Source organism: Callorhinchus milii, unplaced genomic scaffold (assembly GCF_018977255.1).
Source record: "Callorhinchus milii isolate IMCB2004 unplaced genomic scaffold, IMCB_Cmil_1.0 Scaffold8, whole genome shotgun sequence".
Classification (NCBI taxonomy): domain Eukaryota; kingdom Metazoa; phylum Chordata; class Chondrichthyes; order Chimaeriformes; family Callorhinchidae; genus Callorhinchus; species Callorhinchus milii.
In genome coordinates, this window is record NW_024704749.1 from 19,290,294 (window position 1) to 19,433,207 (window position 142,914).

Consider the following 142,914-nt stretch of genomic DNA (forward strand, 5'->3'; position numbering starts at 1 on the left):
GATGTCAGGAGAACATCTCGAAGCGCTTCGCAGGAATTTACTATGAAGCGTGATGACTGTGTATTTTGTGGGCGACGACAGAAGCCAAGTTGCGCACAGCAAGGTCTCAAACATCCATGAGGTGAATGAACAATTTTATCTGGGACTTTCTTGGTCATGGACACCGGGAGAAAGTCCCTTCTCTTTTCAAATTGCGCCATGGGATCCACCTGAACAGGCAGACGGGATCTCGGTTTAATATCTTATTTAAAGGACGGCACCTCCGACAATGCAATGCTTCCTCCAGCACCACTCTGAGCCTAAATGAATTCCAAGTCCCGTTGTGGGTCTTAAACCCACAACCCTTCTGACTCAGAGGCAAGAGTGCCTTTCATGTTGTCGAGACATCTCAGTTTGGTTTGGATACTCTAAAGCATGGTGATGGGCTTCTGCATGCAGCAGACACCCTACTGACCCAAAGAAAAGTAAAGTACTTCACTGTAAAGTGGAGTGACTGTGTATTTTGTGGCTGGTTGTACCGTGAAAGGGAGTGTGAGAAAATAAAATATATAATAATATTTGCCTTTGATGCAGGGGCTTATCACATTGTTAAGATATCTCAAAGCGCTTCACTGAATATTTGGTAAAGTGAATTGACTGTACAGTTGAGGGCGAAAGACGGCAACCAATTACATACAGTAGTGTCCCACAAACGGTCGTGGATTGAGTCACCGTGAAGTTTTTTTGAAGAGATTATTATTCCCAGGAAAGCGGTCCTCCATTTGACTAACAACCAGGTTCTTATTTACTTCTAGATAAACAGAGGTGTATGGAGTAAAGAAACTTGCCTGAAGTTTCATCCCGCCCGGGAATCGAACCCGGGTCCTCTTATTTGCAGGCGAGTGCTCTACCACTACGACTCCACAAGAGAGGGCTAAATGCAGAGCTCTTACAGAGATCCAGCACGGACACGATGGGATATACATATGGCTTCCTCCTGTGCTGTATAATTGATCCAAGAATTTTTAATAAAGTTCCTTGTCAGATGTCCTCGCTTCCTCTATCTAAAACATTAGGTTGATGGGTTCCTCATTGACACAGTGACTCTCAGTGCAAGAGCTGGTAACTGAACTTAATGCAGGGTGTTTGGCTCTGGGTGAGGGTGCGGTGGCATGGCTGGGAGGGGGGGAATGGGGCTGTCCTCACCCGACCTCCACTCTTGGCGGGCACGGGATTAAACTAAACAAATAACAAGGACCCCCTGTTGCAATAAAAACCTCTGCTTTCCAAAATGATATTTTCTGGCCAGAAAAAGAATAAGCCTTATAAAGGCTCCAACACCCACCACCCCACTCTTCCCTCCCACCCCTGCATCCTTACAGGAACTATTTTTTTGAACACCCTTTAGAGGTTTCGCCCACAAAATATACAGTCAATCCACTTCACAGTATATCGTGAAGCGCTTTGAGGCGTCTTGAAGATGTGATAAGGCTCTTAAAGGTGAGAATTACTATTATTATCTGAGACAATTACTTTAAGACGACTGAAAAGGATTCAGAGGTGAATCAGGTGGTAATTTCAGTGCCAGGCAGGAATTTAGAACAAGTTGGACGAGATAATAATAATAATAATAATAATAATCCTTGCATTTGATATAGCGCTTTTCACGTCGGGAGGACGTCCCAAAGCGCTTCACAGAACACACTGTAAAGTGAATTGACTGTATAAGATCCACAGAGGGTACGTAAAAGTGTTGCTTCGCAGACAAAATTGAACCAAAAGCCAAGTCGCTAAATAAGGTGCAACAAGGTGCTTTTGGTGATAAGTGCGGTGGCTCCGGGTCTGCGTAACTTAAAAGAGTTTCCCTGTTTAATTAACCCCATCACTTCCCACTCAAGACTTCCGAAGGTTTTAAGCTTGGCGCTGCACCGACACGCAGGGCTGGTTGGCTGGGAGGGAGAGGGGGAGAGACTTAGCATTTAGTATAATCTCTTTCTTCCCTCAAACAATATTCTAAGCAATGGTTTTGACTGTGGTCCAATAAGTGAAGGGCAGGAGAAGTGGAGAGGCCGACTCTCTGTGCATTCGCTGGGGAGGGAGAGAGAGAGAGAGAGTGAGAAAGAGAAAGAGAAAGAGAGAGAGAGGGGAGGGAGTGGGGGGGCTGAGAACTTTAACCAACAGGCATTTTTTTTTTTTTTTTTTTGTGTGTCCAGGATTTTTTCAGCCCCAGGAAATCATCTGAAGGGATCGATCCCTCTGTCAGTCTGAGAAAGGCCAGACTGCTGAGAGAGAAGGGGAAAGCCAGGAGCCCGCAAAGCAACACACACAAAAAAAAAAGTGCTTTTAAAGAGATTTCTGAATGGCATCAAACATTTAGCTCAGCCCTTTTGCAACTCTCTCTCTCTCTCGTCTGTGGCTAGAACGTATATATATATATAGTATATACAGTATATATATATATAGTATATATATATAGTATATATATATAGTATATCTATATATATAAGCTGCTGAGCTATTTTTTTTTAACGATGGATACGCACACCCGGTGGAAAACGAGGACTTGCATTCGGGACTTTGCATTGAAGTTATCAGTACTAATTATTTGTTTCACAGTTTACACCAATGCAGGTAAGTGAGTGCCTTGTTTCAGGTCATCTGTCTGTGCGGGAGGGGAGGGGAGGGGAGGGGGGGGGGGGCAGAGAGGACCAGGGGGATTGGGTGGGTTTTTCTGTACTTAACGCGAAATACTTTTGCAAAGTTGCCTTTTTTTTAAAATTGCGAATATCTGTTGGTGTATATATCTATATGTGTGTGTGTGTGTGTGACTAATAAATGGGATTTAACAGTTTGCAAATGATAAACTCAAGTTGTCTGTTGCTCTGGAACAACCCCCATTCTGCCAACTGTACCCCCTCACCCCCTCTCATGTCCCCAACTTAACGAAACTCGGGATTTTCCGCCTGTCGGGGGTGCTGGGGTGTGGGGTGGGGGATAGAAAGCAAATGACCCCCCCCCCCCCCACCCCAGATTAGCGGTGGGTTCAGCCCCCTCTCACCCTGACCTGACCTCACACAACCCGGGGGGCAAAATCTACACACACACACACACACACACATCAAAAAAAGTTTTCGCCCCAACTTTTCCTGTTCATTTCAGAACTGGACTTGGGTTTGTTTCGGATGAGGTCTGTGTGTGGGTTGGGGTGGGGTGGGGGGGGGGGGGTGGGTGTTGGGGTGGGGGTATGTGTGGGGGGTGGGTGTGGGGGTATGTGGGGTGGGTGGGTGTTGGGTGGGGGGGTGTGTGTGTGGGTGTTGGGGTGGGGGTGTGTGTGGGTGTGTGTGGGTGGGTGGGTGTTGGGTGGGGGTGTGTGTGGGTGGGTGGGTGTTGGGGTGGGGGGTGTGTGGGTGGGTGGGTGGGTGTTGGGGTGGGGTTGTGTGTGGTGGGTGTGTGTGGGTGGGGTGTGTGTGTGGGTGGTGTGGGTGTTGGGGTGGGGTTGTGTGTGTGTGGGTGTTGGGGTGGGTTGTGTGTGTGTGTGGGTGGGTGGGTGTTGGGGTGGGGTTGTGTGGGTGGGTGGGTGTTGGGTGGGGTGTGTGTGGGTGTTGGGGTGGGTTGTGTGTGGGTGTGTGTGGGTGGGGGTGTTGGGGTGGGGGTGTGTGTGGGTGGGTGGGTGTTGGGGTGGGGGTGTGTGTGGGTGGGTGGGTGTTGGGGGGGTGGGTGTTGGGTGAGAGTTCTCAATCTGGAGACCCCACTCCTTGGAAATTCCACAGAATCCCAACTTTTCTCTGTTCTCGACCCAGAAAGAGAGAGAAGGGGAAAAAAGTTTTTTTTTCCGCTTTTTCAAAAAAAACTGATGTAAAATGTTTCTCCACCAAAAAAAACTTTCTCTCTCTCCCCCCACCCCCCAACCCCCCCCCCCCACACACACACACACACACACACAGTCAGACAGAGTGTGCACACCATCTGGTGTTTGGTCTGGGTAAAAGCACTGTACCTTTGGAGTCGAAGTTCATTGAGACACAATTGGAACCGAACACTGTATCTCCTCCTCAAAAAGGCAAATTATATTTTATTTGCCGCCTCTTATTTTTTTTTTGGGGGGGGGGGGGGTTTAACAAAAATGCGAAACGAGGCGGCGGCAAATTGAATCAAATTAGCGATGGCCCGAGATCACAATCCTTGCATTCGATCCAGCTTTGTTAGTGTAGTGTAGTGTAGTGACTGCGTACGTTGTAGGCAAAAGCTGCCGGCCAACTTGGGGATAATAGTGTCCCCCGAATAGCGATCCTTTTCAGTAAATTCCTGATAACTTGTCAAATAAATGTGACCGAGATAGTAACATCATAATACCACTGACGTCCATCACGCTGTCAATTATCTCAGCCGCATTTATTTATGTATTTATCCGCACGGCTAACTTGTCACTCCGGATAACTCGTCACTGAGCCCTTTTCTATGGGGAGTGATGAGTTATCGGAAGTTTACTGCTGTATCCAATGTCACCATCTGCACATTTTTGTGTCTGGGAAGCGACCAAATGATTTCCGGGCCGGGATTTCCAAGGATGCTCTCGGAGTTAATTGGTTTGTCGCGGCCGAGGAGCGTGGGTCTCAGGGGGCAACCCTGTAACACGGCCGAGAGATACGTCCCTGGTTCCTGTTGCGTGAGCTACACTCTCAGACGAGGGTGTTCCCAGCTGCGGGTTCCTGCAGCCCACGTTTGATGTTAAAGTCTGATTGGGGGGTGGGTGGGTGGGAGGGAGCGTTGTTGGGGGTAGTGAGTACGCATTCACTGTGAGGGTCTCGAAACGTCATCGCGCATGTGGTTAAGCCTCCCCTGTGGTCACTTTATACAGACAGTGCCACGTCCTGCATTCAGCAGGCTGTTTCACACAGCTACGAAGATTGTGTTTAGTTACGTTCTATTTGAAATGGGAGGGAAATTCTATTTCCAGGGAGCTATACTCCCTCCCCTCCTCCCTTCCCTTCCCCCTATCTTCCCCCTTCGCATTTCTCCTCTCTTTCCCCCTCTCCCCTCCCCTTTCTCTTTCTCTCTCCACTCTTGACCCCTGGGATCTCCGAGCCGACACAGACAGAGCCAGCCAGCTATGTTCAGCCAGTTAGACTGAGGCTCTGCGGAATGTCAGGGAATTAATGAGTGTTTTAACTGTGAATGTTATTTGGAAATTGGTGCATTTAAATGCCCTCCCCCCCCCCCCCCAATCCAAACCAACTGAGTAACTTTTGTCTGTTTTATAAGACCTATACCCTAACTCCTATTGTCTGCTGGATACGTTAGTGTTATAGGGAGGTCAGCCCGGCACAGCGGGAAGCACTCTCATCTCTGAGTCAGAAGGTTGTGCGCTCAAGCCCCACATCGGGACTTGGAATCAAATCATCTAAGATGACACTCTTATGTAGTGCTGGGGGAGTGTTGTTTGTTGGAGGTGCCGTCCTTTGGAGGTTACCTCCGCCTGTTCAGGTGGACGTTAAAGATCCCATGGCACGATTCGAAAAGAGATGGGGGTTTCTCTTCCCTTTCTCCCAGTGTCCTGGCCAGCAATCCCCCAAAATAAAATGGGTCACTCACTTCATGGCTGTTTGTGGGACACTGCTGTGCGCAACCGGCTGCCGCGTTTCGCCCACATGATGCACAGTCACTTTGCAGTGTGTTCTGTGAAGAGCTTTGAGACGTCTCGACAACGTGCAAAGGCGCTATATCAAATGCAAGGATTATTATTATTTGAAGTCTCTCTTTATTGGGTGTGACACTATTGCTGGAGAGGCTGGTGAGTGTGTTGGACAGTTACCCATTCTATTACGTGTGGCTGGTTCCTGGGAAGTAACCAAATGCTTGTTATGTGGACTGCTCACCAGCCCGTGGCCTGTCACTGTGATCCTTGGCTCTTTGTGATGCCCAGACCCTTGGAACTCTGTGACCCTTGACTCTCTGACCTGGCGTTGCTGTGGGTAAACACTGGTCTTGATGCCACGTGTCACCATCTCATCTGATTTTCCAACTGAGTCTCCATACCAACAATCAGCTCTGGTTCCCTCTCTGGCCCAGCTCACCTCACGTGGCCCCTTCCCAACCTGTTCCCCAGTGGCTCCCCCACCTTTCCCACCAGCCACGCCTGACCTCCTCTCTAGCTCCTCCCACCCTCCCTGGGGCGGGTCAGTCTAGGCTGACACTCCCCAGCCCTGCCCATCTCCAGCCCCTCCTCAGCCACGCCCAACCCCTCCCAGTTCCACACCAGGTGTAGATCTGGAGGTCCTCAGGAGACTTGTAACACTGGGATTCGGCATCTCCTCACAGTTCACGGTCACAGGCTTCTGCTCTTTCCTCTTCTCAAGGTTGTTGGCTTCTGGTGTGTGCGTAAGAGACGGTGTATGTGTGTGAGAGAGTTTGTGAGAATATGTGAGTTCTGGCAGCTCTGTTATAACTATGGGAGAGTTTTTGGTCAATCAGTTTTTTTTTGCTGGTAGAGGTGTCAACCTGGCTCAGTCGGTAACACTCTCACCTCACCTCGGAAGGTTGTGTGTGGGTTCAAATCTCACACTAAGACTTTGAGCTCACAGTCTAGGCTGACACTCCGGTGGCAGTATTGGATGAGGTGCATTGCTTGAGGTGCCATCCTTTGGATGAGGTGTTTGGGTGATTGTTAAAGATCCATTGCCATTATTTGAAAAGAGAGGGGAGTTTCTCCTGAGAAAGTAGACAATAATCCTTCAGATAAAATCAATTCATGGCTGTTTGTGGCACATTGGTGTGTGCGCATATGCCTCAAAATATAGTCACTACACTTCGTAGTAAATCTTGTGAAGTGCTTTGAGATGTCTTTTTGACGTGAAAGGTGCTAATCAGATGGAAGGATTATTATTATTGTCACTAATCTGTGCTATCACTGACCTGGGAGTGTGGATGGACATTGTAGAGGGAGCTTTACTTGGTCTCTAACCCATGCTGTTACTGACTGGGAGTGTGGACGGACAGTGTAAATAATAATAATCTTTTTGATATAGAATTTGATATAGCGCCTTATCACATCGTCGCGACGACTGAAAGGATATACTGTAAAGTGGATGGACTATGTATTTTGTGGACGAAATGCAAGATCCAATCATACACAACAATGTCCCAAAAGGGAGCTTTATTTACTCTGTCTCTAATATGACACTATTGCTGATCTGGGAGACCTGGATGGGCAGTGTAGAGGGAGCTTTACACTGCATCTAACCTGTGCTGTCGATGACTTGGGAGCTGGAAGGACACCGAGCCAGGGGAATGGGGGAGGTAACCATAGACACGGTTGAAGAGGAATGTCTTCAGGCGCGACCTGAAAATGGGGAAGGAGGGGCTAAGGTGGAGGGATTGAGGGAGCGTGTTTCAGAGTTTCGGGGCATAGTGGTTGAAAGCGCAGCCACTGATGGTGGAACGGGGGACATAAGGGGCAAGCAGGAGGCCAGAGCCAGTTGAGCGGAGGTAGTGGGTTGGGGAGTTAGCAGGTCGGAAAGGTAGGGAGGTGCCAAGGCATGAAGGGATTTGAAGACGAGTGTGAGGATCTTGCAATTGATCATCCATTTGGTGATAGGGAGCCAGCGGAGCCTGGCTAGAACTGGTGTGATGGGGGTATGGAGTTGGATGGGGTTACGGAGTTTGGTGCAGGTGAGTAAGCGGGTGGCGGAGTTTTAGATTTGAGTAGTTGAGATGGGAGATGACGAAATGGCTTAAGGTTAAGGGTCAGTGCATTCAACAACAACAACAACAACAAGATTCCATTTATGGAGCGCCTTTCACGTCGGGTCCAAGGCGCTGTACAGTTGGGTCAGGACCCGAGCATTGGGGGGAAATGGTCAGGGTGAGGGGAGGGAAGGGAGGGAGCGAGGAGGGGGTAGAGAGTCGAGAGGGGAGCTGAAGGCACGGTCAAAGAGATGATCTAAGCTGCTCAGGGGCCGTTGTTCCCGGCATTGGACACATACACAAACGTGTTGCCCTGAACATCGCCGCCTTGTTACAAACCCTACAGATGCACTTGACACGTGGACCGCATTCCATTCATACCACAGAGGCTCCAGCAATGAGCTCACAGCAGCCAGACACCCTGTCACAGAGCGAGTGTGCTTCCACACGCCGTGCAATAACCCCCTCCCTCCCACCCACACCCCAAACCCCGGCCCCTGCCCCCCAAACCCCGGCCCCCCACCCCGAACCCCGGCCCACCCCCACCAAACCCCGGCCCACCCCCAAACCCCGCCACCCCAAGCGCAGCCCCCCAAACTCAGCCCCCCAAAGCCCGCCCCCCCCTAAAGCCCACCCCCCATACCCCGCCCCCCCCCACAAATCCTGGCACCCCCAAACCCCAGCCCCCCCAAACCCCGCCCCCCCAAACCCAGCCCCCCCAAACCCAGCCCCCCCAAAGCCCACCCCCCCAAAGCCCACCCCCTATAAACCGCCCCCCCAAACCTCGGCCCCCCCAAAACTCCGGCCCCCCCAAACCCCGGACCCCCAAACCCCGGCCCCCCCAAACCCTGGCTCCCCCCCAAACCGCAACCCCCCACACACCCTGGACCCTCACCCCACACCCCTGCCCTCCCCCCAAACCCCGGCCCCCCGAACCCGGGTCCCTCCCACCCCCCAGCCTGGCCCCCACCACCCGCCACCCACACCCCGAAACCCCCCACCCCCAGCCCAGCCCCCACCACCCACACCGCGGCCCTTCCCCCCACTCCCCACACCCCGCTGTATGGGGTGGTTGGTGGGGGGGGGATCAACAGCTGAGTCACTGAGAATCACTGGGAAGGGTGGTTCGGCCAGGATGCTGGGACTCATTAAGAAACGACTTGTGCTGTAATGGGAGGGTGGGCAGGCGGGTGGGGAGGAATAAGATCAAATTAGGCCAACGAGTCTTCTCCATTCTAACCAATCTTGTGCTGATATTGTTGTGTATGTTGGTGTTGGTGGTTGTCCTGGGGCAGCGGAGGGAGGGGAGGATCTGGAATAGACGTCTCTGCTCCCACTGCAGACACGGCGCAACCAGAGGCTGGAAAGATTTCCCTCACTGTATAATATGCGTGTGCAATGTTAAATGAGTCACATATTCTACAGGGAAGAGATTTTTTTAAATAGATTAAAAGTAATTTCCCGAAGCAATTACAGGCACTCAAAGATTAAACATAAATTACAGCCTCTGATGTGAGGTTTATTGTAACCCTGATCTGTCAGCAGGCCACTATTTCTCTGCATGTCCTTAGTACTGAGCGTGTATTCCTATGTTGGCTGTGTCCGGGTTACATTGAGGGGGGTGGGGGGGGATGTGTCAGCTTTCTTGTGAGGGGTGGTGTGGTTGTCAGTGTCACAGTGAGGGTTGCAGGATGTGTTATATTATGATTGTTGCACTTGATTTAGTGTCTATCATGTTCCAAAGCACTCGATAGGGGGATACTGTCAAGTATAGTGGCTGTGTATTTATTGACAAACCGATTGGCCAAGAAATACACAGTCACTACACAATCCCGCAAACACCCGTGAAGTGAATAGTGAGTTTTATCCGAGAGATTGTTGGCCAGGACCCCGGGAGAGAGAAACTCCCTCTCTTTTCCAATCAAGATGTGGTTTCTGTAACATGCACCTAAAAAGCATGTATGTGATCTTGGTTAATGTGTGATAAAAGGACAGCACCTGTGACAATGCAGCACTCCCCCAGCACTACACTGGGGAGTCAGCCTGGACTGTGAGCTTGGGGGGGGGAGTCTCTACATGCGCGGTGCTCAGATTGGCCACTAGGAGGTGCACAAGGACAGCTCCCGGTAACCTGTCTGAATGTTTGACGTTCTGCTTGTGTGAGGACATGTGTGTCAATGAGAATGCGTGTGCGCGTGCAGTTGTGCGTGTGATTGTGTGCGCGAGTGTGCCAGTGCTTGCGAGAATGTGTGAGCGTTCATCTGTGTGTGAGTGAATGAATAGGAGTGAGCGCAATTGTGCGTGAGCGCATCAGAGTATGCGTGTGTGTGATGTGTGCGAGTGAGTCTCACATTTGGTCTCTGACCAAGACCGCTTATCTTCACCTTTACCATATTGCCCGCCTTTGCCCCTAGCTCACACCAGAAGCCTCTGAACCCTTATTCAGGGTGGGTTTCCTCTCGAGGTCTTTCTTTACAATTCTCCTTAGTTATACTATCCATAGACTTGGGGGTGTGGTGGTTGGGGGGGGGCTGTGCGTGGCTGTGTGGGCACGGGGGCTGTGCAGGACGGGGCTGTCCTCACACCATCGTGTCTCTCGCACATTCTGGCACCTGCTGGCACTGGGTTGTGATCAGAAGGAGCCGGCAGAGGCTGGGGACGGATGGGATATACCCTCATGTAAACTAACCTGAGTGTGGATTGTTTCACGTCAGAGCTAGTTTGTGAGCGGACAGAGATGTGATTGTGTCTGGAGAGAGGGGATCACTGCCTGTAGCGAGCAGCCTGTAATTATCTGTCTCTTGTTTCCACAGCTGAACCAGCGGATATCTTGAAGATTTTAGATTTTGCATCGTTCCCTGAAGGTATAGAGAAGACGACAGGTATGTGCGAGCCCAGAAGATCATCAAAGGGAGCAGATGTTGCCTACAAAGTTCGGAAAGAAGCTCAGCTCAGTGCACCAACCAAACAGATATATCCAAGTAAGTCACCAACAACCTGTAGCTCACACAGTGCACGAGGAGGTCATTTGGCTCATTGTGTTCTGTGCTGGAGCTCTCTACTCTAACCCCTTTCCCCTGCTCTCTCTCCCCATCGTGTCCGTGGTGGTGTTCGCTTCACCCTCGGGGCTCTCTACTCTAACTGCTTTCCCTGCTCTTTCCCCATTACAGTCAACACAGGTTCAGAAAGGATGGGTCATATCTGACCAATCTCATTGACTTTCTTTGAGGAGGTGGCAGCCCAAGCTGACTGTAGGAAGCTGTATGACGTAGTGTATCTAGACTTTCAAAAGGCTTTGACAAAGTATCACAGGAAAGACTCTTTCACAAACTGTGGTCACTGGGTATTGGGGCAAGACATGGATGTGGATTCAGAATTGGCTGAAGGGAAAGGAAAGAGTGCCTTGGGGTCTGTTCAGAGATCCCCACCTGTTCCTTGTATATATTAATGACCTGGGTTTGCAGACACAGTGTAAGATAGTCACATTCGCAGAAGACACCAACTTCGGGGGAAGAGTGTGGAATCAGAGGAAGCAGCAATGGTCCTGCACAAAATCCCCATCACATCAGTCCTTGCCAGGCTTCACTAGCTCCCAATTACTGAACGGATCGTTACAAGCTCCTCTCACTCGTTTTCAAACCCTTTCATGCCCTCGCACCTCCCTACCTATTCGATCTGGTTTCTCCCCACTCCACCATCCGCTGCCTCCGCTTGGCTGGCCCGACCTCCTGTTTGTCCCTCGTCCCCTCTGCTCCACTATCGGTGGCCGCGTTTTCAGCCACTACTCCCCAAAACTCTGGAACTCTCTCCCTCAATCCCTCTGCCTTGACCCCTCCCTCCCCACCTTCAAATCTCGCCTAATGACCTTCCTTTTGATCGTGCGTTTGGTCACCTCCCCCTCCCTCTCTCCCTGGCTCGGTGTCAGACTCCGACACTGTCAATCGCTCTGGGACGCTACCCCGCGTGAAGGGGGCTATGTAAATATAAGTTGTTGTTGTTGTGCTACAGATAGGGATATGCACACAGGCTGATAACTTGCAAATTAAGTTACATCTAGAGATGTAAAGAGCAGCTTCAGGACAGAGACACCGGGAAGACTGGAACAAGTTGCCAAGAAGGGCGGTTGAGGCCAGGACAAGGGACTCGTTTAAAAAGATCTGATTGAGGGGGAGGCTGCGTTGGGTGTTCTTAAGGATGAGATTGCATCTTCCTCGTCTGAACCAATCTGGTGACTTTGTGAGTCTGTGCTGGTGCTCACTCCCCCACTGGAGCTCTCTCCTCTAATCCCATTCCTCTGCTCTTTTTCTTCCCGCTTTATAATTTTTTTGCCAGTTTTTACCCAGTCACTTCTGCTCTGGACCCTGTCACTGACTTGGCTTCACAGTCACTTTGTGTTAAAACGTTCCACGCTCTCACCCCACAGGATATGAGGTGTTACTATGTAACTCGGCCCCTCGCAGTTAGAGTAGTTCGTTTTGTGCAAAAGCTGGTGCGGGTGGGGGGGGAGTCATTAACGTCAGTGTCAGTCTGGCTCAGTCGCACGCGCTCTCATCTCTGAGTCAGAAGCTCGTGGGTTCAAGCCCCATGTCGGGACTTGGTATCACGTAGTCTAAGTTGATGCTCCAAATGCAGTGCTGGGGGTGTGTTGCATTGTCGAAGGTGCCGTCCTTCGGATGAGACATTAAACCGAGATCCGGTTGGCCTGTTCAGGTGGATATTAAAGATCCCACAGCACCACTCGAAAAGAGAAAGAAGTTTCTCTCACCCATTGTCCTGCCAATAATCCCCCAAATAAAATTGGTCACTCGCACCATGGCTGTTTGTGGGACATTGCTGTGCGCAACTCGCTGCCGCGTTTCGCCCACAAAATACACAATCAGTACACTTTACATTATATCCTGTAAAGCGCTTCGAAGCATCTCAATGACGTGTTGAGACGTTATATGAATTGCAAAGATTATTAGTATCATTATTGGCACCATTCACCTCATAGCTGTTTGCTGTGTGCAGATTGGCAACTGCATTTGCCTACAAATATACAGTCACTAGACTTGCTAGCAACGTGAAGTGCTTTGAGATATTTTGGTGTTTGAGTCTTTACGTCAATGTGATGATTTGGTGAAATAAGGCTGTTTCGATTGTCAATTAAGGATTATTATTGTTATTGTATGATCTGAGTAACTGGACACAGACAACACAGTCTCGCCTGTGGATTTCTGGAATCCCTATAATGGAAAAAACTTACACTGTGTTTAGTGGAAGCATTAGTTAGAGAGGTGTGTTTGTTATTGAGAAACCGAGTGAAGGACAGGAGAACACAGAACAGGAGAGGAGAGTGCAGCACCGAGGAACCGGAATAGAAAGAAGGAGGCACACAGATAAATCAGTAAAGATTATGGGAAGCAAAGCTCTGTAGAAGGAAGGGAAGAGGGAGGTGAGGAGTCCTGTAGAATGTAGGGGGAAGGAAAGAGTGAGGGAGGAGTTCATTGTCTGAAAGTTCTTGGAAGGAATGAGTTAGAGGAAGAGAGAGCATGTGTTGGGGGGATGGGGTGGGGGAAGAGACATAAGAGTAATTGCAGTTAAACTTTCCGAGACTTGTTAATGTGATACAAAAGGGTGGATTTCTTCTCCAGTCAAACATCCATGCTGAGTGTCCTATCACTGTAGTGTCTGTAGTGTCTGTCTGTGTGTGTGTGTGTGTGAGCGCAATGGAGATGATGGAGCAAGGGCAGAGATGTGCCTAAACATGAGCTGGTTGTGGCTGTACTTTTGATGTGTATTTCAGGCCCATATGAAGGGTTTAATGGAAGCCAGCTGTGCTCGTTGGCAACGCTAGCTTGTAAATCCAGCCCTTCACTGCCAGAGCAGAGGTGGTGTCAGTTTCAGGACTTGGCGCAAAGGCCCTGCCTGGGACCGGCCTGGCAGTGAGAGCGTCTGTTTTCTATTCACTGGGAGGAATATTCACTCCCGGCCTCAGACTCGCCAAACTGTGAGCAGTTCCCAGTGCTTGGCCACCACAACCTGTCTGCTACAAGGTGGGAGTGTTGCCTTCAGTGTCAAATGGAAAGCTCTTCAGGCTGCAACCTGAGACAGCAGAGGGAGATGGAGGCTGCTTACATAGGGGGGGCGCGGGGGGAGAGAAGCGGGGGAGCGAGAAGGTAGAGGGAGAAGAGAATGGAGAGGAGCGGGAGGGGCCGGAGAAGGGGAGGGGGAGGAAAGGAGCGAGAGAGACGAGAGAGGGTTGGGGGAGGAGAGGGTTGGGGGAGGAGAGAGATGGGGAGGAAAGAGAGAGAGAGACGGGGAAGGGAGGGAAGAAGGGGCAAAAAAGGGATGGAGAGAAGGGGGAGAGAAGAAAAGGGGAAAAGCAGCCAGCGAGAGAGAGACAGGGGGAGGAGAGAGAGAGAAAGAAAGAGAGGGAAGGGAAGTTAAATTTAACTTTACACTATTACACGTAGAGTCCTGTAGCTCAGTGGTTAGAGCACTCGCTTTGCAAGTGAGAGACCTGAGTTCAATTCCAGGCAGAGGGCGAAACCTTGGGCAAGTTTCCTTACTCCACACAGAGCCTAATAATAATCCCTCCAAAAAAAAACAATAATAAATTGGTCATATTCAATCCACGACTGTTTGTGGGACATTGCTGTGCGCAATTGGCTGCCGCGTTCGCCCACAAATATACAGTCAATTCACTTTACAGTGTGTTCTGTGAAGCGCTTTGGGACGTCCTCCCGACGTGAAAAGCGCTATATCAAATGCAAGGATTATTATTATTATTATTATTATTATTAAGGGGGTAGCTTCCTCTGCCGATCCCTGTGAAAGCTTATGTGAGGAAAATATTATTTTGCTGAAGTGAAAATAAAGCGAGTGCAGCTTGCGGTGGGAAAGGCTGGAGTGACTGAGTGCAGTTGGAATGGGAACTTGGCGAGGTTTGCACTGAAATTTGCCGGCGTTGTCTGGGGCTCGGCTCCTGCCCGGAATTATATGTATCTGCAGTTTGAAGGCTGCAGTATTTTGCATTAAGAGTGTTCGGATAAGAAGTTTCAATTCAGTGGAAAAGCCTCCGGCCTCCCTAACGTCCGTCCCCCTGAACAGCTCCACAACAACAGCAAAATTACATTTGTAAAGCGCCCTTCACGTCGGGAGGACGTCCCAACAGTCAGGGATCAGGATGTACAGGCTGTTCACAAAGTCCTGTTACCCCCCCACCCCTCCACCCTTTTTTTCTTACACACAATGCACTGTCCCAACAACTGAGACATGTGGAAGAATGATAATTGTATTTACAAGTTACTTAATTGTATTCAATAATTGTATTCGGTGTGTGTGTGAGTGAGTGTGTGAGTGAGTGAGTGTGTGTGTGAGTGTGTGAGTGAGTGTGAGAGAGAGAGAGCGCCATCATTTTCATGGCAGATAATGATCCATCGCCACATCTTCCGTAACACGGATGGAGCGAGTGAGGAGGAAGTTACTGGTATTGGACTTCGTTACACTCGACTCGTCTGCAACGGAAAATAAAAAAAATTATTGTCAGGAAAGAAAAACCCCACAGGGGGTAACAGGACTTTGTGAACACCCTGTCGAACTGACATCTCATATGAAGGACCGAACCTTTGACAATCTAGCACTCCCCGCCAGCATTGTTCTGGAGCACCAGCCAAGATCTCGACGTGGGGCTTTGAACCCACGGCATCCTGACCCAGAGACAAGAATGTGAGCGAATGAGCCAGGCAGACACTGGGAGTCGAGAGCTGAGGGGGCTGGGATGAGGACAGGAAGCTTACCTGAGGGGTATGCTGGTTATGTGGTTGATGGTTTGGATCAGTGTTCATCAAATGTCAAGCCCGAGTGCAGCAGGTTTCCGCGTGGCCTGGGTTGTTCGAACTCTGGCTTTCACAACAGAAGATGTGGGTTCAAGCCCCGCATCGGGGCTTTGTGGATAGTAAGGACCCCACAACACTATTCAAAAAGAGAAGGAAGTTTCTCTCTCACTCTCTCTCTCAGTGTCCTGACCAACAAATCCCCAGATAAAATTGGTTGATCACTCCCGTGGCTGCTTGTGGGACATTACTGAGGTGTCGTGCTCCTCCAATGTCAAGCGCCCTGGGACGCTACCCTGTGTGAAGGGCTCTATATAAATGAAGTTGTTTTCATTGAGTGCAATTGGGCTGCCGCGTTCACCCATAACACAGTCACACCGCTTTACAGTATATCATGTGAAGTGCTTTGAGGTGTTTCACCAACATGATAAGGCACGATTTCAAACTGAAGGATTAGTATAATATCTAGCAAACAGCTGTGAGGTAGAATGAGCGATTAATCTCAGGGATTGTCAGCCTGGAAGCCAGGAGAAACTCCCTTCTCTTTTCCAATCGCGTGGCGGGATCTTTGACATGCACACGAACAGGCACAGACAGGGAACTTGGTTTAATATCTCATCCAAAGGACGCTCCTCCAACATTGCAGCGCTCTCCCCAACACCAGACTGGAGCATTGGCCTAGACTAGGAGCTCCAAGGCCCTGACGTGGGGTTTGGAACCCATAACTCCTCGAGCCCGAAGCAAGAGTGCTACCAATTGAGCCAAGTAATGGATCCCGCTACAAGATTTCCGTGGGACGAACAATCTTCAGACAGCTGCTGGGAAACAAACTGATGTTTTCAACAGAATTGGACTGTCAGCTGCTCTGGGACTCTCTGCTGCCAAAGCATTGATTTACTCAGTTCTGGAAATAAATGAATTTTGAGCCTGGACTTCATCCCAATCAGTTTTTAATATCTCTAAAATGGTTTGCCCACGTGGTCTAATTTGTAATTGGTGGCACAACAATGGAATCTCTGTGAGAAGTGGCCTCTTCTCTCCCTCTCCCCATCGGGCTCCGGTTAACCCTTGCTCCCCCTGAGCAATTTCACTGACCTACCAGAGCCCTCGCTGCTCTTTGCCAACATCTGTGGAGCATGTTCAGCTCGCACTGAGCCAGGGTGGAGCTCGCAGGAATCCGTCAGTCGGAAGCTTCTGGAATGCCGTTCGTGACTCAGTCTCAATCGGTTATGGGTCACTCACGTTCTCATCTCTGGGTCAGAAGGTTTTGGGCTCAAACCCTACAGTCTAGGCTGATGCTCCAGTGGTGTTCCGGGGTGAGGAGCTCTGCATTGTTGGAGGCATCACCCTTCGGGTGAGATGTTAAGCCATTGGTCCTGTCTACACTCTTGAAGTGTACGTTAAAGATCCTGCAACTCTATTGTAAAAGAGAAGGGAGTTTCTCCTGTCCGAAAATCCTTCAGATTATTCTCTCATCCACCTGGCTGCTTGTGAGACCGTACTGTGTGCAAATTACTTGTCACCTTAACCTCCAAATGCCCAGTCACTACATTCACCAGCAATTTCCTGAGAAGCGATCTGAGATGGTTTGATGATGCCGGCTTTGTGTCAGATATGACGATCTTTGGTTGTTGTTGTTTATTCTGAGTGTAAGTGAAGGGCGCCTTGCCTGAGGGCTGAAGGAACTCATCCAACTCTATATACGGGTTGAGAAAGTAAACCTAGAGTAACTCTCAGCTACGCCAAGGCAGTAGGATTAGTGGACACAGGTCCAGGGTGTTGGAGGGTGATTTCAAGACAGATGACAAGAAATATTTCTTTACATAGAGGGGAATTGGGGGATGGGTAGTTGAGGCCAAGATGCTGGGACTCATTTCAAAAACAGTGTGACGTGCTTTTATGGGAGGACAGACGGGTGGGGGTTCTGCAAGAATGAGATCAGATGGGCCAAAGGGTCTTCAGCCTCCAAACCTTTCTTGTGATTGCTGCAAAGATTCTGGGGTTGTGCTCAGTCCTCGTCTCTGTTCTGCCAGGCTTTCGATCCAGTTCGCTCCACACACATCTGCGCCACGGGATCTTCTTAACGTCCACCTGAGAAGGCTTCGGTTTAACATCTCTTCCAAAGGACGGCGTCTCCCAACAATGCAGTGCTTCCCCCAGCGCTGCACTGGAGAGTCAGCCCAGAATAGGAGCTCAAAGTACTGATGTGGGGTTTGAACCTGCAACCTTGTGATGCGGAAGGAGACTCGGGGAGGCTAGTACCCACAGAGGGGATCTGAGGCGGGGTCCTGGGAGTTTCTTGGCTCTGGGGCAGGAGGGGCGAGCAGAGCCGTTGCCCGAGCAACGCGTCAGTCACATCAGCTAATAACCAGCTGGCAACATTCCAGAAACATTCATGGAATAACTGCAAAAGAAAGATCTCACTTAAGCTCCGAGCTAACAAAGGCCTGTGAGCGCTCAGCACAGGAAGTGACTAATCTAATGGTATGGCTGCTACATTTTTATGGGGGCGGTTGCCATGGATACAGCCCGAGTACCCTCGGTGAGCGCTGCATTATGAGCTAATGGAGGATAGAAAAGCTGTCTTTAATTTGCTCTGAATGTCTGCAGCTCAATGACGAGGCTCTGCCACCAGGGAAGATGGGATAGGTCAGGCCATGTCACTCACTGAGTTCCAGAGGCTGCTCACAGCAACGGCTAGCCACACATTGCCCTAACACCCTACCCCACCCCACATTCAGCTCCCCCACCCCCATCCAGCTCCCCCCACCACCCCACATCCAGCTCCCCCGCCCCACATCCAGCTTCTCCGCCCCACTTCCAGCTCACATTCCCCCCATCCGGGTCCCCCACCCCACCATCGCCATCTGGCTCCCCCTCCCCTCATCCGACCCCCTCCCCACATCAGGCCCCCTCATCCAACCCCATCTCCCCCACCCTTAGCCTGACACCCCTCCCCACACCCCTCACTGTAACATTGATCATCCCTATACCCATGAATGGAGTAACACTGGGGCTTTAGGGCTTACAGCCAGAGTCCTGGATGCTGAAGGGTCCCCAAAAAACTCTGGCTGTGCCACCGGGTGTCACGGGAGCCACGCACAGCCTTTGTACTGATCTGACCTCGGGAGCAAGGTGGCTCTCTCTGGAGGTCAGAGTGCACCCGCTGCTTTGTTGCCGCCATTCCCCAGCGATGACTCATTCTCTCCATTTTCCGTTCTTTCCCACAGAATCCCCCTTTCCCGAGAATTTCTCTATCCTGACAACACTAAGAGCCAAAAAGGGAAGGGGCTCGTTCCTGCTCTCCATCTACAACGAGCAGGGAATCCAGCAACTGGGGGTGGAGATTGGGCGGAGTCCCATCTTCCTGTATGAAGATCAAACTGGGAAACCAAGTGCCGAGAACTACCCGGTCTTCAATGGCATCAACCTGGCGGATGGCAAGTACGTGCACACTGACCGCTCCATTACCTCCCTGAGGTCTGACATTCAGTCCTCTCTCATTCCATCCTTGATGGGCTAACGGGTGGCTGGTCCTAGCTGGACAAGCAGAAGGAAAGTTTGCCAAACAGCGCTCTCAATGGCAAGCTATGAGGTTAGACTCCAGCAGTTGGCGACTGATTTGGCTCAGAGTGGAGTGCTTGGCAATCCACCATACCCATTAGTGCGTTGGCTTGCAGAGTTAACAGAAGCTGAGTGGGCTAAGTTCTGTGGGGGTAAGTGCAGTCTCTTTGGTCTGGCACCCGCTAACGTTTAGTCTGAAGTATACTAAGCAAGGTGCTGGGTTTCTGCGCGTGCCACATTCCCGCCGGCTGAAGAGAAACTAACAAAGGCTCCCGAGTTGTGAAAGGAACATACTGGTTGTTATTTTTAATTGAGATTTCTCACAACACCTCACACTGTTCATTGTCTTTCATGATGGAGAATTCTCTTGTTTCACAGAGACAGTGTGGGAGTTTGAGCAGAGTGGGAGGGGATGACTGAAGGTTGTTTTTGCTTTTGAAGGGGAAGTCAATTAAAGAGGTGGGTTTTTAGACAGGTTTTGAAAGCAGAGAGAGAGGGAGTGTCGAGCAGAGAGATCCAATCAGCGGGAACAAAGTTCGGACACTGATATCATAGGAGAGGGAATGGGTGATGTGAAGCCGAGGGGATTTAGTGAAGCGAAGGGAGGGGGCTGGCGGTTGGAGGGGGAGAGTGGGGAGACAGCAGATAGATTGTTGGAATGGAATGCACACTCACTCGTCCTGGACGGATACATCCTGCTTTCCTGTGGAAAGTATTAGGCCCACTTTGGCAAGAGCCAAGTCTTGGAGACCCCAGAGTGTGCACTGGGGTAACTGCTATCAATGGGCAGCTACCCAGCTAAAACCGCGAAGCTTGCCATTGGTAGCGCTGTCTGGAAGCTTTCCTGCTGCTTGGATAGGACGACTTTCAGATTTAGATGCTAGATTTGAAGACAAGAGTGTTTAAGGACGGAGCTTTGGGAGGGGGAATCAGGTTGATGTAGGCGTTACAATGAGCAATCACTCTATTCCAAACCTGGCCTCAGCAAGTGGTTCAAGATGCAGGTAGAGAGGTGCAGAGAGAGAGGGCAGCAGATGTAAAAATATGAAGCCAAGGAATGTTTCTTACGTTATTAAGAGTGAGGGGAGGGGGACAAATCCTAGGAACTTGGGGTGGGGGGGTGGGGTGGGCGGCAAGATTAAAGAGGGAATGAGCAGGAGGTAATAAATCTTTCAATTTCTATTTTCTGGAGTGTTTTTTTTAACCAGAGAGAACGCGTTGCATTGTGGCAGGTACCGTCTTTTGGATACAATTCAAAACCAACACAAAATACTCCGGGTTGGGGTTCCAGAGAGCGCGAGCAGAAAGGTTGAAAGCTCACCCACCAATAATGGGGTGGGTAGGTAGGGTGGGGAACGTGAAGCACAGTACTCAGAGTGAAGGGAGCGACTGGTATGGTATGGACTGAGGAGGTCTCAGAAATAGGGTGGGGTGAGACCGTGGAGGGACTTGAAAGTGAGAACGAGAATCTTGAACTCTCTCCCCTGGGGATAGAGAGCCAATAGAGACAAGTGAGGATGGGGGGGTGGGTGATGGGCTCAGGGAGCCTTGTGTGTGGGAAAGGACACAGGCTACAGAATTCTAGCTGGTCTGCAACTTGGAGAGATAAGATGTCTGGTAAGCAGAGTGTTGGCGTCTAGCCTGGATGTGATGAATGTGTGGATAAGGGTCTCAGTGGCCGAGGGGAGAGGTAATGGCAGAGGCGGGGAAAGCTGAGTGGGTCAGACCATGGATGTGTGGGTTTAAAGGACAGTTTGGAGTTCAACAAGATACTGAGAATCCACTCTGGCTCCGTGAAGTGGGGTGTGCTTCCAGGCAGGTTGATGCTGAGGAGTGAGATACTTGAGAATGAGATGTTAAACGTCCTGCGGCACTATTTAAATATAAAAAAACAGAAGGGAGTTTCGCTCTCCTGGTGTCTGGACTAACAATTCCCCAGATAAAATTAGTCATTCACTTCCTGGCTGTGTGCGGGATGTTGCTGAGCGCAAATTGGCCGCCACGAAAAACAAAATACAGTCACGGACGGCACCTGATGGAAATACCCTGAAAATGGTTTGAAGCGATAAGATGTGGTGGGCAAGGGATCAAATGTGAGGACTGTTGCTAGTCTTCTCTTCGACCGTGCCTACAGTCACCTTCCCCCTCCCACTTGGCTCGGCATCGAGTTCCCCCGCTGTTAAGAGCCTCGAGACACTGTCCGGGGTGAAGAGCGCAATATAAATGCAAGTTGTTGTTGTTGTTCAGGAGAGAGAGTCCTGACTTGACAGATTGCAATGGGGATCTGTCAGTGATACTGGAACACAGGAACAGAAGGAGGCCATTCACCTGTCGAGCTCACTCGCTGGGCTGTTTTATCAGATCCCAGCAGATCTTTTAATTGCCCCCCCCCCACCCCACCACCCTACCCCATCTCGCACTACCGTGGGCACGTTGGGCTGGGCTGGGGGGTTCGTCCAGGCTCTGGGATTATCGGGCTCCGAGGAGTGTCTTGTCTCGTTTCTGGTGTCTGACGCGCTGTCTTGCTGTCCACACTCCGACAGGTGGCACCGAATTGCTATCAGCGTCCACAAGAAGACAGTCACCCTGATCCTGGACTGCAAAAAGAAATCGACCAAAGCCCTAGAGAGGAGCAAGAGGCCGGTCGTCGACACCAATGGCATTTTTGTGTTCGGCACCAGAATCCTGGATGAAGATGTCTTTGAGGTACGAGCTGTGGGAGGGTGGAGGGAAGGGGGAGGGGTCATGCGACGATGCTCGGCTATGCCAATGCCGAACCCCCATTGCGGGCAGGGAGTGGGGTTAAATCACCAAATGCAGGGCAGGCACTAGGACCGAGAACTCTCCATGCAGACCTGTGGCTTCTCTCCCAGGGGATCTCCGTACATCTCAACAGATCAAAGGAATCATGTTTGAAACTGCAGCGCTTTGCCTAGTCCTGCCACTGCCACTGTTCCCTGTCTCGACTCCTTTTCATCCTTGTTCACAGCTGCTAAACGTAGTACACACACGCCCAGCCCCCATGCCTATGCCCCCACTATACACACTGCACGTGTTCCCCGCCTATGTCTGTCCAAATAGACCTTAAAGATCCCGCTGTGCTATTTGAAAAGAAGGGAGTATCACCTAGTGTACTGGACGACAAGTCTCCAGATAAAATTGATCACTCACCTTGTTGCTGTTTGTGGGACGTTGCTCTGCACAAATTCCTTGCCGCGTTTGCCTACAAATACATAGTCACTACACTTACAGTAAATACCTGCAAAGCGCTTTGAGATGTTTTGATGTTTCAGGTGATTGTTGTTCTCAAACGCCTCTATTAACATTGCAGGATCCCGATTTAATGAGACAGCAACAATTTGCATTTATTATTATAATTTGTATTTCTTCATCGCTTTTATTTAAGGACAACTTGTGGTTAAGGAAGTCTCAAAAGTGTTTGATGGAGAGTGGGTGAGAGGAGGGGACAGGAGAGAGGCGGCGCAAGGCACAGTCAAAGTGATAGGCTTTGAGATAGGGTGTGAAAGTGGAGAGGGAGTGGGTGAGGCGGAGAAATTTCAGGAGAGTTCTATAGAGCAGGTTCTGAGATCCCAGCTGCTGATGCTGGGAAGAGGGGGAGAGTTGATGTGAAGCTCTTCAGACAGGTAATGAAGTTATCACTGGGTGGAACAGCTCTCAGTCACCCTGGCCCCGCATTGTCTCTCCCCTAAACTGAGGCTGAGCCTCACACAGAAACGCCACACTGGTATAGCAGCGACTTCCTTCACTTCTGAGGCTCGATGTTGAGCTCTTTAGAGGGAGCTTCACTCTAACTCTAACCCGTGCTGTCTCTGACCTGGGGATGTATATCCTGCCCATCGGTACTTCCAGTTTATATATTGCGGGTATCACCCACCCCCTGCTTATTGCCCCCCGAAGAGGTGCATTGTATCAGATTCAGAGAGGCTCCATATCATGCCAGGCACCCATGCTGTGCCGAGCTATTCCAGGCTGCTCTGTGCCAGGCCTCGCGGTGCCAATTCATGCTGTGCTCTCTCTCCATGCCACGCCAAGCTGTGCTGTGATAATCCAGGGAGGCTTTGATGCAGTGATGGGCCGTGATTGCGAGTCGTTGACTGTAATCACACAGTGATGAGCCACACGTGCGAGGAGATGGCTTTCAGATGGTGAAGCTCTAGGTAATTAACCCTCCATAAACCAAGGCAACCAGCTCTGTGGATTAAACCACATATAACCCCACCCCCTCGCCACATGGGCAGAACCTGGTAACCCCTGGAAGGACAGATTTGGCTTTAGTTCAGTCTGAAAACAGCCTCATCAGAGACTTAAGACAAATTGTTCCCATTCTGAGTGTTGTCTTTTTTACACCAGTCCCACTGCGGATCTGATTAGACACAGGAAGTGCTGACGTAATGGCAACTTATTAAAGCAAGCTGTGGTTCTGTTTTAAATCTGTCCTCTCTCTGCCTGGCCTTCTCCATTCCGCGCAGCTTTGTATGGACTTACAGACAAACTGTATATTGCTTTGCCTGTGTGTTTTAGAGTTTAGTCTCCCATTGACTATAGAACTCGCCTCATCCCAGCTCAGCAAAACATCGCAAGGGAGCTTTGGAAAAATCTTCGGTCTATTTGATCTCATCCTTCCAGAACCTCCTCCCCCTGCTATAGCATTGAGCTGGTTCTTAAATACATTCCATCCTTTCCTGGTAACCTGGTTCCCAGCTGTGTAAAAAAAACACTTCCTGGTGTCGTTCCTAAACCTGCCCTTGATACCCCTGAACCTGCGCCTTCCTGTAGTGCTTTCTTGGTGTACCTTAGGGTGTTGCTTGGGATTTATTGTCCATTGCCTTTTGCCGTATGTTACCGAGTTTCTCTGGAAGATGCTCCCTGCACTGAAACGTGCATAAGTAACTAACAGAGAGCGAACTGGAGAGGGAGGCTGGCTCTGAGAGACTCTGTGCTGTGGGAACATGCTCCCTCCAATCTCTAATGTCACTCGAGGCTTGTAAAGGCTGACCCTGTGTTCCTAGTGCAGTCTTTACACACAGTGAGCAAACAACGCTATCTCTACATTCACTGCTCTCCCCTTTGTTTAGAAGAAGGCAAAGTCAAAAGTGAGCATCCCACTTTTAAGATGATACCCAACTCTGGAATAGATTCAGGCTTCGGTTTCAAAGTGGTTTTCCACCCCCCCATAATTCTTAAATGAACAGTTTCCAGATTGAAGCATTTTGCATTATTCTGGCCGCCTTAAAAAACGTTTAGAGAAAAATATTGTCACAGGCTGTGAACGGATGGAATTTCAGCCCTCGGAAGCCCAGAGATGCACTGGGGTAGAGAGAGAGGTCTCTGAAGATGGGGTACGGAGTGGGGGAGATGGAGGTGTCTCTGATTTTGGGGTGGGAGAGCTCTTCCCAGACTGTGCTGAAGTGGGGGGGGGGGGGGAAGGAGCTGGGGAAGTTGCTGGGAATGGTGGTTCTTTGGAGAGAATGTTGTGGTTTGAGTTCCGAGCCCTGGACAGGCTCCAGCTGGAACGTTTGAAGGCTCCTTGAAAGACATGTTTAAAATGGAAAATGGGCAAATAGTTTCCCAATGATAACACCGCAGAGAGTGTCTCTCAGACAGAACAGGACCACCGAGCCGAGCTATGAGCAAATGCTGGGGAAACGTCCAACTTACAAAGCCTCCCAGCTGGCCAATGGAAGGATCTGGAAAACTGAATAACTTTTTAATATAAATATAATTTCATACCGACTCGTGTTTAAGTTTGAATTTTGCTGAGCTGTTTCCAGGGATAGGATGTCTGAATGCTAGAGACTGACGTGAAGGAGAGGACGGGGAGTTCCGGCTTTGAGTTTGTGTCTAGTAGACTCCGCTTTACAGAAAACCCTGTAAAGTGCTATAAAACGTCCTCCGGACATGGAATAATAATAATAATCGTTGCATTTAATGTAGCGCCTTATCTCATCTTTGAGCAATCTCAAAGCGTTTCACAGAATGTATTGTAAAGTTAATTGACTGTATTTTGTGGGCGAAACGTGGCAGCCAATTGTTCACAGCAGTGTCCCACAAACAGCTGTGGATTGCGTGACCAAATTATTATTTTTAAAAAAATGTTTTTGAAGGGAATATTACCTTCAGAAAAGCGATCTGACAGTCAACTTAACAAACAAGTTCCCACGTACTGCTGGGTAAACAGAGGCGTGTGGAGTAAGGAAACTTGCCCAATGTTTCGCCCTGCTGGGAATTGAATTGAACCCAGATCCTCTCGCTTGTGATGCGATCGCTCTTAATCACTAAGATACAGGGCTCCAAAGGCAGTGTATGAAGTGCAAGTATCATTGTGATTTTATTATCTGTTGCCGGAACATTCCGTACAGAGACTCCCTCTTCCCTAAAGGAAAATCGAAGACTGCAAGATATCCATTCGCTCCCAAACTCCGCCTTTCTGCGAAGCGCTTTGAGCCATTCCAATGCTGGATCGGAAGCAGGGACTAAATTATTGCTTTTTTAACATGTCCACTTCAGTTTGAATCGCCTAATGCGATTCTATAATGCGGCAACACGATAGGCAGATTGCGGAGGAAATGGGTTGTTACTCTGAGCATTTCCTGTCCGTGAGATCGGAGTTTCCTCCTTCTCCACACTGCCACCGGCAGACTGCACAACAGTGCTGTTTTGACGCGCGTGGAAACTCAACACTGTGCTTCGAGAATGTCCGAACCAGACAGAGTTCCACCTATGTATTTCACCGCTGCACAGGGGCGGACTGGCTATTTGGGAAATCGGGTCATTTCCCGAGCGCTCCCGTGAAAATTGCTGTCAGGATCCCACAGGTATCGACTGACAGATATTTACCCTTTGCACTTCTGGCGAACTTGCCATTGCTTGTCCAGGTAGGACTATCCTACCCATTACAGCTTTGACTTGCAGGGTTAACAGGAGTTGAGTGGGAAGAGTCCCTACCCCCCAGGGACAACTGTGCCCTTCCAAGTCCCACAAATGAGCCCATCTGGGCTGGGCTGCCATCAGCAATACCCTGGAATACTGCGGACCTACCTGGCTAAGTGACTGAGATCGCCACAGAGGGATGACTCGACATTCCATGGCTAGGCACATCAGTATGGGGTCAGTCCTGCCCTGAGGAGATCCACTTACCTCCCCCACAAAGTGTGAGAGACGAGAGCAAGCAACGCCTGCCAATCGGTGGGACCTGGTATAAATGCAGGAAGCAGTATGAAGTGAGGCTGTTTGACTTGAGGTCAGTGCTCGAAGTCAGAGGGTTCATAACACAGTACTACATGTGCCAGGCTCCTGGCTTAGTGGTAGCACTCAAGCCCCTGAGTCAGAAGGTTGTGGGTTCAAGTCCAAATTGGGACTTTGAATCACATCGGTCTACACTGCAGTGATGGGATGGGGCGTTGCATTGTTGGAGGTGACGTTCTTCGGATGAGACGTTAAACCTCAGCCACGTCTACCTGTTAAAATGGACGTTAAAGATCCCATGGCGCTATTCAAAAAGAGGAGTTTCTCTGTCCTAGTGTCCTGGCTAACAATCCGTCAGGATTTCGAGGGATTCCCCGGAGATTAAAGTCCAAAGATGGATTTACCAGCACAAACCCAGTCTAAACCTCAATATTCACCGTTATACAAACAGTTTCCTGTTATTTGCTTTGTTGGCAAGCTCATCAATTAAAAAAATAGTAAGAAATATGCACAGTTCTGCAATACCTGCCTGGCACTGAATAACATAAGGAAGGCCTGAAGGAATATTGTAAACTTGCCCCCCCCCCTTGATTCCAACCAAATGTAGCAAAAACTCCTTGTTTCATTTCGTTGGTGAGCAGAGCGAGCTGCCTTGTTGTTCTCTCACACTTTTAATTCACTTTGTGCCGATGCCAGACAATGAGAAGCAGGCTTGTGGCTGGGAGCCAGCGCGAGAGAGAGCAAGAGGCCCCTCTCAGACCGTTTGCTGAGCTGTGGAATTTCTGCGCTAACTTCTGCAGTGTTTGTGACTGTGACCATGCCGGGAGGGGATCATGAGTAAAAGTCTTGGAACTGGGGTTGTTGAGGAGCGAGGGTTTACACTGTTAGTCTCCTTGGAGTGGGGGGCAGACCTCGCGGTGTTGATGTAATTGGAACTGGTGTTGGATTGGAGCAGGAGGCTGGAGCTCGGCTGGCTCCGGCCTCCTGTTCGTCCCTTGTCCCCTCTGCTCTCACCATCAGCGGCCGGGTTTTCAGCCACTACGCCCCGAGGTTTGGGAACCATCACCCCCAATTTCTCCACCTGGTACCCTCCTTACCCTATTTTAGATCATGCCTGAATACCTTCCTCTTCTGCCATGGTCATGGCCACCTTTCCTCCCCCTGGCTCGGCATCAGGCTCCGTCACTGTTATGCGTGTGAAGGGCAAATGCAGGTTGTTGTTGTAAACCCAATTCGTATCCACTTCAACTCATAGGGGAGAATCCAGCACTGATACCCTCCCCCACTGCTGCTGCTCTGAAGGATAAGGAGTTAAGCCGAGGTCCAGTCTGCCTGTTCAGGTGGATGTTAAAGATCCCGTGGCCGCTATTCAAAAAGAGAAGGGAGTTTCTCTCTTCCAGTGTCTTGGCCAATGTTAACCCAAAATAAAATTGGTCGCCCACATGGCTGTGTCTGGGACACTGGCTGCCCTGTCTCACCCACAAAATACACAGTAAATCCACTTTCCAGTATAATCCTGTGAAGCTCTCTGAGACGCATCAATGATATTTGATAAGGCGGTTTATCAAACCGAATGCAAATGCAGTGTGTTTGTGGGACAGCCTCATGCCTCTCATACACAGCGCTGGCTAATATGACTCAGAACTGGCAGTGGAGTGTTACTGCCAAAGACATTTAATGAGACCCATTGCTCACAAGCTCGAGAGAGAGACCTAGCACCCACAGTTTCTGTCCCTCGGCCAAAAATAATAATAAATTCACTTATGGCCTGGCAATGGCATGATATTGCTCTATATCCTAACAGAGAGAGAGAGAGAGCGAGAGAGTGAAACTGTGAAAAAGAGAAAGGGAGACTGTTTAAGAGAGACAGACAAACAGATAGACAAAGACAGAGAGAAAGCCATCACTTTGCTGAAAAGTATCCAAACCAGACTGAGTGTTCCACATATTTCATTTACACATGGAAACTTCCCTGGAATGCGCACTCTCTCCCGGATGCAGGCACCCTGCTTACCCAATACCGGAGAGTAATAGACGCAGGTTGGTGAGGGCCAAAGCTTGGGGACCCCAGAGTGTGTGTTGGGGTTTGACCAGCTGAATCTGCATAGCTTGCCATTGAGAGCACTGTTTGGCAAACTATCCCGCTGCTTGTCCAGCTAGGACCACCCGACGACCCCTTAGGGCTTTGATTTGCAGGGTGACATGATGGACCAAACAGCCTTCTTTGTGCCTGCCAGGTCCACAGGAATCTGACGACTGAGGTTGTGCCACAGAGGATTAATTTGATTCTGACATTCTGCTGCTGAGCACTTCATCATAGAGGCAGCTCAGCTCCAAAGAGACCCCACATATCGCCACCACCAACAGGGAAAGTCAGAAACACTTGAGAGGGATTGTGGAGTAACAAAAACGATGTCCATCTGAATAAATAAACCTCAGGAGACTGTCACTGACACGTGTCTAACTGAGGTCAGACCTCAGTCTGTGCTGTGCTGACACTGGCTGACAGTCTGCCCGCCCACTTCATCTTCGTACAGGGAACGTTTGCCCTGAGCTCGTAGGCCATTGTGTTGCAATAGGGTCACCCCCTAATTGCCTTCATTGACCCTGGGCTAGCGAGGGGCAAAGGAGGCTAAAGTTTCTGCTGCTGATGGGTGTCCCTTAGCATAGTGGTGAGCAGGCTCGCCTTGCAAGCGAGAGGACCTGGGTTCGATTCCCCGGCAGATCGAAACCTTAGACAAGTTTCCTTACTCCACACGTCTCTGTTTACCTAGCAGTAAGTAGGAACCTGGTTGTTAGTCGATTGGTGGATTGCTTTCCGAGGGTAATAATCCCTCCAAAGGTTTTTTAAAAAAATTGGTCACTCAATCCACGACTGTTTGTGGGTCACTGCTGTGCATAATTGGCTGCCATGTTTCGCCCACAGACATTTCACGTTACAATATATTCTGAAGCGCTTTGAGACATCTCAACGACATGATAAGGCACTGTGTCAAATGCAAGGATTATTATAGCACAGGCGAGCAAGGCCCGGCTGGAATTTGATACCCGCTTCCCTACCGGCATTCAACACTTCGGGTGTGTGTAGGAGCGCTGGTTGGAGCCTTGAGCCAGGGAGGGGAGCAGATCAGCACGAGCTGTGCATTCGTGTGACAGGAGATCAGGGTGAATTATCCAAGCTTGTTTCAATGTTCAGCCAAACGAGGAGTAGCCTTCAGGTGTTTATCTCGGGGGCACCTCCCACCAACCTCATTCCTCCCTAATCCTCTGGCATCGCTTCAGATAACGTGCAGGAGGCATTCAACGGAAAAGCCTCTGAATGTCACACGCTGAGCGAGATGAGGGTGAGCCCTATTCTGTCGCTCACGCTCGGGGTCAGAGGTCTTAGCGTCAAGCCCTGTACCTTGGGGAGGTCCTGCTCACATTCCAGTGCAGGGAATGGGGATGTGTGGGTGGTGGGGGAGCACTGCATTGTCAGAGGCATTGTTAAACCAAGGTTCCTTGTGTCTGTTCAGGTGGATGTTAAAGATTCCAGAGCACTACTGGAAAAGAGAACAACAACAAAAACTTGTACTTACATAGCGTCCTCCACACAGGGTAGCGTCTCAGAGCACTTAACAGTGGCGGAGCCTGATTACGAGCCGGTTGGATGGGGAGGTGGCCCTAAGCACGATCGAACAGGAAAGTTTTCAGGTGGGACTTGAAAGAGGGGAGTGGGGGGTGGTGGGGGGGGGGGTTGCAAGGCGGAGGGATTGAGGGAGAGTGTTCCAGAGTTTTGAGGCGTAGTGGCTGAAAGCACGATCTCTGATGATGGGGTGGAGGGTGCGAGGGACGTGCAAGAGGTTGGTGCCAGTCCAACGGAGGTGCAGGGTGGTGGAGTAGGAAGTGAGGGTAGGGAGGAGAGGTAGGGAGGTGCCAGGGAATGAATGGATTTGAACACGAGTGTGAGAATCTTGAAGTTGATCCGTTTGGTGATGGGCAGTCAGTGGAGCTTGCCCAGAACTAGTGAGATGTGGGTACGGAGTTTGGTCTGGGTCAGTAGCGGGCGGCAGAGTTTTGAATGAGCTGGATCTTGTGAATAGTGGAGCTGGGGAAACCGGCGAGGAGTGCGTGTGAGTAATCCAAGCGGGAGGTGACAACAACAACAAGATTCCATTTATTGAGCGCCTTTCACGTCGGGAGGACGTCCCAAGGCGCTGTACAGTTGGGTCAGGACCCGAGCAGGGGGGAAATGGTCAGGGTGAGGGGAGGGAAAGGAGGGAGCGAGGAGGGGGTAGAGAGTCGAGAGGGGAGCTGAAGGCACGGTCAAAGAGAAAGGTCTTGAGACTGGCCTTGGAGGAAAGGGAGGAGGCGGCGAAGGCACTGGGGGATAGAGTTCGAGAGCCTAGGGGCTGAGAGGCTGAAGGCCCGGCCACCGATAGTAGGGCGGTTGGGGCGGGGATGTGGAGCAGACCGGAGCCAGAGGAACGGAGGGTACGGGCAGGTAGGTAGGGGGATAGTAGGTCGGAGAGGTAGGAGGGAGCAAGGCCGTGAATGGCCTTGTAGGTGAGGGTGAGGATCTTGAATTCGAATGCACGAGGGTTTTGGCTGCACTTGGGGTAAGGTACAGTCGGAGGCGGGCAATGTGGCGGAGGTGAAAGAAAGTGGTCCTGGTCAGGGATCGGATGTGGGGGAGGAAGGACAGTTGGGGGTTGAACCGGACGCCTAGGTTGCGCACTGGTTCGGTGAATCTGAGGGGGAGGTTGAGGAGTTTAGATCCGCAGGAGTGAAGACGTTGACAAGAGCCAAAGACTATGGCTTTCGTCTTGTCCAGGTCTTGATGTCTGCCAGACAAGCTGGTAGGTGGAATGGGGAGTGACCATCGGAGATGGGATGGTAATGTGCGAGATTAGAGGGATCGAGGGTGGGTATTTTGAGGAGGGGTGTGATAACAGCGGTTTTCAGGGGGAGTGGAACAGAGCCTGAGGATAGAGATTGGTTGACTGTGTTGGCCAGCAGGGCGGAGAAGGGGGAGTTGAGTGACCAGCAGCTGGGTGGGGAGGGGGGTCAAGTAAGCAGGTGGTGAATCTCATCGGTGTGATTGCGGTTGAGAGGGAGGAGGGAGAAATGGGGGCAAAGGAGTGGGTAGTGGCAGGAGCTGCAGCAGAGGGAGAAGGCGGTGTGGATGGTCTGGGTGGGGTAGAAGGGGACATGAGGGGATAGGATGCTGCAGCCAAGGGATGTTTTCAATTTTTCAGACAAAGAAGTCCAGGACCTCTTCACACTTGGAGTTTGACTTGAGGATAGAGGGGGTTTGAGGGGGTGCACGGAGGAGGTGATGGATGGTGGAAAACAGCGTCTTTGGATTGTTGTTTGCCTCCAGGATGATTTGGGAGTAAAAGTCAGTTTTGGCCTGTGAAAGGGAGAGGCGGAAGGTGCGGAGGTGCTCGAGTCACAGTTGATGATGAATCGTGAGGCCGGATTTCTGTCATCTGCGCTTGAGCATCTGGGTTTGTGTTTTGAGTGAATGGAGATGACTGTTGTACCAAGGGGAGCGAGTGGATTTGGAAGCAACCCTGGATTTTAGGGGATCCAGGGAATTGAAGGTTGCGGAGAGAGATGGTCATTCAGCAGCTTGATGGCTGCATCAGGATCGCTGTGGGTAGAGGGCCAGAGGGAGAGGAGGTCCGAGGAAGAGAGGCATTTGTAAGGGATTCAGGTGGAAGCTTTTTCCAGGGGCGGGAAAACAATGGTGGATGATTTGGAAGAGGGGAGGTGTATGTGGGAGGTTTGTGGCGGTGGGGGGGCGCGGTGGATGGTAAACTAGGAGGATTTTGAGGGAGATAGAGGAGGGATGGTAGAGGATGAGGTGCTCAAAGGAGGAGAAGTAGCCAGAGGAATAGGGGGATAGCCAAGGGAAGCTTGGGAGATGAGGGCTCCTACGTTGGTTGGGTGTGATGAAAGGTGCAGCGAGGAGGGGAGGCTTCAACGAGGGGGACTGGGTCACCGGGGGAGAGCCAGGTTTCTGTAAGCCCAAGAATATCAATGTGCTCATCCAGGATGAGGTCATGGATAGTAAGGGCTTTATTGGAGAGGGAGTGGACATTTTGGAGGGAAATGCGGATACATTTGCTGGTGGGGGGCAGTGATGGGGAGAGTGATATATAGAGAGGACTTGAGGTCGTGGGGGAGAAATGATCATGGAGTTTGAGGAGCAGGCAGTATTGGGGAGGGTATGGCTGAGGGAGGGGAAAGGGGTGTTTGACTTTCGAAGGCAGTTGCTGCGGAGAGAGTGAGCGCCGGGAGCCACGATGGGCCTGGCTGGAGCAGAGGGAGGTAATGGTGGGGTCCAGGAGAGAGAGAAGGCGAGGAGGGCGGTAAGAGAGAAGGACAGAGTGGGAGTAATGAAATGTGGGGGCTGAGAGCAGGAACATTTTCGGGGTAGGGGCAGCTCGGGTCGGAGCGACAGCCAAAACGCGCACTCGGAGATCGGGAGGGAGTGATCAGTGGGGCAGCAACAGCCTGTGGGCTAAGGTAGTTTCTCTCTCCTGGATGGTATCTTGGCCTAGTTTCACTTCACGGCTGTTTGTAGGTATTAATGTGCATAAATTGTCTACAGATTCACAATCATTGTACTTTCAAAGCAATGAGGGAGAGAGTCAGTGGGATGGAGAGAATGAGAGACAGACTAGACAAATAGATGGGGGGGGGGTGGAATGGAGGTGTGAACGGTGGGGGCGGGGGGGGGGGGCCAGTCAGTCCTCCGACTAACAGTCTAGAGCAGGTTAGCTTTGCTCAGTTTCCGACGTATTCACGGTAAGTGAAGCAATCTCTGCGGTCTTAAGTGAGAGACAAATTCCAGTGGGTGTGAGCTAGCCCAAGCTGCAATGTATATAAATCTCTCGGTCGCACGGTCTTTGCCCCCTATCTATCTGTGTGTCTCTCGTTCTGTCCATTTCTCTGAAGCCCCCAATTTCAATTTGTGAAATTGTCTTAAAAGTTTTAGAATTGTGGAGAATTCTTCAATCTAGAAGCCGGTTTTCTTTTAAGAGCTGCACAAAAAAATAGCTTCCGCCCACGTCAAATCCGCATTTCAGAATTTTTCACAGTTCTGCTCGAATTCCAAGACAAAATTTGGTCTGACAGACTGAGAGCGGGTGGAATTTTGTGGCCTCTGGAACTGTGACACTTGGACCACCTTGATGAGTGTGAGTGTTTAGGTGTGCGATATATATATGAGTGTGTGTAGAAGTGTGTTGGAGTGAGTGTAAGTATGTAGGGTGGAGTGAGTGTGAGAGTGTAGGTGTGCGATAGTTTGTAGGTGTGCAATGGGGTGAAGGTGTAGGTGTGCAGTTGGGTGAGCGAGTGCATAGGGTGTGTGGTGTGGCGAGTGTGAGCGTGTAGGTGTGGGGTGAGCGTGAGTGTGTAGGTGTGCGGTGCTGCGAATACGAGGGTGTAGGTGCGAGGGTGTCAGTGTGCAAGTGCGCAATGAGTGTGAATGTGTGCTAGGGTGAGCGAGTGGAAGTGTGCAATGAGTGTGAGTGTGGGGGTGAGTGAGGGTGTGAGTGTGCGACGAGTGTGAGTGAGCGACTCTCAGCGGTTTACAGATGAGGTAGGGATGCTGGGCTGAGGGCTGTATTGAAGGCATGTGGGAGCTGCTGTCAGCCAGGGTGGGCTGGAGCCAGCGGTGGCTGAGAGCCAGGGCTGCTGGCAGGCGGCAGTGCTGTGCAGGTGGAAGCGGTGTGCGCAGCGAAGGAGGAAGCACGCTAAATACCAGAGCCTCCGAGACCCAAAGCAAACAACAGAGCTGAACGGCCGAGCAGTCATGTGCAGAGCACTGGCCCCTTTTGTTTCCAGACTGGCCGCCGAGACATGAAATATTCTGGAACAAGTCGCGGCGAGTGACGGAGTGGAAAGTATTGTACTGAGCGTCTGAACAAATGCAGCTCTGCTAACCTGCTCAGACTGAAATGATATCACTCTTCCCCCTGCGCTAGACCCAAACATGCTCCACTGCTCAGCGTCTGGCCCTGCCTCACAGCTGCTAAACCCGCCCGAGCCCACCTTAGCTTAAACTTTATGCTGCCGGAAAATTTGCGAGACCATTTCCCCCCCCCTTAAAGAAGCGCTGGGTTTGTGTCAGCCTGGCTCAGCGGTAGCGCTGGGCGGGGGTTGAGGGGGTTAGGTGGGTGTGTTGCATTGTCAGAGGTGCCGTCCTTTGGATGAAACGTTAAACCAAGGTCCCGTCTGTTTGTACAGGTGGACGTTTAAAGAGCCCGTTTCTCTCTCCTGATGTCCTGACCAGCAATCCTCTCAATAAAATTGGTCACTCACTTCATGGCTGTTTGTGGGACATTGTTGTGCTCAACCGGCAGCCGCTTTTGGCCACAAAAATACAGTCACTACACTTTACAGTATATCCCGTGAAGCACTTTAGGCCACTTTTGAGACAACCTCTGTTCATCTGACTCAGAGGTTAGAGTGCTACCACTGAGCCAGGCTGACATACATAAGATGGATGTCCACTTGTTGGTGAGTCCGTAGCAAGCGGGCTTAAGAACGACAGCCTAGAGCAGCTCTAACAGGGAGTTTTGAAGGTACTTCTTCATGCGGAGAGTGGTGAGAGTGTGGCAATCACTGTGTGAAGCCGGGGTGGAAGCAAAAAGCATCACTGTATTTCAGAGGAAATTTGATGCACGCACGAGGAAGAAGGGAACAGAGGGGAGTAGGCTAGAGAGGGACAATAGGCGATGTAGAGTATAAACCGCGGCATAGACTAGGGCTGAACGGCCTGTTTCTGTGCTGCATTATTCTACGCAATTGCATGTATTGAAAATACGCTGTTCACACTTTGCTGTCTCACCTGCTTTCTAGAAGTGAATTCTCCGCGCCGTTCCTGAGCTGTATGTTAGGCTGGGGACCATGGGTTACCATGGATACCCAGGCGGCCACTAATCAAAACCAGATGAAAACTCACTCAATCAGCCTAAAATCCACCATTCGCCACCCCGTCCACCAATGTGCAGTGTGATCAGGCCCGCTCTAGGCAATGACGCGTGATCCAAGTTTCGTCTGCAGCCAGAACTAGCATCGAATTAGAAAAGTATAAACCTCCCATTCCAGTCAAATTAAAGCATGAAGCACAAGCATTGAGCCCATCCCCCAGCCATTCGCTCCCATTTTGCACCATCCCAATGGGTCTCAACTCTTTCCCATTCAATCCCATTTCTAAAGACCTAATCAGTTCTCAATCCCCGCAGCGATGAGCAGAACAAGTCACCTTCTCTTGCCTCTGAGTCAGAAGATTGTGGGTTTAAGCCCCATGTCAGGACTTTCAGCTCACAGTCTAGACTGACACTCTAATCAACACTACGTGGAGTCCTGTAGCTCAGTGGTTAGAGCACTCGCTTTGCAAGCGAGAGACCTTTGTTCAATTCCAGGCAGGTCAGGGCGAAACCTTGGGCAAGTTTCCTTACTCCACACAGAGCCTTTACAGTGTGTTCTGTGAAGCGCTTTGGGACGTCCTCCCGACGTGAAAAGCGCTATATCAAAATGCAAGAATTATTAATTATTATTACGAGAGCCCTGCATTGTCAAAGAGATGCCATCCTTCAGATAAGATATAAAACTAAGATCCCCTCTGCTTATTCACAAACACTCACACATCCACACTAAACACACGCTCTTACAAATACTCCTGGATACACACATTGACTTACACAACTCACACATACGTACTCACACACACACACACACACACACTCACAGACACCAACACACACACACACAATTGTCATTGTTGTTCGCCTGTGGGCTTCAGCAACTGACTGAAAAAAACAAATCTCCACTAAAATGTGTTCATGTTTCTAATCAGATGTGTTTCCTGTGTGTATTTGGCTGCCTGAGCCTGTGAACTCATCATTTACACATGGTAAGAGGTCAGTGCTCGGGAAAGCACAAGTTATAATTCTCCAAAAAGATGTCACTTTGTAATCGAGCTTGACTTGAAACTATTGGCTGAATTTTCATCTACCCAGGATTAAACTCTGTGAACTCCGGGCAGTTGTTTTGTTTTATATCAATTGATCGAAGCTCACATCTGTATCTACATCTTTGTAGCACATTGGGGATTAGTTGCGATGTTTCTTAAACATGTTCCTTAACTTATTTATGGAACATTTGAACGTACACCAGCAGATGGCGCCCACTCCAGGTGGGTCAGAGAACTGTCATTTTGTGTTAACCCACATCGAGCCCCGGGGTGTGCGCGTGTGCGTGTCGAAGGGCTGAAATGCCCCCAGATAAAATTGACCATTCACTTCACGGCTGTTTGCGGGACATCGCTATGGGTGGTGTCTGGTCGTGGCCTGTAAGCTCAGCGAGTCAGCAGACTGAACAAACACCACCTCTCTGAGCCGTGCGATCGACTGCCTGAACTCAGTCAGCCATTGTGTTCTGTCTTCTGTTCAATGTGTGTTCTTTGGCTGCTCTGCACAGCGTGCTGGACACCGTCTGCTCTGCACATTTACACACACACACACACACGGACAAACCAGCACGTCAGCCTTTCACACTTGTGGGACACTTATAGAACCTTAGAATGTTCAGGCGCAGAAATGGGCCATTCGGTCCTTCAACTGCGTTGGGGGTGTTCTCACCTGAGCCCACCCTGGTCTGATTCCACTCTTGTTTCCTCCCACCCACCCCACAGCCTCTGCACAGGGGAAACTCCCTTCTCTTTTTGCAAAAGTGCTGCTGGAGCTTTTGCGTCTGCCTAAACAGGCACAAACGGGCTTAACGCCTCACATTTGAAGGCTAAAACCTCTGATATTGCAGCTCCCCCCCCGCCCACCCCTTGCCCCCACCACCAGCACTGCGCTGTCTATCTGCTGTTTGGCAGATCTTTTCATCTCCACTGAATATCTTAGCAAAACAAAAAAAAAGTCAAAGGCTTGAAATTCCAACCAGTCTCAGGCCGTGAGGCCGAAAAATTCCAACAATTGGTGCAGAATTGAGGAGCATTCTTAAATGCAGTCCTAATTCAGAATCTGCTCGTAAAATGAAACTTTACGAGCAGATTCTGAATTAAGACTGGATTTACCGCATCCAGATTCAGACCGGATTGAAGAATTTTTCACGAATCTGCACCATCGTAAATTTATGCAGGAAAGGTCGGACAGGCTGAGGCGAGGCGGAATTTCAGGCCTCGGACCCCTCTCTGTGAAGGGTAACGTACATCACTGTGCAGGTTAGAAGACAGATAGGGTGAGCAGGAGAAAAAGTGCAAGAGAATGTGTGAGGAGAGCAGGAGAGAGAGAGAGAGAGAGAGAGAGCGCTTATGTTTGCTGAGGTTTCTGCTGAGGGCCATTTTATGTTCTAAGAAAACATGGCTAATGGGCAGAATTTTTACTGAATGCTTGGGTGACCGCTATAAAAACTAACATTTAACTTTTTGCCAAATATGGGTTTGGATTTAAGAAGAACCAGCTGTAGTTACAGTGTGGCTGAGCTGTCTCCAGTTCCTGACCTACATAAGGCTCTCGATCCGTAATGCCTCATCCATCGCTTCCCAGGAATCTCTCTTTGTCTCGTCACTTGTCCCGGAAAAAACAGTCACCATGCTCAATGGGAGGGTGTTTTGCGAGGGGTCGGTGTTTTGCGGTGGGGGTTTGGCTGCCCTAATCCAGGGTGAGATTATAGCACAAATCAGTGTTGATCGAATAGCAACCTTCATCCATTTTTAACACCAAATTCTTTCTCACCTACTTCTGACTCTGTGCCAATATGACTGCTTCTCTCCAGTCTCGATGTTAATAATAACCCTTGGGTTTGATCTGGTGCCTTTCACGTCTTGAAGCGCTTTACTAACACAAGCCAACGCAGATCCACACAGCCAGCATGGATCGGGACTGTACTGACAGGCTGTAGTTTATGTACAGTTAAGCAAATTAGTTTGTATCCAATAAATATTTCATCCACAAGATGTATTATGTCATTGGCAGACACACTGTACTGTGAGGGTTCTCATTTCAAATCTGCTGTTATATTGTCTTAGAGCCCCTGAAACTAGGCCCAACTAGGCCTTGGGGCTTACTGTCACCAGCTACACCAGAGAGAGAGACTGGAGATGAAGTGCAGTTTGGTCGGGAAAGAGCAAGTACTCAATTAAAATAATCTATGCAATTAAGCATATTTAGCCTTAATCCTAAGAACTGTAAAATCTGGTATCTCGGCGAGTTCATGAACTGCCTGCTTGGCTCCATTACAGCAACAGCTGTGGTTTTTGGGAGGATGTCAGGCACGTCTCTGGGGCTGTGAGGCTGATGTCTGACACCAGGCCCTGGGAGATAGATGGCCACTCATTCAGTGTGTGTCCAGTACAGCGATGGCTACTCGCTGTGCAACCGTGCGGAGTCACAGCCATTGGTTGCTCAGTGATAGGCATTACTCTCCCTGCTCCTTCCAATGCTCCCGTCTCTGGTCCGAGCCCCGCCACTCACCATCTCCGCTTCTCACTGTAACCTTTTCAAAGAGAGCAGTTTGGGGCGGGGGGTGCGGGGAGGAGAGCGCTGGTCGGGGGTTGGGACGAGATGGGAGGAGTTCGAGTGGGGCTGTGGGCATTGGTTGGGGGTTCTGGCAAGGTGTGTGTTAGGGCGGGCGGGCGGGCGGGGCGCAATTCTGTGGGGTTCGTGGTGGGGGTGAGCAGGGGTCAGGGGTTGAGTGAGCGGGAGACTTGGTGTAGGGTTTGGGTGCTGGTTGGGGGTATGTCGGGGGGATGGCATGTGGGGTTGGGGGTCTGGCCAGGGTGAGTCATGGTGTACTGAGTGTCAACGCAAACCATTCTCTTGTGTTGTGCAGGGGGATATCCAGCAACTGATGCTGGTGTCAGACCACCGAGCGGCGTACGATTACTGTGAACACTACAGCCCTGACTGCGAGACCCCCATTCCTGAGGCCGTGCAATCCCAGGACCCCAACCAGGGGGACTATGAGGTGAGTGACCGGCGCTGGCTGTCGGACCCCAGACGCACTGCCGGACCCTCACAGCCCACATCCCAGCGGGTACAACCGCTGGCCTCTGCACGTAACTCACTGCACATCTCACTGCAGACTGTGATCTCGGTACAGGCTGTGTTATCCCAGTAAACATGACATCTGTTCTCACTGTTTTGGGGGCACCGTCCCCGCCCCTCAATGCTCTCTGTCTGATTTGTGAAGTGCTTTGAGCGGGATATTCTCGGTGAACGCTGTAGGCGTGATTGCGACTGTTTTCAGACAGGAGAGAGGACTTGATATTACGTGGACCCCGGCGCCTCACTGCCTTTTCTCCTGTCAGCAGCACAATTCCATCCAGAATTACCCCACCGTCACATTACCCCACAGCTCCAAGTGCTGACAGCGAGCATCTCGCGTCCTGGCTCCCCCATCAGCACGAGACTTTGAGCTCAAGTGCAGTGCAGTACTGGGGGTGCGCTGCATTGTCAGAGGTGCTGCACTTCGGATGAGACGTTAAACCGAGATCCAGTCTGCCTTTTCAGGTGGACACTAAGCGCCTTGGGGGACGCCCTCCCGACGTGAAAGGCGCTCTACAAATGTAATTTATTGTTAAAGATCCCACCATGCTGTTCGAAAGTGTTTCCCTCTCTCTCTCTCTCTCTCTCCCCCGGTGTCCTGGCCAACAATCCCCCAGATAAAATCAGTCACTCACTTCATGGCTGTTTGTGGAACATTGCTGTGCAAATTGGCTACTGTGTCCGCCCACAAAACACACAGTCCCTCCACTTAGCAGCAATTGCCTGTGAAGTGTTTGGAATGTTGGGTTGTGTGCTTTGGGCCGATGGAGTCAGAGCCTCTCACTGGAGCCCGAGCATTCCCGCTGCCGTCCGCACTGTTTACAGTCAGGAAACTGTCAGGCGCTCTGTGTAAACAGCTAGAGCCCACCCCGCGGGCAGCTATGGGTCACCCACCTGGCTCGCGGGTCTCACACACACACACACACACACTCACACACACAGCCACACACTCACACACTTACACGCACATTCGGTCACACTCACACACACACACTCACACATACACACTCCGTCACACGCTCTCACACCTATATACACACACTACGCACGCACACACACACACACACACACACACAGGCACAATCATAGACACACAATCACACACATACAGTCTCTCACACAATTGCAGTCACACACACATATACACACACACACACGCACACACACGTATATATAACACACACAGTCTCACACACTCTCACAAACAAGACACTCACACACAAGTGACTATGTGGGGTCGGGAGGAGAAACCGTTAGAGGAGATGAAATGGTGTTGGTAGGATAAGTATGACTCAAACCAGAAGAATGCGGTCCCACTGAGGGTGATGAGGAAAAAGAGACGGTTGAAGAGGATGGCACGGTCCACTGTGTCAGAAGCAGGGGAGAGGTCCAGGAGGACAAGGAGGCAGTGGGAGCTTTGGTCACAGAGACAGAGGATGTCACTTGTAACCTTGACCAGCGCTGTCTAGGTTCTGTGAGCCAGGCAGAAACTGGGCTGGAGGGGCTCGAGAAGGGAGTGGGAGGAAAGGTGTGAGCGAGATTAGGTGGCAACAGTGTGTTCCAGGACATTAAAAAAGGAAGAGCAAGTTGGAGATGGGCTGGTAGTTAGTGGTTTGATTATCAAGGGAGGTTTTTTTTTAGGAGAGGAGCGATCACCGTTGTTTTGAGGGGGAGAGGATGGTGCCGGAGGAGAGGGGCAGGGTGCCACCCCGGTGATGGTGGGGGGGCAGAGTGGCAGTTGGGTGGTCAGCAGCTTGGCGAGGAGCGGGTCGAAGTTTCATCTGATCGACGAGGGTTTTGAGGGTTGAGGTAGAAATGGGAGCAAAGGAGTGTAGTGGGGCAGTAGAGGAGGAAATAGGAGCTTCAGAAGATGGGGGTGAAGGGTTGCAGGATGGAAAGGAGTGGGGGGGGGGTGGGGGGGGGAGCGGGAAACAGCCAAAAAGATGTTGTCTATTATTGATGCGAAGAAGTCCAGGTCCTCCTTGGCATTTGGCATCGAACTTTCACCTTATCCCTGTGTATTGTGTAACCTCTTCAAGGTGATTATTATTTAATGTGAGTTTGGGTGTTATTCTGAGTACACTCTTGAGTGAGGTTACCCTTTAATGGCAGGATCTGGAGGGGAATTATTATTACGAATATCCTTATTATGAAAACTTCCCGGATGATTACAAAGACGGACCCACCGAGAGGACACTGGAGCCAGAGTACGGGGAGGTCACGGGCTCCCTCACCGAAGACGAGGAGGAGGGGACGGTGACGACGGCGGTGGGGGAGGAAGAGGCAGTGTTGGAGGGAACGGCGAACACCGAGGTGGAGGAGGTAAGCACAGAGGGAAATATCCTCCCTCTGAACAGTACGCTGTGTGAGAGTGTGTCCAAGTCTCTATTGTGCCCCAGGATTGGTTATAAAATCATCTCTCGCTCTCGTCAACGCGGGTTCCTGTGTTGCAGCAATGAGACACTAGCTGTTAGCCTCACTGTGGCTCCATGTCAGATGGCCCATCAGGGGCCATTTGCTGTGGCACCTACCCAGCTCGCAGCCAAGGTACCCTCCCTGTCCTGGGACTCCCCCACCTCACCCGTGTGACAACCCCACATCAGCCGTCCATCCTTTGGTTGTGTTTAGGACTCTTCCATTGGAGAGATGGGCTGTGTCACCTCTGAGGCTTGTCCAGAATGGGTCGTTAGGTCATCACGGGAGACCATTCGGCCTATCTCGCTCACACCGAGCTGAGTAAAAGGCTGCAGAGGGCAATTTCAGGATGGACTCCAGGAAGTATTTCTTTACACAGAGGGTAATTAACTGGACTGGACCAGGCTTCCAGAAAAAGTGGCTGAGACCTGCAGACTTGGACTCATTTACAAAATAGCTTGATGCTACAATGGGGGTCAGGAGAGTGGGTTTGTTGGAGAGATGAGATCAGATGGGCCAAACTGATCTTGTGAACCCCGCCTCTAATCTCTCCTCCCCACAATATCCCTTGATATTTTTACTCCCGAGAATCTGCCTTCTCCCCAATCCCTTGACTGATCTCTCCTCTCAACTGCTGAGTGTTGGCCATTCCCTCACTCTCCGTCAGCGACTTCGCCTGGTCTCCGTCCCAATCGGTCTTGCCCTCATTTGAAGGTCACGAACTCTCTAAAAACTCACGTCCCCGCTGGCCGGCTGCTGTTCCTGTGCACGTGGCACACGTCACCAGCTCGTGCAATGGGCACCGTCATGGCGGGCACCGTCGCCATGGGCATCGTCACCTTGGGCTTCGCACTGACACATTCACTCCTTGCGTTCAGAAAAAGACAGAGGAAACGGGGAACGTGGAAGGAGAACGCTCGGTGGTGCACGTGACCAACAGCGCAGACAATTACGAGCCGGAGGAGCTGACCGACGACTATTATCATTACAATTACAATTACAATTACAACGATACCTACGGCTATGGCGAAGAGAATCCCACAGATGGGGACAACAGCTTGGACAATGACCTCTCTGTCACCCATGAAGCAACAAGCAACCACAGCAAGGTGTGTGCGCCAGGGTGCGCGTGTGTCTGTGCGTGTGTGTGTGTACACACGGACATGTGGACGTCTGCGTGAGAGCGTGAGTGCGCGTGTGTGTGTCTGCGTGTGAGCGCACCTCTGAGTGTTTGGAAGTGGGTACGTGCGGAAGTCTGTGTGAGTGCATGTTTGTGTGAGTGCGTGTATGAGTCTGTGTGAGTGCGCCGTGTGAGTGCGTGTGTGTGTGTCTGTGTGAGTGCGCGTGTGTGCGTCTGTGTGAGTGCGCTGTGTGCGCGCGTGTGTGTCTGTGAGAGTGTGTGAGTGTGCGTGTGTACATGCGTGTGTGTGAGTCTGTCCGAGGACGTGTGTGTGTGTGTGTCCGAGCGCGCGCGTGTGTGTCTGTGTGAGTGCGCGCGCGTGAGTGTGCGTGTGCACATGCGTGAGTGCGTGTGTGTGTGAGTCTGTGCGAGTACGTGTGTGTGTGTGTGTGTATGAGTGTGCGTGTGAGTGTGTGTGTTTGAACTGGAGTGTGTAGCAGTGAAGAGGAACAAATGTACAGTTGAACGTGTGAGAACTGGGGCCCTGATCGTTGAGCATCGGCCCAACCCCAGGGCTGCTGGTTCTTACAGGAGCAGGGTGGTGACCCCACAGAGCCCAGCAGCTCTGGCCAAGAGGGAGGGGTGCTGCAATGCGGGGCGGGCTGGAGGGGGTCGGGGGCCTGAGCCCCAATCCCTGCGCTTACCGTGATTTCCTCTTGTCCCTGAGGGTGACCATTTACCATCTGGCCCAACAAGCTGGGAAGAAAAGGGGCTTTGGAATAGGGACTGGGATCAGGATCGGGATTGGGATTGGATCGGGAACCCACACATTACTTACCCATCTCGTAGCCAGCGCTGAAATGTCACTGTCTGTCAGCCATGAGCCTCAGCGCCTGACCATTCGCTGCAGCCACTGCACTGAAACCATTAACCTGACTTTCCGTTGCTGTGTTTGTCCACTCCCCACCCCATCCCCTCCTCTCCCCACATTATCGCCACCCCACACTATACCCTCTCCCCCCCAGGTGGAGGTGGAGAAGAAGCAAGATCACGGATCGGGTTGGAACAACACGTTCACGGAGGAGGTGGTCACGGACGAGAATCTGGATGACCAGTACGAGGTGTATTATGATTACGACGACGAGGATACCGACTCGGTGATCGGCAACGGATCCCGGCAACAACCGATGCTGAGTACGCCAGGGTGGGTATCGCCTCTCGCCTCTGGGTCAGAAGGTTGAGACGTGGAGTCCTGTAGCTCAGTGGTTAGAGCACTCGCTTTGCAAGCGAGAGACCTGAGTTCAATTCCAGGCAGAGGGCGAAACCTTGGGCAAGTTTCCTTACTCCACTCAGAGCCTAATAATAATCCCTCCAAAACCACAAACAATAATAAATTGGTCATTTTCAATCTACGACTGTTTGTGGGACATTGCTGTGTGCAATTGGCTGCCGCGTTCGCCCACAAAGATACAGTCAATTCACTTTACAGTGTGTTCTGTGAAGCGCTTTGGGACGTCCTCCCGACGTGAAAAGCGCTATATAAAATGCAAGGATTATTATTATTATTATTATTGTGGTTTCAAGACCTACGTCGGGACTTGAACTCACATAGTCTAAGCTGACACTCGAAGGCAAGTGCTGGGAGGGCGTTGCATTGTTGGAGGTGCCGTCCTCCGCATGAGACATTAAACCGAAGATCCCATGACACTGTTTGAAAAGAAAAGGGAGTTTCACTCCCTCCGGTGTCCTGGCCAACAGTCCTCCTAGATAAAATTGGTCACTCATTCCGTGGCTGCCCGTGGGACATGTGACCACATTTGCCTACAAATCCATCACTCCATTTCACAGTAAATCCTGTGAAGCGCTGTGAGAAGTCCTCCCGACGTGATAAGGTGCTGTAGCAAATGCAAGGATTATTATTATACTATTCTGTGTCTACCTCGTGCTGTCGCCGACCTGGGAGTGTGGACGGACAGTGTCGACAGAGGGAGAGTTACGCTGTCTCTAGCCTGGGCTGGATGGTGAAAGTGATCTCACTTTTATTGAGACGGTTTGGGTTTCTACAGTGATCGGACGGTTCTTTCTTTGACACCAGCAGGGGAACGGCGTGAGGGGAGAGAAGGGCCAGAAAGGGGAGCCGGCCGTCATCGAGCCGGTAAGTCTTGGGAAAGTCGAGGGGATGTAGCTGGGAAAAGGAGAGGGGGACTCGCAGCACGGGGAGCAGGAGGGAATCAGAGGGTTATGTGTTCAAGCCCCTCATCCAGACTCGGAGGTCACAGTCCAGGCTGACGCTCTCAGTGCAGGGTTGGGGCGGGTGTGTCGGGGGGGGGGCGGGGGGGTGGGAGCGCTACGGGGGAAGAGGGAATGAGCGCTGCAATATCGGACACGCCGTCCTTCAGATGAGCCGTTAAACCGAGGTCCCGACTGCCTGCTCGGGCGGCTGTTGAAAAGAGAAGCGGGTTTCTCTCTCCCGGTGTCCTGGCCGACAATTGCCCCGGATAGAATCGGTTGCTCACTTCACGGCTGTTTGTGGGACGTCGCTTGTGTGCAGACTGGAGGGGGAAACGGTCGCTACGCCAGAAGAATAATTACCCGGAAAATGTTTCGAAGCGCTGGCAAAAATACAGGTTGACCTGGCGTCTCACCTGTGTGGGTGTGCTACGGTGTGTGTGCGTGTGCTTGCGTGTGTGTGTGCACGCGCATGTATCAGCGCCTTGGGACGTCCTCCGGATGTGAAAGGTGCTATACAAATGTAGTCTTGTTGTTGGTGTTGGTGTATCTACCCGGCGCTGTGTGTGTGTGTGCGCGCGCGCGCGTGTGTGTGTGTGCGTGCGTGTGTGTGTGTTATTAGCGGGCCGGGTGATTAATTCTCCTGTTTGTTTAACGCAGGGAATGCTGATCGAGGGTCCCGTTGGGCCTGAAGGCCCGGCTGTGAGTCACAATCCAACCATGTGCTTTTCTGCTTGTTGCCGAAATCTACATTGAGCCGCCGACCTTTGCCAATTAGTAACATGTGTCTCGGCTTCTTAAATGAGGACGGATTCGGATCCAGTGCGCTGTCGAGCGGTCTCTCTCACCGGCTCCGTGCTTTGCGCTTGCCACCTCACACTTTGGTGTTGTTTCTCGTTGTCTCCTACAGGGTAGAACCGGCCACTCGGGCTCCCCCGGACCCCCAGGCCCCATCGGGGACCCCGGTGACAGAGTAAGCCTCATTATTTTTTTATCGTTTCCCGCGCACCCAGCGCACTGCCGGAGCAATCAAGCCCCGAGCCAACGGGAACCGCGCCAGGTTCCTGCAGTAATTAAATCATTTCTACCCTCTTCTTACGCCGGCCAAAAAGGAACATGCTCATGGAAATAACAGCTGGAGTTCAATCCTTTATGTAAATAATCGTTTCCCAATGTCCAGGCACTGTCCCCCCTTCCTTGGCTTCTATTGGTGAGAGGGGAGGGTTGGGGGGGTGGGGGGGGAGAGGGGAGGGGAGGGGGAACGTTGGGGGTGGGGGTGGGTTCTCCTCGTATGGGTGAGCGAGCGTCAGTGAGGATTTCAAACGAGAGAGAGAGAGATTAGCAACTCCCATCCTGTCATCACCTGAACACCCCATCCCTCAACACACACACACACACACCACGGGAGGGGAGGGGTGGGGTGGGGCGGGTTGTCTCTGAACAGCGATCAGGACCATGGAAGACTTGGCTGATTTCCTCCCCCCCCCTCCTCCTCTCGATAACCCCTTACACACATCCTAATCCCTCTCTTCGTGTCGCTCCTCAATCACTCTCCTTCCCCCCCCCCCCTCCCCACCAGCACCCCAGGTGCTCACTCTCTTTTCCCCCATCCCTCCTCTGCCTCTTTCCCACCCCCGTTGTTCCCCGTGACCACCACCCCCCCACATTCTGAGGGAGGGAGGAGCGCAGGCGAGACTGGTTGTTCCGAACGGTGGGGGGTGTGTGTGTGTGTGTGTGTGGGTGGTGGGAGAGAGCCGCTTCCTACTCCCCCCCCCCCCCCCCCCACCCCAGGCTCAGGTGAATCCACACGTCAGGGTAACCCTCATCCCAGAGCGTGGCAGTGACGCCCACGGGAAAGGCGTGCGTTGGGCGGTGGGCAAGGGGTCAGGGACTCTGCGATCACAGTCCAGTCTGACACTCCAGGGCTGTGCTGGGGAGGAAGCGTTGAATTATCAGTGTAACGTGCAGGTTGCTGGCCGAGCGGGCAAGTAGGGCAGGAGAGCCCGCCAACGTTTCCTCGAGGCTTCTCACGGCCGAGGCTGCCAAGGCTTCGGATCCTGTAAACTGGCACGGACTCGTTCCCAGAGCCGTTGAATCGGAGCGTGCGGCAAATGGTCTGACAGAGTTAGAAGCTGCTGCTGATGTCGTGCTCCCCTTCCTTGACAACGGCTCAGCATCTGCTCCCTCTCCCCGGCTCTGCCTGTCCGTGCCCGCGGGGAGCCGGGGCCGGGGCTGGCCGCAGGGCTTCTGCTGCCCCCCGGTGGGCATTCACCCGCACTGCAAGCGAGCTGCCGAAGCTTCGACCGGGTGAAATGCCTCGGCGTTCCCTGAGCTGTTCCCGTGCGATAATTAGCGCACGAGACGCTGCAAGTTTAACCCGATCGTTTTTCGCGTGGGATTTTGGTTTAGCTCCACTTGTTTTTCTGGCCGTCGAGTCAGAACAACGGACGACAGGGCTCCGATGTCCCTGTGAGGGTTTTTTTTTTGAGGGGATAGAGTTCGGGGTGAACCCACTCTCAGATGCCACTCTCACGTGTCACACCAGAAGGTTGTGGATCCAAGGCCCCATGTCAGGGACGCTGAGATCAAACTCCGGTCTGACACTCCAGCGCTATGCCGGGGAGGACCATTGAATTATCAGTGTACGGGCAATTGTATGAGATGTTCAACCAAACTCCTGGCCGTGTCTGTTCAGGTGAACGTTAAAGAACCCGCTACCCTCTGGGAAAACTCTGTGGTAATCCCTCAAATAAATCGCTCCCTCACTTCAAGGCTGCCCATGTGTGTCTGTGCGTGTGGGGGTAGGGAGGGACTGTGCACGTGCTGTGCGTGTGGAGCGTGTGTGTGGGGCGGGGAGAGGGGTGAGTGTGCGCGTGTGCGTGTGTGTGGAGGGTGTGTGTGTTGTGTTTGTGTGTGGGGGGGAATAAGTGTGCGCGGGGGGGGTTTAGTGAGCGTATGTGTGTGTGTGTGTGCACCTGTGTCTGTGTGGAAAGGCGACTGTGTTTGTCCAACCCTGTAACTTTGTGCAAAATGGTCCCCCGCCTTTGCCTTTAGCAATCACGCTAATCGCCGGGCAATAATTACCGTGAAGAGCTCATGGATGTTGGATGTTGGATGTTGAGATGCGCGAGAGAGCGAGAGAAAGAGAGCGAGAGAAAGAGAGAGAGAGAGAGAGAGAGAGAAATGAAGCCTGGGCATTTTCCCGTTTGCTGGAGTTGTTGCGATGCCAGTTGTGTGGCAGCAGTCACTGGTTGTCCTGTGTGGCTGCGATGGTCAGTGTTTGCTGATCAACTGTCGTGTTTCTCTGATGACAGGGGCTCCCAGGCCGGTCGGGCCTCCCAGGAGCTGATGGATTACCGGGACGCCCTGGGACCATGCTCATGCTGCCGGTGAGTGACTTCAACACGTCTGTAGTGACCAGTCACTACAGTGGGGGTTAACGATAAGTCCGTTGGGGGTTAAGGACGAGTCATGTCCAGGGTCAAGCAATGAGGTTGATTTGTGGCAAACACGGGAAGTGGCTGCAGGGAGGGAGGGAGGGCTTCGACCAAGACTGACCTGTCGCTCAGCATCCTGGAGGTGGCTTCACAATCTGTTTCCCAAAGCAGTTGGTGCTGAGTAAGCCTGGTACATGGTATTAGTCTTGTCCTCGAGACCATCAAGTGGCTGTCCTGTAAAGGTCCTCCCACCACGCTGAAAGCAGATGTCCGTCAGATAGCTGATGAGAGAATTCTGAGGCTTGGGGCGACAGCTGCTGGAACGTGTTACCTGGAGTCCCGAGTACGTGAACATGCCTTCGTATGTCTAGTCAAACCTTGATTGGTTTGCAGAAAGGTAAGCAGCTACTGCTCAAGATCTGCACCTCCAACTGGTAGGACCATCGCTCAACGGAAGGGACGTGTGTCTGGCAATGCATCCCCAAACCACCCCCTTCTGACACCGCTGTTAAGCACCTTGAGACGCTGCTCTCCACGTGAGGGGTGGGGGGAGCGGTGGGAGGTCGGGGGTTGTATAAACGCAGGTTGTTGCTGTTCTTGAAAGCTTTAATGACAAGTCGTATCGGGATTTATGGAGTCGTGCTGAGGTTTAATGATGAGTGGTGTCAGGGTTTAATAACGGGGCATGTTGATGATTTTACAATAAGTCATGGGGGGAGGGGGGGTTTAATGCCAACTCGAGTCCGGGTTCAATGTCGAGCTACGTTAGGGTTCAATGACGAGTTGTACCAGAGTCTAACATGAGTCAGGGTGAGGTTTCACGATCACTTACATTGGGCTTTAAGGACAAGCGGTGTCTGTCCTGTCAATAGTTAATGACAAGTCATGTCAGGAGTTCACTCTGAGTTGTGTTGGTGTGGGGTGGGGGCGGGGGCGGAGGGGGAGGTTTGTGACAAGTCATGTAAAAGTGTAGTGCCAAGTCATGTTAGGAGTTAGCGATGAGTCACGTTGAGCTTTAAAGACAAACGGTGCCAGGGTTTAGAGATAAGTCGTGTTATCAAACACAGGGAATCTGTGTGCAATGTTGCATATTTTACCTCATGAAATCTTAACTGTTCAGCAGCAATATTGGTGAAGGTCACGGATTGTGCACACACACACACGCGCGCACACATACAAACACACAGGTTGTGTACATACGCGTGTGGGTTGTGTACACACAATCACACACACACACACACACACGGGTTGAGTACACACAAACACACACACGCACATACTGATTGGGTATACACACACACACGCATGGGCGGTGCGCGTACACAGACGCGGGCTGTGTGTACGCACGCACAATGGCTGTGGACACGCACACAGGTTGTGTACCGTGCTGAGTTTGCTGTTTTCATTCCAATAATTGACTGAGATCCTGGTTCCAAGCTCTGGGGTTTGGCCGCTCGCCACAAACAGCTCCAGCTGCCATCGGCTCCCATCCCTGCCTCCTCTCCAGCTCAGCCTGCGATCATTCCACACCCGAGGACCAGACCCTGTCCCCCCCCCCCCCCCCCCCGAGGCCTTGTCCCCATCCCGGGGTTTACTGCTGTGCGCAATTGGCTGCCGATTTTCGCCAACAAAATACACAGTCACTTTGCTTTACAGTATATTCTGTGAAGCGCTTTGAGACGTCTCGAAGACGTGATAAGGGGCTGTATCAAAAGCAAGGATGATTATTTATTTTTTTAAGCCATCTGCCTCCCCCACATCTGCCTCCTCACACCCAGTCCGTGATTTGCACGCGAGAGGTCCAAATCACTGAATTGTTCCTGTTACCTGGGACCTGTTGCCCGTCAGACAGAAGCGAACACAGCGACGCATACACAGCACCACATGGGAGCCCATCATTCCCTTCCGCACTGTGGGAGAGAAGTGACACCGGTCATGAAGGAGCTGGAATGATCAGGTAGCCTGACTCACAATTCAGCATCGCTCAGTCGCTAATGCTCTCGTGGGTTCAAGCCCCACATGGTGACTCTGAGCTCACAGTGTAGGCAGATACCTCATTGCAGTGCTGGGGGATGTTGCATTGTCTGAGATGCCATCCTTCAGGTGGCACTATTCAAAGAGAGAAGAGAGTTTTCTTCTCTCTCCCTCTGGTGTCTCTCCAGGCTGACATTCTCCCAGATAAAATGAATCACTCAGGTCAAGGCTGTTTGTGGGACGTTGCTGTGCACAAATTGACTTGACTACGCAATACCCAGTCACTCCAGTTACTGTAATCCCAGTGAAGCTCTTTGAGATGTTTGACGTTCTGTCACCTGCATGTGGTTCGAAGTGTCAGGGCTTATGTCCTACAGTATGATTTACGCGTATACAGTGGGTTTCACACGGGAGGGCAGCCCTGAGGCTGTAGACGAGGCTTTGTGTTGATGTTCACGCTCAGTCCCACCGGTGGGGACCAGGCAGGAGTGTTTACTGTAATAACCTGTTGGTCAGTGTTGCCGTGTAAGGGATTGCCTGGCTGTCCCAGCTCCCAACTCTGGCAAACGTAGTCATTTCCTGCTGAGCGTAGTGGGAAAAAGAGAGGGCGCGGGGTGCTGGTGTTGGTATGCGGGTGCTGCTGGGAGCGGGAGCAGTGTGCTGGGGTTTGCTGGAGCCCAGATCTTTGCTGAACCTGTCTGTTTCTCTCTTCACAGTTCCGGTTTGGGGCGAGCGGTGGAGATAAAGGGCCCTCTGTGTCTGCTCAGGAAGCTCAAGCACAGGCCATCCTACAACAAGCCCGGGTCAGTGTGTGTGTGTATGTGTGTGAGAGAGAGAGAAATTGGGGGGGTGGGGGGGCGCTGGGCGGGGAGGGAGGGTCCGTGGTGGGAGCGGGGGAGCGGTGTCGGTGTCAGGGCCGGGAGTGGGGGAGCGGGGATGGGCTGGCGAAGCTGGGTGTGGGGGGTGGTGGGCGGTGGGAGGGCGGGGGTGGTGTCGGGCAGAGGCAGGAGATATTTAATTGAAATGTTTGTTTTACAGCTGGCGATGAGAGGCCCATCCGGTCCCATGGGGCTGACTGGCCGTCCAGGGCCTTTAGTAAGTACCTTATTACCCGCTGTGACCTGGGGTGTGAGGCCGTGCAGAGAGCTTTGAATCTTCTTTAGCGAGAAGGTGGATAACTGGAGGGGTGGGGGGTGGGGGGTCTCAGTCTGGCTCAGTCGCTCGCGCTGTAGCCTCTTCTCAGAACGCCACGCTGCTGTTTGAAAAGAGTTTCTCCCGGCGTCCGAGCCAAATGGGACCACAGTTTAACACAGTGTCAGCCGTAGGACGGCACCTCTGAGAATGCAACCGCAGGCGCAGGTACCGGCTGCGTTTAAATTTCACCTGCGCAGTGTAGATTGTTGATTCATTCGGATTTTCTACGATTTGGGCAGTTTGCCGGCAACGTGGACTTTGCACGAGTCATGTTAAGGGTTACGGTCCCGACTTTACTGCACACAGAGGGTCGTTAGGACGTGGGTGGTCTGACCAGAGACGCTGACTGGTGCAGAAACAAAAATACAATACGTCTTCCAAGGAATCAGACAAAGATTTGATATGGGAAGGAGGGGCACGACGATGATGATGATGATGGGTGGTGGGGTGGGGGGGGGGGGTTGGGGTTGAAGGGAGTGGGTAAGCGGAGGGTCTTACAGAAAGCCGGCACAGGCACGGGGGGGTTGGGAAACGTTCGCCCTGTAGGGTGAGGGTGGTCTTTTGCTCCGTACTCGCACTCCGACCTCACTCCGTTCCTTTCCCAGGGGCCGCCTGGCAGCTCGGGGCTGAAAGGTGAATTGGGAGACTCGGGGCCTCAGGTTCGTGGTCACATTTGCAGCCAATTTCACCCTGAAGAGTCTGTGTCTGTATGGCGCGGAGCCCGTGTATGGCGTGATGCGGAGCGTGTGTGTGGTGTGACACGGAGCGTGCGTGTGGCATGACGTGGAGCATGTTTTTAGCGTGATGTGGAGCGTGTGCCGCGTGATTTGTAGCGTGTGTATAGCGTGATGCAGAGCGTGTGTGTGTGGCGTGACTTAAGAGCGGGTGTGTGGCATGACGTGGAACGTGTACGTAGCGTGACGCAGTGCGTTTGTGCGTCGTGACATGGATTGTGTGTGTAGAGTGACGCAGAGCATGTGTGTGTAGCGTGACGCGGAGCGTGTGTGTAGCGTGACGCGGAGCGTGTGTGTAGCGTGACGCAGTGGGTGTATCTGATGGTTTATTCTCTTGTCATAGGGTCCTCGCGGGACTCAGGGACCCCCAGGCCCTGGGGGAAAGCCAGGCCGCAGGGTGAGCGATTTCTGTGTGTTTTCGTCACAGCCGACGAGAGGGAAGAGATTGGAATATGTTACACGTTGACATACATAACAAACATACACCCACAAAAATACAAGTGCGTTCATAGACACACACACACACACACACACACACTTGTGCACGACTGTACACACAAACATACATACAAATGTTCACACAGATGTACACAAATGCACGCATGTCGATACGCATAAACACACAGATACACTAGAATACATACTTACACCCAAACACGCACGCACATATGCACACGAACATGCACACGCGAAAATTTACACACAAAAACACATACACACATCCCTGAACATACACATGGACACTTACATGTAGTAGGCAGGGTTTGTCCCTCCAGGGAGAGAGAGAGAGCAATTTTCTCCAGACACAGGGAAATTCCCATGTGTACGTGGCACATATATGTGGAAGGAACGCTTCGTCTGGTTTGGATACTCTTAAGAGCGGTGATGGGTTTCTGCACGTGAGGTGGGGAGGACAAGTTTGCAGGGCTATGGGGAGAGCGCGGGGGGAGTGGGATTGAATTGGATAGCTCTTTTCAAAGAGCCGGCACAGACACGATGGGCCGAATGGCCTCCTTCTGTGCTGTATAATTCTATGATTCCATGATATGTCAGATACCTGACTGACCGACAGAAACAAACAGAGCGACTGACTGTGTGCGTCTCTCTCTATCCACATGGCAGGGCCGGTCAGGGGCGGACGGAGCGAGAGGAATGCCAGGATTATCAGGACCAAAGGTAATGTGTGAGACATTTATTTCCAGCCTCCAGTTTATCCCCAACCTCTCCTACTCTCACCTCCGCAGCAAAAAGTTGTGGATTCAAGCCCCACGTCGGGGACATTGAGTTCACAGTCTGGGCTGACGCTCCAGTTCAGTGAAACACGGGCAAAGGTGCCGGTTTTTGGATGAGACGTTAAACCGAGGTCCCATCTGCCTGTTCAGGTGGACGTTAAAGATCTTGCGGGGCTATGCAAGAAGAGAAGGGTGTTCCTCTCTCCTGGTGTCCTGGCCAATAATCCCCCCCAAATAAAATCGATCGCTGACTTATTTCTTGGCTGTTTGTGGGATATTGCTGTATGCAAATTGGCTGCCCCCGTTTCGCCTACAAAATACACAGTCACTGCACTCGTGTGTAATGTACGCACAGGAGCCAGCACTGAGACGCACACGAGCACGAGACGGGATTGAATTGTTCCCTGTGACCCGGCGTGTGCTGTACACACAGGAGCTGACAGACCTGTGCTTGTGTATGTTGTTATCCTCTTCGACCGGGGCTTATGGCCACCTCCCACCCCACTGGCTCAGAGTCAGGCTCCGCCACTGTTAAGCGCTCTGAGACGCTATCCTGCTTGGAGAGCGCTATGTAAGCGCAAGTTGTTATTTTTGTTATTAAATCCCTTTTGTTGCTCCGCAGGGTGAACGCGGTTTTGATGGGTTGCCAGGGTTACCTGGTGAGAAGGGGAACAGGGTAAGTGGCATCTCCGTGTGGCATCCTGGCAAGGGCCTCCCTCATGTCAGAGTGTGTAGCAATGTGCCTTCCACACCGTGTCGCGCACACCGTGTCGCGCACACCGTGTCGCGCACACCGTGTCGCACACACCGTGTCACACACTGATCCGTTCACACCGTGGTGTGCTATGTGATGTGACGCACTGACTTCACTGCCGACGGCTCGGACATTCAGACGTTAATGACTCTTTTCTGCATCCAGGGAGACTCAGGCCCACAAGGTGCAACTGGACCATTGGGAGATGACGGCGAGCGAGTGAGTACAACAACAACAGCAGCTTACATTTATATAGCGCCCTTCACACGGAGCAGCGACTCAGAGCATCAGTGGACACGGAACTGCTGGCTGTGAAACGTGACACATGACGTGAATCAGGAGAGACCACCAACCTGTTAAGCTTTGGATCATAGGGTTAGCAGGAGATGGCTGAGAAGAATTCCTGCTTCCAGTGACTGGTCTGTCCTTCCAAGTCTGAGGCAGAAAGAGAGCGAGACAGACAGAGAGAGAGAGAGGGACAAACTGATAAAGACAGACAGAGACAGAGAGTCAGAGAGCGACAGAATGCAAAAACAGAGTGAGACAGAGAGTGAGGGCGAGTGACAGAGGGTGAGTGAGAGAGAGACAGATGAGAGAGAGACAGAGTGAGAGAGAGAGAGAGAGAGAGAGAGAGAGAGACAGAAAGTGAGTGAGGGAGACAGAGAGTGAAAGAGAGACAGAGAGTGAGAAAGAGACATAGTGACAGATACAGTACAAAAGTACATTTGTAAAGCATCTTTTATGTTGGGAGGATGTCCCAAGGCGCTGGACAGTCAGGGATTTGGACAGTCAGGGAGAGAGAGAGAGAGAATAAAAGAGAGACAGGTGGAAGGACAGATGGTTTGGTCCATGGTGTCTGCGCTGTTCTTTGAGTCCTATTTCCCTGTGTTTCTCTTGTACCCCTGCAGTTTGAGAGTCTTTCGCTATCTAGCTAATTCCCTCTTGAAAACTAATACACGAATCTTGTCTGAATCCCACACCTGGTATTCCACATTCTAACAACCTTCAATATTAAAATATTGCGTCCCATCTTCTTGTTGCTAACCATCTTGATAGGTTTTCTGAAGGTTTCGGCTGTTATTAAAAAGGGCGCAAATTAACACTGAATTCCAGACTTTCTCACAATTCTCTGACATTCTTAAGGCTGAGAGCCAGAGGCTTCCGGGCTCAGGGCATCTGCACCTGTTAACCCACCGGTAACGTCTGTCTTTCAGGGCGATGATGGAGAAGTGGGTCCCCGTGGTCTCCCGGGCGAGCCTGTGAGTATCCGTCTGTATGTACAGCACAACCTCACAGTACACAGTGAGGGGTGTGTGTCAGTGTCACAGTGAGGGGTGTGTGGGGGGGAGGGGGGTGTGAATGTCACAGTGAGGTGTTTGTACTGAATACAGCAAAATGGAACTGGAATTGATAACAACATAAGGGAACTTGAAATGATTGGATTACAATGGAACTGGAACTGATTACAGTAAAGGATCAAAACTGAGTAGAGATTAAGGGAACTGGAAATTATTCCAATACAAGGAATTGAAATTGATTATGGCACAAGGGAACTGAATCTGAACTGGTTACGGTACAGGATTACAGTGGAAGAGATGTGGAACTGGTTACAGTACAGGATTACAGTGCAAAGAGAAGTGGAATTGGTTACTGAAGGTTTGGACTGATAACAATACAATCGCAGTGAAATGGAACCCAAACTGATTCTAGAACAAGCGAACTGGAATCGAGTACAGTACCATGGAACTGGATCTGATTACAGTTACGGGGGAACTGGAACTGAATACAGATCAACAGAGCTGGAATTTATCTCTGTACAAGGAGATTGGAACTGATTACAATACAAGGAAACTGAGAACGATTACGGTACCGTGGAATGGGAACTGATTACAATAGAGGAAACGGGAACTGATTACAGCACAACAAGACTGGAGCTGAGTTTGGAACAATAAAACTGCAACCGATTACTTTGTGAGGGAACTGGAACTGAATACAGTGCAATGGCACTGGAACTGTTTACAGTACAATGGAAACTGGACCTGATTACAGTACATTACAAATGGCACTGACTTCCATATAATAGAACTGGAACTGATAATACAAGGGAAGTAGAAATAATTACAGTGCTACGCAGCTGGAACTCATTTCAGTACAAGGAAACTGGAACTGTATACGGCAGAAGGAGACTGGAACTGATTAAAGTGCAAAGAAACTGGAACTTATTATTGCACAAGCGAACTGGAACTGATTCCAGCACAGTGAGGCGTGTGGATGAGATGGCCACACCAGATTAGATGAGGCAGTGTGTGTATGTGTGTGTTGGAAGGGTGGGGGTGGTGTTTGCTCCCTGTGAGGGTGGAGGTTTTGCGATGACCCCCTCCTGATACCTTGTCCTCTTCTTCTTGTTTCCAGGGTAGTCGTGGTTTACTTGGACCAAAAGGACCCTCAGGACTCCCTGGACAGACTGTAAGTGGTGTTGGTGGTGCCCTCTCATGTACCTGTTTAACCGACCAGCGTGGGTGGAGCAGTTCTCTTAACGCTTACTATTGATTGGATCTGAGTTTCCTTCCGTGTCTCAGTTGCGTGTATCCTTCCACCAACACAGTAATTCCTGTAATGTCTACGACAACACCACCACAAATTGGATTTTGTGGTGGTTGCCCCTTGCACTTTGGGGCGACATCCCAAGGCGCCTAGCAGCTAAGGGTTAGACTGGTGTATAACTCACACACGGGCGGTGTGCTGGAGGTGGGGGTAGATCTGCGGTTGGCAGAGAGGTCCATAACCTTCTTAACAAAAAGGTTGATTGGCCACCAGGAGGTGACACTGATATCCCTCTCCAGGGAAGTGGGCTGTTCCTCAGGGCTGTGGGCTGCCATTTTGTTTGACCCTCAGGCCGGGCCTTTCTGTTTTGTGAATGTTATGCCCCACCTCGAGCTGTAAGGCTGTAAGTTCTCTTATTTTTCTTGGTTGCATATCGCTTGCCTCGCGTTGCCGACCTGCCGAGGACGGCAGGAAACCACATCATCTTCAGCCAAAGAAAGTTAACTTCTGGGTCTGGGGCCTCAAGTCTAGGCCTCAGGCACTAATAATTCCTTCTTTTAATCTTGTGTTTTGGGTCTTCTGCACATCCCTTGTCCCTTCTGCTCCACGATTGGCAGCTGCGCTTTCAGCCACTGTACCGAATCCCTGGATCTCCTTGGCTCAACCTCTCCGTCTCCCCCCCCACCCCTGCCCCCATGCCCCCTTGTTTCCCGTCTTCTGTCGAAAGACTTTCCTCTTTAACCGAGCCTTCGGTCACCTCTCCTCCGCTTTCTGGCTCGGCACGAAGTCACGCCGCTGTTAATAATAATAATCCTTGCATTTGATATAGCGCCTTATCACGTCTCTTCGAGACGTCTCAAAGTGCACCACGATCGCTGTTGTGCTGAATTGATTTGTTTCCTCAATTACATGCATTTGATTCCCTTTACAGGGTGTTACGGGAATGGATGGACATCCTGGTCCTAAGGGAAGCCAGGTAAGTGTCGTCAGAAGAGATCCACTCGTCGCTAAACCCTACACTTGTGTTGAGATCATGATTCAATGGAGTCATTGGTATTGGAATTGCTCCCCGAGTGGCAGGGTGGGGGAACTGCACCTTGTGTGGCTGAGCACTGAGTTACTGATCTCAGCCACGGAGTGGGTGGTGGGGGTGGGGGGGGGGAGGGAGATCAGCCAGGGTTTCCGTATCCAATCGGTCACGCAGGTTAAGACGGTACAATTTCAGACCTTTGGCTGCTATGATGATCCCTCCCCCCATATCATAAAATATCTTGAGATGTTTTGAGGTCAGTGTGAATGAAGCTCGTGTTAGCCCTGGTTCGTGCAATGCCCTGGCCGTTGGGTAGAGGTTTCAGCCTGGCTCAGTCAGCCACCCTTTCATCTCTGGGTCAGATGATGGTGGGTTTGTGCCCCACGTCTAGACTTATTATTATTATTATTTGAGCTCACAGTCTAGCCTGATGCTCCAGTGCAGAGCTGGGGGAGTGGGGGGAGCAATGCATTGTCTGAGTACCATCCTTTTGGATGAGACTTTAAACCGAGGTCCCGACTGTGCCTGTTCAGGTGGACGATAAAGATCCAGCAACACAATTGGAAAGGAGAAGGGAGTTTCTCCCGGCATCCTGGTCATTCACTTCACGGCTGTCTGTGGGAAATTGCTAAATCAACTGCGGCATTCGCCTACAATATACACCGTCAATAAACTTGTCAGCCATTCCGCTTTGAGCTGCGTTGACGTGCTCGAGGCTGTCTGTATCCAGTGTGAGGATTTGGGGGTTGCTCAGTAACTGTACACTTCTCTGTTTGCCCAGGGTCCCCAAGGTGAGCCTGGACCCCCCGGACAGCAGGGTAACCCAGGGGCTCAGGTAAGTGACCCCGCTTGCTTTATCGGAAGCCACTTGACTTGCCAGCGCTGGGCGGTGCAGAGAGCCAGGATCACCAAACTAACGCACAGCATGAGGAGGAGAGACAATCTGCAGCTCCACATTTAACATAGTTGTCAAACCAGAGGAGAGATAAGGAGAAATGTTTTCGCACAGTGATCGGATGTCTGGATCTGGAATGCACAGCCTGAAAGGGCGGTGGAAGTAGATTCAATAACAACTTTCTAGCGAGAAGTGGATAGACATTTGAGGAGGACAAATTTGCAAGGCTTTGGGGAGAGAGAGGAGGAGTGGGATTAATTTGGACAGCTCTTTCAAAGAGTCGGCATGGACACGATGGGCCGAATGGCCCCCTTCTGCGCTGTATGATTCTATGGCCAACCCTGGCTCTCAAATTCAGAGAGCCAGGGTTGGCCATAGATGGCTGCGCTGCCATTTTATTCTAAAGTACAAGGCAAGGACAGAGGAAAGCAGGAACATGAGGAGGCCATTCAGCCCATCAAGCCTGTTTCATCAGTTAGCTAGATCTTGGCAGAAAGGTTAATGCCAGTGCCTGCCCCTTTGACATATCCCTTTCTACTTCAACTCCCTAAATCTTTGTCTCTCTATTAAACACCCCAATTGATTTGGTCTCTACAGCTTTCTCGGGCAGAGTGTTCCACATCTTCACATCCCTCTGTGTGAACAAGTGGTCCCTGATCTCAGCTCTAACTGTGTTATGTTCTGATTTTGTCCCTTCTAATGGATCCCTTTACCAGAAGGAAGATTCGCCCACTCCAACCTCTCAATTCCATTCATTATTTTAAATAATAAAAATAATAATCTTCACAGTTGATATATCTCGATTAACTCGCCTCCTACCCTCCTCAGCTTCAGGGAAAACAACCCCAGTCTCACAAGGTCTTAACTTCTAAGATGGCTTTCTGCAGTTCTTTCCAAATTCAACAACAGAATTGCAGGGGAATTGAGTGTGTGAGTGTGAGTGTGTGAGAGTGTTAGTGTTAGTGTGAGCGTGCTAGTGTGAGCGTGCTAGTGTGAGCGTGTTAGTGTGAGCGAGCTAGTGTGAGCGTGTCAGTGTGAGCGTGTCAGTGTGAGCGTGTCAGTGTGAGCGTGTTAGTGTGAGCGTGTTAGTGTTAGTGTGAGCGTGTGAGTGTTAGTGTTAGTGTGAGCGTGTTAGTGTGAGCGAGCTGGTGTGAGTGTGTCAGTGTGAGCGTGTCAGTGTGAGTGTGTCAGTGTGAGCGTGAGCGTGTTAGTGTGAGCGTGTTAGTGTTAGTGTGAGCGTGTGAGTGTTAGTGTTAGTGTGAGCGTGTTAGTGTGAGCGAGCTGGTGTGAGTGTGTCAGTGTGAGCGTGTCAGTGTGAGTGTGTCAGTGTGAGCGTGAGCGTGTTAATGTGAGCGTGTTAGTGTTAGTGTGAGCGTGTGAGTGTTAGTGTGAGCGTGTTAGTGTGAGTGTGCCCTCGTTGCTGCTGGTTTCTCACAGTCAGGCTGGCATGTGATGCCCTGTTAAGTGACTGTGATCTGTCTTGTATTGTACAGGGTCTCCCTGGTCCCCAAGGAGCGATTGGTCCCCCAGGCACTAAAGTAAGTGGTGGACCCTCACTGGCCTCTCCTATCCATCGTGCTCACCATTTATGTGTTAATGTGTCGCTTTAAATGTAATTTACTTCTAATTCTTCTTGATTTTTAATTCTCTGCATTCAGGGTCCAACTGGCAAACCAGGGCTTCCAGGCATGCCCGGACTCGATGGCCCACCCGTAAGTTTAACCCTTTCAAACCTAGAGTGAAAGAGAGAGAAACAAGAGAGATACAGAGAGAGAGAGAGAGAAAGAGAGAGACACCCACTGAGAGAGGGAGAGAGAGAATCACTGAGAGATGCACAGAAAGAGGGAGATACACCTAGTGGAGAAACATACCAAAGGTGTGGTTAAAGAAGTATGTTTTCAAATGCGCTTTAAACCTGGGAGCAAATCAGAGGGACTCTGGGAAGGAGTTCCAGAGAGGGGGGCTGAAAGCCTGGTTGCTGATGACGGGTGGATAAGATGGGAGATAGGCCAGTGCCTGTGGAGCTAGGAGCGACAGTTGGGTAGGTGTGATTGAAGGAGGTCGCGGAGGTGAGGGTGGGGGGTGGTGTAGGGTGGGGGAGATCATGGAGAGATTTGACCATGAGAGCGAGGATCTTGAACTTGATCCACTTGGGAATGGAGTGCCAATAGAGCCAAGCCAAGATGGGAGAGCCTAGGAGAGGGAACAGGCTCCATTGATCTGGATAATCTGTAGTTTATGTAGGGAAGAGCTGTGGTGTCTGGAGAGCAGGGTGTTGGTGTAGGTGAGCCTGAATGTGATGAACAACAACAACTTGGATTTATATAGTGCCCTCCACACCGGATGGCGTCTCAGAGCGCTTTACAGTTTAGGATCCCGGGACCGAGCCAGGGGGAGGGGTGGGAAGGGAACCAAAGGTATAAAAGGTATAAACCAAAGGGATAAACGCGTGGATGAGGGTCTTGACAGCCCAAAAAAGAGGCAGAAACTGGCAATATTTCAGAAATGAGGATAATTGAGCAGGTAAGAACACGGATGCTTGACAGTCAAACAGTACCCTGAGATGCTGCACAGGCTATGTGAGGTGGAATGTGCATTCATGCAGGTTGTTGCTGCCAGCCCCTGAGGTCGAAAGGCACTAATGGGAGCCAAGATAAGCCAAAATGAAAACGACACCTCTAGACTCTTCTGTTCTGAATGTAACCCTTTCATGTGAAGAGTCACTGCAATTAATGCCTAGCCCAAAGGATGTGGTTGAGACTATAGGACATGGTTAACCTTTCAGAACATGAACTACGTGGGATGTGTTGAGCGCTGTGCCACCCGAGTTACAGATTTCTCAAGGGCATCGCTTGTCATTTCTGCCCACAGGGTCATCCTGGCAAAGAGGGTCCTTCCGGAGACAAAGGCAGCCCGGTATGTTTGCTTGTTGTCCAGTTTAAACTGATAAATCCTCTCAACAACCCAACCCTTAACTCCTCGGAAATACATTGTTTCTTGTCTGTATTCACAAGCCGGGTTTAAGCCAATATCAGATTGGAGGTGTTGTCCTTATGTGTCCTGGTGGACACTGTTGTCTCATTATAATATAATAAATAATAATCCTTGCATTTGATATAGCGCTTTTCACATCTTCTCGACGTCTCAAAGCGCTTCACAGAATAGACTGTAAAGTGAATTGACTGTATATTTGTGGGCGAAACGCGGCAGCCAATTGCGCACAGCAGCGTCCCCACAAACAGTCGTGGATTGAAAATGACCAATTTATTATTGTTTTGTTTTGGAGGGATTATTATTAGGCTCTGTGTGGAGTAAGGAAACTTGTCCAAGGTTTCGCCCTCTGCCTGGGATTGAACCCAGGTGTCTCGCTTGCAAAGCGAGTGCTCTAACCACTGAGCTACAGGACTCCATGGCGCTTACGCGCTGTTGCCCTTTTGCAGCTGCATGGTATTACGAAGTGGGGTGGGGGTGGGGGGCAACGCAGCCAGTGCTGCCACAACTGACGCATGTTATTTGTATCACACAGGGTCCCCCAGGTCCCCAGGGACCGATTGGCTATCCAGGGCCTCGTGGGATCAAGGTAAGTCAACGTGGGAGAGACGTGTTTGTCCACACACCCAAAACACCACTTTGTCTTAGTCCCTAAGACCACCTTGTGGTAAAATTTAAGATTATAAGAGTTATGGAAATTTCTTCAGGTTGGTCAGAACTTGGAATCTGTTCTTTTTCTTTAGATCTGTGGGATTCGAACATTTTAAGAATTTCCCACAATAATATTAGACAGAATGGTCTTAAAATCTAATACAAGGCGGATTGTCAGGCCACAGATGTGAAGCTACTAAACTTCTGTTCGTCAAACAGGTTGTTGAACCTTAATATTGGGTGTTGGGTCAGTATTTGGTTAGGATTGAGTATAAAAGTAGTTCCACATTGAACATCTTGCAGTCCTCTACTCTCAGACATGTGCTCTTACCTTTTCAGGGAGCTGATGGGATTCGTGGATTGAAAGGAACCAAAGGTCTTAAGGTGAGCACATCTCTTGGGAAGGAATATTGGGGGAAAGGGGGGAGGGAGTTGCTGACACTGGTCCAGGAGTGCCAGTGTTTAGTGTGTGATGTGCAATAGTGCCCAGTGTTCAGTGTGTGATGTGCAATGGTGCCCAGTGTTTAGTGTGTGATGTGCAATGGTGCCCAGTGTTTAGTGTGTGATGTGCAATGGTGCCCAGTGTTCAGTATGTGATGTGCAATGGTCCCCAGTGTTCAGTGTTGAAGCAAAGGGCAGCGGGTCCTGCCCTTTGCTTCAACCAACCAAGATAAAGAACAATTCCTCACGAATTTTGCCAACTCCATATTTAAACGTTGTCTCTTTACACCATTGCTCACACTCCAGTGCTCACACACCAAACGGATCTGTGCCAGTGTTTATTAACCACATAAGCTTCACCCATCCCACCCCCTCTCTATAATCAGGAGGGTAAAGGAGGGGAGGCAGCAGGACACAGTGAGACACAGGCAAGGTGTGAACGGAGTAGTGCTGTTGACCTCTTCGACCGTGCCTTCGGGCACATCACCCGCCCCTACCCTCCTGCCCTCCAACCCTCCTGATCCCAACCACCAGCTTCGGCGCGGATCCCTGACTATCCAGCACCTTGGGACGTCCTCCTAGCTACATAAATGTAATTTGTTGCTGTTGTTGCTGGTTTCATCCTCTGGTGTGTTGTTTGACAGGGTGAAGAAGGCTTCCCAGGATTCAAAGGCGACATGGGAATAAAGGGCGACAGAGTGAGTAATCCGCCAACCTCTGTCTTTATCCCCAGGGTCAACAATCAGCAACACTCATCTAGTCTTAGCCTGTCACACTCGCTCACTCTTACAATACATATCCTGAAACTGGGTGACAGAGACCGCGAGTGAGTGAGACTGGGAGTAATAGAGACTGGACTTGAGTCACACACAGTAACAAAGATGGGGAGTGAGTCACACAGAGTGACAGAGACTGGAAGTGAGTTACACAGAGTGACAGAGACTGGAAGTGAGTCACACAGAGTGACAGAGACTGGAAGTGAGTCACACAGAGTGACAGAGACTGGAAGTGAGTTACACAGAGTGACAGAGACTGGAAGTGAGTTACACAGAGTGACAGAGACTGGAAGTGAGTCACACAGAGTGACAGAGACTGGAAGTGAGTCACACAGAGTGAGAGACTGGGAGTGAGTTACACAGAGTGAGAGACGAGGAGTGAGTCACACAGCGTGACAGACTGGGAGTGAGGTACAGAGTGAGAGACGAGGAGTGAGTCACACAGAGTGGCAAAGAGACTGGAAATGAGTCACACAATGAGGCACAGAGAATGAAGCTTTTATGCGTGATGTACTCTGTGCAGGGGGAGCTCGGGCCTCCGGGACCCAGGGGCGAGGACGGGCCTGAGGGCCCTAAAGGTCGTACGGGCCCCATCGGAGAGTCAGGGCCAGCAGGACCCGTGGGTGAGAAGGTAAGAGACCCTCCCAGGCCAGCTGTGTGTTAATGAAACATCTCTAGAGGTCACAAGACCCACTGGGCAAATAATAGGTCTGAACTAGACCCAAAACCTTCCCAAGCCTCAGTCAGGGATGGCTCTGGGCCGAGTTTAGGCCTGTTGTTTGTCTTGAGATGTAAGATGGCACAGACTTGGTGCAAAAGTTTTAACCCCAGACGTAATTTCCTGCTGTTCTTAAAAAAACACACCAGCTTCCAAATAAAGATTGAATAATTTTTCACCATTCATATTATATTATTGATGTAATAAACTTACAATTTACATTGCGATGTAATTTTGCGATTTAAAAAAAAACTTATACACATTCACATTTATTTAATAAAGCAAAGGAAAAGGGAAGTGGGTTTCTCCTGGCCGACAATCGTCCAAGTTGATTGGTCATTCACTTCACGGCTGCTTGTGTGCCGCAGTCACTACACTTAATAGAAATGATTTGTGAAAGGTCTGAAGCTTTGTGAAGTGATAAGGTGCTATAGGAATGATTGCCTATGATTGTGCGCTGAGTCATTATCAATGAATCCCATCCCCTGATTGTGTTCTGTGTTGTGCAGGGCAAGCTGGGAGTGCCAGGCTTACCGGGGTACCCGGGTCGACAAGGGCCGAAGGTAAGTGCCACGTCATTACTCGCACTCTCTTTGGGGGAAGATCAGCTGGATGTCCGACACTCAGAAACCCATCATTGTGCTTAAGAGTATCCAAACCATGTGAGAATTCTGCAGAGGTATCTTACCTACACATGCTGTGTATTGGAATGGAATACACACTCTCTCCCTGGATGGACGCATTCCTGCTTACCTAATACCGGAGAGTGTTAGGCGCAAGTTGGCGAGAGCCAAGGCTTGGGGTAGCTCGGAGTTTGCGTTGGGGTAACTGCTGGAGTCTAACCAGCTAAACCCCCATAAGTTGCCATTGAGAGCACTGTGTGGCAAACTTTCCCGCTGCTTGTCCAGCTAGGACCATCCTATCCATAAGGGCTTTGGCCCGCAGGCTTAGCAGGAGCTGAATGGGATGACTCCCTGCCCCCAGTGACTGGTCTGCCCTTCCAGGTTCTGCCAATGAGCCAGGCTGGGCTGGTTTGTTATGAACAGTGCCCTGGAGTACTGTGGACTCACCTGGCTCAGGAGCCGGACTAGAGACCGTCACTGAGGGTGGGCTTGATTCCAGCTGTGTCACCTTGGAGCCAGCTTAGCTCTAAAGAGACCCTGTTTACCTCCAACCCCACAAACTATAGGATATAATAGAACACAAACTAGTGTTAGTTAAGTTCTATTCCTCATTTAACCTTAAAATGATACTCGGAAACATTTATCGCTTCCCAAGCAAAGTAATTTGTACACTGGGGTGAGAGGTGTTGTGAATGTGTTGGTGCTGGGCTGGAGGCTTACGTGCAAGTGAGTTGGACACAGTCGGGCCAGTCACCGAGTGTCTGAATGTGACGCGCCTCTCACAAGATCAGCAGTTCATCCGTTCATTGATTGACCGTTTGCGGAGACAGATACAGTGACCGTTTCTCTCTCATTCTTCCCAGGGTTCCATCGGATTCCCAGGGTTCCCAGGAACAAACGGGGAGAAAGGAGCGAGGGTAAGGTCCTGTGGCATGTGTGGTTAACCGCTGTCAGCAGCGCGTGGGCGAACGATTGTCGCGGTGACTGGCAGCAGGGAGGGGAGGGGAGGGGACTGGTGTGAAGGCGGTGCTGTGTGGGGTGCAATCCCTTCGCTGCTGTATTTATACTGTGATTGAGCTGCGGGGATTGAGGGGGGTGGGGGTGATGGAGACTCTGTTGCGTGTGTAATAGAGACAAATGCAGTGGGCTGGGGTTGGGAACACAGATTGGGAAAGGGGCATAAGTTTGGGCACAAGTTTAGACCCAAGTTATACCCCATAATCTTAAAATTCGAGCGGAGGCGGTGAGGAATAAGTTCAGGAAACTTTTCTGCATAGGGAGGGAGGTGTTCCGGGGGTGGTGGGGTGGGGGTTAGGGGGTATACATGACCGCACACAGACGCAGAATCGCACGGGTGGGGGGGAGGGTGTTGACCCTTGTCTGAGTGAGTGAGCGAGTACCTGTTCTTTCAATGTCCCTTCCAAGTTTCCAACCAATTTCTGGTCAGGAAACGAGGCTTGGGCTCGGGAGTGGTATTTAATTCACTGGCAGTTCTGGCCCCCTAATCGATGTGACTAACAAATGATCGTTCCAACCTCCAAAGCCGATCAGCGCATCTGTGGCCCAGGAACCGTGCTGTTAGACCCTGTGCGATGAACTGTGTGAGCTGCATTCGCACCGATAATAATCAGCAACCAGTGGAGCACACGCTCACACCTCACCTCCAGCGCATCTGATCCGAAGTTATAAGGAATCCTCTGAGCGGCTGGGCACGTACTGGGCCATCGCTGGCCGGACACGGGACTGGGTGGTCTCGAGGAATGCAGTGGCCGCGAGGCTTGGTGGGAGCCGAGCTATGACGCCGAGGGCTTTGTGCTGCTGTGCGTTTGGAGCTGGCCCAGCGAGGGGTTCCAATCCCAGCCAGCAGCTGCGCGAGAGCCAGATGTTTCAGCCGGAGAACTGGGTGGACACAGACCTTCAGAATAATCCACAGTAATCTACAAGACAAGGCTGGAACGTGGGCAAAGCTGTTCGGCTTCGTCCCCGGAGAATTCGCTCTCCAGCCTCGCAAATTAACCCTCTCACGACCGCATGTGCGCCCACATGACAACATTCTATGGTCTCCGCACTTGCTGTGGATCCAAACCAACTGGCTTGTCGTTCAAGCGGGTGTAACAGCTCCACAGACTTTATTGCTTACTCCCTCTCTCCCCTGCGCTCTCCCTCCCCCTGCCCTCTCTCCACCACTCCCTCTCTCCCCCACACCCTCTCTCCCACACTTCCTCTCTCCCACCCGCCCTCGCTCCCCCCGCATACACTTCCCCGGCTCCTCCATCCCCTCCCTGCTCTCTCCCCCGTCATCTCTTCCCCCCCACCCTATCTCCCCCCTGCTCGCCCTCGCTCCCTCCGCAAACTCTCCCCCTCTCCTCCCTCCCCTCCCTGCTCTCTCCCCCTGTCACCCCTTCCCCCACCCTCTCTCCCCCCTGCCCGCTTCCCTCCCCGCCCCCTCTCCCCCCACTCTTTCTCCCCACCGCCCTCCCCCATTCCCCCAGAGAGGAGTCTGGCGTGTGTTAACCTCGGTAGGGAAGCACCCACAACCGTGGGGCGGGAATAGGAATCTACGAGATTTAAGCGACCGACAAGCCGCCGTGCCATGTAGGGTTAACATGTGCAGCGCAGTCCAGGAAGTGTATGACAGAGAGTGGAAAGCTTACATCACTGCTGTTTACTGCAGTGTACAATCTGTTCTGATTGCTCACAGACCTGTGTTCTCTGCTCCACACATTTGAACGACTTCCAGGGAACACTGATGGGAGGAGAAGGAGGTGGGGGTGGGGTGGGGGGGGGGGGGGGAGGGAGGGAATGGAGGATGTTTGAGACAGTTTGGGAATGTTGCTCACATTTCTCGCTGCAAGTCTTTAGCTGCCCCAGATGAGCTCTGAGGGCACAGCATGTTCCAACTTACAGCAGGCATCTCCTCAACAGGGCTCTGACTTTCACGTCAGCCTGGCTCAGTCGCTCGCACACTCACCTCTGGGACAGAAGATTGTGGGTTTAAACCCCATTTCAGGGCTTTGGGCTCACAATCTGGGCTGATGCTCCAGCGAGATTCTGGGGGGGATCGCTGCATTGTCGGAAGTACCGTCCTTCGAATGAGACGCTAAGTCGAGCTGCCTATCTGCCCGTTCAGGCGGACGTTAAATATCCCACAGCACAATTCAAAAAGAGGATGTTTCTCACCAACAATCCCCAAATAAAATTGACTTTGTGGCTGTACGCGGGGCCTTGCTGTGCCTAAATTGGCTGCCGCGTTCTCCTACAAAACACAGGGTCAATACACTTGACTGTAATTACTTCTGGAACACTTTTCAACATGTTGAAGCACTTTAAAATGCAAGTTCTTTCTCTCTCTAAGTTTCTTGCAGCAACCAGTTCACAGGGCCTCCCAAGTTTCTCCTACCAACTGTAGTGACTATGCATTTGTAGGCAAACAGGGCAGCCACATTGCAGGGCGAGAGATCCCACAAACAGACCACGTTACTGGGCTCTGGAGTCAACTCTTCCCCCCTCCCCCCCCATCTCGCCCCTGCACCTCCCCACTGCATTCTCCCTGGTTCAATGCCAGCATCTCACTCGAGTGCAGTTGTTGTTAAGTTTGACTCTTAACATGTTTTGGCTCCTTGTTCGCGCTTGCAGCTGAAACAGGAGGGAGCTGGGGGTTTTTCAGTGTAATAAATACAAGGTAAACCACACAGGGTGTCAGTCTGGCTTAGTCGCTTGCGCTCTCGCCTCTGGGTCAGAAGGTTTGGGTTCAAGCCTCCTCGTTGGCAATTTGAGCTCACGTCCAAGTTGACCCTCCACCTCTGCAGTGTGGGGAGTGCTGCATTGATGGAGGTGCCGTCCTTCGCATGAGACATTAAACCGAGATCTCGTCAGTGCCTGTTCAAGTGGATATTAAAATCACCTTGGCACTGCACGAAAACAGAAGGCATTTTCTCCCGTTGTCCTGGCCAACAATTCCCCAGTTAAAATTAGTCATTTTACGGCTGTGTGTGGAACATTGTGCTCAAATTGGCTGCCGCATTCGCCTACAAATAGTCACTCCACAAGTGTTTGGAAGCGTTTTGAGACTCTAGGAGCAACAACAAATTGCATTTAGATCGCGCCTTTCACATCGGGAGGACGTCCATAGCACTATCAAACGAGAGGATGATGATTAACAGACAATTAATATTACTTCCTCCGACTCGTGAGAAACATGGTGTGTCGTGCGGAAAGAGTGATGAATGTGCAACAGGAGGGATGTCAGGACAGATCACGTATTCCCATTAATAACTGGTTGTCTTTTGTTCCCGTGTTTAGGGTACACCAGGGAAACCAGGTCCAAGGGGACAGAGGGGCCCGACGGTATGAACTCAAGTTACTCCCCATCACGCCGATTAAATAGTTTCTTATATTGTTGTGGAGATATTTCCTTTTTTTTCGTTTGAATGACGTGAACTAATTTTTTTTCCCTGATGGACGATCTCTTAACTGTGTTTTCTTTGGCTCCTCACAGGGCCCACGTGGTGAGCGAGGCCCAAGAGGTTCCACAGGAAAGCCTGGCCCTAAGGTAGGTGTCCTTTCTGCTGAGCCCATTTGCTCCCCCGCCCCACCTCCAACCCCCTCCCTTTGCCTGTCACATGGGGTGAGACCCCCTCCCATCCTCCCACCCCCCCCCCTCCTTCCCGCAACTCATCCCAATGGTTTGATTCCACAAAGAACAGAGAAGTTGAGCAAAATGGTGATTGCAAATACAAAGCATTGTGTTGGCCCTGACCTCGGTTGCTTTGTGTGGCCAAAATAACACGTCTTGTTACCCCCCTCCACTCCAATATTGTGCCCCTCCACCCCCGGCTCCCACACGCACATACATTGGGGAGGGCGTGTTGCTCTCTGATGTTTTTATGGACTTTTCCCGTCAGGAAAGAGTGCCATTGTGGACGGCATTGACTGCGGTTCCGAAAACCACATGAGCGTTCTGTTCCCCCTGCCTCGCGCCCATCGCCCCTCCTCTCACGCATACACTCACCACCCCAATCGTCCCTCCTTCTCCTCCTCGCTCCAGCAAAAAACACTGAGCTAAGGATCCCGCTGTTGATGTCCTCCTTACTTTGTCCTTGTTGGTTCTGTGAGTCTCTGGGTGAGATGTGGAGACCTGTAGTGGTTAGCATGCCTGCCTCGCATGCAAGAGGACATGGGTTTCATTCCTTGGCAGGGCAAAACCTTAAGGAAGTTTCCTTACTCCACACGCCTCTGTTTACCTTGTAATTAGTAGGAACCCATTTTTTAGTTGATTGGCAGATGGCTTTCCGGGGGTGATAATCCCTCCCCACAACCTGGAGGGTAATCACTCAATCCGCGACTATTTGTGGAACACTCCTGTGCACAATTGGCTGTCCCTTTTCACCCACAAAATACACAGTCCGTCCATTTTATTATACATTCTGTGAAGCGCTTTGAGACATCTCAATGACGTGATAAGGCGCTGTATCAAATGCAAGAATTATTATCATCATTATTATGTTTGTTTGTTTACAGGGTACCTCAGGGAATGATGGACCGCCCGGGCCATCAGGCGAGAGGGTAAGGATTGCCAAGCGGGAGGAGCTGGCCATGACCAGTGGTGCCGTGGGCAGGGAGGGGGTCAGTCCAACACAACCTTTCAGAGCAGAGCAACACAGTGAGTGGGACCGTCAGTCTCTGGGCCAAGATCCTGAGACAGCTCTGCCATAGGGAGACCACAAACAGGAGTATCTCAGCTCAGAAGCACATCTAGCTTCCTCACCTGCATCAGAAGTTTATGGGTTCAAACCCAAGTCGAACCTTGAACTCACAGTCTAGACTGATGCTCCAATGCAGTATGGAATGGGATCGCTTGTATTAGTGGAGGTGCCGTCCTACGGATGAGATGTTAAACCAAGGTCCTATCATAAACCATGGTTAATGATCTTGAGGCACTATTGGAGAAGGAGAGAGAGTTTATCCAGGATCCTCGCTGACGATCCCCCAAAGAAATCATCAGATGTGTACACATTGGCTGCTGTGTTTGCCGATAATTGACAGGCACTACACTGACACTGATCGCCTGTGAAGCTTGTTGATGGGTTTCGGCGTGAGATCAGATCTAAGGATTATTTATTTATTGGTCGCTCCTGTTTCTGCTGTGATAGTGACTGGGATGAACAGATGGCAAAAGCTGTGCAGCTTTTCTTTGGCAAACGTTGGCGTGGTCTGGGATGATATGTTGAGTATTGACTCAGGTCAGATTCCCTGCTGGGTTTGGTCTCTGGGCCATGGACAACTGCTGTTGGGTCGGCTACTGCTCAGAGATCCCTACCAGGGCCTTGGTGCAGGGTAGTGGCAAAGAAGTAGCTCGACTATGACTGAGGGAAGCAGAGGTTCCAGCCTTTGCACTCCTTGCGCAAATTACGCTGCTCATCACACACAAGCCAGGTTTCTGATGTGAGCCTCATCATAATCGTCTGTCATCCTGGCTCAGCCACACTGATCTCTGGGTCAGGCCCTGAGTTCAAGTCCCCACGTCGGGGACTTTGAGCTCACAGTCCAGCCGGACACTTCAGTGCCGTGCTGGGGGAGCTGTGCCATAGGTGCCGTCTTTTGGATGAGACATCAAATCTGTGGCTGTTCAGGTGGACTTTAAAAATCTTACCGGCGCTATTTGAAAAGAGAAGGGAGTCTCTCCAGCATCCTGGCCAACAAACAAATGTGCGCAAATTGGCTGCAGGTTTGCCTACAAAATGTACCGTCACTGCACAGGACGTGCTGAAGTTTTGATGTGATAAGAGATTATTTCTCTCTTTGTGTCTTTTCAACGTGTGTTTCTTTTACAGGGGCCTCCAGGACCTCAAGGACCCACTGGATTTCCAGGTCCCAAAGGCCCTCCCGTGAGTCACTGCAGATCCTCAGCTGCTTTCACACTGTAAACATTAGCTAAAGATTCCCCCCTCCCACCCCCCCACCCTATAAAATAAGAGCTGAGAGGTTTTTAGATGTAATTTGTATCTTTATTTACTCGTAGCAGTTTGCAGTCACGTTTCTCCAGCTCAGTAACTGCTAAGAAATGTTAACAATCTCCCGAAGATTAATGGTTCAGTTTATTAATGAGTAAATATTGCCTCCGTGTTCCAGCCTGTCTGATTCCCACGGCAGCTAATTCTCTGTCAATCCGTAGGGCCCGGCAGGGAAGGATGGTTTGCCCGGACACCCAGGGCAGCGAGGTGAAACCGTAAGTAACTGTTCTCTTCTCTGACGTTCGGTCAGTTTACCTGCAACTCCCTACGTTACCTCCTGGCAGTCGACACTAACCCCTCAGACACACGAGTGTCAGAGACAAGACTCTGGCTTCAACTCAGACCCACATCTTTGGGACTCAGTGAAGCACAGACATCCTCTACACAGAGAGAGGCCAACTGACCCATCTCGTCTGTGCCCTTTGCATCTGTATTTCTAAATTGCCCTTTTTTATTAATCCCACTTTCTGTTGCTCTCCCTGCTGCCCTCAATGCTTTTCCTGCTTGGAAGCTGATCCGCTTCCCTTTTGAATGTCTCTGTTTTTCCAGCCTCAGTAGCCACTCGTGGTGATAAGTTCAGACTCAGACAAGCCTCTGAGTGAAGAAATCCCTTCTAATCTCTGCCCTTAGTCTCTGCTAACATTCCTGAGCCTGTGACCCTCGTTCCCTCCCATTCCCCAACTAACGCAATAGCTTCTCCCTCTTTACCATCTCGCGTCGCTTCAGTATCTCAAAAACCTTGATCGCAGTCTCTTCTTATTCTCCTCATCGCCAGCGGAGAAACTCCCACTTTATCTCAGCCTCTCTTTTAGATGTATGTCTCAAACCCAGGATCATCCCAGTGAATCTGTGCTGTCCCCTATCCTTCTCTATATTCTGGTTTTGCCCATTAAATACACTGTCACTCCACTTTACAGCAATATTCTGTGAAGTGCTTTGAGTCATCTCGATGATGTGATAAGGTGTTATATCAAAACAAGGATTATTTTTCATATTTTCATCCAGATTCATCTGAGTGCACATCTAGAAGATAACATTGCTCCATTTGAAAGGAAAAGTTCAAGAATTGTTTAAATTAACCTGTCAACGTATCTCTCCACAGGGTTTCCAGGGCAAAACAGGCCCCCCTGGGCCTCCTGGTGTGGTTGGACCACAGGTGAGCACTTCTCAATGATGAAAAACATATAATTCCAGGACTAATTTGTTTTATGTAGTGTTTGAGGACCCCCCAGTGATGTGAATTTGCTTTCTCTCTCAGCACATGTGCTTGTGCCACCAACTCAAGGCTCTTCCCTTTGTGGCTTAGAAACATAGGAACAGGAGAAGGCCATTCAGCCCCTCAAGTTTGTTCCGCCATTCCATAAGATCATGGATGATCTGTACCTTAACTCCAATTATCCGCCCTTGCCCTGTATCCCTTCATACCCTGACCCAACAAATAAATATCCACTTCAGTCTTGAAAATGTGAATGGCTTGGCTGAGTCAGTCCAAGGTTGTGGGTTCCAGCCCCCCACACCAGCTCCCCCACCCCCCGTTGGGGATTTTGAGCTGCGTCTACCATTTTTTCACTTCAAAAATGCTAAATGAATGACGGTGTAATGACGATTTGGAGAGAATTGGAAAACCCACTGATTTTTACTGATCAGAAACCGACAATCTGTTCTATACACCCCCCACCCCACACCCACACCCACCACCGACTTTGGCACAATTGTTTTGCCCGAAGCCACTTCCGAGAAGTTCAAGCGCTGCCATTTATCCGGGCCCCCAATTGTTCCTAATCTAGAGCTGAAAAATGCGCTATTTCGTAAGCGATTCAATAGGATCACAGTTAGTGGGGAGTGTGACGTGTTTCTGACTGACTCTGTGTGTTTGTGTGCCAGGGCGCCACGGGAGAAACAGGCCCACTCGGGGAACGTGGTCACCCAGGACCTCCTGGCCCTCCAGGGGAGCAGGGCCTTCCTGGGTCGGCTGGCAAAGAAGGTTTGAAGGTGAGCGGCTAACATTCCTCCTCAATATCAGCTCCACACTTGAAGAACACCAGAGGTGAATGTAGGGAATCCTTTAAAGAAGTAAAAGGCAAAGAAAGAGCCAGTGAGACAAAGACAGGGAGTACAATGATAAGCTGTTTTATCTTGTGCTGAACAGTGGAACCAGTGGACACGGCCTGCGATTGAAGGGACGTAAATCCAAAACAAATCTGCGGAAACACTACTTCAGTGAGCGAGTAGCAAACAGGCTCCCTAGGGAGACGGTGGAAGCAGCAAATGTCATTTGTTTCAAGAACAAATTAAATAGATTTCTGCTAGAAAATAATATCTGTATATAGTTTGGGACACAATATGTCAAGCTAATGCCAGGATGGTGGAAGGCGAACTAGGTAGACCTTGGTCATCTTTCGCCAGCAAATTCTTATGCTCTTAAGTTCTTAAGTACAAATGAAGTGGGAGATGGATGAAGTGGGGGTGATTGATGGATTGGAGTGCTCTCAATTGAGAATAAAGAAATCTACTAACACACCTGGGCTTTAGATTGAGCGTTATTACAGTGAAGACTGGGATTAAATTTCCCTACTCCCAGCCCGAGAGACCATTTTGTCTTAAAATTGGGGCAGAACTGTGGAAAATTCTTAAATCTAGCCTCCGTCCGGAAGACGGTTTTCCATAGTTCTTTCTTAAAAAATTTAAACAAAAATGAAGAATTTTCCACAATTCTGGACCATATTAAAGACAAAGTAGAAAAGGACGCGGACTGGACAGGCAAAGGCGCTTTGCAGGTCATTGACGTTGTCAAGGGTACGAAGGAAAGCATCCATGTAGAACAACAACTTGCATTTATACAGTGCCCTTCAGGATGGGTATTGTCTTGGAACGCTTAGAGAGAAACTTTAATGACTTAATCATTAGGTTTGTGGTCCATATTAGAAGCTACAGCTCTCTCGGTCTTTCACTCTGGCCCCACAATTCATTTCTGTTCCTCTCGTGTGCACCACAGGGTGACCCTGGTCCATCCGGACCTCCCGGCAAGGATGGACCCCCAGGACTCCGAGGCTTCCCTGGTGATCGAGGTCTTCGTGGCCCTGTTGTAAGTAGAGATCTGACCTTTGAGCCTGGAGTATCCCAGTGGCTGGGTGTGAGCATTGTTCTGAACATCTAACGCTGCTTCTTCTTTCTCGTTTGATCCTCACAGGGTAACCTCGGTCTGAAGGGCAGCGAAGGGCCTCCAGGTCCCCCAGGCCCATTGGTGAGTAGGTCACAACCTTGTGGAGAAATTGATCTGGGTGTGGGGGGGGTGGAGTGGCGCGGTGGGAGGAGGGTTGCCAATTGGCTAATTCTGAAGCACATTAACCGAGGTTTGTATTTTGAGCTGGTTCAGATTTGGGATTATTTGGGTAAAGAGAGACAGCACTTTCAAAGCTCGGAGGCTGAGATGGGCAAGACTATAAGATGTAGCATTTGATATGCGCCTTTCACACTGCAGTAACCAGTGTCAGATATCAGTTAGCAAAGTCGCCTCCACAGGGAGGGGACAGAAGGACTCCATAGGGAGGGATCATGGATATTATGGGAGTTTTAAGCCCGAGCACAAAATGAGATTTGAATCATTCAAAAGGGAAATGGATGAACAGCTGAGCGGTAAAAGCAACGAGGGATGTGGAGAGACAGAGATGGAAACTGGGATTAATAAAAGAAATGGGGGCAATTTTGAAAAATGGGAACCAAATGGCCTCCTTCAATGCAGATCATTGTGTGTATATGTACGTACGCGAGTGTGTGTGTGTGTGTGTGTGACAAGTGGTTCAGAAAGGGGTCTCCATCCTGAGTGCTTTAGAAGTGCCAGGCAAAGTCTGCACTCGACAGATAGCTAAAAATCTGTTATCCCCCACCCGCCATTTCCCCTTCTCATGGTAAGGTGGGTCTGATGTCTTGCTGAGGATGAAACTCGATGTCAGCCAATTAACAACTGCAATGCCTCACGAGCTGCCCTTGTATCTCTTACTGAAGCCGCTCTGACACCAAAGTTCTAGATTGTTGGTTTGAGGTGTGCACTAATCTTTAACCTTCACATTTGATAGGGCTCCCCAGGCGATCGAGGACAAGCCGGCCCAGCGGGTCCCATTGGCCTGCCAGGGCGGCCCGGACCTCAAGGACCTCCGGGACCTCTGGTGAAAAGGGAGCCCCGGTGAGTATAGCTCTCAGTGACTTCAGCGGTCATCTCCGCACTCTGGCCATCACTCTAGTCTGTGGCTGGACACAACACTTACCCCAATCCACACTCTGGGGTCCTCAAACCTTTGCTCTTCCCAACCTACGCCTAATACTCTTCAGGAGTAGGTGAGCAGGAGTGAGTCCAATCACCGTTCCAAACAACGGAAACCAGAGGTATGAGAAACTCTCAGTGGTTTGGTTTGCACACTCAGTGATGGATTTCCTAGTGTGTTGGATGTCCAGTTGACCTCAACAGAACCTGGCAATGCTGATACGAACTATAGCCGAGACAGAGCTCTAAGCAGGAAAGCTTAAAAGAGAAGGCTTCATATCCTCCCAAGATTCAGACTTTTCCTCTGTGTACAAGCAGAGATAGCAGAGGTCACACACAGATCACAAAACTCAACCCGATCCCGTGTTTAAAACTTGAGATCTATTTGGCCAAGTGATTGGCCAGTGGTGGGTCTGACAAACTGATCAATCCTCTGGAGAAAAGTTCACCTTAACGTCTGACTGTTCAGGTGGATGTTCAAGATCCTTGATGGGAGTTTCTCTCAGTGTCCTGGCCATCAGTCCTCCAGATAAAATTGATCATTTCCTTCCTGAATATTTGCGGCTTCTTGTAGCGTGCAACATTGGCTGTTGTGTTCACTTTCCAATACACTCATAGTAAATCCTGTGAAACACTTGGAGACGTTCCAGTGTTATGATAAAGTGCAATATCAAATACAAGGATTAATATTAGCAGCAGGAGTATTCCTGGCATACTAGTTGTAAGTTATAGGAAGGATCTGGTATCTGAGGATCCTTCCTCTCCATTGGACTCTTTAACCTGGTCTCTGAACCAGTGAGTTTGGAAAGCTGGACTCAATGGCTCTTTCAGAGAATAAACTCCTAGTCTGGCTCAATTGGTAGCACTCGACCCTCTTGAGTCAGAAGGTTGGGGTTCAAGCCCTATGTTGGGCCTTGGATCCCATATAGTCTAGACTGACTCTCTAGTGCAGTGCAGAGGGAGTGCAGGATTGTTGGAAGTGGATGAGATGTTAAGCTGAGGTTCTGTCTGCCTGTCCAAGTGGACATTAAAGATTCCACGGCACTATTCAAAAAGAGAAGGGAGTTTCTCTCTCCTGGTGTCCTGGCCAACAGTTTCTCAGAAAAACTTTCTCACTTGTTTCATGTCTGTTTGTGAGACATTGCTCTGAGCAAATTAGCTGCCACGTTTGCCCAGAAAATACACACAATCACATCACTTTGGATTGTATCCTGTGAAGCGCTTTGAGACATTTCGACGACGTGATAAGGCACTACATCAAATGCAAAGATTATTATTAATATTTTATTGTTGTTGATTCAAGTAGTCCAGGAGATGATGATTCTGTGTCTTTCCTCATCTCTAGGGTGAGAAAGGACCCCAGGGGCCAGCAGGCCGAGACGGTATCCAGGGCCCAGTAGGTCTTCCTGGCCCAGCAGGTCCTTCAGGCCCTCCAGGTGAAGATGGAGACAAGGTGAGGAAATAGCAGCACTGACATTTCAGGCCACAAAATCTTCCCTTCCTCATTGAGGAGAACATCATCAGTCCCCTTTCCTACCCCTTACACGCCTGTGATGCCCAATCTGGGGCGGGGGTGGGGATTGGTGTTTGGGGGAGTGGGGGAGGGTGGGCGCAATGCTTCTTTGTGAGAGGTGCCGTCCTTCAGATGAGATGTTAACCCGAGGTCCTGTCTGCCTGTTTGGGGTTGATATTGAGGATTCCGTGACACTATTGGAAAGCAGAAGGGAGTTTCTGGTGTCGTGGCTGACAATCCCCCAGATAAAATTGTTCATCACCTCCATGGCCGTTTTTGGACTGTGCTGTATACAACTTATCTGCTGCCAGTTACGCCCACCAAAATACACAGTCAATCCACTTTACAATACGTCCTGTGAAGTGCTTTGAGGCATCTCGACGACGTGATGAGGCAAATGCAAGGATTATTATTATTAATAAATGCACAATCGCTGTACTTTACAGCAATTCCCAGTGAAGCAAATGCTTTGAGATGTTTTGATGTTGCATCACTGTGTTAAACGGGCAGGTTATTAATATTATTTTAGACGTACTGTAGAGCCCGAGCGTGTGAGAATGTGAATAATCAGGAGGGGGACTCATCTCTGAGCAGCAGCTTGCATTCATTCTGTCTGATTACAGCTACAGGACAGCCTAGGCCACCCTCGTTGTAAAGACTGGTGGAAACTGAGGTGTATTTCCGTCGACGATATCCATGTGTCTCTTTGTAAAGGACAATGACTCAAATCTTTTCCTCTTTTTTGTTTGGATCAGGGTGAAATTGGCGAGCCAGGTCAGAAGGGAAGTAAAGCTGAAAAGGGAGAGCAGGTGAGCAGGCCTTCCACTCAGGAGGCTACATCTGAAAGTCTTTAATTCTGCAAAGCGGCATGACTCTAGGAGGATGTACTGTAGAAGCCTGGTCTGGGCTGTGTTGTGTTTCCTCTGCCAAATCCCCATTAGTTAATGTGAAGCAGGTAAGAATGCCGATCGACTGCACTGTGGTTTCCTCTGATGAAAGTAGCTTCAGGAATGTCTCACCCTCAACGTGCTGGACTTGCCAAACACGTGACAACGTTCCCTATTGGAGGCGGGTCTATCTGTTCAGGTGGACGGTAAGGATCCGAGGAAGGGAGCAGAATTTCTCCAGGTGTCCTGACCCACATCCTCCAGATAAATCACTCACTCGCTTCGTGGTTGTGTGCAAGGACCTTTCATGCGCAAATTGCCTGTCGAGTTGCCAACACATACAGTCACTACACTTGAAAGCAATTACCTGTGAAGCACCTTGAGACATTTTGATGCTTTAGGCGCTGTGTAAAAATTCATATTATTATTAATAGTGGCTAACAGGAAATCTGGCTCTAACGCATCATCTCCTGTCTTAGGTTGACCTTTGACTTGGTGTACTCACTCTGACTGGTTTCTGGTGTTTTCTTTCTAGGGTCCACCTGGCCCTTCAGGTCCTCAAGGCCCAATTGGACAGCCCGGCCCGGCTGTAAGTACTGCACTATCCTGTTCATCTTCCTGTTTTCAATGACGCTGTGTTAGGATTGCTAACTCCGCCAGTCAGGGGCACGGAGAGAAATGACAATGGCACTGCCTTGGTTATGTTCTAGGGTGCTGACGGTGAGCCTGGACCCAGAGGGCAACAGGGTCTCTTTGGCCAGAAAGGAGATGAAGGTCCAAGGGGTTTCCATGGTCCTCCCGGTCCAGTTGGTCTTCAGGTCTGTAATATCACAATACACAGACTATTCCGCTAATGATCAATTTGTAATGTACGCCATTGGACCTTCTATATCTCAGACATTGCTTTCATAATCCAACATCCTACTCATAGAATCACAAGATTGGGTTGTTCTCCCCCCCCCGTCATTGGAGATCCCATTTGCCCATAAAATACACCGTCAATTCACTTTACAGTATATTCTGTGAAGCGCTTTGAGACATCTAGAAGATATGATAATGCGCTATATCAAATGCAAGGATTATTCCTCTTATTCCTCTTATGGGTTCCAGCTGTCCGAGATTCCAATGCACTGCATTGTTGGAGGTACCATTCTTCAGATGAGACGTTAAACCAAGATCCTGTCTGCTTGTTCAGATACTATTCGAAAGTTTCTCCGGGTGTCCTGGCCAACAATCCCCTGAAAAAAATCGGTCTCTCACTTCATGGCTGTTTGAGGAACATTGCTGTGCGCAAATTGGCTGCCGTGTTCGCCTACAAAATGCACCGTTAAGCACTTTAGACATTCTCCTGATACGAGAGGCAGTGTATCAAATACAGAGTTATTATTCCCCTGTTCATTCTCCACCCTGTCTGGGCTTCTGCTTGGGCTTGTTCCCCGACTGAAGCTCTCCACGTGACGTTGCCTGTAAATCAGTCAATGATTACAGGTTGAAAGGGGCAAAACTAAAGAGATGTTGAGGTGAGACGAAGCTGTTTTTGTTTAAGATGTGTTGACGTAATAACTGATTCCCATTAAATCTTGACTCCTTACAGGGATTACCAGGCTCAGCAGGTGATAAAGGTGAAACGGGAGATGTGGGTCCAATGGTAAGTGTTTATATTGGACAATCCTCTGAGTTATTGAGTTGAATATCACACAGTGGAGGATGTTACTGATCTGCATAATCATTCCTCCTCTTTCCAGGGTCCCCCTGGCCCTCCAGGACCCAGAGGTCCCTCCGGTGCTCCAGGAGCAGATGTGAGTATGCTCTCTCTTGTATCACGTTTCCTCTATTGAAACCATGGGCCCATCCCCTACCTCTGCAATGTCCTGCTCCCTCCCTCTGCTCTGCCAGCACTGACTCTCTCCCCTCAGGAGCTCTGCCCCACCAACGAGGGACAGGTTTTCAGCCACTTCATCCCCACTGTCTGGAACTCTACTTTCCCTGAATCTCTCCACTCCCCTCCCTCTCTGCTTTTAAAGCCCATTTCAAAACCTACCTCTTTGACTATCCCTTCAGTCACCTCCTGCCTATTCCCCCACTATGACTCACCATGCTGGGGCTGCCAGTCCGATCTGCAAAGCGCTCTGTGTGCTGTCCTACTAACAGCGCTCGTCCTGCTGTCCTGCTGTGAACGGAGCTGAATACATACTGTTTGTTGTTTGTTTGTGAGCAGTTTCCGATCCTTCATTGAGAAATGATACCATGTAAGAAACATGGATTGGCAGCTCCCTCCCAGTGCCTCTCCGAGTCACTGGACGGATAAATTAAAGGCCACTTTGCTTATATCGGTCGCCTGGGCTGTGTCCACCCTACATGTACTCCACAGATAACTTCACGGGTGACGGACAAGCAAAGGTCCGTCCTCTGACCAGACTGTAATAATCGTGGGACTCAAGGAGACTGCAGCTTAATCACCTCTTCATACGTTTCACTCATTACCTTGACTCCAGATCACCATTCCCGGGGTTTATACTCACTTCCACATTCTGCTGCCACATATCCCAGGCCATTTCAAGTCCTAACCTCTCCAGCCTCTCCTCACAGCTCTTTCCTCTCATCATCTGTGTCTAGTCATTACAAAATGGCAGTGTTTAAAGTGGTCAGTGCTTCATTCCTCGCTAACATATCCCTTTTGCCTTGCAGGGACCTCAAGGTCCTGCTGGAGGAATCGGAAATCCCGGAGCAGTGGGAGAGAAGGTGAGTCTTAAGGGGGTGGTAATCCCTTCAAAAAAGGATAATAATTCAGGCACTCAATCCACGACTGTTTGTGGGACGTTGCTGTGCACAATTGGCTATCGCATTTCTCCCACAAAATCTATCTGTTTACTTTACAGTATATTCTGTGAAGCGCTTTAAGATGTCTCAACGACGTCCTAAGGCCCTATTTCAAATGCAAGGTTTATTATTATTATTATTGTTATTATTAGTGCCTAATCCCTCCTTCAATAGATCAGCAGCTTTATCCAGTCAGTAGCTGAGCCACATAGAGATGCTCGGCCTACATGCCCCACGCTGTGCTGAGTCAGGGTACAATTGGCCTCAATGCTGCCTGGGTCAGGGGGTGGGGGGGATATCAGCTAGGTTTCCCCACTCCTGATCACTACCCACAGACACTCCCGCCCACCCACACTGTATGTGGGGAGACTGTGGTGAGGACAGGATCGGGGGTGGCAATACAACTGTAGTGAAATCTCTTGCCAACACCAGGGGTCTGTTGTCACACACGAGGATGTTACTGGAAACCTCTGCTTAATCCTCTGAGAAAATAAATGTATCTCTCCATTCTCGTCCAGCAGCCTGCCTCAGCCATGCGTTCTTGCCTCTGGGTCAGAAAGTGTGGGTCCAAGCCCCTATGACTTTAAGCTCGCAGTCCAGGCCGGCACCCTAGTGCAGTACTGGGGGAGTGCTGTGTTGCTGGAGGTGCTGTACTTTGGATGAGACATTAAACCGAGGTCCTGTGCGTGACTGTACAGGTGGACATTAATGAACCTGGAACACTGTTGGAAAATAGAAGGGAGTTTCTTTCTCCTGGTGTCCAGACCAGCAATTCCCCAGATAAAATTAGTCACTCGCTCTCTGGCTCTCTGTGGGACGTTGCTATGTTCAAATTGGAAGCTTTCCCGTTTCCCTTCAGGGATGCATTCACTGCAGTCCCAGACATTCCTAGACACTTCAGCAACAAATGCAAGGAATGTTGTTATCTGACTGGAAGGTGCAGTGCTTGGACATACCCATAGTGTGAATAAGTTCTCAATAACTTTATGTTTCTCAGTAACATAACATATTAATCGTTGGTTCTGTGCTCCCACAGGGAGACTCCGGTGAATCAGGCGCACCTGGCCCTCCTGGGGACATTGGGTTTCCGGTAAGTATTTGGCTTTGTGGTACGAGTGGGGAACGATGAAAAGGCCTCTTACTTTTGTTCCCAAAGCATGAGAGCATCATACGAGAAACCCATGTCTTCTCCTGAGTGCATGCAGAGTTATCCCAGCATTATCCGCCTCTTTAACCTTCCAATCCATACTCATCCTCAATGTTCCTGTACGTCACTGGCACAGATTAGTTGCCGGGTTTGTTTCTGTAACTACATTCTATGTAATATACGAGACTATTTCCGGATCATCGTCCCCAATCTTTGATTGTTATTAATTTCTGTCTGTCTTGTGACTCAAGGTAACGTGAAGGGCCCTTCCCGCCATTGGTATTTAACAGAAACGGTTTATCCTGGTTTATATTCCTCTCCACCCGCCCCATCCACTCAACTAACATAGGACGGCTGTACTTCCCAGCCCACCCCAGACAGTGTTCATCCATTGACGCTCTGTGTCCCAGTCCTGCCCATCCCTCCCTCATGACACCATAGAAGCATCCTCTTCATCTCCCAGACACAGCTTCTCTCCATCTTTCAGTGCATGAGTTGGATACAGCCATAAGAGACGACAGCCATCGAGACGGGACTTGTGCAAGCTCAGCCGCACTGCCATTCTATCCTCTGAGCCAAATTCTTGTTCTCTCCAAGAGCACTTTTATATTCCCCGTTTTCAATGTTTATCCAATTCCTTTTGAAGTGTCATGGTCCCAGCCTCATGGTGTTCCTGTTATCCTAGCTCTGTGTGTGTGTAAGAGTGTCTGAGGTTGGTGATCCCTATTGATAAACAAAGATGTGACCTTTGACGGGGATGTGATGTGACCTTTGACTGAAGTTTGGTTGCTGAGCTGCCCTTTTCTGAGTGGGGCTTGTTTGGAGTCTCGGCTGATCTGATGACTTGCTGAAGTTTTCTTTCTTTCTTTCTTTCCTTCCTTTCTTCTCTGCAGGGTCCCAAAGGAGAGCGAGGAGAGAAAGGTGAGGCTGGACCTTCTGGTTCTGCTGGTCCTCCAGGGCCTAAAGGACCTCCCGGTGACGATGGTCCAAAGGGCAGCCCTGTGAGTACAAGAACTGATTCCGGGGCCATCTTTCACTCTGCTCATCCTGTTCCTCACCCGCTCTAATGCCGTTCAATCCATAAGAACACAAATAGACACATTTGAGATTATCCAAACATTGGTCATTCACTTCACAGCTGTTTGTGGGATTTTATTGTGTGCAAATTGGCTGCCGTGTTTGCCTACAAAACATAGACTCTATACTTTACAATAAATCCTGTATTTTGTAGACCAATGTTTGGATAATCCCCAATGAGTCGTCCTCCTGACATGAAAGGCACTGGATCAAATGTAAAGATTATATAAGGGTTACTATTACTTCTTCAACAAAACTGTTTGTTCTAATCCCAATTCTGGCCACGTCCCCTCGGGGGTGGGCTGGGTGATCGGGGGTGGGTGATGATGCAGTGGACAGCAAAGGACATCCCGCCTGTGGAACCCCACCCCAGCAAGAGGAGGCCAGGTTAGGGGCAGAGAGGCCAGACCGGGGCCAGAGAGGAGGCCAGGCTGGGGGTGGAGAGGCGTGTGCTAGTGGAGAGAAAATTAGAAGAAAATTTAAATATATTTTTAGACCTAAAATGAAGGGTTACTTTAGGGATCTTAACGTTCCTTGTGTTAATTAAGGAGCGCTGAATAACTCCCAGTAGGTGGCAGTACCTCGATGCTCTGCTCCAGCTTTCTTGACAGCCATTGTTTTTCACGGCTGATTTTCTTTTACTGCAATTTATAGTTATTGGGGTGACCTCTCACCAGTACTATTTGCTCTGGGGCCTGAACAGCCGATGATGGGTGAGATCTGTGCTGTTCCTGGCCCAGAAATAACTTTTCTAAGTCATCCTCTGGCCTCCAATGGATCTGGTGAGGCTTTGGCCTCATTCCACTGAGTGGAGAAGGTGCTCCACCTAGTGGTAGCTATCGAACTTCTCTTAATTAGCACGAGGAACGTGACTGATAACAGATAACAAATTCTGTTCCAAGTGCGGAAAGTTTGCCGGAGTTCTCTCACCCCCTACCCAGTCGTGCGTTCTCTGCTCTGGTATGTCTCCCTGGCTCAGGTCTCGGAGTTGCAACGACCGCAGGGAGAAAGTGGTTCAGAGATTAGACTAATGCGGAGAGTGGACTGACTATAAAATTTTCAGGACCCTTCACGTTCTCACGCCCTCCCGACCTCCGTCATCTCCTCCTGCTCCATTCACCCACCCGCCAGTTCCGTTTGTGAAACGTCCTGTTATGAGTACGAGTCGTACATTCGTGAACTGATGGAGCTTAAGAATCTTAACACTCGTGTTTTAATCTCTTCCTTCTCTAGGGTCCGGTTGGCTTCCCCGGCGACCCAGGACCCCCTGGAGAGTCTGGTCCTCCTGTAAGAACACCCTCGCACCTTTTTTCCATAAGAATTAAATAAGAACTTGCGATTGGAAGCGCTCGGGTGTGTCTGTGTGTGCATGTCCCACCTGAGTAGGCTGCAGCCTTACTTCTAAACGCACCCATCTAGGCAGCGTTCTGCACTTCACGTGTAATTATTAACTTTTCGGTTCAAAACTAAAACCAAGTCCCACAGGTGAGACCTTAAACTATCTGGTGCTCACAGTCTTGGCTGATGCTCCAGTGCAATGTTGGGGGAGCACTGCCTTGTCAGAATCAATTTGGATGTGATATTAAACTGAAGTGTCATCTGCCTGTTCGTTGGACGTTAAAGATTGGTGACGCTCTGGTAATCTCGTTGACTGGATTGTAAATTCTTTTAGGAGCTGCAGAAAGCGGACTTCAAAGCTAAGTTACACTCAATCCGTGACTATTTGTGGGACACTGCCTCGCGCAATTGGCTGCCGCGTTTCGCCCACAAAATATACAGTCAATTCACTTTCGCAGTGTATTCTGTGAAACGCTTTGAGACGTGATGAGGAGCTGTATCAAATGCATGGATTATAATACGGAATTCAACAATTTGTCAAATTCTGCACTTTCTGAAATGCTACGTTAATAACGTAAATCTAGACTCAGGTGTAAATTCTCCCCATGTGTCTGTTCTAACCCTGCCCTGTTCCCCCAGGGTCAAGATGGACCTCTCGGTGACAAGGGTGAAGATGGTGAACCTGGTCAGACGGTAAGTGAATAATTCCACCCCCACCATTAGTGTCCCAGCCCTCTAGCCTGGAATGCATTGCCTGAAAGGATGGTGGAAGCCGATTCGATAACAACTTTTAAGAGAGAAATAGATAATTATTTGTGGAGGACAAGTTTGCAGGGCTATGGGAAAAGAGCGGGGGAGTGGGATTGAATTGGATAGCTCTTTTCAAAGAGCCAGCACAGACCATGGGCCAAATGGCCTCCTTCTGTGCTGTATAATTCTATGATTCTATGATTCTAGCCCTCCGCCCAGTCCCCTCTCTGTCTGTGTTTAGATCCCACCTAAAAACCTACCTAAGTCATCTACCCCTCCTCCCTTGCTCAGCACCTGACATTGTCTCTGAGATCTGCTCACGACGTTGTCCTACGAAGGATGTGAGTTGTTGTTGTTGTTGCGATGAGGGGATCTCACCAAAAGTAACCCAGTAACAATGTGTGGCCACACAACACCGTCACCATACTTTCTAGTGCACCGTTCTGTGACACAAACAACGCTTGTTTGAAGGTGTCCGATTGAAGAGCTCACCATCATGCTTTTTCTTTCCAGGGTTCTCCTGGTCCCACTGGTGAGCCTGGTCCTCCTGGGCCCCAGGGTAAGAGGGTAAGTGTCGACACTGCATCAGTACCATGTGGAGTTCTGTAGCGGATTGGTTAGAGAACTCGCCTCGCAAGAGAGAGGGCCTGGGTTCGATTCCGGGGCAGGGCGAAATGGTAGGCAAGTTTCCTTACCCCACACACCTCTGTTTACCTAGCAATGAGAAGGAACCCAATTGTTAGTCGATTGAAGGATCGTTTTTCTGGGGGTAATAATCCATTAAAAAAAATTTGATCGCTCCATCCACAACTGTTTGTGGGACACTGCTGTGCATAATTGGCTGCCGCATTTCGCCCACCAAATATACAGTCAATTCAATCTTCAGTATATTCTGTGAAGTGCTTTGCCACGTCTCAAACACGTGAACAGCTTTTATATCAAATGCAAGGATTATTATGATGACCGTGGCTTGGCTCAGTTGTTCAAGCTCATGCCTCTGGGTCAGAAGCTTACAATCCGGGCTGAAACTCCAGTGCAGTTTTGGGGGAGCACTGCATTGTCTGAGGCACTGTCCTTCAGATGAGGCGTTAAACCCAGCTTTCATCTATCTGCCTGTTCAGGTGCACATTGAAGAAGATATGTTAGAAAAGAGAAACAAGTTTCTCCATCCCCCCAACGGCCTGGCTAACAATCCCACAGATAAAATTGGTCAATGATTTAATTGGCTGTTTGTGAGACTATGCAAAATGTCTGCCTGTATTTGCGCATAAATACACACAGACACTGCACTTGACATCAATTGCCTAAAAAACGCCGAGACATTTTGTTGTTGTAGTCATTGTATCAAATGCAGGGATTATTAGCATTATTGTTTCTGGCCCTTCAATGGATTCACTAACTCCACACTAGGGGACACAGAAAACATCAGCACTGCTCTGGGCATTGGCATATGTGCAGCCCAATCCATGCGATGCTAGACACGTGTCCATTATCATGGTAAATAACCCCGCCATATCTGCGTCCTTCTACACCATTTTGCCGTTGTCTTTTCTAGGGTCCGACTGGTCTACTCGGCCCTGAAGGGAGAGAGGGAGAGAAAGGAGCTAAGGTATGAAAGTCATCTTCCTAATGATGTGTCTTTCAGTATCAGTGCGTGTGTGTGTGTGAATAGGTTGGTTATTTGCTGACCCTCTTGTATCTCGTTGTCCGCAGGGTGACACTGGTCATGAAGGTCCTCCTGGTAAAACAGGCCCGGTCGGTCCACAGGGCTCACCGGGCAAGCCAGGCCCAGAAGGTCTCCGAGGAATCCCAGGCCCTGTGGTGAGTCGCAAATGGAAGAAACAAGCCACAATTTGAATCTGTTCCTCTCAGTAATTGACGCCTTCAGTCACTCACCAAATCCTTCTCGTTCTTGTCTTCGCTCTAGGGTGAACAAGGCTTGCCAGGCTCTTCGGGTCCCACGGGTCCTCCCGGCCCAATGGTTTGTAACAAAACAACTTCTGACACTTTGATTGTTGATTTCAGCGAGTGACTCCAACACTAAAGTCTGTGTGTTTCCCTGTTTAAGGGTCCCCCTGGATTGCCAGGCCTCAAAGGAGATCCTGGTCCTAAGGGAGAGAAGGTATGTGACATGATGGTAGTCCCAGTGGTTTTATAGCAGATGGTGCCTTGTGTCATTGTGTATTGTCTCAGTGTGTACCATACCCCTGTAGTCCCACTTGGTAGCATCTCATCTCTGGGTCATTAGGTTTAGTCTCCCCCCACCCCACACAACCCTCAACACCTCGGCCGGGTTTCCTCTCGGCCTTTTCTGTTCCAGTCAAAAGAGCCCCAGTTTCTCCCGCTTCTCGTAAGTAAAAACCTCTCGCACTGGGATTTGAGTGAACCTCCCCTGCACCCTCTCCGTGACCTCAATGACCTTCCCAAAGTGGAGCGCCAAGACACATGACGACCTTCTTATAAGATAATGTTGAGAACCATTTCAGTAAGTGTAACCTACTTCCAGGTTGTCAGGTTGACCAGGTACGTGCGGAAAAACCTTGGTTTCCTGTCGGAAGCCGGAAGCATCCCACACTTCGGTAACCACGGGTCCACAGACACCCGTGTTATAAGTGAGGTCGGGCTTCCCTGAGGCTCTTTATAATGAAGACGTCCTGGCTGTGGCCAGCCTTGGAAAGCCTTGTCCTCTCTAGAGGCTGCGGGAGATTTTCTCTCCGCGTGGATCAAGTGTGATTTGTCCACCCAGTTTGTGTCCATGTGCACCAGTAACCTGGTTCTGGTGTGGGTGTCTGGGTTACACCAAACTCTTGTGATGTCTTCCCATGTCTATGCTGCATGGGGTAATGGTTTTGTGTGTGTGTGTGTGTTACAGGGACACCCTGGTCTAATCGGTTTAATCGGGCCTCCTGGAGAGCAGGGTGAGAAGGGTGACCGAGGTCTCCCAGGTCCTCAGGGATTGGGAGGTCATAAAGGAGACACGGTAAGGTCTGAACAACCAATTGTGATCGTCGCCGACACTTGCACGCTTCGTACCGTCTCTTTAAAAAAAAATGTTCACTTCCATGATCACAAACAGGCTTGCAGCCCTACTTGATGTTAACAACAACAACAAATTACATTTATTTTCACTTCGGGAGGATGTCCCAAGGTGCTGGACAGTCAGAGGTCAGGACCCGAGCATGGGGGAGGGGTGGTGTAAGGTTGAGGGAAGGCAGAGAGGTGGGAGGGCGACTGAAGGCACTATCGAAGAGGAGGGTCTTGGGACTGGCCTCGAAGGAGGCAAGGGAGGAAGTGAGCTGAAGGGACTGGGATGGAGTTCCAAGAGTGTGTGGGGCAGAGAGGGTGAAAACCCGGCCACCAATGGAGCAGGCTGGAGCCCGCTGAACGAAGGGAACGGGCAGGTTGGAAGAGAGTCAGCAGGTCAGAGAGGTAGGAGGGGGAAAGGCCATGGATGGCCTTGAAAGTGAGGACTAGGATCTTGAATTCGATGCTCTGAGGGATGGGGAGCCAGTGGAGTCGGACGAGGGTGGGAGTGATGGGGTCACGGAGCCTGGTGCGAGAGAATACATGAGCTGCAGAGTTTTGGATGATCTGCAGCTTGTGAAGGGAACAGTTGGGAAGGCCGATGAGGAGGGAGTTTCCATCTTCGAGCTTTGATGTGACGAATGCATGGGTGAGGGTTTGGGCAGCCTGAGGGGTGAGACAGTGGCGGAGTCTGGCAATGTTGCGGAGGTGGTGGTAGGCAGTGCCAGTCATGGAGCAGATATGGGGGAGAAAGGACAGTTCGGGGTCAAACAAGACACCCAGGTTCCTGACTGGCTTAGTGAGGTTGAATGTGCAGCTGTGCAGGCTGATGCTGCCAGCGCCCGAGGTTAAGTATTTCCAGCACTAAATAGATTACAGATCTCAGCCTGGCTCAGACCGTTGCGAGTTCAAGCCCCACCTCGGGACTGTGAACTCACAGTTTAGGCTGACTCTAGCGCTGCACTGTCAGAGGTACCGACCTTCGGGTGAGATTGATAAACCAAAGTCCCGTCTACCTGTTTAGGTGGACGTTAAAAATCGTTTTGGAACAGGGAAGCGAGTCTCTCCCAGTGTCCTGGCCAACAACTCTACAGATTAATTTGTCGTTCACTTCATGGCTGTCTGTGGGACATTTTTTTTAGTGCAAATTGGCTGCCTCATTTGCCCACAAAATACACAATTACTGCACTTGACAGCGATTCCCTGTGAAGTGCTTAGAGAGGTCTCAATGCCGTAGGCGCTGGATTAGACAAGAGGATTATTATTAGTTTAAGCGTGACGGAGGACTATTACCAGTTTAAGCATGACGGAGGATTATTATTAGTTTAAAGCGTGATGCTATGTGGTACTGAACAGATTAACACCAAACACACTATCCGTTTGTGCTTCCCACAGGGTGTCCATGGCCCCTCCGGCCCTCTTGGACCTCCCGGCCCACCTGGCTTGCCTGTAAGTAATAAAGACTATTTCTTCCTCTCCAGAAAAGTTAGCCTCAACCTCTGGATGAATTTGTTCCCCTCATTTTACGTTGTGAAGCTCCTTGGGTGTAATAGGCGTGGCATTGAGGAGTTCTGAGGGTAGGGCAGCATGGTGCGAGGGGTGGGGCGGGGGGAGTGAGGTCAGGGCCTGGGATTGTGGCGCGAGTCTGGCACAGCAAGCGTGGCAGTGGGTACCACAGGACTGGGCACTCAATCGGCTTACACAAAGTAAATGGCCGCCATTGGCCATCTCGACCACAGCGAGGAGAATGGAATAGCCCGACCTCAAGGTACTGCCACAGAGCAGGTCTGGGTACATCCCCTCCCCCAGAAACTCCCTGACTCTCCTCAAATCTTCTCCCGCCCCCCCCCCCCCCCCCCCGCGCCACCCAGACAGTGCCCCCCCACCCCCACCAGATCCCCCCGTCATACCTCCGAGCCACTCCTCGGGCTGTCATGCCTTCCTGCACTGTCACAAGCCCACCCACCCACCCAACGCCCTATAACCTTTGCCACTGATAAATCATCACACCAGCTCTGACCAGTAGCGAGGTTATAGGTGGCGGGTGGGTGGGTGAGGGGAGGCGACAGTGCGGAGAGAGGGGTTTCAGCACCCCCACTGTAAAAACTGTTCTCCCTCGCCAACGCTTGTGTAATGTCTTTTGCATTGGAGCTCAAACAGCATTGTTATCAACTAATGTTTGAATCTTCTCTCTCAACAGGGCCCCCCTGGTCCCAAAGGCTCCAAAGGCTCCAGTGTAAGTACCTTTGCTGAACAGTCTCAGAGCAAGCGATGTAAGTTTGCATGTTGCAACCAAGAGGCAGCTCGATTGTACCCGAAGGCTTAACCGTGCGCAATGATCTGATGGCTGCTCAGCCAACATTGTGCAGATGGTATTCAGCATCAGGTGATCAACGCTGAGATAAGGAAGACCCCGGGGCATTGGAAAGAGTTCAGAGGTCAATGAGGATGGTTCTTTATCTCAGTGACTGTGCAATGAGGTCAGGGAGCTGAGCAAGGAACCTTGATCCAGGGTTATGTCATCTTTTTGGTCAGCCGATTATCTTTTTTGGACACACGTGGAAACCCATCACCGAGCTTAAGATTCTCCAAACCAGACTGAGCGTTCTGAATCAGTACGACGCCTACATCTGGAAATGTTCCTGTGCCTGGAATGAAATGTGCACTCTCTGGAGAGATGGACGCTACCTTTCTAATTCCAGATAATATTGTATAATTGCAGGTTGGCGAGAGCCAAGGCTTGGGAATCTCATTGTGCTTTGCTAGAGTTTAACCAGCTGAAACCCTACAGCCATGGAAGCACTGCCTGGCAAGCTTTCCCACTGCTTGTCCAGCAAGGAGCACCCTACCTGTTCTATCTTTGGCTTGCAGGGTTAATGGGAGCCGAGTAGAGGAATCCTCTTGTCTGCTCTCCAAGTCCCACTGATGAGCCAGGCCGGCTGATCTGTCATCAGCATTGCCTTGAATTACACGTAAAATCCTGAAGGGCTATTGCTGAAATGGGTGGAAATAGGAACAGGAGGAGGCCATTCAGCCCATCCAGACGTTTTGGACTGTTTATTCGATCACCGCAGATCTTTAAACCCATTCCCCCATCTTTTCACCACATTCCTTTACCCTCCTCGCTTCACAGGTTTCTCTCTGCTTCCATTTTAAACAACATCCTGGTGAGGTGGGAGTCCACATTCTCCCCACCCTCTGAGTGAGGAGATGTGTAGCTTATTGGCGGGCGGGGTGGGTTGTGGGGGTGGGGACGAGAAAGACAATGATGTGGTTTTAATTTGGGGGATACCAAAGTCCAATCTTGGGAGTTCTTAAATTGTTGAGTAGCTGAGAAAGGACGAGATAGAAAAGGGCCTCTCTGGTTGGATGTCAACGACACGGACACAGGTGTCCAACACCTTGCAGCTAGAATATGTGTCAGGTAATCCCTGTCCCAGTCCCTATCCTACTGACTGTTTCATTCCTCTCTTGTGTATAGGGTACGACTGGTACTAAAGGTGAAACAGGAATCCCCGGTCCCGCTGGGCCACCTGTAAGTGAGACACTTCATGCGATGGAAAAGCTTGTGCATTAATGCTCCACCCACGCGCTCTAATTTAGCTTCAGCATGTTTGCCAACAATGTATATACAGTCACACCACGGTGTAGCAAATGCTGAGAAGTTTGACCGTGGATGGTGGGGCGGGCAGGGCAGGGGATGTGAAGCTGAGTCAAGGGACCGGTGGTTTGGTTGGATTTTAGAAGGTCGCAAAGGTAGAGTGGGGCAAGCCTGTGGAGGGATTTAAAAGTGAATTTGAGGATCTTGAACTCACTCCTATGAGGGATGGGGAAGCCCATGGAGTTGGGTGAGGCTGAACGGAATAGGATCACGGAGCTTGGTGCGGGAGAGGACCTGAGCTGCAGAGTTCTGGATGATGCGCAGCTCGTGGAGGGAAGAAGTTGGAAAGTCAAGCAAGCCAAGAGTTGGCATAGTCTATCCTGAAAGCTGGATACCGTGCAATTATAGTCTGGAGTCAGATTCGAAGGTAATAAAATGTTCCTTTTTTCCCCTAAAGGGCCCTCCTGGAGAAGTGATCCAGCCTTACCCAATGCAAGCCTCAAAGAGAGCCAAGCGGTCCATCGATGCCAGCCAATTCCTGGACGGAGGGAATCCTGACAATTACCTGGACTATGCTGACGGCATGGAGGAGATCTTTGGCTCTCTGAACTCCTTGAAACTGGAGATCGAGCAAATGAAACACCCAATGGGCACGCAGAACAACCCTGCGCGTACCTGCAAGGATCTGCAGCTCTGCCACCCGGATTTCCCTGATGGTACGGCCGCTCGTGGAGAGAGGAGCCACATCTTGTGTCAGCCTCTGGGTCACAGGTCGCGGGTTACAAACCCTCGTCAGCACTTTGAGCTCACAGTTCCAGGCTGCCAATTCAGTGCTGTGCTAGATGGAGCACTGCAATGTCCTTAAGATATTAAGCCCAGGTCCTGTCTGTCCATTCAGGTGGACCTTAAAGATCCCACGACTGTTGGAAAGGAGGAGGGCATTTCTCCCGATATGGGGTCAAACCAGATAAATATTGAGGTGCAAAATGTGCAGCTGACGACAGGATTCCAAAACAATCTTTCAAATGTCGGATGCATCCAGAGATGGGATGCGAGTCGCCCCATCCCTTGGGAATCCCGCAGTGAGGCATTCCGTTCCCAGTCAGAACGCCGTTCGCACAGGGCCATCTTTACCGGCCCCTTTCCCATCCCGCTGGGAACGATACCGTTAAAACCTGTTGGGATTTGAAGGAGTTAATTCCTCCACAAGGGGGGCATGAGACCAATTCATCCGATTGTTGATGGAGACTTTCACCACTGATTTTTTTAGGAAATAACATTATGGGATATAGTGCATAGGACCACCAGGAAGGTGGAAGGCGAACTAGGTGGACCTTGGTCTTTTTTTTGTTTAGTATTTCTTATGTTCTTCTGTTCTTACGACGGGACTCTGTTTTACCTCACCCCTTCTCTTGCCTCCTTCAAGTCCCATCTGAAGACCTTCCTCTTCGACTGTGCCTTTGGCCAACCTCCTACCCTGTCCCCCATTGCCCTCCTCCCATTCTGACCCCAACTCCCAGCGGATCCAAAACCCCTGATTGTCCAGCGCCCTGGGATATCTTTCCAACAATTTGTTGTTGTTGTTGTTTCAAGGAAGAATGTGGGGTGGAGAGCATCCCAAAACGTAAGAGGGAGGTTGAAGGCATCCTGAACTGGGAAGGTGGGGTCCTGATACCCTGATACAGTGGGGAGGGCGGGGAGGAGGCAGTGCCATAGTAACAGAGGGCTCCTGATCATTGTTATTAAGCAGCGAGTGAAAGCAGGACTCAGTCACGTATTAGTATTTAATGGACGCCAGCCGTGGCTTCAGTTACAAAGTGGGAAGAATTAGCTCAATAAAGAAGAGTAAAGGAAGATTTCTGCTTCTCTGTCGCTACAGGTGACTATTGGATCGATCCTAACCAAGGCTGTTCCAAAGATTCCTTCAAAGTCTTCTGCAACTTCACAGCCGGAGGAGAGACGTGCATCTTCCCCGATAAGAAATCTGAGGGAGTAAGTGCCTGCGTTCTACACTTCTCTTTACTCTAGACCTGAGGGCGTCCCGTTTAGTACAGCGGGGACTCGACTTGTTACAGACTGGTTGGGAGCTCGGAGCTCATTGTCGGAGGCTCCGTCCTTTGGGTGAGACGTCAATCTCAGGTCCTGCCTGTCCCTGTTCTGGTAGATGTTATAGGTCCCCGCGACTGTCGGAAAAGAGGAGGGAGTGTCACCTGGCTGGTTTGCTGTCCCGACAGTTCCCCCAGATAGATAACTGATCACTCACTTGATGGCTGTGTGCGCGTGACCATGCTGTCCACAAAATGGCTGCCATGTTTGCATAGAAACATAGTCAGTGTGCTTGACGGCAACTACATCAAAAAGCTGCGAAGCGCTTTGAAACGTGTCAGTATTATACGTGCAATGAAAATGGCAGGAAGATGGCATTTCTGGGAGCGGAATGGGGTGAGGGTTGGAGTATCATTTGGGAGGGAGATGGGGTATTGGGGGAGTGGGGTGGGGATTCGGGGAGGATGAGAGGGTCTCGGAGGATGGGGAGTCAGGTGAGGGAGAATGGGGTGTCATCGGGGATGGGGAATCGGGAAGGGGGAGAGAGTCTATGGGGAGTCCAGGCTGATCAGGGAGTCCAGGGAGTCATCAGACTCTTATCGGTATCTCTAACTCTGAGCTGTTTGTGTGAAAGACTTGGAGTTGGCAGGTGGTGGAGCGATGACCTCAGAGCTTTGCCGTGACATGCGGCAGGAATGTGCGTATTGTTTCTATTTTCGCATTAATTTAATTTTTTTTCTTTGTGTTTTTTTCCGCCCTGCCTCACACACCAGGCTAGAATTACCAGCTGGCCAAAGGAAATACCAGGCTCCTGGTTCAGTGAATTCAAGCGTGGTAAACTGGTAAGCTTTGCAACCTGTTGTTCTAGTCTATAACAGGTCTCATATTTTACAGAGCAAAATGGCTCGTTGGCCCAAAGAGGTGCCTGGTACATGGTATAGTCAGTACAAGCGAGGCGCAATGGTAAGTAGCTAACTCCTGTCAGCCTCCCTCCATGGCACTCACCATGCTCTTCTTCTTCTCTCACGCATCCTCCACTCTGCTGACTCACTCCCACTCATTTGCTCATTGCCAAAGAACTGCTCTCCACCAACCCCCTTCCCAGGTAGCGACAAAACTAGAGAGAGCAGGGGATGGGATCAGAGTAGAGAGCTCCAGTGGGGGAGCGAGCACGAGCACAGACACGATGGACAAAGAGGAGGGGTGGGATTAGATTAGGGAGCTATAATGGGGGAGTGAGCACCAGCACAGTCACAACGGAGAGAGAGCAGGGAAAGCGGGAGCGAGCTCCGGACGTGATAGCTGAGTGTTAAGATTCCCCCTCCACTTGCCTGAAAGTGGGGGTGGACTCAGCTGGGATTCCCTGTCAACGCTCGTCACCGGGACTCCGGGGTGACGAATGGCTTTGTGAGGGGCAGTCGGGGCCCATAGAACTGACCCTGGACAGTCAGCAATGGGAGACGGGCAGTAATCATCAGGACGAAGGTCATCAAGGGAGGGTTTGAGGGCTCAGAAACCAACTGTGACTATTTAGAGGCCGAGTGTGAAATGCACAGAAGCAGCTGGTGGAAAGTTGGATAAATCTCTGAGCAGCTCCGTGGGTGTCGCTCTGATCTGTCTCTTTCCCCTCCTCCCTTTCTCTGCCTTTCGTCTCCTTCGCTTCCACTCTGTGCCAGCAGCTTCCCGGGCCGCACTGCTGTGACCTCACGGAATGCCGCACCTCTCCTGCTGGCGGTTATCGCAGGTTCCTTAAATAAGGAGAACGCTTTAGTTTTTTTTTCTGGAGACGAGGAGGCGAAGGGCCGATCGCAGGGTTGTGACGGGGTAAAGAGCGAGAGACGATTCCGACTGCTCGACCGGTCAGTCAGGAACGAGAAGGCAGAAAATTTAGATCATCCCACGAAAGAATTAAAGGGGAGGTTAGAAAACATGTCTCTACACCATGGGGGAAGGGGAGGATGTGGAATCCTCTGGCACTAACCAGAGTTGAGAGAGAGTCTGGGAATTATCTTAAAAAGGAATTCAGTAGATACTTGAAAAGGAAAGACGATTAAAGGGCGATTATAGATGTGGAGAAAATCAGCACAGAGTTGATGACCTGTAACATTCTGAGATGCTCAGCCCATTGTGGGCCAGGGGGATGGCGGGGGGAGCTTAGATACAGCCAAATCCTGATTCCTGAGGCAGGTTAGACTCCCACGTAGTCACCCTGACTCCTCCCAGCCCCGGGAGAGGGAGTGTTGACATCTAATTGAGATTCTGAGAGCCTGAGCAGAGCGAGCGTAGACTGAGGCCTTTCTGTTGGTTTGCTTTGTGTTTCCTGGTTCGTACAGCAGCCACCCTGCTCTATCACTTTGTTACCTTCCTCTTCCCCCACCCGCCCTCTCTCCTCTGCCCTCACTCCTCTCGCTCTCCCCCTCCTCTCACTCTCCTGCATGCACTCTCTCTTCATGGTCAGTCGTACTTCACTCCCAGGAGTCCCGGAAAGAATGCGGAAACCAAGGAATGCTGAAAGCCGGTTGGTAAAATGTTTAGTTTATAATTAGTTTCTAAGATGGACATCACAGATGCTTTGTACTAGATGCCCAGAAAAGGGCCATTAAATGTAATTTCACAGCGAGATTGCACTTTGCCTTGGAGTGTCTGTCCTTTCGACACTGAAATGCAATGCAGTGAATGGAGACCATGTCTCTGTGAATGATGTTGCTTTACAGTAAAGGCCGTTGGTTGTTTTTTCTAACGTGTTGAGATTCCACAGGTACCGCGATGGGACTTTACGGAGCAGATCAAGGTGTCCTTTGTCTTGGTCTCAGCCTCCACCCTGACAAGATGCAAATACTTTTGTCTGCTGTGATGGGAGATTGAATTTGTGACCAGTACAGTATAGTGAGGGGGGTGGTCAGTGCTTCTGGTGGTTGAGGAGGGGGGAGATCTGCTCGTCTTAAACCCACGAATACACCTATAATCCAAGGTGTCACTGGGGATTTAATACAATTAAAGTCGTTCCTTGATTGACAGTCGGTGGGGGGGGGGGTGAAATGATAGACCACGGGACTGTGTGCCCAGGACACTGTCGTCAACATCAACCACAGAAAGACTCAATGAGCCAGCGTCCGTCCTGCTTACTTGGGGTTTGTCAGTCACGTGGCTAACAGGCTCAGCTTCTCTCCAGTTGGCTCAGCATTGAATGTGGAAGTCAGGAAGGAGTGTGTCTTCAGGTGACTGTGAGTAAATTCCAGGCCCAGCGTTTGGAGCCTGTTCATTGTTCCCAGTTTCACTGCCCAGTTCTCTTTCTCTCTCTCTCTCTCTCTCTCTCTGTCCGTCCCTGTCTCTGTGATTAGCTCTCCTATGTGGACGCTGACAGCTACCCCATCGGGGTGGTGCAGATGACATTCCTCAAACTCCTGAGCGCGTCCGCCAGTCAGAACCTCAGTTACGTGTGCCACCAGAGCGTGGCTTGGTACGAGGAGGCCACTGACAGCTACGACAAAGCCATCCGCTTCCTGGGCTCCAACGACGAGGAGATGTCCTACGACAACAACCCCTACATCCAGGCCATCGCTGACGACTGTGCGGTAAGTCCTCGCTCAGCCAGCTCTGATTGGGAACCGCAGGAGCCCATTCATTCAGCTCTCTGGGCTGCTCTGTCACAGTGTTACACTGCATGAGATCTTCTAATCCCTTTTGCCCACATTCTGTGCTCCATTGGCTGCTGCATTTCTGCAACAAAATACACAGTCAATTCACTTTACAGTATATTCTGTGAAGCGCTTTGAGACGTCTCGAAGACGTGATGAGGCACTATGTCAAATGCAAGGATTATTCTTTAATCCCTGACTTCCCAAGTAGCTCTCTATCTCCTTTTTGGGCGTCGCAACTGATTTTGTCTCCTGCCCTCTGGGGCCACTCACCGCCCGAGTGGGTCCCGATCTCACTTCTAAATGCGCAGGCTCTTAAATGTAAGCCCTATCACTGAGAGTGGGCGCCGGAGGGAGTGTAGGTATGTAATTGACCCAACAAGAGTTAAAGTGGGACCAGCAGAGCCCAACACTGTTGAAATGAGCTGAGATTGTTGGCGTTGCACTTCCCTCTCGTGGCTCAACAGGGAACAGCAGCTCTGAGCTGCACAGACCGGTTTGGTCTCGGCTTGGGATGGCCGGTCTGTTCTGCGAGCAAGTTGGATCTTTGGGGCACTTTGATTGGTGGGGAGGGGGGGGCTCCATCCTCTGCATTCAAAGATATGACCAAGTGGAGGCAACTTGGAGAGATGGGGAGGGTTGCGGAGGGAAAGTGTAGTTGAGTTCTGCTCCCCACCCAACGCGAGTCAATGTCTACAGGAGAGAGAGAAGGCCAAAAAGCACCCCCACCCTGCCCGGTAAAGGTAAGAGTGGGCGCAGGATCTTATCTTACTCCGCGCAGCTCGTAAACCGCAGTCTTTGTTTTCTTTTCCAGTCAAAGAAAGGCTACCAGAAAACGATATTAGAGATAAACACTCCGAAGGTGGAGCAACTGCCCTTCATCGATGTCATGTTCAACGACTTTGGAGAATCAGGCCAGAAGTTTGGCTTCAAGATTGGACCTGTGTGCTTTGCCGGGTAAACGGAGCCGCCAAAAAGAGAGAGAGAGAGAGAGAGGACTTCGGCAGATCACAAACGTATGTTCGGAAAAAAAAAACACAAAGAAATTTGACAAAAAAAATCACCCGAAGAAAAAAAAGGCTGAAATCGTCTCCGCATCACAACATTGTAACCTCATTGTGCTTTTGTCACATGCACGTTCCGAACCTGGAGCGGCACAGAGCTGGAGCCCGACGTTCTACCCTGCCCCCCCACCCTCACCCACCCCCCCGCTGGCGCTGCCGAAGAAAGCCCTGTGAATCTTCAACTTCCCCTTATTCGCTCCCCCCACACCCACATCCTCCCCATGACCCTCCACCCCACCCCCACCCACTCACATCCTTCCCTCCCTCCTCACCCACTCCCTTCCTCCCCCACGACCTCCCATCACCTCCGAACCCCCCGCCCCCCCCCCCCACCCCCACATGTGGAACCCCACAGAAGAATCTTAACAGCAAAACCAGCCGCTCTGCTCCTCCCCACCCCCGCGAGGCCATCTCCAACATAAATGGTGCTAGATACGAACACAGCCTGTATGTAGCAGCTGTGTTGACATCTCCTGGAGGCCAGTGTGTGTTGTGGGGCGAGGGGAGGGAACTGGGGGAGGCAGAACCATCACCACATTAGATAAACCACCATCCCGTCCCCTGCTAATAAAGAAGCCTTTCCGTTTGTCCTTCTCTTTCGAAAGCGCTGGCTATTTTTTTTTATTTCTGTATGTTTGTAAGTAAATACTATAATTGTATATTATTTCCTAAGCCTGACTTTACAGCTTTCCAGCTTCCAACTTGCATGTGACTGGGTATGTAGGAGGAGAGCTCTGCCCTTTTTCTCTTGGTTCCCAATGTTCGAATATATATATATAAAAAAACATATAAAACCTGTTACCTGTGACCTAATAAACCTTTTGCTCTGAAAAAAAACCACCAACACATTGGCTCTGTATAAAACAGACGAGATCGCTATGGCTTCCTGGCGCACACAGCCCGGCTTGGCCTGGCCCGGCCCAGCCTGGCACACACTGCTTCTGCTCACTGTCTATCCACAGTTTGCATGTTGTACTCACCTGTCCTCACAGCCAACCCATTCTGCCAACACGCCACACCTGTCGGGGGCGGGGAAGAGGATGAGTGGTTTGCTCTGTTTAGGGTCTCCCCACCCACTCATCCTCTTTCCCCCACCGGCCCGCTCCTCTCCACCTCTCCCTTATCCCCTCCCCCTGCCCCCCATCCACGTTCTCCCTCCACCCCTTACCCCTTCTCTCCCCCCCCCCCCCCCACATACACATACACACACACACACACTTACAATGAGGATAGGACATGAGAGTAGGAGATGCCGGTTCCCAGGGAACACGACACTGACTGGAAATGGTGCTATTTTAACCTTTGTGTCTGTGGTGCTATCTGACCTTCCTTCGTTTTGCCCCGGTAATCTCCTCCCTGGCCAGGCCTCCTGCTGACCGTGAAGAGCACACTCTGGTTTTCCTCCGGACAGACTTAGACATTTGGGTGCTAAGCAGCGGGTTTAGAATGAAATGCATGCTTTCAGTTCACACTCGTATTATAGCTCAGTATCTTAACTAGGAACAACTTCATTAATGTAGCTTTGTCAAAGGGCCTTGATGAAGTGTATTTTGAAGTTATATCTCTGATGACGTGGTAGACTAGGCAGGTACTCACTGATATAAGGCTGGATGTGTGTGGTGCTAATTTATGTATCTCATCTCCGTTCTCAGATGAACTCTGACTTCACTCGCCTTTGATTGTTGAGATCACCGTTTACTCAGTGGGAATGTGTCCCACCCTCTGCTTTCCATGTTGTGTCGTTCTTTCCCTGCAACGTGCCGTCACGTCTCCCTCTTTCTCTGTAGCCCCCCGGTGAGATTCCCCAGCCCCAGCCCCCACCAACCACCTCCCAGTGACTGGCACAATCCCATTTGCTGCTTTGGGTTTGCACTGTCCTGTGTGTTGAGCAAAACTAGTTTTCTGACTTGTCATTAGTTACGTATCTCTCATTTTCTCCTGATCTAGTTCCTCTTCTCTCTCGTTTTCCCTCTCGTTTTCTCTTCTCTCTCTCTCTCTAAGTCATTCTTTCTTTCTCTCTCCCTTCCACCCACCCTCCTTCCTTCCTTTTCATTCTTTCTTTCATTTCTTCATCCTTCCTTCCCTCTCACTCTCTCTCCCTCCCTCCCCCTCCCCGTTTGTTTCCTCTCAGTGACTAAGTCCCCATTTGCTGCACCTGTAACAAAACAAAGCCTTGTGTTTGCATAGAGAGAAATCGTTTGTAATTTTATTTTTCGTTAGGAACGTATGACTTGAACATAAAATATTGTTAATGAGAAAAACTGTTCGGAGGAAAAGCATTTTTTGGTATTTGTTTTATTGGCCCAGACTTTTAAGGATCATTATATTCTGTGATGTGACGTATTGTAAATGTTCTGGAGACCCCAATAAATGTGTTCATGAAAAAAAAGTGCCTACAGCCTGTCCATTGGAGAGGCTTCACAACGCACAGAGCCTCCAACAAGAGAGGCCATCACTGAGCTGGACCCTTAGTGATGGACTGAGAGCCACATCCCACGCTCGGGACACGAGATGAGTCGGACGATGGCTGCCGTATAATAATCCGGGCATCACTTACTCCCAAACTTCTGTTCCACAAATGGGTAAGTTTCCTACAGTTTATATAAAAAAAGTTCCGCTTTTATAATCGCTAAGTTTCTAACACGGTCCCGGGATCCTAAACTGTAAAGCGCTCTGAGACCCCGTCCGGCGTGGAGGGCGCTATATAAATCCAAGTTGTTGTTGTTGTTGTAACACACCGAGTGCCTTCGGTCGGTTCCCCCTGAACCTGTGAGCCCTGGTGGCTGGGGAACAGGAATAGGAGACCTAGTGTTTTTAGGATCCATCCTTCGGATGAGATGTTAAACCGAGGTTCCCGTCTGCCTGCTCGGGTGGACGTTAAAGATCCCGTGCGCTATTCGAAAAAGAGAAGGGAGTTTCTCTCTCCCCGTGTCCTGGCCAGAAATTAACCCCCGTATAAGATTGGTCATACTCCATCGCTGTTTGCGGGTTGTTGCTGTGTGCAAATAAGCTGCTGCTTTTCGCAGTGTATCCTGTGAAGCGCTTTGAGACGTCTCGATGATGTGATAAGGCGCTCTATCAAATGCAAGGATTATTTTTATTATTGTTCAGTGTGAATTAAGTCTCTCCCCACTGGTAGCGACGATTGTTCATGTATCAGCTCTTGGCGCTGAGTGTTAGCAGCTCATGCCAACACTGTGGATGGTGTCACAGCTGAGCCTGGCCTCTCCTCACCCAGCTGCCACACACGTGTGGTTTTTATTGCTCCAGAGCTATTAGGAGAGCATTGTTTGTGTCGCTAATAAACTGTTTGTGTTGCTAGGAACCTGTTACTGGGAATGTTTGTGTTTCTAGGAAGCTGTTTCTCTCAGTCTGTGACCAGGTCTCTCTGTGCCTCCTTGGCCTCTCTGGAGCCATCAACACTGTCGACCACTAAAGCTCTCTGGGTCCCCCTTCAGCTCCATCTCAGCAGCTCTGCAAGATCCTGAGCTCAATTTGCATCCCACAAACATCTAAGATGCCAATGGTATCTGTGGGATTGTTGGCCAGGACACCAGGAGAAATTCCCTTCTCATTTTGAATAGTGTCACAGGACCTTGAACGTCCAGCTGAACAGTCAGGCGGGACCTCGGTTGTAACATCTCCACCAAAAGACCCTGACAATGCATTGCACGCCCAGCACTGCTCTGGACTGTCAATCTAGACTTTCAACAAGGGTTAATGATGTGAAGTGTGCACGAGCTGCAATCAGGATAAGCCTCTCGATTCCCCCTTCAGGAAGAATCGCATCATTATAGCGGCTTATCATGTCAAAACGTCTCAAAGGGTTTCACGGGTAATAAATCAGAATACGAAAGGAATGGAACCATCAGCAGGGACCCCAGGGGGCTAACACAGCTGTCAGCTCCATCATCGCTGCCTGCCTTGAGCAGCCCTAGGTCAACCTCTGCATCCACAGTAGCTGACAGGTTTCGATACCAAACCCCTCACCCTCACCCCCCACCCCCCAGTGGCTTGTCCCGACACACCTTTTGTTTTGAGATGTAAAAGCTGCGTGTTTTTTTGAGTGAAATTCTTTGTGTCTGACTTGTCATGGCTGCCAGTGGCCACAGGATGGTGCAGCACAATCATCTCACACTGAGACCACCCACCGGAGAAGAGACCCCAACAACAATAACAACTTGCATTTATTTAGTCAGCCTACAAGACCATTTGGTTTTAACAACAAGAACTAGATTGATTTGCACTCATGCAGTGCCTTTCACGTTCATAAATCCTTAATAATCCTTGCTTTTGACACAGCACCTTTCACATCGGAAGATTGTCTCAAAGCGCTTGAGACTGCGAAGTGTAGTAACTGTGTATTTACAGGTGGATATGGAGACAACATATGCACAGCCACATCTCACAAACAGTCAGCAGAGGGGATGAGAAATGGTCTCAGAAAGTGCTTCACAGAGACGGAGTGAGAGACTGAGTAGATGGAAGATAGGGGAGTGATGGGGGTTGGTGGTGGGGGGAGAAGAAGGTATTGAAATGCATAAAGAGCAGCGAGATGGAGAGGTTTAGGGAGAGAGTTGCAAAGAGCAGGACGCTGACAGTGGGGTGCGGAGCAGGCTGGAGTGAGCGGAGTGGAGTGAGGGGGCAGGGAGTAAGACAACGAGATCACAGAGGTAAGACAGCACCAGGTTGGTGGAGAATGTTTAAAGCCGGTATTGATTTGGAAGCCGCAGCTCTTAAACAACGATTTCCAGATTAAAAGTTAAGATTTTTATACAATTTTACGCAATCGTAAAGAGTAACAATAAAGTGACCAGGAGGCAATTCTCAGTTTCTGCGCCTCAGGAACAAATATATTTAATAACACAAAAAAAACACATTTATGATTCTATTTTACATTTTTTTTTATTGATCTGATGGTTTGGGGACAACCTTAAATGGCTCCAGTCAGTCAGTCTGTGCTCTTGCTCGCTCGCTCGCTGTGTGTTCTCTATCGAGCTGTCCAGTCACATAAGGGATCTGGGAGTGAGCAATGGGCCCAGTTACAGACTCAACAGGCTCTGCTCACTCAAAGCTGCTTGGAAGCAGATGGAAACTGTCCAGATCACTCGTCCATCTGTACAGCAGGCTTGAATGCAGGGACGCACTGCTCCTCTTGCCTTGGCATCGAATGCCGGGCTGGCATTAATGCTACCAGTCACGTGAGGCCCAATACACATCAGGTGCTTGTTTCAGACTGACTGCCTGTGAGAGAAAGGCTGCCATCTCGCCGGGCACAGCCAGCGTCCACCGGAGAGGGACCTGCTCCACTGGCCGCCCAAGAGTCGAGGAGGCAAAGGAAGGGTTATCCACCGAGTGTAAAGGTCAGTCTGTGTCACCCGCTCCATATAAGACATCGGTTTGGCCGCAATTGGAATATTGGTCATTCATTTCATGGCTGTTTGTGGGATATTGCTGTGCGCAATTGGGCTGCTGTGTTTGCCTATGGAGGCACAAATCCTGTGAAGCACTGGAAGAGGAAGGAGATAAATCAGGGTATTGGGATTAGGACAGATTAGGATTAGGAAGTGAGGATTAGCTTCACTAGAGGAGCGAACACAACACAGATACACCATGGGTTGCAACAGATGGCTTACCTCCTCCTGTGTGGGGCGTTTCAGTGATAGTCTATCTAAGGCCAGAACAAAATGGCATCCTTGGCTTCTGGCTCTAACATTTAAATTCCACCCCCCCCCCCATCCTCCAACCCCGACCAATCGACCCTCAAACCCGAGAGCCTAGGAGTTTCTCTCTCCCAGCGTCCTGCTTCACATTCCCTCCTGATTAAATTGATCACTCACTTCAGTGGCTGTTTGGGGGAGTGTTGCTGTGTGCAAATTGGCTGCTGCGTTCACCTAAAAAATATAGTCAGTAATTACTGAAGGTTTGAGACTTTCTGAACAGGAGGAAAAGCTATCAAAATGCAAATAGTTTGTGGTGGAGCTGGAATGGCCGGGGTGGTAGCCAGGGAAACTGCGACAGCCTTGTTTTTTTAATATTTATTAAAGATTAATAAATTGCCAGCGCTCGGCAATGGTGATCAGCGGCCACTCTCCACTCAGGGCTAGTTCCCAGGCTTTGAGAGGGCGAGGAGTGACTGATAGCAGGAGAGACCTGGGAGTTAATCTCTCACCTGTGGGCAGCCCCCATGTTGCTGAGTGCAGCAGCCTGAGAGAGAACGAGAGAGCGAGAGCGCGAGACAGAAACAGGCCCCATTACCCCATCACAGCCATTGACTGGTGTCTCCCATCAGTGGCATAAATCGAGCCATTTAACTGATGGCAGTAAAGTTAGAAGCTGGCTCCAGGATCTCGCTCTCACGTCAGGAACTTTGAGCCCCCACTGTCTGGGTAACATGTCAGGGTCTTTCACAGTCACTACGTCAAAAATGTCTCACGCACTTCTGGCTCGGAGACCAGTTTCCAGTGGCCACAGCTGCAAAAGCTTCTGGGTTTCAGCCCCACGTCAGAAGTTGGAATCTCATTGTCTAAACTGACTCTCCAATACAGTGTCGGAGGTGGTGTGGTGTCCTTCAGATGAGACATTAAACTGAGGTCCCGTCTGCCTGTTTAGGTGGACGTTAAAGATCCCATGGTGCTATTCAAAAAGAGAAGACAGTTTCTCTCTCTCCCAGTGTCCTGGCTAACATTCCCCCAGATAATATTGGTCACTCACGCCAAGGCTGTGCATGGGATGTTGCAGTGCACAAAATTGGCTGCCACATTTGCCTACAATACACAGTCAATCCACTTCACTGGATATCCTGTGAATCGCTTTGAGACGTCTCGACGACGTGATAAGGTTTTAATTCCAGGATTAAGTGTAGTAAATAATAATAATCCTTGCAGTTGATATAGCGCTTTTCACGTCGGGAGGACGTCCCAAAGCGCTTCACAGAACACACTGTAAAGTGAATTGACTGTATATTTGTGGGCGAACGCGGCAGCCAATTGCATACAGCAATGTCCCACAAACAATCATGGATTGAAAATGACCAATTTATTATTGTTTTTGTTTTGGAGGGATTATTATTATTATATTATTATGATTATTATTATTAGGCGCGTGGAGAAAAGAAAGTTGCCTAAGGTTTCACCCAGGAATTGAACCCAGGTGTCTCGCTTGCCAGGCGACTGCTCTAACCACTGAGCTACAGGACTCCAAATGTGGGAAGCGTGAGCTGTGGACAGCTCCCAATGTACTTCCCAGCAGTAAATCAATTCAGCTCCTAGAGCTCCTCAAACTGCAGGAGATTAGACATGTAACACACTCTGGTGTATATCTAAGTGTCAGCCCGGCTCAATCGCTCTGACTTTCACCTCTGAGTCTGAAGGTTCAAGCTCCACATCAGGTCCATGGACTGACAGACTCGACTGACACTCTGCAGGGGGAACACTGCATTTTCAGGGACAGAATGGGTTAGACGCAGAGTAAAGGAACTGGGGGAAATGTAGGAGGGAGATGGGCAAAGGGGCTGTCGTAGAAGTGAGAAGGGAGCATGTGAACCAGAGAGTGGGTAGTTGGGGGTGGGGGGGTTTAAGTTTAACCGTTGATGGTGGGGTTTGGATGATACACACCATGAAAGTAAGAAAACAAATATGCTTGAGATTCTAACGGCGAAGCTGCATGAGGTTTGCCATTACAGTGATATCGATGGGTTTGAAGGCAGGTGAGGACGTGAGACGCTGTTTACAGCAGATGAAGAATAGACGCGGGGAAATGGTTTCTTCAGCTAATAAATCATCAGGTGGTGAGAAATTACCCGGCTTACAGTACATCTGAGAGCTCAGCATCACTGCCATCCATCACTGGCCATCGCAGGGTTTCCATCAGCTGGTGAGGAGTGTCGCTGTCAAGGCCTGGTCCGTTGTACTACCTGTGCATCCCACCGATAGCTGCTCAACCTAACACACAGACACCGAGCAAAACCTCCAATCTCACCACACCCAAAGCTCGGAGACAACAACAGCTTGTGTTTATACAGCGTCCTTCGCACTGGGTAGAGGCCCAGAGCTCTTAAGTATACCAAAGACCCACTCCCAACCTTTGTCACACCAGATTTTGTCTTAAGGTTTAAGATGGGATTGTGGAAAATCCTTAAAGTCAGTCTTAATAAGTGAGTAGATTTTCTGCAGTTCTTGAAATACTGTAATAATAATAACCCTACAATCCTTGCATTTGATATCATTTGACATTGCTCTTTCAGAGAGGACATTTCAAAGTGCTTTTTCTGTAAAGTGCAGTGACTGTATAGGAACAAGAGTAGGAACATTCAGCCACTCGACCCTGTTCCGCCAGTCTATTAGATCATGGCTGATCTGTACCTCAATTCCAATGACCCGCCTTTGCCCCATATCCCTTGCTACCCCAACCTCACAAACATCCATCCACCTCAGTCTTGAAAATTTCAATTGATCCACAATTGATCAAGGTGAAAGGCGGACTGGACGGTATTTCTGAAGATCTAAGTCATTGCACAGAAATAAACTGGATTTCTTTTTACAAAGCCACAGCGGAGCACAAGCTGTGGGATCAGTGAGCAACAGACTTTAACTACAACAAACACGTCTGATCTCTCCTCCCTGTTTGACATAATTTGGCTTTAAACACAGACACGTCACAGGACAAGACACCTGCCCGGGAGCTGATTGGAGGTCTCACTCCATTAAGCATTTTACTGCTTTCTAAATTGTCCTGACAGTTACAGAGCATTCCAATCATTCTCGCTTCACGGCTCAGTGTTGGAGGGAAAGTGTGGATTCAGCTCTTAATCCTTCACAATAACCTCGGGGCTCAGCGGTCACGAAAGGTCTCTTCACAGATGCACTGTAAATCAGCTCAGTTTAGAGGAACGTTCAGTTAGAAGTATGGCCAATCAAGAAGTCTTTTGTAATGCAATAAAGACATTTAACCTTTAGTATTCCCAGTAAATGATTGCCTGCAAAAATACAGTCACAAATAAATCCCGTGAAATGCTTTGTGACGTCCTCCTGACATGAAATGTATAATATTAAACGTGAGGATTTTTTTTATTATTATGAATATTATTATTATTATTAAACACTGACTATCCTACTGGGAGATGGTAGGAGGGGTGGGGGGGGAGAGATTCACTTTCATAATGTAATAATTAAAGATTTGCTCTTAAAGATCCCCCAACACTGTTGGAAAAGAGAAGGGAGTTTTTCCTGGTGTCCTGGCCAACAATCTTCCTGCGAAAAAAAAATTGCTCATTCACCCTTTGGCTGTTTGTGTAATCTTGCCGGGTGCAAAATGATTGCCCGCAACCTTGTGCGCTTGTGTGGGGAAAAAAAGGGATTATTTACCAAGCTCAGTTAAGAAGAAACTGCTGGTGTGTGAGGTTGTTGGTGACCTGACCCTGAGCACTGATGGGGAGAGGGAGACAGTTTGACAGGCAAATCTTTCTCCAGTTCCAGCTGGCGCGGGAAGTGAAGGAAAGCTGGTGAAGGAGGGGAGGCGAGAATATTGGATAGACTGAAAAAGACTAGAGGAATCAATTGGCACGACCGAGCCTGGGCTGCTTCTTTGAAGATCAGCAGATACTCAGCCGGTGTTGAATCAGCAAGTCCCAGTGAGGTTCGCAACACACTGTGATATATATATATACAAGCAGAACATCAGGTAACACCAGACTCATCAGAGCAAGTGATCTGCTTCCAGGAAATGTATCACTTCCCCACCTTAAGGGGTAGGTGTTTTGCTACCCAGGCAGTCCCCTCTCGTTCTGTAGCCTGACCCAGGCAGGGTGGTCACTTGGGTGGGGAACTGGAGAGCATTTGTGGACATTCCCCCTCCCACTCCACTGCACAAGTCAGAAGAGGAGGAGGAGGAGGAGAGGGAGGGAGGAAGGTAGAACTGAAGGGAGAGGCCCCAAAAAATACTAGTAATCCTTGCCCCGACCTGGGTTTAATGTTTAACCTGAAGGAAGCACCTCCAACAATGCAGGACTCCCCCAATACCTCGCTGGCCCTTCAGCCCAGACCATCAGCTCCAAGCTCCTGAAGCGGGACTTGAATTGTTGGTCGGGCATTCAGCCTTTCTCCATCCCACAGTCCCCTTCGTCTCGCTCCCTCCCTTGTCTCCTTCAAGGCCCGACTCAAGACCTTTCTCTTCGCCCGCGCCTTCGGTCAGTCTCCTTACCCCTACACTCCCTACCTCCACCCCTCCTGATCACAACCTCCAGCTCGGATGCAAATCCTTGACTGTCCAGCACCTTGGGACGTCCTCCTGACGTGAAAGAAGGTACTATAAAAATGTAATTTGTTGTTGAATCCATACTGTTGAATGAGAGCGCAACCAAACGAGCCAGGCTGACACACCTTCCCAAAATCCTTTTTCAGGCTATCTCCGTGGACCTAAATCGTCAGCTGTTAACCATGACTAAAGCCTGAGGGTTACTCTCTGTTCGATGGAAAGCAAGTACTGGGAACCCTCAGGAGACTACAGTCAGGGGTGAAAGCTAAACCTGAATGAGGATCAGAAGGTCCTAAGATCTCAGCATTAATCAACGTAGTCTGACCCAAAGGATCCAGAAATACAAGGCATTTCTCAAACAAAACCCTCAGTTTATGGAACCAGAGTATGAATCAACCATGCATGAAATTGACTGAAACGTCCAAGCCTTTTAAAGATATATGTGAGCTGCAAGTTTCATAATTCAACTTAATGTTATTAAGCAGATTACAGCTGGAGAGACATATTTAATGCTCGTATCCGTTGATAGTTTTTTTTCAAAATTACTTTAATTAGGATTTTACTCAGATTTAGTATTTTAGCCTCTCGCCTCAGAGACCTGTTGAACCACCAGATATTAATCATCACATTGATTTTAATTCTGGACCGTGAGCTGCTGAATGTGTGTCTGCGGCTACAGTCAGGCAGGACATAGCTCTCTGTGGCCATAGTCTGGCCAGATGTAGAGGCAGCAAGTCATCATAATAATGCATTTGATGTAGCTCCTTATCACATCTTCGAGATGTCTCAAAGCACTTCACAGAATATATTGTAAAGTGAATTGACCTTGAATTTTGTGGGCGAAATGCGGCAGCCAATTGCGCACAGCAGTGTCCACTGTTGTGGACTGAGTGACCAAATTGTCATTCATTCATTCATTCATTCATTCATTTGAATGGATTATTACTCCCAGAAAACAATCTGCAATCGACTTTATTCGGGTAAGTCCACCTGGGTCTAGACTTACTTGATTCATATGGCCATCGGCTACAAATACACAGTCACTACCCTTTACAGAAAATCCCGTGAAGCGCTTTGAAACATCCTCCTGTCCTGAAAGGCTCCGCGATAAACGTAAGGATTATTAATTATTTGATTTGATTTCAAGAGTGTCAAGATTTCGGCAAATTCTTAATTCTGAACCCATTTTGTTTCGTATGTTTCTTTTAAGATTCTACAGGAAAACAGCTTTGAAAGTCAAGACTTAATTCAACCATTATTTGCCAAGTCCTGGATCCTGTGAATGGAGTAAATGTAGAATATCTATCTATGAGCCAGAGTGGGAGGTTGACGGAGCCAGAGCTGGAAGTGCGGAGATGCTGGTGTGAGTCAAACAAAAGAACTTCAATTTTGCTGACATACATTTGTTGAAAGAGATTTGAGGCTCACTTGATGTCTGATGTCTGACAGGCATATGATCAATAGTCCTGAACTAAAGGTTGATTTGAATAGCGTGTGGCGGGAGCCCTAGAGGTTTTAGAGAAACAATTGTTTATGGTATCTGATATTTTTTGGTGTGTGAGTGAGTGTGTGTGTGAGGAGTGTGTCTGAGGTAGACATGACTCAGGAGCACACACCACCAATTGTTAACTGATGCTATTGAGAGACCTTTACACACGCCTTTCGCGCACGCAATGTCAGGGTTTTTATAGCTTGTGTGGATGGATGTGCAGCCAAAGGTGAGGGTGCGTTTTGCAACTTGAGCTTGTTCCCATGAGGGCGATTATCATGTAATAAGGGAGGTGGGGGAGGTAAGCTCAACTGGCTCCAAGGTGACATGTTTGGCAACGGAATATTGGAATTGATCCGGCCTTGGTGGTGGTCTTGGTAGTCCGGTTCCTTAACCAAATGGGTCCACAGTATTCCAGGGCGCTGCTGATGACAGCACAGCCCAGGCTGGCTCATTGGCACAGACAGGATGAGTCCCTCCAGCAAGAGAGAGTGTGCATTCCATTCCAACAATCTATCTCCGGGATTTCCATGTGTAGGTGGGATGCGTGGAAATCTTGGTTTAGTTTGGACATTCTTAAGCAATGGCGATGGAGACCTGGAGACGTCTCAACGATGTATTAAGGTGTTGTATCAAATGCAAGGATTATTATTACAACAACAGCTTGCATTTATATAGAGTCCTTCACGCAGGACGGCAGCTCGGAGTGCGGATAGTATTATTAATATTATAAGCCATTTGCAGTGTAGAACATTACAGGATGGCTGCTTTGCGACAGTTGCCTTCATCGGCAAAGCGACTGAGCAGACCATCAAAGACAGATTTCATCCACTTACTCGTGTTTCTAAGCTATAAATGATTTGTACAATGGATAACTGCCAAGAAACGGCATTTACAACCCTGTCTCATGCAAAGCAGATGGTTTCAGCCTCGGAATTGCCATTAAACTCACTCCTATAATCGTTTGGAAGTGAAAGCGATAGCATGTGCTTTTGGGGTATGGCTTTTCCAGATGTTGGCAGCATTTCCAGATGTTGATGCCAGCTTCAGGTGATGCCCTTTAATTCCAGTCCAATTCATTATCATTCCAAATCATCCAGTTAATGGCTCCTTCGAGGGTTTAACGTCCCGCAAAAAGCATGATTCCTCAATCATCACGTAGCCAGGACGTGTTCTACCCAGTTGGCATGTCCCATCTGTGTGACAGCAGAGCTCAGAATCGTTGCCCAACAGTTAAAGGGCTTGTCCTTCACAGCTGGTTAATACACATCATTAAATGTAAATGAGAGACTTAAAACACATTACAGAAGCATGGAAGTGTTACAGATGACAATTAAGTCATTATTCCAGATAAATCCCTCATCCAAGAAAGAATCCCAATGGATTTGACCCATTTCTCTCGATTGTACAGATTACCAAACAGAACAATGCAGCACTGGGGGTGGGGGTTGGGGGCAGGTGGGGGTTGCAATGTCGGAGGTGCCGTCCTTCGGATGAGACTTTAAACCAGGATCCCATATCGCTATTCGAAAATAGAAGGGAGTTTCTCTCTCTCCCGGGTCCTGGCCAACAATCCCCCAAATAAAATTGGTCCCTCACCCCATAGCTGTTTGTGGGTCATTGCTGTACGCATTTGTGCTGCTGCATCTGCCTACAAATACACAGTCACCTCATTTCAGAGTAAATCCTGTGAAGCGCTTTGAGACGTCCTTCCGACGTGATAAGGCGCTGTATTAAATGCAAGGCTTATTATTATTACTATATAAACCTCTTCCGATTCACTGCCATTTTACACAATGTTGAAATATATATATGTATTAAAAGTAACACACACACTGCAGAGAGGTTACCAGAAGTTAACTCCAGGGGAGCCAACTGCCAGACAAAGCGGTTTAAACCAGAAGGAGTTGACGACCTTGGCCTCCTTCTATTAGCTTTAGATAAGAAAGGACTAATTAAATACGTAGGACGGTGAAAAAACAAGCACAAATAAGGCAGACTGAAACTGGTGCAATCCGGCTGTAGATAGGGGTCCACCAGAAAGGCAAAGGAAAGGAAAAGGTATATAAGCTTTACAAAAAAGGTATACCACCACCAAAGGGGGTGGTCTTTAGAGATCTCTCCAGGGCAGACTTGGTTCGTGGAACAGAAGGACCAGTAGTATTGCTCTGTTATTTTATATTGCATTAATGTTGCATAACCGACATTATTCGTATGCTTGATAAACTGTTGAAATCCACCATTTTGGTTTGTCAAGATTGAACCTATTTTCTGGGTGTGGGCTCGGTTGCAAACGAGTCCGATACCCTAACAATCCCCAACGGACCCAGCACCTAGCCATTCTCAAGAAGAGGAATGAATGGGAAGAGATTTGAAATGCTAGTTCCTAACATTAAACAGGGATTCTGCGCTTCAAGTGTTAAGATCGGAAGAGGACTATACATTCTGTAGATAAAGCTAACTTTGTGCCGGAACACAAGTGTTGTACGGATGTCAGGCTATGAGATGTGACTGTAATATCATGCAGATTCCTCCTAGTTTTCTCCTGACTGAAAACCATACAGTCAGCAATTTGCATGTAATGTGTCCCTCCCTCACCGTTACAATCCTAGAAACAACACAAATGATTGATTCCACTCCTGTAAGTGAAAGGCACTGGAATCACATGAATGTATTGATGCCTCAGTCTTTGGCAGCTCATTGTGCTGTGTTGATGAGAGCGTTCACACTAACCATCAGTTGCATGTCTCACTGTGCTTCCCTTCCTTCCTGTCTCCTGTTATAACCCAAGACCTCCTCCAGCTTTTGTTAAACTCTTTGTGTATGATGTTTAATGGGATTAGATTTAGAATGAACTGCTTTATCGCGCCATGATTAATATCTTTGCATTTACACACCTTTCACGTACGATAAACATTTCGATGCATTTGATGAAAGCAAATGTGTTATTCGAAAGTGCTGTGTGATCGTAAAATGAAGCCAAAGGCAAGTGTGGCTAATCTGTGCCAGTGATCAGCCATAATCAACCACGAGGATGAGATAAGTCACTGGAACCTGCAGGTGAATTTGAATGATGGAGGAATATAAACCGGGAGCAAAACCTCCAAGTTTCGGTGAAATAGCAACGGTGGGACGTTCCCTTCGACACCCGTCTGAATCACAAGACAGGGGCATCCTGATATTACAACAACAACAACTTGCATTTATAATAGCACCCCTCATGCAGGGTAGTGTCCCAGAGCGCTTGAATTAATAGAGATCAAAGACCTGGGCTCGATGATCTGGAAATAGATAAATAGATAAACGTGTGTATAAATACAGAAAATGCCGTTACGAAGGCAAAGGTGGCAGTTAATCTTCGCCAGCGACGATCCCTTTAGACCGAGTCAGGTGGCTGTTTTTGTGAAGGAGTTGAATTTGGTGCAGTTAAATTACTGTCATTTCAGAGATTGAGGCGGAAGCGAAAGACTGGACGAAGAAGGGCCAATGCGACAGTGTTATCGTCACCGTTAATCCCCAGCCTTCCTTCCGATCGCGGTCCTCATTCAACCTGACACTGACCCGCCACTTTTCTTTGGGAAAGTATTAAGTCTTTTGTTGGCTGTTGATAACATGCACGTGTCTATATTGCTCAGAGACCTGAGAGCATCTATTGCTGTTCTCTTTGCCTGGCTGAGGTTACATTCCAGGACAGCATAAATATTCAACGTGGCTACAGTGTGCCTCTCAACCTCCTGTTAAATATGTATGAACCTGCCTCTCTTTTGGCAGTAAAAAATACCTTGTAACAGTCCTCACCTCTAATGAAGTGCTTTGCTGGTGAAAACGCAGACCGTGAGGCTCTCTGGGGCACTCGAGCTACTGAGTGCCTCCTCATGCTAATGGGGATGTTGCTCAGTTGGTTCTCTCTGTGAGGAATCAGCTTGAACGGATCGATGCTCTTAAAGGGGATTCGCACTCAGAGGGACCACCAACAAAGCTGCAACCACAACACCAAGTGGGGAGTGGGCCAAGGCCTTCTCTGATGCACACCGTTCGTCATGTTGAGGGTTCTTCGCTATTCTCTGTAGGATATGGGAATTATGAAGCAGTGTCGGAGGGACACAGAATAACCCCCTGTCTCCCAAGAGTCAGATATTGGCCAAACCCTGGCTCAACTGGTAGCACTCTTGCTTCCGAGTCAGAAGGTTGTGGGTTCAAGCCCCACATCGTGACTTGGAATCACATAGCCTAAGCTGACGCTCCAATGCAGTGCTGAGGGAGTGTTGCATTGTCGGAGGTGCCGTCCTCCAGGTGAGACGTTCAACCGAGGTCTCGTCTCCCTGTTCAGCTAGACGCTAACGATCCCGCGGCGCTATTCGAAAAGGGAAGGGCGTTTCTCTCTCTCGGTGTCCTGGCCAACAATCCCCCCAAACACAATTGGTCACTCACTTCGTGGCTGTTGATGGGACATTGTAGCTCTACATAACTGGAGCAGCATCTCTTTCTTTTAATATTCCAGACCTGCACCCAAAGGCCAGCAATCCCATCAGTCTCACCGACTGCTTTCTGCTCCTGTGAACTAGATTTCAAAGATCTACGGTCTTGAACCCTGCCAGCACTGCAAGAGAAGGTTGGATCTAAGCTGCCTGGAGTGCAAAGCCTTTTCTGTTCGCTGAAGCCAGGAATGTGTAACTCATTCAGCGTCGGGTACTGCGGGAGTAGGTAAGCATTAGCCTCGAGGCTGGGTTGACTGTTTTCTAGTAAAATGGCCACGGCTGACGCGCAATCATCATCAACAACTTGCCCTTCACAGGGGCTCGGGTCACAGAGTGGTTAATCCCCCCTCTATTCCTTACTGATCTTAACAGGACCTGATTATCCTGTGGTGGGTGGGAGCGGAGGGTTGGGAGGGGAGGTAAACAGGGTTTCCCTAGGGCTGAGCTGGCTCCAAGATGCCATGCTTGGCCACAGAGTGTCAGAATCGAGTCAACCCTCTGTGAAAGTCATTTGGTTCCTAAGCCTAGCGGTCTACCGTACTCCAGGGCAATGCTGATGACAGAGCAGCCAGCCTGGCCCGTCGGCAGGTTTTGAATGGGCAGACTGGTTGTGGGTTCAAGCCTAACATCAAAACTCTGAGCTGACAGTCTAGGCTGACACTCCAGTGCATTGCTGGGGGAGTGCTGAGCTGTCAGAGGTGCCGTCCCTCAAATGACACGTTAAAATGAGGTCCCATGTGCTTCAGATGAACATTAAGGATCCCATTGGTGCTATTGGAAAAGTGAAGGGAGTTTCTCTCTCCTGGTGTCCTGGCCAACAATCTCCCAGAAAAAATCAGTCACTCACGTCTATTGACTATTTGTGAGGCATTGCTGTATGCAAATTAGTTGCCAAATATGCGTACAAAATGCACAGTCACCACACTTGACACAACCGTTGTGAAGCAGTTTGAGTCATTCTCGGTGGTTCATGGAGCTTTGAACGTAAGGATTTTTATTAACATTTATTATTTATTTCTCAATCTTTGACTGTTAGTAATTTCAGGTCCCATCTGTCTTCTGATACAGACGGGTGGAAAGAGATCGTCCCGCTCTCACTATCTCACAGAAACATGGAGGCTTTTCTCCTGGTTTATATCCCCTTTCAACAACAACAACAACAAAATGACATTTATAGAGCACCTTTCACGTCGGGAGGACGTCCCAAAGCGCTGAACAGCCAGATGTTGGGGCCCGAGAATGGGGGAGGGGTGGTGTAGGCGTGAGGGAAGACAGGGAGGTGGGAGGGAGACCAAAGGCACGGTCGAAGAGAAGGGTCTTGAGACCGGCCTTGAAGGATGTGAGGGAGGATGCGAGGTGAAGGGACTGTGGGATGGAGTTCCAGAGTGTGGGGGCAGAGAGGCTGAAAGCCCGGCCACTGATGGTAGGGCGGGTCGAGCGGGAGACATGGAGCAGGCCAGAGCCTGATGAGCGGAGGGAGTGGGCAGGTTGGTAGGGAGTCAGCAGATCAGAGAGGTAGGAGGGGGCAAGACCATGGATGGCCTTAAAGGTGAGGATGAGGATCTTGACACCCTCACACCTTCACACCCTCATTCACCCCCAAGCTGACCTGAATGGGTCACTGATCTCAGTGTGAGTTTGGGGGTCATCAGGGGCTGCTGCATTTACTCCGTAATAACACACACGTCATTTCTGATCCATTATATTTTAAATTGGTCACTTCAATCCACGACTGTTTGTGGGACACTGCTGTGCGCAATCAGCTGCCGGGTCTCACCCACAAAATATACAGTCAAGTCACTTTACAGTATATTCTGTGAAACGCTTTGAGACGTCTCGAAGACATCGTGAGGCGCCATATCAAAGGCAAGGATTAATGTAGGATTACTACTCTGTCAAGAGTTTAGGACCATTCATCTGCTGTGGAAGGTGCTGCATGATTTTTATATTGTTGTGTTGTTATTTTTATTATTATGTCAGCAATAACCAAGCCAGAAGGTGCCTCTGTCAGAGGAGGATATGAGGAGAAGCTGCAAACTGAATAGACAGATGTGAGCACAGTCACACAGAGAGAGAGAGAGGACTCAGAGTACCTGATACAATCTGTTCCTTGCCCCTCTCTTTACAATTCTCCCATACCCCAGCCAAGCTTATAGAAAGCTACCGCATGATTAAAGGCAATCCAGGTCCTCAGGTATAATATATTCATATTACATCTGAATATAACAACTGTTAACATTCGGATATAATAATCAGAAACTGGCGCAGAGAAGTGAATGTTGATGAGCTGATGCTTTGACCAACATATTAATCATGTCTCAGTTAGGCAAGCAGACTGCGGCCCTCCAGGGAGAGAGTGCGCATTCCATTACAATCTATCTCTGGAATTTCCATGTGCAATTGGCTGCCGTGTTTCGCCCACAAACTATACAGCCAATTCACTTTACGGCATATTCTGCGAAGCGTTTTGAGACGTCTCAATGATAAGTGATAAGGTGTGTTATCAGATGCAAGGAATATTATTGTTATATTATTATGTGTAGGTGTGATGCATGGAATTCTCAGTTTGGTTTGGATTCTCTTACGCACGGAAACTATCCTCCTTGAGGGGGAAGTAAGCGGAACTGAGCTCCAACAACAACAACTTGCACTTATATAGCACCCTCCGTGCAGGGTAGCGTCTCAGAGTGCTTAAAAGGCTGTTAAACCTATCATCTGAAGAACGTCGCCTCCCACAATGTAGCTCTCCCCCCACCCCCCCAGCACTGCGCTGGAGCATCTGCCTGGACTGGGAGCTCAACGTCGCAACATGGGGCTTGAACCCATAAACTTCTGACCAGCAAGCGAGAGCCTGAACTAGGCAGACAGGGGGCAAGGCCAGGGAGATGATTGGGCAAATGGGTCTTTCCTGATTCTGCGCTTTCTCAGGATTCACCACAAACTGAGGTTTCTCTCCGAGAAATCAATGAAACACTATTAACAGCAAATCTGCCGCCCAGACCTCAGCTCTGATTGATTCACTGATAATTAGGGCAAGTTATTGACAGCCAAAGAGACAACAAGTTATCGGCACTGCCGACAAAGCCAGCCAATGACGCAATTCTTTCAAGTGTCTTTGGAACAAACGCTGAGAGAGAGGAGAAAGAGAAACCTATTTAATATCTGTCCCCAGCCCAGCATGGGGCTCAGTCACTGCTGAGTGTGAAAAGGAGCCAGGTAACGGCTACAAGATAATGGTACTGTTCTTTGTCGCTGTTCTATTTAGAGGATCCAGGAGGAATCATCAATTACTGCAGAGCAGAGCTGCATCGCATCCACGCTGGCTTAAACATACACGACACGTGCCCCAAATCCCCTCCTGTCCCCGCAGGATGGACCCACGGCAAAGCCACCGTCTCCTGGAGTAGAAACGTGCAGCTGAGAGTTTTGCCTCATTTCGAACAGTATTGGAAGCCGGGAGATGGTTACGAGGTAATGGGCATTGATGATGGCAGCTCAGGGCTGAAGGCAACAATCGCTGAGCTCCTGCTGATGGATCAATGCAGCTTTTTGTGTGTGGAACAAAACCGAACACAGCAGCAATGCACCCCCCAACACAACCCTCCCCCCACCTCGATTCCGCCCCCCCACCCCGAGCTGTGTAACTGTTCTCAGTCTTCGGAGTTAGAGAAGGGCACAATCAGCCAAGACCTCTCCGACGTCAAATGATCAACTGGTGACTCTCCTCCTGTCTTGAGGTGGTGGGGGAGGTCAACATGGTCTCCTTGGAACTGAACTCACACCAGGATGCCATGCTTGGCAACAGAATGTCTGAATCAAGCCAGTGTGACGGTCTCTAGGCCGTTTCCTGAGCCAGGCAGGTCTGCAGTACTCCAAAACATTGCTGATGACAGACAAGCCCAACTTGGCTCATCGGCAGGAACTGGAGGGTCAGACCAGTCACTGGGGGTAGGGATCCTTCCCATTCAATTCCCATTAACCCTGCAAGCCAAAGCCCTAACCGGTAGGCTGAATAAATAGCAGGAAGCTTACTGGACAGTGCTCACAATGTGGTGTTAGCTGGTTAGACTCCAGGGGTTACCCCAACGCACACTCTGAGTTCCCCAAGCCTTAGGTCTTTCCAACCTGCACTTAATACACCATGTAATCATGTATTCAGGATGTGTCCCTCCAGGAAGACAGTGTACATTGCATTCCAGACAAGAGAAGATTCCATGTGTAGGTGGGCTGCGTGGAACTCCGTTTGGTTTGGATTCTCTTAAGCGTGGTGATGGGTTTCCACATGTCAGATGTTTCTCTTGACCAAAAAAAAAGGCTCTCCTCCTCTGTCTCTCTCTATCTCTCTCACTCTGGCTCATTCCTCTGTGTGTATGCGTCTGTCTGTCTGTCCGTCCATTTCTCTATCATTGCTATCTCTATCTTTTTATATCTCTCTGTCTTTATCTCTCTCATTGCCTATCTCTCGCTCTCTGTGTTTCTATCGAGCTCTGTTTCTCTATCTCTCTTTATATACCTTCTGTTCCACCATCAGTGGCCGTGCTTTCTGCCACTAGCCCCAAAACTCTGAAGCATGCTTCCTCTATCCCTCGGCCTTGCCCCTTCCCTCCTCATCGTGAGGTCGCACATGAAGACCTTCCTCTTCAACTGTGCCTATGATCACCTCCCTCTCCCCCCCCCCCCCCCCCCCCCCCCGGCTTGGCATTGTGCTCCGCCAATGTCAAACACTCTGGGATGCAACCCTGTGCAAGATACTCTGTTCAACTGCAAACTGTTGTTGTCATATATTGTATCTCTGTTTCTCTCTGTCTCTTTCTCCATCTGTTTCTCTCTAACTCTTCCTTTCACTCTGTCTGTTTTTGACTATATCTCTCTTTCTATCTCTCCATATCGTTGACTAGTTATTCTCTATCTCTTGCTTTCTATTTCTCTTTCTTAATCTCCCTTTCTCTCTCTCTATCTCTCTATTTTTCTATTGTTATCTCTCACTCTCTCTTGACATTTCTTTTACTCTTTCCAACTCTCTATCTATTTCTCTCTCTTTTTCTCTTGTTATCTCTCATTCTCTCTCTCTCTCACTCTTGCCATTTCTCTTTTACTCTTTCCATCTCTCTCTCTCTATTTTTCTCTTGTTTTCACTCATTCTATCTCTCTCTCTCACTCTTGACATCTCTATCTTACTCTTTCCATCTCTCCATCTCTCTATTTTTTTCTTGTTATCTCACTCCCTCACACTCTCTTGCCATCTCTCTTTTACTCTTTCCATCTCTCTGTCTCTATCTCTCTCTTTTCCCTTGTTATCTCTCTCTCTCTCTCGCTCTTGCCATCTCTCTTGTACTCTTTCCATCTATTTTCCCTTGTTATCTCTCTCTCACGCTTGCCATCTCTCTTTTACTCTTACCGTCTCTCTCTTCTCTCTTTTTCTCTTGTTATCTCTCTCTTTCTCTCACTCTCTCTTGACATCTCTCTCTCTCCATCTCTCTCTCCATCTCTCCACCTGTCTTTCCTGCCTGTCTGTCTCTCGCTCTGTGTGTATGGCACAGTAATTACGAGCTGCTGTTTGGGCGAGCCTGCCTCCCTCCGCCTGATGTCACATCCTGGTGCAGCCTCTCTGCTCTCGCTCTCGCTGCCTCTCTCCTCTCCTCTCTTTCTCTCTCCTCTCTTTCTCTCTCTCTCGGGTCTGGGGACCCGCTCGGCGGCCGCGCTGCGTGGTGGGTGGGGGGGCTGCGATGCAGCGACCGTCCGGGAGCCTCAGACACAGGGATATGCCAGAGCGAGAGACCGGGAGCGAGTGACAAGACAAGCGGCAGCCAGAGACTCCGGGGGCTGGAGAGACACAGAGAGAGAGACACAGAGAGAGAGAGAGAGAGAGACACACACACACAGGAGGCACAAACAGCAACATCTCAGGACAAAGAGCAGGAGCCAGGCATCTCCTGATACTGAGGATGCAACCTTCTCCCAGACTTCTCATCCTGACCTTCCTCATCCTCATCAGCATTCAAGTGGCTCAGGTAAACGGCAGCTCCATTTTCTGCTCATTATGTCCCCCCTGGAAACCCTTTTTGTTTATACGCGGGCAGAGAGTGAGACAGAGAGAGAGAGAGAGACAGAGAGAGAGTACCAGTGCCGCCGCTCCCATCCTTATTGCAAAGCTAGAGCTCCCCAGTCTCCCAGCCCCCTTGTCTAAGACTCTATCTAAGTCTACCAACCCCCACCCCCCCTACCCTGGCCTCTTCTCCAGGTTATATTCTGTTCAGTAACTAAACTGCACGGTGCAGAAACGAGCAGTGAGCAGCCTCTGTCTCTTGTGTGGAGTCTGAGCCCAGTCTGTGAAACACTCCCAACATTATCGTCACTGGGGCTGAGGTTAGGTACCAGTCAGAGCTCAGCACAGCATCCTTAACAGTTAATAATAATAATAACAATCCTTGCATTTGATATAGCGTCTTCAAGACGTCTCAAAGCGCTTCACGGAATATACAGTAGAGTGCGGTGACTTGTGTGTTTTGTGGGTGAAAAGTAAAGGAGTTAAACCTGATCAAAATGTCCAAACTGGTCATTTTCGCAATGTTTATCACACCCATTTTGCCCTTTAACCCGTCTGTCTGTCTATCTCTCTCGTGTTTCTCAAAAAAAAACTTTATAGTGACTGTAATTTTCAGCAAATATTCCAAATGTTTTTGTCTTTTCGGTCAAAAAAGAAGTGTTTGTTAAAAGAAAACGAGGCAGTGGAAGGTGGGGGTGGGGTTGAAGGATTGTGGTGTGTGTGATTTTATTTTGACAAAGGATGAGGAGCCTGTGGGGATGTGGAGTGGAGAGTGCTACAGTACAGTACAGCCAGGCTGCAGTTCTTTTCTGCTGCTATTCCCCATCTTAAGACTTTGCTTTTCGAACGTGCTTTTGGTCATCTTCCCTCCTCCACCTTCCCCTTCCATCCCTCACCCCTGATCCCAACCCGCGGCACAGCTCGGGTGCAAACCCCTCATTGTCCAGCGCCCTGGGACGTCCTCCTGACGTGAAAGGCGCTGTGTCAGTGTAATTTGTTGTTGTTATTGGCTGCCAGTCCCTGTCGCTGCTCACTCGCAGCCTTCGTTTGACTGCTCTCACAACATCCACACATAACCCCTGACCTGGACCCATCCACCCACTTTGCTGGCGCTTGCCTTGAGGAGGACTGAGCGTGTCACTGTAGATCAGCAGAGTGTACCAGTGAAAGCTCGATGGACCAGGTGAAGTGGTCAACCTGTGCTCCTGGGGAGCTGGAAAGCCATATTAATAATCCTTATATTTTGTACAGCACCTTATCACCTCATTGAGACCTCTCAAAGCGCTTCACAGAAATATACTGTCAAGTGAATTGATTGTATATCTGTGGGGGAAACACGGCAGCCAATTATGCACAGCAGTGTCACAGGGGGCCAAAAAAGGTCGAAATAATCTCTTTCCCTTAATTAAACGCAACCCCCCGCACCCCCCCCCCCCACGGCCCAGATCTGATCGTTTCCATCAATGCTTTAATTTGACCCTTTCACAACGATCTCACATCAGCCTCTGCGCTCTTCCCTTCTGTCTCCCTAATGACACATTTTATTCCAATTATGGAAATACGAAGGATCAAAGAGAATAAACCCGTGATATTCAGGAATCAGAGGTTCCCATCTCTATTAAGGGGGTATTTTTTATTGATATTTATATTTTTGTTGGTTTTAATTTTAAACCAGAAAGTAAAGTTCGGATTTGAGTCTTGTGAATAATATTGTGCGTGTGATTTTATATTTTGTGCTATCCTGTGAATAGCTGATTGAGTTTTTGCGATGCTCGCTGTGGGCTATGTGCTCAAATCAAGGTACTTGTGGCACTCTCGATTTCGAACTGCAGGCGGCGCTACACACCACGGTTTAAATGCCTCGGGTTCATTTCACCTGAGTCCTCGGCATTCAGGCTCCTGGCGAATAATCCTTGCATTTGATATACATGGCACCTGGATCGTCAAAAGTGCGTGGCATGAACCTGTTGTCTACTGTAGTGACTGTGCAAACTCTGCAGCTATTTTGCACACACCCAACGTCCCACAAAATGCCAATGAGGTACATGACCAATTTTATCCAGGGGATTGTTGGCCAGGACACCGGGAGAGACTCTTAGCATCATGGGATCATTAAGACCCACCTGAACAGGCTGACATATCCTCGTTTTGCGTGAACGACGGCACCTCTAACAACTCAGCGCTCCCCCAGCCTTGCGCTGGAGCGACAGCCCGGATTTTTCGTACATTGTCTCAAGATAAATTAACATCTGCAATAATCCTCTTTCAAGAAATATAATTGTTCTATATATTTCCGTGTTTGTAAGACAGGACCAGAGAGGATTCATTTGCTATTCGCCTCATGGCTGTTACTGGTACCTGACCGGTTGCAAATGGTCTCCAGTCTGACCTACAGATAACCATCTCTGCCCTTAAGTAATTGCCGTGAAGCCCTGTGAGACGGTTTTGATGTAAAAGCTGCACTTGTTTCTGTCGCGCTCGGGCCCAGGACAAGGCGTTAGGGAGAGCAATGGGAAAAAGGCGATGCGCAAAAGGGGGGAAAGAAGCTATAGATTTACTGATATAGAAAGGAAGGAAAGAGTTTACACACCGGGCGCCGGTCCCCTCTGTTCCCCTCATCCCTGGTTTGTTGAATCGCAGAATAAAGATGTGCCCTCTGTCATACCCTTACTGACCACCCGGGGGCGCTGGGCTGGTACCCGAGCACAGCAGCTCCTAGCAACCCCCATAGCAACACCTAGCAACCCCCATAGCAACACCTAGCAACCCCCATAGCAACACCTAGCAACCCCCATAGCAACACCTAGCAACCCCCATAGCAACACCTAGCAACCCCCCATAGCAACACCTAGCACCCCCCATAGCAACACCTAGCAACCCCCATAGCAACACCTAGCAACCCCCCCATAGCAACACCTAGCAACCCCCATAGCAACACCTAGCAACCCCCATAGCAACACCTAGCAACCCCCATAGCAACACCTAGCAACCCCCATAGCAACACCTAGCAACCCCCATAGCAACACCTAGCAACCCCCATAGCAACACCTAGCAACCCCCCATAGCAACACCTAGCAACCCCCATAGCAACACCTAGCAACCCCCATAGCAACACCTAGCAACCCCCCATAGCAACACCTAGCAACCCCCATAGCAACACCTAGCAACCCCCATAGCAACACCTAGCAACCCCCATAGCAACACCTAGCAACCCCCATAGCAACACCTAGCAACCCCCATAGCAACACCTAGCAACCCCCATAGCAACACCTAGCAACCCCCCCATAGCAACACCTAGCAACCCCCCCATAGCAACACCTAGCAACCCCCCCATAGCAACACCTAGCAACCCCCATAGCAACACCTAGCAACCCCCATAGCAACACCTAGCAACCCCCATAGCAACACCTAGCAACCCCCATAGCAACACCTAGCAACCCCCATAGCAACACCTAGCAACCCCCCCATAGCAACACCTAGCAACCCCCCCATAGCAACACCTAGCAACCGCCAAAGGAACACCATCTCACATCTAACTGTATAATAAATTTTATATCAGCAAAACAATCAAAGAATGGTCAGTGCTGTACATTAGGTCTGTAATTCTGAAATGAAACTCTACTACACACTTAAGTCATAACAAATACTCACAAGTAATACTGCACTTGAATTCAGTTTAGCATTTCTAACGCTGAAAAGTCTCATGAATGGTTACTTTATCGGAGGCACTGTTGGCCCGGACCCTGGGAAAAACTCCCTTTTCTTTTCCGATCGTGTCAAGGGATGATTAACGTCCACCTGAACAGGCACAGGCGGGATGGTGGGTTAATGTCTCATCCACAGCACAGCATCTCTGATAATGCAGGGCTCCCCCTCCCCTCACCCCCCAGCAATGCACTGAATTGTCAGCCCGGACAGAGTCCCTGATGAGAGGCCTGAACCCACAAACTTCTGACCCAGGGATGGGAGTGCGAGCGACTGAGCGCGGCTGATACAGAGCTGCCCTTGTGCCTCCCCCTACAATTCCATTCATTTAAACCCAAGTGTCTAAACTGCTTTCAGGCAAATCTATAAATAATAAGTACAACTTTTTAAAAATACATAAGGTAAGATTTGATTTGATTTGAAAGCTCTGGTGAGTTATTAGCATAAACGTTATGGATTTGGCTGTTGTTAGCTCGGGTGGTATGTTTGTGAGGACATAATCTCTTACTTATGGTGTGAGTCACCTGTCGACTTCACCCGAGTTATCATGTTACATATTCAGTGTCTTCATACTGACATTGTGATGGTTTTGCAACAAAACTCCCAAAAAAGAAGAGAGGGAGAGAGAGAGAGAGAGAGAGAGTGAGAGATAATACAGAGAGGGGGGAAGGTTGGAATCCAGAGAGAGAGAGAGGGGAAGAGAGAATCCAGACAGAGAGAGAAAGAAATCAGAGAGCGAGAAAGAGTTTTAACAAAACAAAAGGAATCGATAAATAAAACAGAGAGGAAACTAGAGAGAGAAGGAAATTAGAGATAGAGAGAAAAGAACGGAGACGGGAAGACAGAATCCAGAGAGAGAGAGAGAGAGAGAGAGAGAGAAAGAATTAAGAAAGGAAAAGAGAGGGAAGAGAGAGAGAGAGAGAAAGAATTAAGAAAGGAAAAGAGAGGGAAGAGAGAGAGAGAGAGAGAGAAAGAATTAAGAAAGGAAAAGAGAGGGAAGAGAGAGAGAGAGAGAAAGAATTAAGAAAGGAAAAGAGAGGGAAGAGAGAGAGAGAGAGAGAGAGAGAAGAATTAAGAAAGGAAAAGAGAGGGAAGAGAGAGAGAGAGATAGTGATGGGAGGGGAAGATGATCGATAGAGTAAAACAGAGAAAGAGAGAGAGAAAAGAGAAGTGGGGATAAAGAAAGAGAGCGAGGGAATGCAGAGAGAGAGAGAGAGAGAAAGGGGGTGGGGGAAAGGGAAGTAAAGTAAGGAAGGAAGTGTAAGGAGGTTTGGAGGCGGTGATGGTGGTGTGAGTCAGAGAGCAGCGATGCGAGAGGCGGAGAGTGAAGAGCATCACAGCCCCTCCCTGTGCTGAGCCGCTCTCACACACACAGAGAGAGAGAGGGACACACAGCACAGCACAGCACAGCCACTCTCTGCAGTCCCCCCCCCCCCCCCGCCATGCCCCAGCCAGACCCCTGCCCCTGGCCCCCCCGGCCCGCCTGCCCGCCCCCTCCCCGCTGCTCGGTGTGAGATGAAGGATCGCCGCCGCGATGACGGTGCCTTTGCTGAAGATCGGCATCGTGTTGAGCACTATGGCGATGATCACTAACTGGATGTCCCAGACGCTGCCCTCTCTGGTGGGGCTCAATGCCACCCGTCTGGCAGCCAGTGCCGGCGGCCCCGACAGGAGCACCGGGGTGAGTGACCCCCTCCCCTCCCTCCCTCCATCCCCTCCCTCCCCATCCCCTCCCCATCCCCTCCCTCCCCATCCCCTCCCCATCCTCTCCCTCCCCATCCCCTCCCTCCCCTCCCTCCCCATCCCCTCCCTCCCCATCCCCTCCCTCCTCTCCCTCCCCATCCCCTCCCTCCTCTCCCTCCCCATCCCCTCCCTCCCCATCCCCTCCCTCCTCTCCCTCCCCATCCCCTCCCTCCCCATCCCCTCCCTCCCCATCCCCTCCCTCCCCATCCCCTCCCTCCTCTCCCTCCCCATCCCCTCCCTCCCCATCCCCTCCCTCCCCATCCCCTCCCTCCCCATCCCCTCCCTCCTCTCCCTCCCCATCCCCTCCCTCCCCATCCCCTCCCTCCTCTCCCTCCCCATCCCCTCCCTCCCCATCCCCTCCCTCCCCGGGGCGGTCGTTTTGGGGAAATCGTTTATACCGAGTCCTCTGATCGGGTGTGTGTTCTTCTGGTGTGGGACTGTGGGGAAAGGGGGGTAGAGAGTCTGGGGTAAGGGGATGGGGGGCTGGGGGGAGGAGAGAGGGGGGAAGGAGAGTGGGGGGGAAGGGGTGGGGGGCTGGGGGGAGGAGAGAGGGGGGAAGGAGAGTGGGGGAGAAGGAGAAAGAGAGATGGGGGAGGAGAGAGAGGGGTAAAGGAGAGGGGGGGAAGGAGAGAGAGGGGGAAAGGAGAGGGGGGAGAAGGAGAGAGAGAAGGGGAAAGGAGAGGGGGGAGGAGAGAGAGAGGGGGAAAGGAAAGGGGGAAGGAGAGAGAGGGGGGAACGGAGAGGGGGGTAAGGAGAGAGCGAGAGAGGGTTGAGGGTAAAGGAAACAGAGAAGAGGGGAGTGAGAGAGAAGGGGGGAGGAGAGAGAGAGAGAAGGGGGAAGGAGAGAGAGAGAGAAGAGGGGTGAGGAGAGAAGGGAAGGAGAGAGAGAAGAGGGGTAAGGAGGGAAAGGGAAGAGGGGGGAGGAGAGAGGGAAGAGGGGGAAAGAGAGAGAGAGAAGGGGAAGAGAGAGAGAGAGAGAGAGAGAGAGAGAGAAGGGGAAGGAGAGAGAGAGGGGCGAAGAAGAGCGAGAAGGGGTAAAGGGAGAGAGAGAAGGGAAAGGAAAGAGAAACGAGGGGAAAGGATGGATGGGGGGGGGGGGGGGAAGGAGAGAGACAAGAGAAGGAAGGGGAGAGAGAGGGAAGATGAGGAAGGAGAGAGAGAAGGGGGGGGAGTAAAGAAAGACGGGGAGGGCCGTGTCCCCCCCTTCCCCCCATCCCCCTCCTATTGCAACATCATAAAACTTTTGCTTTCATTTTTCTAAGTAATCTGACATCTGTCTGGGGCCAAGGATGTCTCTCCCTCTCCTCCCACCCCCCACCCCCAACCCCTCTCATTCTCTCCTCCCTCTGTTTGCCCCCCTCTGTCTCTCCCCCCCACTATCCCGAGGCTCTCTGCTCTCCCCCACTCCACACACACACATAAGAATGAATGTGCAAAGTCTTAACAGTTTTGTGCGTCTGTTTCGTTGATGTTCGCAGAGACCTCTGCGTTATTTTTTAAGATGCGACAGAGAGAGAGAAAGAATAGAAGGGAAGGTGGGAGGGGGAAAGAGAGAGAGAGAGAGAGGATAGATGGATGGAGAGGGGGAGAGATCTTGGAGGAGAGGGGAATGTTGAGAGGGAATGCAGAGAGAGGGTGGGGGGGAATGGGGAGAGGAGGGGTGGGGAGAGATACAGGTGAACTGGGGGAGCTATAGAGAGAGATGGAGGGGGGAATGGGGAGAGGAGGGTGGGGGAGAGATACAGGTGAACTGGAGGAGCTATAGAGAGAGAGGGAGGGGGAAATGGGGGAGGAGGGGTGGGGGAGAGATACAGGTGAACTGGGGGAGCTATAGAGAGAGAGGGAGGGGAAATGGGGAGAGGAGGGGTGGGGGAGAGATACAGGTGAACTGGGGGAGCTATAGAGAGAGAGAGGGAGGGGGGAAATGGGGAGAGGAGGGGTGGGGGAGAGATACAGGTGAACTGGGGGAGCTATAGAGAGAGAGGGAGGGGGGAAATGGGGAGAGGAGGGGTGGGGAGAGATACAGGTGAACTGGGGGAGCTATAGAGAGAGATGGAGGGGGGGAATGGGGAGAGGAGGGGTGGGGGAGAGATACAGGTGAACTGGGGGAGCTATAGAGAGAAAGGGAGGGGGGGAATGGGGAGAGGAGGAATTGAGATAGGGAGAGATTGAACCTGACACAGACAGGAGGGAAAAGGAGAGAGAGAGAGAAGAGGGGAAGGAGAGAGAAGAGGGGAAGGAAAGAGAGAGAAACTGTGAGGGGGGGGGGATTGAGGGGATGGGAGAGAGACAGATGAAATGGGGGATGTAGAGAGGGGGGGAATGGTAAGAGAGAGAAAGAGGGAAGTTGGGGGAGAGGGAAAACCCTCCAGGAGGTGCATTTTGCGGGCAATAGTATGGGGGAAAAGGCTGAATGTTACCCTGGTTGAGGGGGGGGGGGGGGGGGTACTAAGGGCCGGGGGGGGGGGGGGGGGGTGATAGTGGTGATGGAGAGGCTCTGAGTGCGGCTCTGTCTGTCTCTAATGTAACTTTACCCCATCAGTAGCTCTCACACACATTCACTCTCACAAACACACTCACTCTCACTCACACACCCACACTCACTCTCACACACACACACTCACACACACTCACTCTCACACACACTCACTCTCACACACACACACACACCAGCTGGTGTGACTGACCTGTCTGCTTCTGTCTCCCTGTAACCTTGACAGATAGGCACAGAGAGTGAGGTGTGGTCAGACCAGGCGATGCTCTTGTTTGTCCCTGTCCCACTGGCCTGTTACCCCCACCCCACACACACACACCCCCACACACTGCCACCCCCCCACACACACCCCCACCTCTCTCTCTGTCTCTCTCTCTCTCTCTGTGAACCCAGTGACTGCGCTAAACACCCTCCCCTCCGGCTCCCGGGCTGTGCAGCACAGTGAGAGTGAGCTCAATGGGGAGTGATGTCTGGGTGTGTTGTGACACGCTTTCTTGTCTGTTGGTTTGGTATGTGTGTGAGAGTGAGAGCAGTGTATGTGTGTGAGAGTGAGAGCAGTGTATGTGTGTGTGTGTGTGTGAGAGCAGTGTGTGTGTGAGTGAGTGAGAGAGAGCAGTGTGTGTGAGTGAGAGCACTGTGTGTGTGTGAGTGAGAGCAGTGTGTGTGAGTGAGAGCAGTGTGTGTGTGTGAGAGTGAGAGCAGTGTGTGTGTGTGAGTGAGAGCAGTGTGTGTGTGAGAGCAGTGTGTGTGAGTGAGAGCAGTGTGTGTGTGAGAGCAGTTTGTGTGAGTGAGAGCAGTGTGTGTGTGTGTGTGTGTGAGAGAGAGCAGTGTGTGTGTGTGAGAGTGAGAGCAGTGTGTGAGAGAGTAGTGTGTGTGTGAGTGAGTAAGTGTGTCTGTGTGTGAGCGAGAGTAGTGTGTGTGTGAGTGAGTGAGTGAGTGAGCGAGAGTAGTGTGTGTGTGAGTGAGTGAGTGAGTGAGCGAGAGTAGTGTGTGTGTGAGCGAGAGCTGTGTGTGTGTGTGTGAGAGAGAGTGAGAGCAGTGTGTGTGTGTGTGTGAGTGAGAGCAGTGTGTGTGTGTGTGAGAGAGAGCAGTGTGTGTGTGTGTGTGAGAGTGAGAGCAGTGTGAGAGAGTAGTGTGTGTGTGAGTGAGTGAGTGAGTGAGTAGTGTGTCTGTGTGTGAGCGAGAGTAGTGTGTGTGTGAGCGAGAGCTGTGTGTGTGAGAGAGAGAGCAGTGTGTGTGTGTGAGAGAGTTATTTCAGACCCACCAGGACATTGATCCCAGCCTGAGAGCTCTGGTCAGCCTCAGCTTGACTAAGTGCCTCCCTACACATACCCGCGCAGCACATGTACGGCCACACACAAAACACACAACCGCTTTTAACAGTGCCGTCTGCCTCTGACACTCTCACTCCCTCCCACCATCACACTCAGCCCAGCAGCTAATTCCTTAACCAAAGTTTTTTTGGGGTTCAGCCGGATATCTGACCACAAACAGAAACCCATCACCTTGAGAGTCTCCAAACCAAGCTGAGATTTCCAGGCATCCCACCTGCACGTGGACATCCCGGAGAGAAATTGTTGGAATGGAACGCGCCCTCTCTCGGGGGGGGGGCAACGCAACCCGTTTTTACCTAATTCAGGAGACTATTAGGCACAGGTCGGCGAGAGCCGAGGCTTGGGGAAAGAGTGTTGGGGTAACTGCTGGAGTCTAACCAGCTAAAGCCGCAGAGCTTGCTATTGACAGCAATGCCCGGCAACCGAAGAATAAATTGATTGAAGGAGCAGGGAGCTGGGATGAGGATAGGCGTCTCGCTGGGGGGGGAACGGGCAGAGACTGACAGTGGGTTGAGCGACCTCCTGCCGTGCGGTGGGATTCTGTGAATGTCCTGAGTTGTACGTTAATTTGAAGCGAACTGAACAGCTCAGTCTTCTCCCACTATAATTTGGTCACTCAATCCACGACTGTTTGTGGTGGGACACTGCTGCGCGCAATTGGCTGCCGCGTTTCGCCCACAAATACAGTTGACTGACTTTACAATGTATTGTGTCAAGCTCTTTGAGACACCTCAACGACATGATTAGGTGCTAGATCAAAGGCAAGGATTATTACTATTGTTATTACTTTCTGTTCCTGTTATAATCTTTCACATTTGCACCCTTTGTAATGGCTCCGCAGATATGAAGACTTCTTTTGGTTAATTCTCGTATTTCCTAGTTTTACACAGGAGCAGACCGTTCCCACTCCCCTTTTTTCCATCTCTTTTCAGCGTTCTCTCTCTCTCTCTCTTCCCGCTGCTCTCTCTCCTCTCCGCCAACCTCCCGTCTGCCATGTTCTTGGTCTCAGTGTCTCTCTGGCTTGTTCCCCGCAGGTCATCCCGGAAGGCGCTGAGGATGGCTGGAGGGTGTTCAGCTCTGCTCCCGACAGCGAGGGCAGGTGCATCTGCACCGTGGTGGCCCCACAGCAGACACTGTGCTCCCGGGACGCTAGGACCAAGCAGCTGAGACAGCTACTGGAGAAGGTAAGACAGGCAGCCATCGCTTCGGCTTCATCCCCAGACCCGCACTCACTCACTCACCCACCCACCCAGCCGCCCAGTCCGCACCATGCACTCAGACCAGCCTCTCGTTTAACCCAGTGCCTATACCATCCAGACGTCTCAAACTGCTTTACACGTCGTGTATTTCGCACACAAAATACGCAGTAAATTCACTGCACAGTCTATTCTGTGAAGCGCTTTGAGACGTCTCGAAGACGCGATAAGGCGCTACATCAAATGCGAGGTTTATTATTATTATTAATTATTATTTGCAAATAAAAGCGACACCAACTTGCAGCCCGTAAAGTCCTTCAAACAGCCGCGAACTGAACGACAATTTTATCTGGGGGATTGTCGGCCAGGACACCGGGGGAGAGAGAAACTCCCATCCCCTTTTTGAACAATGCCTCGGGATATTTAACACCTCCATCTGAACAGGCACAGACGGGACCTCAGATTAACGTCTCAACTCGAGGACGGCACCTCTGACAGCATTACCCCAGCACTGCACTGAAAATTTTTGTTTAAAAACAAGCCATGTGTCGCTGCTGTACTGTGTTGCAAGGTTTTACCGTGTCTGTGTGTGCTATATAACAACACACTGTGTTACTGGGTATAACGCTCTGTGTCCAGTTATATAATAACACATCATGTGTTACCGCTAAAAACATTGTCTATATTATATAACACACATGTTATTGGGTGTAACACACTCTGTGTGTACACTGTATAACACACTGTCTTACTGGGCCAGAAACATTTCTGTATATACAGAACACACCATCCTTTGAAGGATATAAAGGCAATGAAGGAGACTCAGTGAAGATTGATGAGAATGCTGTTAGGGCTGAGGGTTCCACTAATGAAGAGAGACTTGGGAAGCTGCAAGTACCTCTCACCAGCAGGTGTTACAGCCACTCTGGCTCAGTGAGCGCTGCTCTGGGTGGAAAGAAAAACAGTCGGTGTCAGCTAGGCTCAGGCAATCATTCTCGGGAGAACTGTTCTGGGTTCACCGTGCAGGCTGATGTTGCAGGGCAGTGTTGGGGGGGGAACGCTGTATTGTCAGAAGTGCCGTCCTTTGAAGGAAATATTAAACCGAGGTCCTATCTGTGCCTGGTCAGGGGGATGTTAAAGATCCCATGACGCTAAACGAGGAGGGAGTTTCTCCCGGCGTTCTGGCCGACAATCTGACAGATAAATCAGTCATTCGCTTTGTGACCGTAGGACTTGGCTCCACGCAAATTAGCTGTTGCTTTTGTCTCCCCAAAAAATCCAGTCACTGTGCTTGACACCGTACCTGTGGAGCACTTGGAACATGTTAACATTACCAGCACTGTATCAAATGCAAGGATTATTATAATAACCGACCCCAGCTCGAGGCTGGCACTGGCCTGTTCAATGTCCTCCGCCCCACCATCGGCAGTCGGGCCTTCAGCCTTTCTGCCCCTGCCCGCTGGAACTCCACCCCAGAGTCCCTATGCCTCGCACCCTCCCTTGCCTCCCTTCAAGGCCCTTCTCAAGACCTTCCTCTTTGATCGTGATTTCGGCCACACCCCTACTCTCCACCCCTCTTGATTTGCAAACCCAGGGCAAACCCTCAGGACAACCTCAACGTGAAAGGCACTGTATCAATATGATTTCTTGTTGTTGGGTGTGTGATGGTTTGAGGAGACAGACACTCAATGACTCCCTCTTGACACAGGTGCAGAACATGACTCAGTCCATCGAGGTGCTTGACCGACGTACACAGAGAGACCTACAGTACGTGGAGAAAATGGAGACACAGATGAGAGGCCTGGAAACTAAGTTCAAACAAGTGGAGGAGAACCATAAAGCACATTTGTCCCGGCAGTTTCAGGTACTGGAGAGGAGCCATGGCTCATAAACATGGGAGGGGACAAGAATGGATGACTTTAAGGTTATTAAAAATGAGCGTGAAAGGACAAAGTTTAGGCAGAATGTTTTAATGGGGTGGCTGATGGTGAGTTGTCAATTGTGGCCACTTAAAGTGGAATTAGACAGACACACATGGAGGAAGGGGATGAGAAGGCATAGGGAAAGAGCAGGGGATTGGGATCAAATGGCTTTGTTGGAGGAGCGAACCTCATAGTCATTGGGTTTTGTGTGTGTGGGACAGACTCACTGATCCCTGTTAGGTCCCAGCTGTTATCCTGGTCTTAATATTACAGTCTGTGCAGTTATAACCTGGTGCTCCTGCCATCATGGCCCATTGATTCACCTGCAAATCTGTGCAGTCAATGCAACTGGTGACTTAAAGTGAAAAGGAATTTGGGTTTCTCTACACTGGCACAGGCTGACATCTCCCTTCTCCCCACTGTTGTCTGTTTTTATACGGATTCTTGGAAAAATCAATAGGTGCAGCCATTTCATCCACCCGGTGATGAAACCTGGTCACGGAGCGGGGCACCCTGAGAACGCCCATTTCCCCCTTTCTCCACAGGTGTCCAGCAAATTAGCAGACTGAGCTCCATCCTGGATGGAGAGAGAGTGCCGTGCAAATGTTGGCAAACAAAATGTCTACCTGACATTTCACCTCTGGACAGTGCGCTTGAATTCAGCCCAGACCAGACCGCAGGGACAGAGGTGTCCTCTCAGATGTCGGCTGGAGGGGGCTGGGACCAATGGCCAGTGACTATGGCCAGTTTCAATCTAATTGTCCATTCGTCTGCAAATACACAGTCATTACACTTTACAAAAACCTCTGTGAAATGCTTTGACATTCTCAAGCCCTATATAATATGGAAGGATTTTTATTATTATTATTAGTTCTCAGTGGGTGTCGCTAAATATCATCGTCCCTAAAATTGCCATCACCACTCACACTAAATTTTCACTCAAACTCTGAGGGTTGGGGTAAAGCTGGACCAAGGAAATCAGTTTAAAACTCAGATGTAAAGCTCTATAAATTTCCCAGCCTTCAGAGGTTGAACCCCATTAATGGGATCGTGGAGTGCCGTAGCTCAGTGCACGGTTAGAGCACTCGCCTCCCAAGCGAGAGACCTGGGTTTGATTCCCGGCAGAACAAAACCTTAGGCAACTTTCTTTACTCCACAGGCCTTCAAAGATTCAACCCCATTAATGGGATCGTGGATAATAATAATCCCTCAAGAAAATAATAATAATAATAAATTAGTCACTTCAAACCATAGCCATTTGTGGGACACTACTGTGTGCAATTGGCTGCCGCATTTTTCCCACAAATATTACAGTCAATTCACTTTACAATATTCTGTGAAGCGCTTTGAAATGTCTAGAAGACATGAAAAGCGTTATATCAAATGCAAGGTTATCATTATCATAATTATTGTGTCGAGAGCATCAGGAACCTAGGCATCGGGTTCTTCCACCACAAATCCGCTCCCTGACCAGGACCTCTCCAACCTCTGCAACAGCACCCGTCTGTGACTATACCTCACACCCAACGCAGTTGAAACTGTCACCTTCCACATCAATTTCTCCAATGCTCTCCTTGACAGTCTCCCCAGCTCCACCATCCATAAAAATCCAACTGATTCAGAGCTCCACTGCCTTGAATTCTCACCTGAACTAAACTCCGCACCCCCATCACCCCAGTCCTTGCTAGGCTTCACTGGCTCCTCAGTGCAGAATGGATCGATATCAAGATTGTCACACTTGCTTGCGCGTAGGCTGTTTATTTGCACATCTCACAAACACAAAGTGTAATAGAACATTTAAACCTCCATGTTTGTCTGCCTGGTTCAGTCACTCATGCTCTTGATTCTGGGTCAAGGGGTTGTGGGTTCAAGCCCCACATCGGGGACTTTGAGCTCACGGTCGAGGCTGAGACTCCTATCCAGTGTGGGGGAGCACTACATTGTCAGAGCCGCCATCCTTCGCTTGAGATGTCTATGCCTGTTCAGGTGGACATTAAAGATCCTATGAGTTATTGGAAACGAGAAGAGTTTTTCCTTATGACCTGACTGACAACCCTCCAAATTAATTAGCCATTCACCTCACGGATGGATGTATGCGTGGGAACTTGCCGTGCGCAAAATGACTGCTGCGTTTGCCTACGAAACGCACAGTCACTACACTGGGCAGAAATTCCCTGAAAAGCTCTTTGAGCCGGTTTGACGTTGTAGTCATCACCGTCAACAATCCAACGTCCAAATAAAATGCCTCACTCATTTCGTGGCTGTTTGTGGGACGTCGCGATCGGACATACGACACACAGCCCCTACACTTTACAGTGTATCCTGCAAAGTCTTTCGAGACGTCCTCCTGACGTAAAAAATGGGACTGTAGAAACTCGAGGCTTACTGTGAACATCACAGGCGTGCAAATCACGGTCAATTCACTTTACAGTACATTCTGCGAAGCGCTTTGAGACGTCTCGAAGACGCAATAAGGCGTTATATCAAATGCAAGGATTATTCTGATTATTACTATTATCAGACCCAGGGATTTTTTTCCTTTGGGATCGAGGGGCTGAGGAGGAGGAGGAGAAGGAGTGTGGGGGGGGGGGTGGGGGGGTGGGGGGGGCGGGAAGCGAAGAGGGTCTTATTTTAACCGCTGTTATGAATGGGATTGTAACTGACGGAGGTAGGAGAAAGCAGCCAGTTCCTCAACAGTATCTCATTTTCTTGCAGGGATAACATTAAAGACATTTTTTGAAAAACAGCTCTGAGCGGAGGTGCCCTGCACGAGGGAGCTCTCACACGACCCAATTGATTTTTTGACCATTTTAAAGCACCTCTCTCTTTACCTTTATCACTAACCCCATGAGAGCAAGAGCTGCAACACTACAAGCATGTCAATGGTGAATGCTACGTCATTTTTTTTCTTAAAAAAAAAAGTTTAAAAAAAAAAGGAAACAAACCCCAAAAAAAAAAAATACAATTGTGGATGCATCTTCCAGAACCTGTGTACGTGACAATGCATGTATATTCCAAAAACTTATCGCATTCTAAAAAATAATAAAAAAAATAAAGATTTTTCCAAATTGCATTGGTGTGCTGCAGACTCCGTCCTTTACAGACACATTAAAAACCGCGGTTTAGGGTGTTAGGTTTCAGAGACTGGGGGGGGGGGGGTGGAGGGCAGTTTTGGCCATGTCACAGAGAGCGAGAGAGCGAGAGAGAGAGAGAGAGAGAGAGAGCTAGAGCAGAGGTCTGAGGCAGGGGGTTGTAAGGGGATTATCGCTTCTGCCACTGAACACGGCTTATTTTAATTTTCAGGCCCTTAAATCGAAAATGGATGAACTTATGCCCTTGATCCCAGTCTTGGAACAGTACAGAGCTGATGCCAAACTGGTCCTGCAGTTTAAAGAAGAGGTCAGGAATCTCTCATCGGTGCTAGCCGAACTGCAGGAGGAGATTGGAGCCTATGACTACGAAGAGCTGCAAAGCAGAGTGACTAATCTTGAAGAAAGGCTGCGTGCTTGCATGCAGAAATTAGGTAGGATCAGACTGCGATTTAACTGCGCACGTGGACACATGTTACATGTTACTGAAGATATCAGCCCGTACCATCCACCCACCCACCCCCACCACGCCACCCCACCCCACCCCCCACCGCGCTCCACCACCGACCCAGACGTGTGTACAGTATGGGGAGTTCGGGCAGACCAGTTAGCATCGAGAGTGACCAGCTCCACATTTGCGTTTGCGTGTGCACCCACACGCGCACGCGTATACACACAAATGCATATACACACTCGTACGTATTTGTTGCACGCTGTCCTGCACGCACGCACACAATGAAGACTTGCGCACACACATGCACGCTCACAGGCGCATATAAATGTACACGCACGTGAATACATGCATAGAGGCACATGCGCGCACGAGCGCCGACTTCTGCACGCGCACAAGCAAATAGACACGCACGTACTCTCGCAAATCATGATGGCACCTCAACATCAAAATTCAGGCAACTGGTGGAGAGTGGGGCAGAGGGCTGGGTGGGGGGGTGGGGGAGTGTGAGCGGGTGGTTGAAGGGGCAAGTGGGGGGTGGTGAATGAGTAGGGTTGATAAGGCAGAGGGAGAACATTCTCGTTCCACCCCTATGCTCTATCCCCCCCTCCCCCCGGAGTGACAGAGACAGAGGCCTGGGCCCAGGGTTTCCCAGGAATGGGTCATAGAAGCCAAAGATGGCAGCCAACGCCTGACTGAAGCAGAGCTGAGCGTGACGGAGTCTGACTGCCTGTCACTCTTAACACTTTCAGCTTGTGGCAAACTGACGGGAATAAGCAACCCCTTAACAGTAAAGACCTCGGGATCGCGGTTTGGAGCCTGGATGACTGACCCAGCGACGCCCGAAGGAGACACTACGGTAGGTTCTGCCGATTGTATCAGCCATGGCACAGCAGCAGGAGAGGCCAGCAACGAGCAACTGGTGAGGTCACCCACCGACCGCGGATAACTTGGCAGCAAATTAGTCAAACCTGGGAATCATACTGAGGCCCAGTGACTGACAGAGACGGGGGTAACAAGGCCTGCCAGGTCTCAGCTTATTTGTGAAGCCCTTTGAGCTGTCTCGAAGATGTGATAAGGCGTAATTGTGGGCAGAAACAACGGCTGTTTACACCGGAACGGAGAAGGCCGAGAGGCGAGGTGTTTGATAAATGTAACCAGGGAGAAACCCTTCCCGCAGGTGGGTGATTAGAGGGCTTCGAGTTAAGATCATCACCAAAAAAAAACAGTGAGATCTTAAATCCCCAACTAGTGGCTCTGCTCCTCAGAGGGAGGGGGAGGAAGGAAGGAAGGAAGGGAGTGAGTGAGCGAGTGAGTGAGGTCTCCTTGGAGCTTAACTGACTCCAGGGTAACATCCTTGGCAACAGAATGTCAGAATCAAGTCGCCCCTCTGTGACGGTCTCTCGTTTGGTTCGTGAGCCAAGTTCTCCAGGGCACTGCTGATGGCAGACCAGCAATGCAGGCTTGTTGGCAGGACGTGGAGGTTCAGACCAGTCATTGGGAGCAGGGATTCTTCCCACCTGCAAGCCGATGGGGAGGGTGATCCCAGCTGGACAAGCAGCGGGAAGCTTGCTAGGCAATGCTCTCAGTGGCAAGCTTTGCCTTTTCTTGCGCTGGCAGCAGTTACCCCAAGGCACACTCTGGGTTCTCACCAATTTATGCCTAATACTCTCCTGAATTAGGGTACATCCCTCAAGGGAGAGAGAGAGAGAGAGAGAGAGAGTGCGCATTCCATTCAGTCACAGGGAAACATCCATGCGTACGGGAGCATACACCTAGGAAGTTCTGTCTGATAGTGTTGATGCTCGATGCTGGGTTTCTGTGGGTGTCAGACACCTGGTTGACCAAAACAAATGTGTGGACAGAATCAGGGCTGTGATGCTCTGCTGACACTGAACGTTCGACCTCACATGGGAGATTCCTGTCTCTCAGTGTGTCGCCACGCCTGGGGGAAACCACAACTCACGGGTCAGTTACTTCATGTTCCCGACCTGACTGGAGCAAAGCGCTGAGGTAAGAAGCTAAAGTCAGGTGAGATTTAACCCTCGAATGTAACGTCGACCAACTTATTGACGATGCTCTTGAGGGATCAACTTTGGGAAGCGAAGAGTTGCGCTGTCTTGGAACGATTATGTATTTAGCGAACCCCGGGGCAATTGCAAACCAGCCTGTAAGTCGGACCCGTGGTGTTAATCCAAGCAAAGGGCAGTGAGCTCGCTAAGAGTGCAAGTTACAATCTGTAAAGAGAGTTAAGAGAGATGGAGACATTATACTGAATTTCGATTTAATTCACACTTGCATTTTAATAACGCCTTATGACAAAACATCTCAGAGCACTTTAACTTAGTTGCTGTAAAGCGTAGTGACTGTTCTAGACTACGCATGTTGGCTGAGTATTCGTCCATGGGAGACATCAAACCCACCTTCCGCAAACGCCCACACACACAGCTTCCGGCAATGGGTCTCTAGTTAGTGATTAAAACGTAGGAGGAAGTGAAGCCTGAAAGAGGGACCTACTTAATCCAATGGAGCGAACACTGGCACAGACTCGATGAGGTGGACAGCCTTAATAGCCTGTGTGTTTGTGTGTGTATGTGTGTGTATGAATACCAACTCGATGTGGTGGAAAGTGTGCAGTAAACTTTCAGTGATTGCGTCGACAGTGTCAGCTGGTTGAGAGGTCCTGACGCTGTACCAGTGCGGGGATTACTCTAACCGACGTGCCGTGCATGTGTTTTTTTCTCTGTTCAGGTATATTACATGGACGGCTATCACAACAACCGCTTTGTGCGCGTCTACAAGTCCCTGCAGAACTTCATGAACGCCGACAACTTCACAGTCCACCGGCTGCCCCACCCATGGTCTGGCACCGGGCAGGTGGTCTACAACCGAACGCTGTACTTCAACAAGTACCAGAGCCACATCATCATCAGGTTCTACATCCCGAGTGAGCGTCTGCTGACCCAGCGCAGCTTGCCCTACGCCGGCTACAACAACATGTACCCCTACTCCTGGGGCGGCCACTCCGACATCGACCTGATGGTGGACGAGAGCGGCCTGTGGGCTGTGTACGCCACCAACCAGAACGCGGGCAACATCGTGATCAGCAAGCTGGATCTGACCACGCTGGAGGTGCTACAGTCCTGGAACACAGGCTACCCCAAGCGCAGTGCGGGAGAGGCCTTCATGATCTGCGGGACTCTATACATGACCAACTCCCACCTGGGGGGAGCCAAGGTCTATTACTCCTATAACACCAACACATCTACCTATGAGTACACTGACATCCAGTTCCACAACCAATACTCCCACATCTCTATGCTGGATTACAACCCCAAGGATAGAGCGCTCTATGCTTGGAATAACGGTCACCAAGTCCTGTATAACGTCACCTTATTCCACATCATCAAATCGGATGAATTGTAGTCCACACCGTGGAGCGGTAGGAGAATCCATGTAAAGATAATATATTCTGGTGAGATCGCAGGCAAAACTGGACTCTTTTAAATCATTAGTTCTGGATTGTTATAGCGTCTGTTTTTTTTTAAATCGAATAAAGCATGACCCATTTCTGTTTCTGAATTCAACGTTTAACGGATAATTGACATTTAAATGCTGAAAATGTAAGTTTCACGACTTCCCTCGACTTCTCCCCCAAAACTCGACGCTGTGTCGGAGCTCGGAAGCACTGAGGCCTCGGCACAGAGAATCCCGGGAATGAGACATCTTTGGAACGATGATTCCCGGGGAGCAGGGCTGGGCGGGAGGGAGTATCCGCCTTGCTGAGTCCTGGATGTTTGGGCTGGAGAAAGTGAGGGTCGGGCCGGTGGTGGGGGTGGGGGGGGGGTTCATGAAGTAGTGGGGTGGGTGAGGTGAGATGGAGGAGATAAACTTTGACCCCCTCCACCTTCCCTGAGCATCGTGGAGTGAAACCTTGGAACAGTGACAATTACCACCAAAAATCAGCTTCAAAGACTTTGCCCTTGTTTAACTGTCAGAGGCACTGTGTGATTCCCCCTCAAATCACCAGAGCAAAATTCCGTACTGTATCTCTCGCTTGTTGATGTAGTCTTTAATGGGAAGGAATTTGCTGTTTAATATAAACAGGTTTGATATTTTTCAGTGAGCCTGCCGTGCTATGTATCGTCTCTGTGCGTCCAGATATTTGGTGGCAGGTTGCCAGGGTCCATTTACTACCTGTGTGTTGTATAGTTCCACCTAAGGTGCCATAGGGTTAGGCCGCATTCATTCTAGGTACGTTCACATTAGCACCTGGTGATCTGATTTCTGTTACGAATTTTACTTATCTGTTTGTGGAGCAACCTCAGTGTAAGCGTTTCCTGGTGTTGGGTCCTCGTGTGTGCGAGACTTGGGAGAGGCAACACACAGACATGCTCGTGCCTCAATGGTCAGCGTCTGAGTTTCAGTCTTATTGAAAACTTATTTCATTCTCTACAAGAACTGGATCGATTGTGTGTGTGTGTGAATGTGAGTGATGGTGTGTTTCTGTGAGTGTGTGTGTAACAGTGTGACTGTGAGTGTGACTGTATGTATGTTTGTAAGTGGGAGTGTGTAAGAGTGTTTGCATAAGTGTGACCGTATGCACACTGTATGAAGAGTATAAAGGTGACTTGAATATGTTATGAAAGTGTGATGATGTATGTTTGTGTACTTGTGTGTTTGTGTAAGAGTGTGAGAGAGAATGTGCACATAATCCTGTTTGTATATGTTGTGTGTGCATGTACACCTGTGTGTGTGTATATACAGGTAAACCTGTGTGTAGATACACACAAGCCTCTGTATATGCATACGTGCACACCGATGGATGCGAATGTAACCGTACACGTGTGTGTCTGTGTGCGTGTGTATATGCATACGCCTATGTGTGTGTGTATGAATACCCTCTCTGTGTTTATATGGCTCTGTGTATGTGGACCCATTTGTCTCTTATGTGTGTGCATGCATATGCTTCTGTGTGTATTCACATACACTTGTGTGTGTGTGTGTGTACGTACGCCTGTGTGTATGCATGCATATGTTTCAGTATGTTAACGCGTATGCCTGTGTGTGTGTGTGCTCACTGTGAATGCACCGCGTGCGTGCGTGTACTATGTCTGTGTGAATCTGTGTTCACCCTGCGTGCATGTATGTGTAGCCTGTGTACATGTGTCTGTTTCACTGTATGTGTATGCGTGCGGGTGTATGTCTGTGTATACACTAAAACCCCGGCTCGCCGGACAAATGGGTGGAGGGGGAAAGGGGAGATCCAGTCTGGCGGAATTTCCAGCTAAGTGTAATTACAATGCCGTTAGCGTCATCTACCGACTTTTTTCAGTGCAGATAAATGCCGGTACCGGCATTGTAAATGTTTGAATCCCACGAATAGAAGATTGTGACTAAACTACCTTCTGCTTACGGGATTCAATTGGAGTCAAAGTGAACATCTAGGTCCACTGAAGGCCAGCGAGCACGGTG

At 50.0% G+C, this 142,914-nt stretch overlaps 2 protein-coding genes across 3 annotated transcripts; both read left to right on the forward strand.

Annotated features, from left to right (window-relative positions):
- The first annotated feature begins 2,468 nt into the window (after positions 1–2,468).
- col5a1 (procollagen, type V, alpha 1) lies at positions 2,469–99,469 on the forward strand. Its single transcript, XM_042337178.1, is given in 69 exon segments — positions 2,469–2,610; positions 10,476–10,643; positions 18,710–18,923; positions 21,587–21,749; positions 39,087–39,221; positions 41,414–41,623; positions 42,595–42,825; positions 43,862–43,965; positions 43,968–44,040; positions 44,932–44,991; positions 45,726–45,767; positions 45,976–46,038; positions 48,380–48,454; positions 51,193–51,279; positions 51,515–51,571; positions 52,276–52,329; positions 52,748–52,801; positions 53,527–53,580; positions 54,259–54,312; positions 54,556–54,609; positions 55,605–55,649; positions 56,803–56,856; positions 57,866–57,910; positions 58,746–58,799; positions 60,353–60,397; positions 60,518–60,571; positions 61,731–61,775; positions 62,386–62,439; positions 62,841–62,885; positions 63,587–63,640; positions 64,242–64,349; positions 64,946–64,999; positions 65,923–65,976; positions 69,362–69,406; positions 69,558–69,611; positions 70,580–70,624; positions 71,893–71,946; positions 72,234–72,287; positions 73,175–73,228; positions 73,957–74,064; positions 75,068–75,157; positions 75,263–75,316; positions 76,149–76,233; positions 76,236–76,255; positions 77,679–77,786; positions 78,602–78,655; positions 79,269–79,322; positions 79,444–79,551; positions 80,328–80,381; positions 80,479–80,532; positions 81,422–81,475; positions 82,590–82,643; positions 83,594–83,701; positions 85,011–85,064; positions 85,755–85,808; positions 86,379–86,432; positions 87,421–87,474; positions 87,579–87,686; positions 87,793–87,846; positions 87,934–87,987; positions 88,738–88,845; positions 90,285–90,338; positions 91,090–91,125; positions 92,371–92,424; positions 92,948–93,206; positions 94,370–94,482; positions 95,310–95,378; positions 97,878–98,111; positions 98,989–99,469. Coding segments are annotated over 69 exon segments (5,580 nt in total). The 5' UTR covers positions 2,469–2,510; the 3' UTR covers positions 99,136–99,469.
- Positions 99,470–121,111: 21,642 nt separating this feature from the next.
- On the forward strand, positions 121,112–141,139 carry olfm1b (olfactomedin 1b). 2 transcript variants are annotated; one of them, XM_042337679.1, is made up of 6 exons: positions 121,112–121,470; positions 131,816–131,965; positions 133,686–133,841; positions 137,203–137,422; positions 138,192–138,298; positions 140,191–141,139. In XM_042337679.1, exons 1-6 carry the CDS (start codon positions 121,405–121,407, stop codon positions 140,863–140,865), a joined length of 1,374 nt encoding a protein of 457 aa, XP_042193613.1. In that variant the 5' UTR covers positions 121,112–121,404; the 3' UTR covers positions 140,866–141,139. The 2 variants fall into 2 exon arrangements, with proteins under 2 accessions (XP_042193613.1, XP_042193612.1); XM_042337678.1 differs by lacking the exon at positions 121,112–121,470 and adding an exon at positions 126,695–126,891.
- The last annotated feature ends 1,775 nt before the right edge of the window (positions 141,140–142,914 follow it).

Excerpts from the sequence above, each read along its gene's own strand:
- olfm1b (XM_042337678.1), top strand. The coding sequence starts at position 126,745 with ATGACGGTGCCTTTGCTGAAGATCGGCATCGTGTTGAGCACTATGGCG. Across the intron at positions 126,892-131,815 it reads GCCCCGACAGGAGCACCGGG|GTCATCCCGGAAGGCGCTGA; the intron begins GTGAGTGACCCC and ends TGTTCCCCGCAG. Across the intron at positions 131,966-133,685 it reads TGAGACAGCTACTGGAGAAG|GTGCAGAACATGACTCAGTC; the intron begins GTAAGACAGGCA and ends CTCTTGACACAG.